The sequence below is a fragment of the Phoca vitulina genome, unplaced genomic scaffold (genome assembly GCF_004348235.1).
Source record: "Phoca vitulina isolate PV1807 unplaced genomic scaffold, GSC_HSeal_1.0 scaffold2, whole genome shotgun sequence".
Classification (NCBI taxonomy): domain Eukaryota; kingdom Metazoa; phylum Chordata; class Mammalia; order Carnivora; family Phocidae; genus Phoca; species Phoca vitulina.
The window spans coordinates 23333067-23457817 of record NW_022589705.1 but is presented as its reverse complement, the minus strand read 5'-3'; the positions used below and the strand labels follow the sequence as shown (position 1 = coordinate 23457817).

Genomic DNA, 124751 nt, shown 5'->3' with positions numbered 1-124751 from the left:
AAGAAGAAGAAGAAGAAGAAGAAGAAGAAGAAGAAGAAGAAGAAGAAAGAAGAAGAAAGAAGAAGAAAGAAGAAGAAGAAGAAGAGGAAGAAGAAAAGAAGAAGAAGAAGAAGGGGAAGGGGAAGGAGAAGGAGGAGGAGAAGGAGGAGGAGAGGAGGAGGAGGAGGAAGAAGAAGAAGAAGGAGGAGGAGGAGGAGGAGGAGGAGGAGGAATCCTAAGGAGCAGGACTGAGGGTCTGGAGAAATAAAACAAGGAAAGGAAAAAAAGAAACAAATTCCATGATGCATTATTCATTTGGCAACCAGTATGGGTAACTGGTGCTCTATCCTGCCAGCATGTATTATTACTTTGACATGTTCACTTCGCCGAAGGAAGAAACAGTTTCAAGTTTCTTACCGTAGTGGCTCTTCACAGGTTGGGGAACCAATGTGAATGTACGGTCAGCTACTGCCTATATGTGTCCCAACTATGCGCTCAGATACCAGAGAAATAACCACAGGGTAGATCCAACAGATCTATCGTACCGATAGTGAGACACATTTGAACTAGAACTCCTTTTATCATATGGCCTCCGTATGACCCCATTTTAACTGGAGAATAAGGAAAAATACTTCAGGTCCCTTGATTTGGTATCAACAGAGAGCCATGGTCCCTATATTCAACTGTTCTTGAAAAGTCTGACAACTCCCTTTTTGCCAGTTCATCTTTACCCTGATAAACAGTCTTAGATCCCTTTGGGGAAGCATCACAGGAATGTTTACTATAAATACTTGTAGTAGCATTGCATTGTCCTTCTTCAAAGGGATCTATCTCTCCTTCAGTGAGTAGGCTTTGGGTCTCTGAAATGACATGTTTAGAAACTGGGTGAAGGAATCTTTTTCTCTGAAAGAAACGCTGGTGAAGGTTTCTGTTCACCAGCTCTCGATTTTTCTGTTTTATTATATAGGTCAAGTAACATTCTGGTTGGCTTTCCATCTGTCTCACCCCTAGGAACACCATGACTTATTAGCTGATTCCCGAGGGTCGAAGCATACTGAACACTACTACAGCCTTGCTGCCCAGTATGGCATATGCCCCCTTTATTCTAGCAGTTAAGTGCTGCCATTGGTCTCTGCCATTCCAGAATCCTACCATTGCCTTGATATTAGGAATCTCAATCGCAACATCTTCTGTCAATCCCAGCCTGTACAAGACAGTTATCACAGAGCTTGTCAAATTAACTGGTGCTCCTTAGCAATGCTCCCCTCCCTGCTTTAGTGAAAGAAGTGTCCTTTGGGTCCTCCTGGGGAACACTGCCAAGTGCCAGTGTCTCTGATCACAAATAATAAATTAATTCTAATATTTTTACCTCCTTGAATCTTTGGACCCCTTCCTCAATACCATGCCAAGGCAGTTCCAGCATCTCCACCTAGTTATCCTAGGCTATCGTGGTGAGCAAGCTTCCAAGAGCCATCCCAGCAGCATGTTGGGCAGGATCCTGGTGTCCTTGCCAGAATACTGAGCTCTAAGTCATGGAGTGCTCCCAATAATAATAAGCTATAGTCCACCCAGTTTCCCATCCCCACCTCCCACCACCATCCCCAATCCAGTATCCTCAAGATCCCTACACATATGTGTCCCCCAGATTCTTGAAATATTCCTGTTAACTAGGTCCTGCCATTTTTTTTGGCACATAAGCCACTTCCTCCCAGAACAAGAATTGTATTTCTGCTCTGTGGCTATGTTGTAGTCTCACCGTAGCTGTCAGCCTGAGGAAGAAAAGTATAATCTTGAGAAAAACCTGTCTCAGGTATGACCTTTCAAATGTCTCCAGACAAGGGGAAGTTGCTCTCTTCTAGAAAGGTCAAGAGCTAGTGAATAGAGAGCTGGTACCAGTTGCCACTATGGAAACAGGCAGTCCACTTCATTTACTGTAGATCTGTGAGAAGCTGATTCTGCTCTAATGGACTGACATTGGGGGGGACACCCTACTCCTTCTAGTAAGGTTTGCGCCATGTGGGAAGTTACTAAAAGGATGTAAAATCCTGGGGTGCCTGGCTGGCTCAGTCAGTGGAGCGTGCGACTATTGATCTTGGGGTTGTGAGTTTGAGCCCCATGTTGGGTGTAAAGATTACTTAAAAAATAAAGTCTTAGGGGAAAAAAAGCATATAAAATCCTAACATAAGAACAAAGTAAATATATATAATCAAGCTTATTAAATACTCCACAAAGAAGAGGATATGAATTGATAGGACTAAGTATACCTTGGAGCAGAGTTAACACGGGTCACACTTTATTCAGATTTGGTGTAGCCTAGAGTCAGGACATGATACAGGGAGACAAGGAGGAGGCCTTGAATAAGCAGAAGAGCCTAGATGCATTTTTTAGATTTTGGTTAAAGAAAAACAAAACAAAACAAAACTTGGAAATGGATGTTCAGTGCTTTTCACTGAAATTATAGTCAAAGTTGCCTTGTCTCCACTGTAGCTCTTCTAGAGGAGATTCCCCTGAATAAGCCCTCCAACCTGTGATCATTTCCAACCACGTGCAGACATTGTGATTGAAGATGTCCATGCATGTAAACAGGTGAGCAGCTGTGAATAAAATTTAGCGAATTTAGAATTCTGTGTCTATGGTGATTTTTTGAAATTTTCTTATTTGAAATCTAGCTTAAGGAAGAAAAACACCATTCAGGACTGAGGAATTTGTGGAATTTGCCCCAAAACATTCTTTTCAATAATTTAGTTGTGCTGCAAGCAGTTTAAGCAAAGCTATTTGGACTTAACTGTTTTAGGAACAGTTATGCCCTCTACAGAGAAGAATCGGTAATTGTGATGCCATCTTAGCCATTTTCCTGATGAGAGGGAATCAATTACTTACTGCTTGACACTGGGGGAGAACTTACCCACGTCGTTAAATTCTTGGCTTGGAGTAGGAATGGGGTGAAATAACCTTTAAGTTAAGAACTTTGGAACAAAGAGGGGAGCTGATGCAGTATCTGGGACAAAGGTGGGCCTAAGATTCAAAGGCGAGACCTAAATGTTAATACATACTCAGGAAGCAGTCTTGCCCTATGGGAAAGGAGGGAGCTCCTAAGGGCACCAGCCTGATGCAACAGAAGTATCAAAAATGTTTACCCTGGTTTTTTTTTTTCATTTTTTTAATTTTATTATGTTAATCACCAAACCCTGGTTTTTAATACAAAGTAAATATTGTCTTTTCCAGAAACAAAGGCAGAGCTTGAGAACAGCATTTCCTCCACACTTTCTGCCCTATTCTTGACTGGAATAGCATTTTATTACTGCCCACAACTTATTTATTTTACATTTAAAAATAAAAAAAGGGGGGCTTGGCTGGTTCAGTTGGAGGAGCATGTGACTCTTGATCTCAGGTTTGCAAGTTCAAGCCCTGCATTGGGTGGAGAGATTACTTAAATAAATAAACTTAGAAATAAATAAATATTAAAAAGCTGTGGAGTTTTAAAATTCATTAAAATACAGCCAGTCGTACACTTTATTTCTTTTGTCCCTGACTACAGATGTATTTATCAACACTGATGCAATTTTAAGTGTTAATCTTTTTACTAAAAAATCATAAGCATCTTCTCTAAGTTATTACAGTCTTGTAAGTATACTTTACACAATTAAGTTTACTGGTGGTTTCCATTATAAAAGATGCTACTTTGTCACTCTAGGAAATTTACAATTCAGAAAAAAAATTAGAAGAAAAAAAACACCTATAGTTTCACCACATATAAAATTCACCCACTATCTGTATTTTGGGATCATTATTATAATATTTAATCATTGAGTAATTTTTAATCTTTTTTTTCAGTATTTACAATCAATTTTATTTTAATATAATCTAAACACATACCATTTAGAAAATACCAAGAAGAATTTATGTATAAGAGTCGATGCTGGGGCGTCTGGGCGGCTCAGATGGTTAAGCATCTGCCTTCGGCTCGGGTCATGGTCCCAGGGTCCTGGAATCAAGCCCCACGTCCGGCTCCTGGCTCAGCGGGGAGCCTGCTTCTCCCTCTGCCTCTCCCTCTGCTTGTGCTCTCTCTCTCTGTATCTCGAATGAATAAATAAAAATCTTAAAAAAAAAAAAAAGTTGATGCTATTGCATTTGAGTAAGACTGGCAAGTTCTTGCTACTGGCATAATCCAGGAAACACCTGCGAGGAAACCATATATATAGGAATAGATGTTGTGGCATTTGGCCCCCAGTTTGATAGCTCTTTGAGACAACTGAAGTTGTCAATGTTTGGTACTAGATGTAAAGTTTCATTTGTTATCCTGCAACCGTTAAGACTTTTTATGCATCTTGTATCTAAATTCTTAAGCAGGTTGTCGTCTCATAAACTCAAGTCTTCTGGAAGAGTCTGCGGTGCTAAACTTGCAAAGAAAATATCAATCTCTATCTCGTCCAAACGCAGTTGGATGCCTCTTCAACAGCCTTTTATATGTACCCCTAATCTATACGATCCAAACGTTAAAAAATTTCCTCCAACATTTTCAATTAGATTGTGGAAGATTTTTGCTTTCACTGATTTCTCGGATCCACTCTTTTACCAAGTTATCTAATTTTCCCCAAATTAAAATCCTGCGCTGCAGTTCCTCTTCCTCTTCCAAAGCCCCAAAGGGCTTCAGAGTCTCATTTGGCTTCTGTGTAAGGAGGCAGTCAGTTTCCTTGGGGGCTGCTAAGCTGATAGGAGAGGTAAGGTCACAGCGCTTCTGCGGCTGCTGTGTTTGCTGTCATCCCGGCGCTGTAACTGGAAAGGGCAAGGTGTCCTCAGCGGACACTGCCCAGTCGCTCCCCCGTCCCGCCCCCCCCCCCCGCATCCCCACCCCCCCCCCCCCCCCCGCATCCCGACCCTCCCAACGCCGTCCTGCGCATGATCCACTGAGGCGGCGTGGGGCGGGGCGCTACAGCCCTGAGTCCAACCCCCTTTCACCGCACCGCTCCCGCCACTTTCGGCCTTTCTCCTCCTTCCGCTTCGTCCTAACGTGGCCCCGCGAGTAATTTTTTTTTTGTCTTGACAGAAATAAATGTTTCATTATAATAGGTGATTGTGTTGAGATTCCTGGAGGGAAGTAGGGGCTGAAGGAGGTGGTAGAATTGGTTTGTGATGGTGTGTAGTGCTGTTCTACAATCTTTCTCCTTCAAAGCGTAGGGTAGAATTCTAGTTCTCCACCCTCTTGAGGTCAACCATAGCTTTAACTGATGGGATAGGAGTGGGAATGGCATGTGTCTGTTGCACGTGGGAGCCTTTAAAAGGCAGCGCACAGCTTGCTGTGCTTCTTTCCTCCTGCCTGACGTGCAAAGTACTAGAGGGTGGAAGTTGCTTAAGCCTGAGTCTTTGTGTAAGGAGGCTGCAGAACAGAAAGAGAGGGAACCTCGAAAAGGTGATTAAAGAAAGCTCAATGAAATTACTACTTACAATGGTGTGACAAGATATAGGGAAACTATAGAAGCTGGAGGAATACCACAGGTCTAGCGACAGCAGGAAACCTAAAGTCTCTATACGGGAGGGGCAAGAAGAGGGAGGGATGGCTGAAACCAGTGAGAGTGCAGTAGCAGGAGAGAGCCAGTGGGGAACTGTGGCCTTTGGCGTAGGAATGCATAACCTGTCACCTCACCTAGAGGCAAAGAGGCGATCGAGGGCATCAACCCAGCAGTCTTTCTCTGCCCTCCCATATTCCAGTCTCCTGCCAATCCTTTCCACTGGCCACACCCAGCTGGAAACCTGATTAATGCTGTGGATAAAAGTCAGGATCTTGGGGCACAGAGCAGAGTGTGAAAACATGGCGAATGGATCTGAAAGAGCAAATAAAGGCTCTGTCCCCAGTCAATGCTCCCTCCTTCCCCCCATCAGTGTCCATTATGATTCTTTTTTCTCCCAGGTGGAAAATTCTTTTCCCACCAAACAGCTTACACCCAGAGTCCCATCAGCTAGTATAGCCTCCCCAGGTGTTATCAATTTAGTCTCACCTGAAACCTAAGATATTAGCCACCACCAGTGCTCTTCATATAAAACTGTGGATCTCTTAAAAAGAAGAAAGAGAGATAATCAATCAGCATAAAACGCTGCTGCCGCTGTCTAACGTGGACAATACCCAGCACAGTATGGTCCTCTGGCCCCTTAACATCTATGTGACTCATAACTTGTGTGCTTTATGAGGGCAATTGGCGCTCCCTGGAAGAAAATGGTTCGCAGGTGAAAATGGGGCCAAGAAAGAATTGGATACGAGGGTAGTAAGGGCAGAATGACAAACCAGGAGCTTCTGAGCTGAGTTGTCTTCATCATCAGGATCCAATTATAGAGGCCACAGTCTAGATCAGCATGCTGTAACCCATCTTTAGAGGGACATAGGATCCAGGCCCAGAGAAGGGACTTAGTAAAAAGTAAGTGAGGTGGTGGTTAACAGGCTAACAGGCTGGCCTTCAGGGTTGGATACTAATTCTATTTGGTAACAGCACAGAAGTTCAGGGGGCAAGCCTCTTCCATCAGGATTAGATAGACAGGAAGCAGCCAAGGCTCACTGTCAATCCATAAATATTGAGCATTATTTTGGGTCGAGTATCATCTTGAAAACTGGAGATATGATGTTTAAAAAGGGGGGGCTGGAAATCCTTGTCTTTATGGAGCTTGGGTAGAAGTGAGGAAGGCAGAAGTCAGATACATTCATTCAAACGGTTCATTAATTAATAATACAGTAAAATGTGCCATGGAGAACTCTGTGGCAATATCCAAGCACACATCAGGGCCCTACCCAGTCCGGAGACTCTGGAAAGACCTCTCAGGGAGATGAATGTATCAGAATGTATCTCGGGATCATTAGTGGGCAGGTGTGAGAGCAGCGGACCATTTCCGGACACCACCCCATCATGGTGAAAGGGCTCCCAATCAGTAGCCCACCAGCCTTGACTCTGCCGAGCTGCAGGCCTGCACAGGACAGAGCCAGATGGAAAACTGGCCCTGGAAGAGTCCAGAAGAGACATAGCTGGATACACGTGGTGGCTCCAATTCCATTTCCTCCATGAGTCTAATATTTCTGTGTGTGTGTGTGTGTGTGTGAGAGAGAGAGAGAGAGAGAGGACACTTTTATGTCTCTGTCTCCGCTGTTACTTCCTTGTTTGCTCCAATGTTGGGTCTGGAAACCAACACCAGCAACCATTAACAGTGAATCTCAGTTACTTGAGTCGCCCGCTGTGAGACCTGGGACAAGTTCCTTACTGTCTCTTAGCTTCAGTTTCCCCGGTTATAAATGGAGGCTAATAACAACACCTCCCTCACAGGGCAAGTGTGGGAACAGAATGGGATATGCCACTGTAAATGGAAACTCTAGTTGTTATTCAGTTTTTCCTTTTTCTAGGAAAAAGACCTAACAGCAAAATCTAGATCCCAAACTTTGACACTCATCCTCCGCTAGGACACTCACTGCAGTTACTCTCAGGGCTGCTTTCCATAAACACCTTATCCAGCCTCTCGCTGTAGGATGCCATGACAGGTTTGGCCATGAAGTCAGGGCCCCTGGGGATATCAGGCAGCTCCTCCTCATCGTCCTTCTTCTCTCCATTCCTTCTCATTCCTTAAACCGTTCCTAACGTGGATATGTTTTTGTGGGGCTCTCCCCATATTTATGGAACAATTTTACGTAAACTCTTCTTTATTTGAAAGTCACACAAATATAATGTCATGCATTTCTATATCTGAAAAAAAACCCTAACAACTGAAATGGCATTAAGTTGCTTTGTACTAATGTTTATGTTTTCTATGGGTCTATGGGCCTGGATGGGAATGAAACGGTTCCCCAGCCTGGGACTAGATGATCTCCTGAGGTTCTTTTAGAGATATGAAAAGCAAACTAATGACAAAATAATGAGTTTTAGGCTACATGATGCGCGAGGTATGTGCCCAGGCTTTGTTGGTAGGGTCGAGTTGTTCTTGGCCTGTATTTCAAGAAAAAAGAGTGTAATCATCTTTAATTCTTTAATTCTTTTTAGGATTTATTTATTTATGCTAGTTTCTTGCTTGATCTCTGGATATAACAATAGAGCTCCTGATTAGGCACACATATTTTTAATTGCAACACTGAATGCAATTTATCCTAACATTTTTCTAAACTTTTGGGGGGAAGCAATTTAGATTTATGGATGTTTCAAAGATAGTACAAAGATAAATTACAAAGATAGCACAGAGATAAGTTACAAAGATAGCACAGAGAATCCTTGTACAGATATTTCTTGGAGATCCTGCTGGTTTGGTTCTAGATCCACCACAATAAAGCAAATATCACAGTAAAGCAAGTCAAATGAATGTTTTGGTTTTCCAGTGCATATAAAAGTTATGTTTACACTATACTGCAGTCTATTAAGTGTGCAATACCATTATGTCCAAAAAAAGAATGTACATACCTTAATTAAAAAATACTCTATTGCTAAAAAAATCCCAACCAGTCATCTGAGCCACCAGAGAGCTGTAATCTTTTTGCTGGTGGAGATGTTTGCCTCCATGTTGATGGCCGCTGACTGATGAGTGTGGTAGTTGCTGAATGGTAGGTTGGCTGTGGCAATTTCTTAAAATAAGACAGCAATGATGTGTACTGCACCATTTGACTCTTCCTTTCACAGATAATTTCTCTGTAGCGTGTGATGCTGTTTGATAGCATTTTACCCACCGTAGAACTTCTTTCACACTTGGAGTCGGTCTTCTCAAACCCTGCTGCTTTATCAACTAAGTGTATGTCATATTATAAATCCTCTGTTATCATTTCAACATCTTCACAGCATCTTTACCAGATTCCAGCTCAAGAAACCACTGTCTTTGCTCATCCATGAGAAGCAGCTCCTCAGCCGTGAAAGTTTGATCATGAGATCGCAGCTGTCCAGTCACATGTTCAGGCTCCCTGCTGCTTCTAGTCCTCTCGCCGTTTCCACCGCATCTGCAGTTCCTGCCTCCGCTGGAGTCCTGAGCCCTCCAAGTCACCCATGAGGGCTGCAATCAACTTCTTCCAGACTCCTGTTCATGTTGATATTGTCACCTCTTCCCATGAATACAAGTGTTCCTAACGGCATGTAGAATGGTAAATCCTTTCCAGAAGGTTTTCGATGGACTTTGCCCAGATCCATCAGAGGAATCACTATCTATGGCAGCTATTGCCTTATGAAATGTGTTTCTTACATAGTAAGACTTGAAAGTCGAAGTTACTCCTTGATCCATAGGCTATAGAATGAATGTTGTATTAGCAGACATTAATGACATTAATCTTGTTGTCCATCTCCATCAGACCTCTTGGGTGACAAGTGCATTGTAAATATTTTATTGAGCAGCGATATTTTAAAAGGAATATTTTTTTCTGAGCAGTAGTTCTCAACAGTGGGCTTAAAATATTGGGTAAACCATGTTGTAAACAGATGTGCCATCATTCAAGCTTTGTCGTTCCATTTCTAGAGCACAGGCAGAGTGAATTTAGCATAATTCTTAAGGGCCCTGGGTTTTCAGAATGGTCAGTGAGCAGTGGCTTCAACTTCAAGTCAGCAGCTGCATCAGCCCCTAACAAGAGAGTCACCTGTCCTTTGAAGCTTTGAAGCCGGGCTGTGGCATCTCCTCTCTAGTGATGAAAGTCCTACACGGCATCTTCTTCCAGTAGTTTCATGTACATTGAAAATTTGTGTTTTAGTTTAGCCACCTTCACGAATTATCTGAGCTACATCTTCTGGACGCCTTGCTGCAGCTTGCGCTTTTATTTTATGGAGATGGCTTCTTTCCTTAAACCTCACAAACCAATCTCTCTTAGCTTCAAACTTCTCTCCTGCAGCTTCCTCACCTCTCTCAGCCTTCACAGAATTGAAGAGTTAGGGCTTTCTCTGGATTAGGCTTTGGATTAAGGGAATATTGTGGCTGGTTTGATTTTCTACACAGACTACTGAAACTCTTTCCATATCAGTAATAAGGCTGTTTTGCTTTCTTAGCATTCACTGGAGTAACACTTGCAATTTCCTTCAAGAACTTTTCCTTGGCATCCACAACTTGGCTAACTGGTGCAAGAGGCCTAGCTTTCAGCCTGTCTCAGCTTCTGACATGCCTTCCTCACTAAGCTTAGTCATTTCTGGCTTTTGATTTAAAGTGAGAGACGTGGGACTTTTCCCTTCACTTGAACACTTAGAGGCCATTGTAGGGTCTAAAAACTGGCCTAATTTCAATACCATTGTGTCTCAGGGAACAGGGAGGCCCGAGGGGAGGGAGAGAAATGGGGGACTGGCCCATCAGTGGAGTGGTCAGAATACACACATTTATCAGTTAGGTTTGCTATCTTATATGGGCGCAGTTTGTGGTGCCCCCAAAATGAGCACAAGAGAAACATCAAAGGTCATTGATCACAGATCGCCATGACAAATAGAATAATAATGAAAAGTTAGAAATATTGTGAGAATCACCAAAATGTGACACAGAGACACGGAGTGAACAAAACTGTTGGGAAAACGGTGCCAGTAGATTTGCTCGACACAGAGTTGCCACACGCCTTCAATCTGTAAAGAACGCAGTCTCTGTGAAGTGTAATTAAGCGAGATACACCTTAATAGCTTTCACGCAGCTTCCCTTAACGTTATTACACTGCATGTAAGTAGGTCCCTTTATCAAACCTAAGAAATTAACATTGGTACAGCACTATTAACTACACTGCAGACTTCATGGGAATTGCAGCCATTTCCCACGCGTGCTTTTTTCTGCTCCAGGCTTCTGTAGGGTGCCACATTGCATTTAGTCACCATATCTCTTTTGTTTCCACCAAACTGTGACAATTTCTCAGTCTTTCCTTGTTTTTCATGAACTTGACACTTTCAAGGAGCACTAGCTGGATATTTTGTATAATGTCCCTCAATTTGGTTTTGTCTGATGTTTTCTAATGAACAGACTGGGGTTACGGGTGTTTCAGAATGTCATAGAGATGAGATGCCTTTCTTACTGTATCATATCAGGGATAACATGATATCAACATGTACTAATCATCTTACTACTGGAGCTGTAACTTTGATCACTTGGTTAAGGTGATATCGGTCTGCCAGATTTCTCCACTGTAATATTACTAGGTTGTTTTTTTCCCCCTTTCCATACTCTATCCATTAGAAATCATTTACTAAATCCAGTTAACACTCGAGAGCTGGGAAAATAAATGACTCCTTTTAGAGGTAGGATTATCAAAACATTTGTGAATATATATTAGAACCACGAAAACATTTAATAAATATTTTGGGGGAGATACTTCGAGGCTATGCAACTATTCTGTTCCTCCTTAAAGTTTCATCCCAAAATCTTGCATACAGTAATTATTACTGTGGTGTTCAAATGGTAATTTTTCTCTTGCCCTCATTCCTTCTACATTTATTATTTGGAATTTTGGAATTTTTCTGTAAGGCAGGGCTTCCCTTCTCCCCCCATTCATTTATCCAATCATTTATTTATATCAGTATGGACTAATAGATACTTACTTTTTTCTTGGGTTATAGTTGAATACTATTGCGATTACTTTCGTTGTTCAAATTGTTCCAAGTTTGGCCAGTGATAGCTCTTTATATTTCTCTACCATCTATCTATTTCCATGGGTTCATACCGATATCTTTGACTCATCCAACCCCACAGGGTTCATTCTAGCCTTCCCATCTTTGCTTATTTGTGATTTTCTTTCTCTGACAGCAAGAAACATGACTTCCTTTATCTATAATTTATTTACCTATTTGTTCAACTCTAGTATCCTTTGTAAAACAGTATCAGAATTGCTAACCTGTCCTCTCATGTGAATTGTAGTTACCAAGTAGACCACAGTGTTTTTGTCAGTTCTTTTTGTCTTCAGTCTTACAGTTTCCAATAAAAATTCCTTAGGTCAGTACAGTTATGTCATACTTTCCCATACACTTAGATTCATTCATCATAGTTGGTCTTCATTCCATCTTGGGATTGCCCAACAGCCTGATTTACTTTTTCAAATTGCATGCAGTAAAGTTTACTCTTTGTGTTGTATAGTTCAGTGGGTTTTACCAAATGCAGAGTCATGTGTTCATTACCACAGTACCATATAGAACAGTTTTGTCACCATAAAATTCCCTTGTGCAGCCCCTTGTACGGAACTCCTTCCCCCTGCCGTAACACTTTACAATAACGTTTTCAATAATAAACATTTTTAAGCAATCAAGGATATTAGCAATCAACTTGTCCTAAACTTTTCTAGTTATAATTTTTGGTATTTAAAATGTTTATAAAAGTAATATATAACCATTTTTGTTTGCTGGTACAGAAAGGCATACTATGGAAAACAATTCTCCCTCGGTAGTTAGCATGTGGGAAGATGTACGAGCTTGTCTACTTCTGTGGTTCTTTTTATCTCTATCGGTATGTCTTTGGTGCAGTCTTGGACCTTTAAATCTGGAAGTGTCTCCCAGTAGTTAATAGTTCCCAGCCCCATTCTCAGAAGTAACCAGTATGAAACCCTTTATTTCACATATGAGAAAGTGGAGAATCAGAGATTAAGGTCACTCAGTTATTTATGACAAAACTTAAGGGGGAACTCAAGACTCAGGATTCCCAGCCCGTTGTTCTTTCCACATCCGGGTGTTTTTTCAAAGGCATGTGCTCAGATCCACCTGCCACCCAAATATGGGTGAGTGTGAACTGGATAACTTGTAAAACACCCATGACATAGTAAGTAAGCGGCTTTGACCTCCGCTGCTGCTGCAGTAGATAAAGGGGCACTTGTGTGTTGGGGGAAGGTCTTAATCCAGATGATTTTTATTTTCTAGGTTATGCCATGGAGGACTATTAAAACAAAAACAAAAACAAAAACAAAACCCTTTCCGCTCTGGTCCACCGCAGGAATTTAAGAGGGATTCGTAGAGAAGCTCATGGACAGAAGGCATCCACAAAGATTTTCTTGTGGAAGTCCCTGTTTTGCAAAGATCTGAGCACTAGCAATTCGAAGTGCAAATTCTAGAACGATGAAAAAAAATCATTGATAAAATCTGTGCCCTTGAAATTGGACTTTGAGGAGCTGAAGTGAATGAGAAACTCTAGAGTATGTGTAGCCGTGAAAACAAGAAGCAATCTCCCCTCCACACACACACACACATACACACACACACACACACACACACACACACACCAGACCAGCGTGGCACTCCGCAGCAAAAGGGGTCCAGCAGCAGAACTGGCCTGACCAAAGACGTACAGCTGCCACAGGAGGAACATGGGACGTGCACGGGACGTCACCCTACTGCTACCTGGCTGAAGGCTCCACCAGCAGCTAGAGCAGACGAGCTGCCCCAGCAGCCGCCCTAACATTACACTCCAACTCCAGTTCACGTGCTTGGAACATGGCACAGAGATTTAAACTTAGGTTCTTTCCATTGTGTAATTTAGTTTCTCTGAACGAACCCTTTTATTGCTTGAAGAAAGTGAACTCCTTCGGGCACTGTTAAAGATAAATGCCTGAACTGGGTGGGACCCACTAACGTGGACTTGCAACCTGGTTGCTGCCCAGAGGGCGCAGACCAGGACAATGTGTCCAGTGCAGGATGGTGCCCAACCAGGCCCCAATTCTGTGGAGAGATGCCACTCCTTGCATGTATGAAACAAAAACCCCAGGCAGCAAAATCCAGAACTCCTTCGAAGTGTAGAAATATTTGCATTTTTATGGATTACAGACTGGTTAGTTATGTTTGAAATTAACTGTATATCCCACAGAGCATTCTTAAATATTCTAACGGTTATTTGAGGGAAGGTTAAGATAAATTATTTCCCTTGCACATTTTCAAATAGGTCTTCTAGGTCTTCTTAAAATAAATTATTTCCCTTTCATATTTTTAGATACTCCAGGTCTTTCTCGGGACACAATAGTCTTAACACTGGAACAAATTCTGGTGATGTTTAAGTGGATGCAACCTCTCTTTCAACCTGAATTTACCTTTAGATATCTCCCTTAAAATAATTAGCTTGTTTGTTTGTTTATTCTTCATTCATTCATTTAATTGATGTTATAATTTATGTAACATAAAAAGCACAGGTCTTAAATGTTTGGGCATTGTAAATATCCATCAAATTACCATCCCAAACAAAATATAGAACATTTTCATCATCCAGAAAGTTCCCTCATGCTCTCTTCCAGTCAATTTTACCCCATTCCCAAATGCAACCACCTTCTGAAATCAATCATAAATTTATTTTGCCTGTTCTTGCACTTCATATTCATTGAATCAAGTAGTATGTTCTGTGCGTGCGTGAATGTTCTTTCACTCAAAGTTTCTGAGGTTCATCCATGTTGCTGTACTTACCAGCAGTGCTTCCTTTTTACTGTTGAATAGTGTCCCATCATGTGGCTACGCCACAGGCTGTTTACTCATTCTCTTGTTGATGGACACCTGAATTTTCCAGTTAAAGGCTGTTATGAAAAAAGTTGCTATAGATATTCTTGAGTTAGTCTTTAATTTTTCTTTTTAAAAAATATCTTATTTTGAAGTAATTTCAAACTTACCAAAAGTTGCAAAACTTAAAATGACAGAAAAATACTCATATACCCTTTATCCAGATTTGTCTACTGTAAAAATTTAACTTTTGCTTTATCATTTGTGTATGTGCTCTCTATTTTGTGTGTGTGTGTTTTCTTGCACCATTTGAATGCCCTTTACCCCAAAGTGATGGCCCTTTACTCCTAAAAAGTTCAGCGTACGTTTCCTTAGGATATGGATATTCTCTAATATAATCACAGTACAGATCTTCCTTGGCTTATGACAGGGTTACATTCTGATAAACCCATCAGAAGTTGAAGATATTATAAATTGAAAATGCATTTAATACCCCTAACCTATTAAACACCATAGCTGAGCCTAGCCTACATTGAACATGCTCAGAACACTTACGTCAGCCCACAGTTGGGCAAAATCATCTAACACAAAGCCTATTTTATAATAAAGTGTTGAATATCTTATGTAATTTATTGAGTACTGTACTGAAAGTGAAAAACAGAATGGGTGTATAGGTACAGAATGGTTGTCAGGGTATCAGTTGGATACCCTTGTGATCGCATGACTGCCTGGGAGCTGTGGGAGTTGCTGCCCAGTGTCCTAAGACAGGATTGTTTCACATATCGCTAGCCCAGGAGAAGATCAAAATGCAAAACTCAAAGTACAGTTTCTACTGAATGTGTTTCACTTTTACACCATCATAAAGTCGAAAAATCGTAAGTCACAAAACGCCATAAGTCAGGGACCCTTTATATAGTTATCAATTTCAGTGAATTTAACATCCATATAATAGTCTAATCTACCAATCATATTCCAATTTTATCAGTTATTGGCCTAATTATTGACCCAACAATGTCCTTAAGAAAGTCCTATGCTGCTCTGCACCCTCAAAACAACAGATCCAGTTTAGGGTTAGCTATTGCTTTTAATTGTTACCTCTTTTTAGCCTCCTTTAATCTGGAATATTTCTAAAGCCCTTCTTTGTCTTTATGACACTAACATTTTTCACAATTACAGTACTCATTTCTTTTTAAAAACAATGTTCCTCATTTTGGGTTGTTCTGATATATCTTCATAAGTACATTCCCATTATGCATTCTAAACCAAATTCTGCACAGGAGATATTGTATCCTCAGGACAGCACATTTAGAGGCATGATATATTCGTCTGTCTGTCCCACAGTGGTGACATTAATTTGGATTGCCCAGTCAAGATGTTGTCCAATTTAGTCACTAAAATCACCACTTTTTTCATTGTTGTAACTAATAGGTGGTCTATGGGGAGATCATTTAGGATTATGAAAATATCTTGTCCCTTATCAAAATTTCCTCCTAGATTGAGTGTCCATTGGTGATTTTTGCCTGATTCAATCTTTACTATGGTTATTGCAGAATGATAATCTTCCAACTTGTGTACTCCTCCACATTTATCAGTTGGCCCCCAGCGTTCAACTATAATCCAGAGCCCTGTCCTCTTGTGATACTCCTTTCACATCCCTTCCACCATATTTCTTCCCACCCTTTGCATGTCACCAATTTCAGTTATTTGGTTTCTCTGTTAGTGTTTCTTTTTGTAAAGACAAGCATATGTATGTATGTATCCCATTTTCCCATCTTTTGTGCATAAAAATAGCATCCTATTTAAGCTCTTACACTTTCTTTTAACTTAATGGTAACTCCTGAAATAACTCCCTTTCAGTTTTTAGAGATCATCTCTGTTATTTTTTTTACAGTTTCATAGAATTCATTGTGTTTCTGTGTCAAAGATTTTTCAATCTATGTCCTATGCTTGAATATTTGATTAGTTTCCATTATTTTATAACTTCAAATCTTGCTTCAAGAAATAATACTGTGCATACACTTTTTTTTTAATTTCTGGAAGTGTATCTACTTCCTGTGCATCTAAATTCCTAGAAGTAAGATTGCTAGGTCAAGGTGTGTATGCATGTATCATTTTGTATTTGTTTCTGTATTACCAAATTTCCCATACTTTTTTTCATTCCCACCCTGATATAGGAGGGTGTCTGTTTTCCCCATAGTCTTGCCACAGAGTAAAATTGTCAAGCTTTTCAATTTTTGCCAATATAACAGGTAAGAAATGTACTTTAGTAGAGTTTATTTTGCATTTCTCTTATGAGTGAAGTTGAACATCTTTTGATATGTTTAAAGGCCATTTTTAATATATTTTTGCAAATTGTCTGTTTTTGTCATTTGTCCATTTTTCTATAGGATTTTTCCCTCAAGTTTTATAAGTTCTTTATGAATTAGGGAATTAGCCCATTCTCTGCAAAGTAGGTTACAAATGTGTTCTTCTAGCTTGTCTTTTGTCTTTTGACTTTGTTTATACTGTTTTTTTGCCATATCAAAACTTAAAAATTTTTATTACTTATATTTTTCTTTTTTTCATTTATTGCATCTGGATTTTTAGTCATAGTTAGAAAGCCTTTTCTGATACCCAGGTTTTAGAGGAATTCACCTATATTTTCTTGTAGATACCCAATACATGTGTAGCAGGATAATTTCTTGACATGTCAGTTTTTATTTTCTTTCTCATTTCCCCTTTCCCTTCCACTCAGGGAGCAAGTTCTATGCTTCATTGACTCAACTGGGCTTAGCAAGAGGGCTGCACAACTTTTGATTGTCAAAGCTTAAACTGAGACTGGGGTTTGAGGAGAATAAAAACATGCTGCCAGAGACTGGAGAAGACAGGGGTTCGTTAGCTGCAGAGTGTACCAGGTCCAGCTGGATGCTAGGTCAGAAGATCTTAGCCTCATCCAAGAACTCCTGGGGTGGACAGAGCTGTGTAGACTGACCCAATGACACTTCAGTCACAGCTATTGCAATCAGAGGATGGATAAATGGAGGGGCCTCTATAATGCTTTTGTGATTTATTAGACTCCAGAATTTTGACACCCCCCAAAGGAAAAAAGACTAAGTTTATCTATTTGTTTTGTATTTAAATTTCATTTTAAATATATAATAGGTTCAAAATAGTTCTGGGGGTAACTGGAGATCCACACGCAAATTAGACAAATGAAATGAGAATGAAATTAGACAAATACTTCACACTGTCTGCAAAAATTGACTCAAAATGGATCAAGGATCCAAATGTAGGAGGTAAAACTAGACAACACTTAGGAGGAAACATAGGGGATAATTTTCATAACCTTGGATTTATTTGGCATTGGTTCTTAGATATGTCACCAAAAGTACAAGCAACAAAGGAAAAAATAGATAAATTTGACTTGATTAAAATTAAAAACTTTTGTGCATTAAGGGACATTATCAAGAAAGTGAAAAGACAACCTAAAGAATGGAAAATGCTATTTGCAAATCATATATCTGATAAGGATCTAGTAACCAGAATATATAAAGAACTCTTACAACTCAACAACAAAAAGACAAGCTAATTTTTAAAGGGATGAAGGTCTTGAAAAGACATTTCTCCAAAGAAGATGCACAAATGGCCAACAAGAACATGAAAAGCTACTAGTTAGGAAAATGCAAATCATTAACACAATTCACACTCACTAGGATTGCTATAATAAAAACAAACAAATAACAGGTGTGATGAGAATGGGGACAAATCAAAACCCTCATTCACTGCTGTTGGGAATATAAAATAATTCAGCTGATGTGAAAAGGAATTTGGTAGCTCTTCAAAAAATTTAACATATATAGGGCATCTGGCCTGCTCAGTCAGTAGAGCATGCGAATTGTAATCTCAGGGTCATGAGCTCAAACCCCTTGTTTGGTGAAGAGCTTACTTATAAAAAAAAATAACATAGAATTACCATATGTCCAAGTAATTCTATTCCTAGGTGTGTATCCCAAAGAATTGAAAACGGGTATTCAGTACAGGTATTCAGAAGTAATACTTCCACTTGCTTGCAAATACTTCTACATACCTGTTCATAGCAGCGCTATTCACAATGTCCAAATGTCCATTAGCTGATGAGCAGGTAAATAAATAAAATGTGGTCTTTTCATAACATAGACTATTATTTGGCCATAAAAAGATTGAAGTACTAATGAATGCTACAATGTGGATAAACCTTGAAAACAGTATGCTAGGTAAAAGAATCCAGACACAAAATGTCACATAGTGGATGATTCTATTTATGTGAAATATCTAGAATAGATAAATCCATAGCAATAGAAAACAGATTGGTAGTTGCCAGGGGCTGGGAGGCGGGGACAGTGGGGAGCTACTGCTTAGTGGGTATGGGTGTTCTTTTGGGATGATGAAAATTTTAGATCTAGGTAGAGGTGGTAGTTGCATAATCTTGTGAATGTTCTAAATGCCATTGAATTGTTGATTTTGGTTAATTTTGTTGTGTGAATTTCACCTCATTCGAATTTTTTCTTAAATGTGGTAGATGATGTATATACATGGTTAAAAACTTAAAAGATACAAATTTATTCAGTGCAAATATTTCTTTCTGCCTCCCACCCCCACTTAATTTCCCTTCCCACAGTCAGTCAATATCAGCATCTTCATGAATATCCTTCCAAAGATACTATATTGATCTATAAGCAAATAAGTATGTAATACCTCCTCTCTATTCCTTTTATGAATGGGAACATACTTAACATAGTGTTCTGCTCTTGGCTTTTTTTCCTACTTAATGTTATATTTTGAGATCATTCCATAGTATATACAGAATTACTTCATTCTTTTCATGGATGTATAATAAATATTCCATTACATTTATCTAATCAGTCCTCCACTGATGGGAATTAAAGAATGTTCCCAATTCTTTGCTTTCACAAAGATACCTTATATCTATGACATTTCACTTATGTGAGGGTACATCTAAAGAATTAATTCCCTGAAGTAAATTACCGAGTCATAGGATATATGCAGTTCTATTTTTAAGCTATTGATCAATTGTTCTATAATTTGTACTAATTTACATGCCTCTCAGAAATATTAATAAAAAATTACATAATGTGTTATCAAACTTTGGGATCTTTGCCATTCTGGTAGATGAGAGTTGTATTTTAGTGTAGTTTTCTTTTGTATCTATAATTATGTGTGATAAAAGCATCTTTTCATATTAATTTTAATCTTTTATTCCATGAATTATACTTCATATTATTTACCCGTTTTTCTATTCAGATTATGGCTTTTTTTTTTTTTTTTTTACTGATTTGAAGGTACTTTTAGGAAAATAAACCACTAGTCTATGAAATGAAGTGCAACTTTTTCCTACAGTTTTCTTTCTGCCCTGTTTACAGTGTTTTGTTTTGTTTTTGTTTTGTCACGAATACATTATTATTTTTTTTTAAATTTTTATTGTTATGTTAATCACCATACATAACATCATTAGTTTTTGATGTAGTGTTCCATGATTCATTGTTTGTGCATAACACCCAGTGCTCCATGCAGAACGTGCCCTCTTTAATACCCATCACCAGGCTAACCCATCCCCCCACCCCCCTCCCCTCTAGAACCCTGTTTGTTTTTCAGAGTCCATAGTCTCTCATGGTTCATCTCCCCCTCCGATTTCCTCCCCTTCATTCTTCAATTTTTTTCTTCTACATCTTCTGGATTTTAATACTTGTAAAGGTTTTCCCCATGCCAAGATTATAAGATAATTATTTCATGAAGAATTCTTTCCTCTTTTTTTCTAATAGTTTTATGGTTTCCTTATTTTTTTTTCTTTTTATTCATTCTTTGAGCAATTTGGATATCATTCTGTTTGCAGTATGAGGTGTGGATCCATGTCTTTTTTTTTCAGATGATACAGAATTTAAGAAAAATAAGACTTGGTTTCTTCCCTTGTGATGGTTCCTTCCATTTAAATAAATAAACACTGTAAGAGGTATGACAGAAATCTGAACAGGGTGCACTGGGGGAACATTGAGGGAAGGAAAGGGGAGTCTAGAAAAGGCTTCATAAAGAAATAGATCTCCAATACTTACTGATAATCTCAATTACCATTCCTATACCCTTCTGGACACTCTTTTGCATCTTGACTTCTCTGATCCTCATGCCTCCAGATTCCCATATTGCCTCTTTAATTATTCTCACTGTCCTGGATCCCTTTCCTTCCTCCATCCTTCAAATGTAGGTGTTTTACAGGATTATATCTCACTTCCCAACTGCCCATTCTTCTTTTTAATTCTTTTTTGGTTCCAAAGATTCATCTATTTTGTATATGAAGACCTCTAAATCCGTATTTTTTTCTGAATGTATATCTAAAATGCTTATTATACGTGGGGTTATTTATGATCATTTGATTAGTATCTGTTCTCCTACTAGGTTGTGCTGGGTGAGGACTGTTCTGTTTTTCTCACCAGTGGCCCCAGTTCCTGGCACGTAGTAAGTCATTAATAAATATTTTCATATAAATAAATGTGATTTGCTTAGCATTATATTCTCTAGCTCTATTCATGTTGCAAATGGCAAGATCTCATTCTTTTTTTATAGCTGAGTAATATTCTATTGTATATCTATACTACATCTTCTTTATCCATTCATCTATCGATGGACACTTGGGCAGCTTTCATGATCTGGCTATTGTAAATAATGCAGCAATAAACATAGGGGTGCATGTATCCTGTCAAATTAATGTTTTTGGTGGGGTTTTCTGGGTAAATAGAAGTGCAATTACTGGATCATAGGGTAGTTCTATTTTTAACTTTTTGAGGTAACTCCATACTGTTTTCCACAGTGGCTGCACCAGTTTGCATTCCTACCAACAATGCAACCCACCAACAAGTGATTCTTTTTTAAGCAAAGATGAAAAAGATGAATTTTTCCTGGTGACTTGAGGTGTTTACCTTGTCAGAGAAATTAATGCCAGTTTCTCTTAAGAGACACCCTACTGTAGGGGCACCTGGGTGGCTCAGTAGGTTAAGTGTCTACCTTCAGCTCAGGTCATGATCCCAGGGTCCTGGGATTGAGCCCGGCATGGAGGCTGCATTGAGCCCTGCATGGGCTCCCTGCTTCTCCCACTCCCCCTGCTTGTGCTCTCTCTCTCTCTGTGTCAAATAAATAAATCTTAAAAAAACAAAAGTAACACCCTACTATACATTAATAGACTTATATATGAGACAGAAGCAGCACAAGGGAGGACGTGATTAACTTGGCAAGAGGTGGGGGGTGGGGAACATGATCAGAAAAGACAGTTTGGAGTAGGAGACCATCAAAATTTCAATTTTAAAGGATGACCTGAGTTGAGAGTGAGGATGTTAGGATAGGAAGGGATTGGTATTTCAGGCAGAAGGAATAGAATATTCTAGGGAAGACCACAGAGGGGAATAGCAGTGTGCATTTATCTCCTAGGGCAGAAGTGGAATACATCTATTCCAGGGGAGTAGTGTCAGGATTGGAATTCAGAGAGGTAGGCAAGGCTGATATCATAACTGGCTTTGTGTAAGATGCTAAGGATCTTGGAGTTTACCTTGGTGATGAGGATCTAGTGAGAAATTATTCATTTGCCTCTCATTGTCTTCCCTGAGAAGAATGCTCCATTTCTGTGCTCCTGCCCTCAGGTAAATAATATCATCCTCTCTGGCACTCAGCCAGGAAATCGCAGAGTGAATTTAAATTTTCCTTCCCATTAAAGAACAATCTCACCATCCCCATCCAACTGGAATCCACAAAGTGCTTTCTTTCCTGTTTGCTCTGTGCTGCTTGACTCAGGTGTTTACAATCTCTCACCTAGATTATTTCAAGAGCATCCCGACTGGTCTCTCTGCTTGATATTTCTTCCTTCAATCCATCCTACACGTTGCCACTGGCACAGTCTCTTTAAATAAAAGTTGAGGTCACTACTCTTCCTCCAAACCTGGACTCCTCCCTCTTCCATGCAGAATAAAATCTCACCGGGCTAACTGGGTGTTTTAGATCTTCCAAAAATTGACCTCCATTAAATATTTCAAGCTTTTGTCTCATTTCACACCCCTTCATGAACCTCCATCCAACACCATACTTAATCATCTTGCTTTGTACCTTCTTGTGTGTGTATATTTGCTCCTGTTGTATCATATTTTTCCTAAAGCCCCTTTCTTCCATCTATTTTTTGAGGCTTGACCCAAATCACATCAGTTGCATAACACATTACCCTCAAATTTAGTGGCTTAAGACAACGGTAAACATTTATTGCCTCCCACAAAGTTTTTATGAGTCAGGAATTTAGGAGAATCTTGGTGGAACGTTCTGGCTTGGGATCTTCATAAGTTTGCATTCATCCGTGGGGATGGACAATCTGCTTCCAAGGCTGGTAAGTAGGTGTTGGCTCTTTCTGGGAATCCTCAATCCTTCTCGAGGACTGTTTGAGGGTACTTTGAGACAGCTGGATTCCCCAAAAGCAAGCAATCCAAGAGACCAAGGTGGAAGCCATAGTGCCTTTTATGATCTGGTCTCAGAAGTCACATACTGTCACCTTCATCACACTCTTTTGGTCACACAGACCAATCCTGACATGAGGGAGATTGCATAGGGTATGAGTACCAGAAAGTGAGGATCATTGGGGACAATGCTGGAGGCTGGCTAGCACAACATCTCTTCAAGAGGCTTTCTAGATTCCCCAACTCCATGGGCCCCTCTTCTCTCTGTCCTCTGTCCTGTGCATACCAAATTGCCTAATTATTGAATGAGATTTAAAAAGAAGAGCTCTAGGATATCTTCCAATAAAAATAACATTTTCTTAATTATTAACTATTATTGTGAACCTGAAAATTTGTTTTGGTTAATTATCAAAGGGTATAGTGCTGAGGAACTTTGTTCTCTAAAATCTTAAGTTGTCAGAAACTCTTGTTTTGAACTCGTATTAGTGAGACAGAACATATCTTTCTTACCTGGGAAATGTAAACCATCCAAATAAATCACTTTAACTTGGAGAAGCAGCCTCAATTTACAGTGCAGAGGTTCAGATTGAGGGGTTTTTGGACACAATATTCTACATTAATGTTAAATTTATATTTCCAAGGGACTAGAACCCAGAGGATGCTTCTCAACTCAGATCTGATATTAACCCCTTACAGCTCTGATTTGCTCTGAGCCTATTAAATGCTGTTTCATTTAGATTCTACCTAAACTCCTCCCTTCTTCTAATACTATAATGACCCCCATTTCTTCCTTTTTTTTTGGAGACATGCCCATAATTCCTCTGCTGTGTGGTATCCTTTCTGTAGCAAGTTGATAAACTTAACTTTGTTGGGTTACAGTTTTGTCCTTAGTGGTCTTTACCTGATGGACTTTATGAACAGCTAAAATTATTTGAACTCACATTAACTAAGTTCATTTTTTTAGAATCACCCATGCTTTTTGAACATGGGTGCTTTTTACTTTTTTTATTTTTATTTTTTAATTTATTTAAATTCAATTAATTAACATATAGTGTATTATTAATTTCAGAGGTAAAGTTCAGTGATTTATCAGTCTTATATAACACCCAGTGCTCATTACATCACATGCCCTCCTTAATGTCCATCACTCAGTTACCCCATGCCCCCCACCCCTCCAGCAACCCTTAGTTTGTTTCCTATGAGTCTCTTATGGTTTGTCTCCCTCTCTGATTTTGTCATTTTATTTTTTCCTCTCTTCCCTTATGCCTCTGTTTTGCTTCTTAAGTTCCACACATGAGTGAAATCATATGATACTTGTCTTTCTCTGATTGACTTATTTTGCTAAGCATAATACCCTCTAGTTCTATCCACGTCGTTGCAAATGGCAAGATATCATTTTTTTGATGGCTGAGTAATATTCCATTGTGTATATATACCACACCTTTATCCATCTTTATCTGTCGATGGACATTTGGGCTCTTTCCATAGTGTGGCTATTGTGGACATAGCTGCTATAAATAGTGGGGTGCAGGTGCCTTTTAGAATATCTTGCCTAATGGGTCATTCTTACTCTCCTCTGAACTGTAATCTATTTCCTAAATATATCTTTCCTCTAAACTTGCATGCTCTTGCTTCACTGTTACAAACTCCAAGATGATACACTTTCTCCTAACACTCTTACATTACTATGCAATTTATTGGTGAATTAGTAATTTTCTCTCTTGTCCTCCTACACAGCTCTTTCTCTGGTCTTTTAGGCTTTAGCTACAAAAGCATCTTCTGTCGAGCCCTAATAGAAAGTTCTAGACAGGGGCGCCTGGGTGGCTCAGTCGGTTATGCATCTGCTTTCAGCTCAGGTCATGGTCTCAGGGTCCTGGGATCCAGCCCGGCATTGGGCCCCCTGCTCAGTGGGGAGTCTGCTTCTCCTTCTGCCTCTGCCCCTCCCCCCTACTCATACTCTCTCTCTCTCTCTCTCTCTCATGTTCTCTGTCTCTCTCTCTCAAGTAAATAAATAAAATCTTAAAAAAGTTCTAGACAAAACTAAGCATTTTTGTGCTGTCATAGTACAAAAGGTGTTCATACCTCTAACGTGACACTTAACATATAACTTTTTTTTTCATATTTTTCCTCCTCTACCCACCTTTGGAGAGCAGAGATTGTGATCTGTTTTTATCTTTGTATCCTTGGTGCATACCAAATTGCCTAACTGTTGAAGGAGGTAATGAAAATATCTATGTGGTAAACGGAGAATTTAGTAGAAGCTCCACTTTAGCAAAATTTACACAGTTGAACACCTCGACACACACACACACACACACAGCTTGTGATTCTTGTAATCTGTATTAGGCAACTCCCAGTTAATATTGAGTAAACACCTGGGAAACGACTGTTTGTGGGCTACTTTAACATGAATGTGTATTATGCAAGGTTTTATGTACTTACTTTCTGACTGATACTCTTTTCTCCAGTTTCTTCAAGTGAAGACAGGGATCACTAAGTTACTGTGCATATGCCAGTCTAAAAGCTAGGGATAACGATTTCTGCAGCATAGGGCCAGCCAGAAGAATGCTCTCATCTGTAATGCCCTTCTGATTCTGGGAGTAAGGCCAGCATTCACACAATGCACGATTGTTATTTCTGAATGTCCCTTTGCAAAGAACAGTGTTTCTCAAACTTTCTGTTTGATCAGAGCCACATTAAAGAAACACACTCCATATCACTGCTCGGGACACATGGACACAAAACTGGAATAAAAATTTCTCAGAACTTGTTTACACGTGAGGCACTCTGAGTTTTCTATTGTCTTCTATTAACCGATTTCTCTCTTTCTCTCTCCCTCTCTCTCTCTCTCTCTCTCTCTCACACACACACACACACACACACACACACACACAGTGGTGGTCTCAATCTACCAAACTCATTCCACAATCCCCTAGAGATTATAACCCATGGTTTAGAAAAACCCTGGCTTGGAAAAAGGTCTTCGATTTGTATAGTCATTCTTCACACATTTCCCTACACCTCTTCGGAGTTTCCGACAGGTATTTTCGTCTAAATAATCACTGCGCCTTCAGTTTTGTATAAATGCTCTATGATGGGGCCATTCCCCTTCTTCCTGCGCTCCTTTAAGAGGGTGGTAACGGCACTTCACGGTGCGGGGGAGGGGGTAGGCGGAGTAGCAGGTCCCACCAGGTCCCGGTGCAGGGTAGGCCTGCTCTTCCAGTTCTTGTGAGAGCTTGAGTGGGTGTGCACGCGCGAAGGTGTGAGTACGGGTGGGACAGGGGCAGCAAACGAACGAGCGCCAGAGAAAGGATCAGCGGCATCTCGGCGCGGGCAATCCGGGTGACCCTGAGGGGGTCCGCGCGTGCGCAGAGAGCATCCCAGGGCTGTTCCGGCCTTCGTGGCACCCGCGCGCGCTCCCGCCGAGCTGAAGTCCGTGGTGGGCAACCGCGCGCGGACGACGCGGCGGCGCGCGCCAGGGGGCGGTCCTGCGCTGTCTGCACCGCCCTCCCTCCGCTCCGCTCTTCTCCTCCCAGTCTCCCCCGCGCTTCCTGCACTAGGGGTTGTGGAAGCCGCCGCTGCCCCCCCTCCCGGCTCGCTCGTACTGGCGGTTCCATGGCGGCCTTCAGCAAGTACTTGACGGCGCGAAACTCCACGCTGGCTGGGGCCGCGCTTCTGCTGCTCTGCCTGCTCCACAAGAGGCGCCGCGCCCTCGGCGTGCACGGGTAAGAAGGCCCTTGGCCGCGCTGCCTTCCCGGGCCCGAGCGGGCGCGTCCCGCGCGCTCTCCCTTCTCGCCAGGCGCCCGAAGGACGGGTCCCTTGGCTCGGCTGGGTCAGGCGTAGAGAGGGTACCCGCTGCCGCCAGGCTCTACGGTCAAGGTGTCTGGTTTTCCCCGTGGCGCCGTCATCCCCATGTTCCCTGCTCCCAGCACTCTGCCCCCGGGAATGTCTCTTTCCCCCACACCCGCCAGGAAACCTGTGCCTTCTGCCCCCAGGCCTCGTCTTTAGTGCTCCCTGCGCCCTACTCTGACTCCAGGAGCGTGAATCTTTGCCCAGCGCACTAGCAATCCTGAGCCTCTGCCCCGAGGCTGTCGCCCCCAGCCCACCTCCTGTATCAACTTTCTGGGTATGTTCTAGTTTTGTCATCTCATCTCCGGAGAGACCGTGGGTTTGCTTTGTGGACGTGTATGTGTGATTTGAGGCTGAGGATTGGACTCGCCAGGATGGAGGCTGTTGCCTCAGTCGCTTGGATGGGGTTTGGCATGATTCCCTAGTAGTTGCTGTTCAAAGTCGTGAGGATTGTACATGTGAACGCTTCTGGGTCCATTTGGTAAGATTGCTTTCTAAAGTGGTGTTCCCTGGGAGGTGGTCAGTGAACTCCCTGACATTTCACCCGGAAAGGCTGAATTTGGAGATCAAGGTTCCCTCCCCTGGCTGTTCAGGTGGAAGGTTAAAGTGTGATTTAGCTGAGGATCAAGATCCTTCTTTCTCCTCGAGAGAATCTTAATGTTTAGCTTTAACTCTGGGCGATTATAAGATTAGAGGAAGGAAAAGAGAGAATTGAGTTACTGTTGTGGGATTAAGACATAATATTTTATTCTCTGGGAGACACTTGGCTTCAGCAAACGAATTAGGAAAGGTTACTACTTCCCTAGCATTCTTGCCAGTCACTGGATATTCCATATTAAATCTTGGCATACTGCTTCCATGTATTTTATTTAATTCATCTCTCTGGGCAGGTACTGTTGCCTCTTGTTTTTGTTTTGCTTGAAATATCTGATTGGTAGTAGACTTTGGAGTAAATCACTAACAAGCGGCCTTCCATCCGTGAAATGCTTACTAACCTTTTCCTGTCTTCTTTATCTTACTAAGGTCTGAAGTGGTGGTCTTTCTTTTCCTTTCTCAATTCGATTAACTAAGTTGAAAATGATTTGTATCTTTGTCCAGACAATACAGTACCAATTCACTTTTCTTCTATTCAGTTAGCTTTTAAAATGATTTCTTCTGGAAAATATAAACATTTTTTTTTCTGTTGTGTGCTTTCTGAGCTCCCAGTTGCAAATGGAAGTTATTTGTTATCTGGGAATATGTCAGAAAATGTTAAATGCTATAAAATAACTTTGAATTACTTTTTATTAGAGAAATGTTTCAGTGCATAGAACAGGTGTTTTAGTATGAGGTAGGGGATTTGAGGGCAGCTCTAACAGCTGTGGCTTACTTTGTTTTATCAGAGTATTACATGTGTAATATGGAATTTAGAAAAGTACATATTAAGTGTAGAGCTTGAAGAATTTTTACAGATAGAACTCACCCATGTAATCAGCACACAGATCTGCACCCATATAAGAACATTATCAGAAACTCTTCATGTCCCTTCCAGTCACAGTTTAGATAGCTAGTGATTTATAAGGCTGTAGATTATTGTAAGGAAAGTTTTAAATATCATCTCCTGAGAAATAGCATAACAGTGTAAAAGAAATTGTCTTACTAAATTTTAGGTGTTTTTTCATTTACATTTTATTGTAAAATGCTTTGGAAGTCTTTTTGAGAAATTTAGTACTTTTTGAGGGATTAAGTTATGCAACAACTAATTTACTGAACAAAAGATTGTTAACCTTGTGCATTGGCATGAATAAGGAAAATCTTTATTTTCCCCATTAAATATTTTGTGGGAGGAGAATGCAAATTAAGAGCAGATAAGCATGAAGTTTAAATTACTGAGATAAAATAATTGAATTATTTTAAAACCATCAAGAATGGTGTTGAGTCTGTTTTTGTAGATGTTGCATTTCCAGAAACTTTTGGATATCTTTCAAATGCTATCTTCGGCTGCACAGTTTGAAGATTAGGAGATTAGAAAATTCTAACTTTATATCTTACTGGCTTTTTGGGTATCGTTTTTACAGGGCTAATTTTCCTATCTGGTGCTTAATTAAGGAACCTATGGCTGCTTGGCCTTTTTTCATCTATGCTATGAACAATAGATTTTTCTTAGAAGGTATTCCTTAGAATCAACTAGGTAATAGAGCTAGTAAAACCACTTTAAAAGTTACAATGTCACATTATACCAAACATTAGGAGAATAAATAATTTAATTTTCTGAGTTATTTTTTAGTTTTGTTAATGCATTTTTTTCAAAGTAAGCAGAATAATATAATGAACCATCTATATGCTTTACTGAAGAAGTGCCATCAACATTTTGCTATTCATGTTTCATCTATAGCCCCTTGCTCCTACCCCTTATTTTTCCAGGTTTTTAGGTAAATTTATATATATTAAACGGTATAAATCTTGGTTATACATTTTTTAAGTAAATGCAGTACAACAGTGTAACACACCCCTATCATAAATTAGAACATTTTCATCTTCTTAGAAAGTTGCCTTGTGTTCATTTCCCACTACGTATACTTTTTTCCCCTTAATTTTAAATCATGCATTTTAAAATCATACATTTTATTTTATTTGTTATTTATGGAGAGTAGTGGAATCTGTACTCATAGATAAAGGAGACCATCTATTCAGTTCAAAGGAAGTATCTGTTTCAAAATGTTGTATTACTGCCCTAGGTGCTATGGGATAGAGGGGGTGTGTGTGTGTATATTACACATACATTAAAAAAATATGACATCTTTTCATAGGGAGCTTACATTATTGTTAAGAAGAAATTTAAATGCAAATTAATTAAAATTTTAAGGTGGTGACAGAATGCAGTGTACAGACAGACATGCCTTAGAAGTTCTGAGAAAGGAAAGATTAATGTGTTTGGGAAGCGTTAAGGAGGGCTTTATGAAGAATATGAGCTAAGCCTAGAAAAGGGGTAGGAGTGGATAACTGCAGATAAATTGAATGTTAATAGCAGCCTTTATCAGATTTTTGTTGCATTTTATGGTAGGAGGAAGCTTTGTGGAACCCTTTCAATCCATCTTCCACTGCCACCAGAGCTCTTTTTAAGAAACAATTATGATCTTGTTATTCCTTCATTAAAGTCTTTTGGTTACTCTAAAACACAAAATCCTTAGCACGAGAAAATCGTGTTCATGATCTGGTCCTTTACTACTACTTCTCCTACTCATCCAGCCATATGGAGTAACAGTCTGAGTATGACAGGCTTTGCTCAGTCTTTGCAGTCTGATTACTGTCATCCCCAGCACTTCTCCCCACCTTTTGGTATTTATTTTCTTTCAAAACTCAGTCCAGTTAACACTTTCTCTTAGGTGTTTTCTGTCTTTTCCTGATTTCCAAACTGATGTTGTCCTTTGCTCTCATGATATGCTAAGCATTACTTCACTAGTTAGCACTCTGTATTGTACTAGTTTATTTTCTTGGCTCCTGCCTACATTAGAGTGAGTTTCTTGAGGGGTGTACTGCGTCATGTATAAATTACTAGTTTGCACATGTCACGGGATAGACACTAAGTGTTGTATGGGGTGGGCAAATTATGTAGGATAGTTGAAGAACTTTTTTTTGAAGAACTTTTTTTTTTGGTTGAAGAACTTTTAAGGTTAAGGGTAATTGTCTGACAGTTGGGGATGTAGGACCAGTACAAACATGAATAGAGGCATTAGGTGATAGTTGTATATCTGAGAGTATGTAACATGGGCAAGGTATTAGGATATTACAGGCCAATTTTAGAGGGCAAAAAGACCAGTCTGCACTGCCATAGTATTTTAGTCTTAAACCAAACACGAAAAACAAAAACAGAACAAAGCAGTTTCTTCCCCTTCCCATGAAGCTTGTCAAGTTCAGATTTCTTGTCCCTCACCTGGTCTCACCTTACCTGGCTAATCTTATATGCCTTTGCCTGCCAATGAGTATGCTCTGTTCCAAATAGACCAGTTTTGCACTGTTCTCTGAACAGGCCACATTCATCCCAGGCTTTGGAACGTTATTCATATTAACCAAACCTGGAATCTCTCTCCTTATATTTTCTGTTCTTCAGCTCTTATCCTTTAAGGGGTAGGTGAGAGTCATCTATTCCATGAAGTATCATGTAACAACTCTGGATGATCTAAATAATGATCCTTTTTAACTTCCTGAAGCATGAATTTAGGTACCTTATTTTTATTTTTTATTTTTTTGGATCAAACCATTTTATTGAGGGGCCTGGGCAAAAGGTCAACAGGCTGGCAAGATAGTGAGATTTGACATCCTTAGCCCGGCTGGGATCTCTCCAGCTTCACAGTTGTCAAAAGCTTACGTACCTTTCTTGTTTTATGTCTTAATTGCTTGATTGGGTGTGACCTAGCTGTCAGCTATCAGGGTGTAGCCAAGTCCCCCAGCTTATGGAGTGATCCTTTATCCTTTTCAAAGCCCACTCTGTAGATGGTGGGAACACAGTTTCCTCCCCCAAATATTTCTGAGGAGTTTCAGGAAGCTTGTAGTTTTCTTAGTTACACCTTATTTAAAATTTTGCCTCTGCTCTGTTTTATTTTATTTATTTATTTTAAAAATTTTAATATATATTTTGGTTTTTTTATTTTTTCAATTTATTTTTTTAAAAGATTTTATTTTCTAAGTAATCTCTACATCCAACGTGGGGCTTGGACTCACAACGTGGACATCAAGAGTCGCATGCTCTTCCAGCTGAGCCAGCCAGGGTCCCTAATATAAATATATATTTTAAATTGAAGTATAGTTGACGTACAGTGTTATATTAGTTGCAGGTGTACAACACAGTGCTTCTACAAGTTTATTAGTTATGCTATACTCATCACAAGTCTAGCTACCATCTGTCACCATACAAATGTTATTACAATACCATTGACTATATTCCCTATGCTGTACCTTTTATCCCTGTGACTTATTCGTTCCGTAACTGGAAGCCTGTACTTTCCACTTCTCTTCACCCATGTTGCCCATCCCCTACTCCCACCCCTCTGGCAACCATCAGTTCTCTCTTTATGTATGAGTCTGTTTCTGCTTTTTGTTTATTTGTGTGGGGTTTTTTTTGGATTCCACATATAAGTGAAATCATATGGTTTGTCTTTCTCTGATTTATTTCACTTAGCGTACTGTTGTCTGGGTCCATCCATGTTGTTTTGAATGGCAAGATCTCTTTTTTATGGCTGAGTAATATTCCAGTGTGTGTGTGTGTGTGTGTGTGTGTGTGTGTGTGTGTGTGTGTGTGTTATATAAACACACCACATCTTTATCCATTCATCTATCAGTGGATGCTTAGGTTGTGTCTATATCTTGGCTATTATAAATAACGCTGTAATAAACATAGGTGTGCATATATCTTTTTGAATTAGCGTTTTTGTTTTCTTTGGGTAAACACCCAGTAATGGAATTACTGGATCGTATTGGTACTTCTATTTTTAATTTTTTGAGGAACCTCCATACTGTTTTCCACAGTGGCTGCACCAATTTACATTCCTATCAACAGTGCATGAGGGTTCCTTTTTCTCTACATCCTTGCCAACACTTATCATTTCTTGTCTTTTTGATAGTAGCCGTTCTGACGGTGTAAGATGATATCTCATGGTTTTTATTTGCATTTCCCTGATGATTAGTGATGTTGATCATCTATTCATGTGTCTGTTGGCCATCTGTATGTCTTCTTTGGAAAAATGTCTATTCAGGTCCTTTGCCCATTTTTAATTGGAGTATTTATGGGGTTTTTTGGTGTTGAGTTGTATAAGTTTTTTGTATATTTTGAATATTGGCCTCTTATTAGATATATCATTTGCAAATATCTTCTCCCATTCAGTAGGTTGCGTTTTTGTTTTGTTGATAGTTTTCCTTCCCTGTGCAAAAGCTTTTGCTCTATTTTAGATCCTACTTATATCTTGTCTCTTGAGCCTTTTTGGTATCTGCCTTGATTCCTATAAAGCATCAGCCACAAAGCAGGTAATTGTAGTAGAGTTTTATCGAAAATTTGGGGGTGATGGCAGCGATTATCTCTCAGCATGGTGAACAGTTTCAGATGGAGACATTCTTTTATTTGTAAGTTCCTTTGACATTTCCACTGTTGGCAGTTTGTTGACTATTTTTCCCTGAGCCTCAGCCCCGTGGCCTTTTGCTAGATCTTTTTTGTACCTCTTAAATGTTCTCATATCTCTAGCTTTTACTCCCTGCACTTTCTCCCCGCAACTTTACAGCTTTCCTGCATACTTGAAATTCAGCTTTCCTTCCTGAGATCTGCTCCTTTCAAATCAAGCTCTAGGAGGCGCTGGCTTCCCTTTGCTCAGTTTCACAGGCCCACTGAATGTTTTGCAAAGTACAAGCATGAGGCAGGTGAGGGGCTGGAGATTCAGGAGACCCTTGGGATGAACCACGAATGGATGTTATAGGCCTCATTTTGGATCCTCAGAATAGAAAGAGAATGCTTAAGCAAAAGCCTCAAAGAATTTGCCAGGAAAAGCGTCTGTGTACTGAAACCAACTGATGCAGGTCAGGTCCAGAAGCAGTGTTCTCAGAACTGTGTAGCTATCTATGGTCTGCTGTTTAATTAATTACACTTCTCTGTTTCTGGCACAATAGCGTCATTGGCCAGAGATTCTTTTTCAAGGTTTTTTGCACTTGCTCTTGCCTTGTCTTGTATGCTCTTTCCCCACATATCCACAATGCTAACTCCCTCCCCTTTTTCCATCTTTTTTCAGAATTTCTTCTCAGGGAGACCTTCCACTGCCATTCAGTTTAAAAAAGCATTCTCTACACACACACTGCTCACTTTCCCGGCTTTTCCTTACCACTATCAAATGCGGTATTTATTTTATATACTTATCTTGCTTATTGTATGTCTCTGCTGCTAGGATGTAAGTTCCATGAGGGCAGGAATTTTTGTCTGTTTTGCTCATTGTTATAGCCCCAGTGGCTAGAACTGTGGCTGGCATATAGTCGGCTCTCAAAAAAAGTTTGTTGACTGACTCTGAGATGCTACAAGTTTATTAGTTATGCTATACTCATCACAAGTCTAGCTACCATCTGTCACCATACAAATGTTATTACAATACCATTGACTATATTCCCTATGCTGTACTATTTCCCTATTTCTTAGGGCTGTGGTTACTGTTATTTTAAATAACAAATTTTTCTTGCTACAAATGTAAATGTCTCCTTAAGTATATTATGAGCTGTTTAGGGGCTGGGCCCCTTTTATATGCATGGGTAAAACAAGTCTTAGAAATTTATGAAAATGGTATCATTACTGTTCTATAACCTTTTCACAGTTAACAATACAGTGGAAACATTAAAGATGATTTAAAAAATTAAGTTATCCATAATGTCATCACTATAACATATATTTTATTTTTGTTACCTCGTATTTCTCATTTACATGCAAGCATTCTTACATAATTATAATGTACATGTTTTGCTATTTTCATTTAATATGTAGACATCTTTCCTATGTTTCTACATGAACTTTGTAACTATACTCTTTTAAAAAAAGATTTTATTTATTTGCGAGAGAGAGAGAGAGAGAGAGAGAACGTGAGCAAGCAGGGGGGAGGAACAGAGGGAAAGGGAGAAGCAGACTCCCTGCTAAGCCAGCGCACGCACACAGGCACACACACGCACACGCACACACTCAACGCACACAGTACTCTATCCGATTCCAGAACTCTTGAGCCACCCTGGTGCCTCCGTAACTATACTTTTAAAGAAATACGTAAATATTCCTTTGTGTGACTATATCATAATTTATTTTGGGCATCTAGATTGCTTCTGTAATTTTTCTAGATAATGCTAAATATTCTTGCAGGTGAACATTTCTGTCTCTGCTGAATTATTTCCTTGGAATAAGTTGCCAGAAATGGGATTATAGAATGAAAGCTTATGAACTTTCCTTAGTGTTTATGGAAAGGGTGTGAACATTCTGGAGCCACACAAATTACATCTATTACTTCTCAAGAGTTGTGCCACAGAATACTATGACGAGTGCAGATTTAATTCTCTAATCATCAATAAGGGGTGTTTGAATTTTTTTTTACTACTTCAAAGGTGTAAAATGACGTCACGACATTTTAACTTGCAAGAATGCGCATTTTTACATGTAGCAACTTGATCTTTATTATGGAGGCGGTTTGGCATACTATAAAACATGGTATAGTCTTTGGAGTTAGATATGGGTTCAAGTTTTTATGCAGCTATTTGCTAGATCTGTGACCTTGTACAAAGTTTACTCAGCCTCTGAGCCTCAGTATTCTCACCTGCAGAACAGGGATAATAGTATTTACTTAACTCAGTGGTTGTGAGGATTAAGTCAGAAATTGTCTTAATCAGTAGTCGCTGGAACAAAGCTCAATAGAAGATGTAGCTTTAGTTCCCTATGCTTGCTGAAAGGAAAACTAAAAGGACAGCCAAACATGCCACTATTAGATTCTCAAAAACCATTGAGCCTTCCTAAAAATTTCCTCAAATGTGCCCATGAAAATCTCCTTAAAGAAGCCTTTTTGTATTGATAGGATCATTTACTTTCAAAGTTGGAAGGTATTTACTTTTACATGACATGGTTTCAGGCCTCTGTGTTTTTTCATTTGCTGCTTCCTGAATATGATGTTCTTTATTTCTCCACCTCTTAAAGAAGAAGTCCAAAACTAAATTTATTATTTCTAAGTGTGGTCTGACTGACACAGAGTGGAATGGCCTGTTACTTGCTTTGTAGATCCTAAGATTTTGTTAAAATAGGTGAGGTTACATTTATTATTTTTGTGACAATCAATACTCTTCACTCGGATTTAGTTTACACAGTTGTTTTCCCTTCATTTGCCCTCCTCAACTTGTGTTTGATTTTTTTTTTTTTAATTAAACCTGGGTGCGCGTATTTATACTTATCTTTGGATGTATCACTTCCTCTAAATTTTTTTTTTTGGATCGTATACATTTAATTAGTATTCATTCTCTGTATTTTCCCAGTAAATTTAAGTTATTGGACAGGACCAAGTATAGAACGGTGTGTTTATACCTCTGTAACCTTTCTATTATTTCATACCCTTTGGGTGTTGTATTAGTTCTCATCTTCAACTTACCTAATACTTTTTCACACTTTTCCTTCTGGTAATGACCTGGCACTCTGACCCTAGGACTACGCATCAAATCCATATTGGGCCAGTTGGAGATGTTTCTGCTGGAGCTGGTGAGGAAGGGTCTTTCTTTCTTTCTTTCTTTCGATTACTTATTTATTTGATAGAGATAGAAAGTGCGTGCACAAGCAGGGGGAGCAGCAGAGGGAGAGGGAGAAGCAGGCCCCATGCTGAGCAGGGAGCCCAATTCGCTGCTCAATCCCAGGACCCTGGGACCATGACCTGAGCAGACGCTTAACCGACTGAGCCACCCAGGCACCCCGGGAAGGGTCTTTTCTGGTCATGGAGCAGTGAAGATGAGACCCTAGAGTGGCATCGGTTTCTTTTGCATGGAAAAGGTGGAGAACTGATTTGGTCCATCGTCAAATGCTTTGTAGCATAATAACTAAGTTTACATAATTTTCATGATCCCTTCAGAGAAGAGAATGAATTTGGTCCAACATGACTTTTTGGTGAACTTGTGCTTGTTCTTAGAATTTACCACTTCTTCCAAGTACTGGTGCCATATTGTCCATTTTCGTAAATAAGTTGTAATTTTTTCCTAGGATCAACATCAGTCTTATCCATGACCTGATGAGTATCATCACCTTCTAATCTGTTACAATAAAATACAAACTGGAATTATGAAGAATAAAGATACTCTCTTTGCAGTTTTCTTTACAATTATATTTGCCAGATTAAATTTTATAAAAATGGGTATTGTATTTCTCTATTGTTATTTCTTTTGGAATGATTTGTATGGAATGTCAGACTTGTTTAAGAATGGCATTTGTAGTTCTTTTTTTTTTTTTTAAAGATTTTATATATTTATTTGAGAGGGAGAGTGAGCTAAAGAGAGCACTCACAAGTGGGGGGAGGAGCAGAGGGAGAGGAAGAAGCAGACTCCCCGCTGAGCAGGGAGTCAGACCTGGGGCTGGATCCCTGGACTCTGGGATCCTGACCTGAGCCAAAGGCAGATGCTTAACTGGCTGAGTCACCAGGTGCACAAGCATTTGTAGTTATTTCTACAAAAAAACTGCATCAGGCCCTTACTTAAGGACATGGCTCTCATCATGACATTCTTTTTATGAAAAAACCACTTGTTTTAGGTCTCTCTGTCAATGATACAGCCTTCTATGAATGTAAGGATAAAATACTTTGGATAGCTGATGGTTACGCCCTTCAGTGGGAGTTATCGTACATATTAAGAGGGTTTGAAGCTTTGAGTATGCTTAAAAAGTGTTTTTTTTTTTTTTAAAGATTTTATTTATTTATTTGAGAGAGAGAGAATGAGAGACAGCATGAAAGGGAAGAGGGTCAGAGGGAGAAGCAGACCCCCAGCTGAGCAGGGAGCCCGATGTGGGACTCGATCCCGGGACTTCAGGATCATGACCTGAGCCGAAGGCAGTTGCTTAACCAACTGAGCCACCCAGGCACCCTTAAAAAGTGTTTTTTTAAAAACATGCCTTTGTAATCCTTTTGCTAAATTAGCAGACCTGAATGAATGCAATTAAATTAATGAGGTATAAAATTGAATATAAACTTATCAAAGCATATTCAGCTAATTTGGTATCTGTAGTTATCTGGGGAGGCTTCACGTTTTAGCCTGACTTTAAGAGGTTTGTAGTGTTTCGCTAAGGGATAGAAGGCATTTTAGGTGGGGAAAACAGCACGAGCAAAGGCATGGAGTTAATGGATTTGAGAAGGGACTCCAAGGACATGTAGCTGGAAGTATTACTGTGAACTATTTATTGAGCACTTACCGTATTTTAAGCATTGTTCTAAGTATTTTATGTTTATTCCTTACAGTCTTTTGGGATAGTTGTTTTATTATTTTCATTTTACTAGTGAGGAATCAGAAGGGTAAAAATGGTACCTGCTTATGAGAGTTTTAAGTTTGAATTAGCCATGTGGAAGGTAAAAGACAGAATAAAGCATTTTTATCGAATCTTTCAGATGGGCTTAGATTCAAAGAACAGTCACCAGTCATTCAGGGGTTAAAAAAAGTTTTATGTTAAACGCAAAGTTAATTGTTAAAATTTTGTGGTAGTATGTTGATATTAAAATGTTAGAGTCATGGTGAAATATTCTAAGATTTTTAATACCTTTTTACCACAAATGAAGGAAACTACATAAAAACATACATAACCTAATGACTTTTTAGTTTTTAAAATAAACACCCTTGTAACTACTACACAGGTCAAGAAATAAATTTTTGCCTGCCACCTCACAAGTCTTCCATGTGCCCCTTTCCAGTCAGAGCCCATCCCTCTCCCTTGCTATAACTGCTATCCTGACTGCTATAGTAATTGCATCTGTACATTTCTTTCTAATTTTATTGCCCAAATGTGCATTCCTAAGCACTATAATTTAGTTGTGTGTTTTCTTATTTGTTTCTCTTAATCTTCATGGCCTGCTCGCATTTGTTTTTCCCCTTTCTTTCTTACAGTTTGTTGAAACAATCAAGTATTTTAACCCATACAGATTCTGCCATCTAGGTTATGCTGATTGCATACTTTTTCTTCATTCTCTGTATTTCCTATAAATGAGTTGTTGGATCTAAAAGCTTGATCAAAGCTTTGATTTATTTTTTATTTTTTTGGACAAGAATACTTCTTAGGTGTTGATGTGGTATACTCTCCATGAAGACGTATGTAGTGTCTGGTTGTTTCTCTTTTTGTGATTTTTAGCAGCCACTGTTGCTTGATGCATAGATCAGTGAATTTTTGTTTCTTAGGGCTTACAAAATGGTGATATTTTAATTCTGTTATTCTTCATTTATAAGGTGGAATGCTTCCATAAAAAGAAACTTTCGGGGCTCCTGGGTGGCTCAGTCGTTAAGCGTCTACCTTCGGCTCAGGTCATGATCTCGGGGTCCTGGGATCGAGCCCCACATCGGGCTCCCTGCTCAGTGGGAAGCCTGCTTCTCCCTCTCCCATTTCCCCTACTTGTGTTCCCTCTCTCGCTGTGTCTCTCTGTGTCAAATAAATAAATAAGTGAAAAAAGAAAAAAAAGAAACTTTTCTTCATCTACTATTTGGTTACCCAGTGGTACAGTTCAATTAGGAAAGGTAGGATAGATATTTGTTCTTACTTTACCAATTTTTAAAATAATCCATTAGTTCCTTGTTATTCTCTGAAGGTGACCAATGAGTTCCCTTAAGTGTCATTATGAACCTATTGATTTACTATAAGTAAATACCTATTTAATGCTCTCTTTTATAGATGCTTTGGAGGAACCTTATTTTATGAATGCAGTGGATCTTATAAACAAAATATAAAATGTGCCTTGGTTATCAACTCTTTCAACTATTCTATAAATTTTAGGATCAGCATGTTGGGATTTTGATGAGGCTTGCTTTTAATCTGTAGATTAATGTATGATTGCCTTCCTTTTTTTAAATCAATCTTGCCATAAGTCTGTAAAAATGTGTGAGTTTTTTCAAAAATCCAGCTTTCAGTTTTACTTTACCTCTATTTACTGTTTGTTATTTCCTTCTTTTTTTGGTTGCCTCTGTATTCTTTTATTCTTTACACTTTCCTCGCTTAATTTTATTTTTCTAGTGTTCTGAGAGTGATATGAATTTCCAGCCTTTCTTTTCTAAAGTATGCATTTGAGGTTACAAAGTTCTCTCTAAGCACTGCTTTAGTTGCAGCACAGATTTTTTGGTATATAAACTATACCATTTTGTAAACGTATCATTTGATGTGTATATCATACATTTCAAAAAGTTTTTTTCGTTGACCTATGACTTTTCACAAGTTTATCTCTTTATATATGTCAGGTATCTATTGTTGCATAACAAACTACCCTAAAATTTAGTAGCTTAAAGTAATTATTTCTCCCCTCAGTTCTGTGGGTGGCTGGGCAGTGCCTCTGCTGGTTTTGTTCTGGGTTTGCTTGAGGCTGCTTTCAGCTGGAGGACTGGCTACGCGGGGGAAGGTTTAAGATGGCTTCACTCATATCTGGCTGATGGTGCTAGCTGGTGGCTGGGGTGCCTTGGTTCTCATCTAGGTGACTTTTTATCATCTAGTAGACTATACGTTTCCTCATTTGTAGTCTCAGGTCAGCATTCCAAGAGGCAAAAGTAAAAGCAAAAAGGTTTCTGCCACATTCTTTTGGATAGAGCAAGTCACAAGCTTGGCCCAGATTGAAGGATGAGAAAATAGATTCCTCCTTTTTAGGAGAAACACAAAGAATTTGTCTCATACTTAATTTACCACAATTTCCAAACATTTGGGAATTTTTCTTGTATTTTTTTTCTTCTTATTGTTGATTAAACAGCAAAATTGCTTTGTAGTTATTATTTCTTTTTTCATTATTTTATTTTTACTCCTTCTAGTAGTTTGGAAGTTATTCTTTATTTTACTTTACTTTTACTGGTTACCCTAGAAATTTTAACATGTATTAAAATTTTTAGGTCTAAACATTAATCAGTAATACTTCATCCCCCTCTTAAGCAGTAAAATGACTTTTAGAGCAGTGGCTCCACTTAGTTTCCTCCTGATTTATTTGCATTTGTTGTAGTGGGGTTTTTTTTGTTTGTTTGTTTTAAGTACTAAAAGACATTACTATTGTTTTATGTAATACTCATTTAGAGTTAACTATATATTTACTACTTTGGTTGCTCTTCATTCATTTTTGCAACCTCTACCTTCCAACTGGAATCACCCTCCCTGCCACCACCAATATGACCTTTAGTACAAATCTGATAATGAACTTTCTCCATTTTGTCAGATAATGTCTTTATTTGCCTTCATTCATGAAAGTGTGATTTTCTTTCTGTCCATTGAATATTTGATTCTCCCATCTTCTGGTTTCCATTACTGATATTGAGAGGTCAGCTATCAGTTTGTACCTGTTGCCCCTTTGAAGGTAATGGGTCTTTTTTCTCTAGCTGCTTTTAAGGATTTATCTTTATCTTTAATTTTTCTGGAGCTCACTCTGACTTGGTCAAGTGTGGATATTTTTATCTGTCCTGCTTAAGGATTCACTAGGCCTTTTTGACTTTGTGGATTGGTGTCTCTTCCATTTTGGAATATTCTCAGCCATTATCTATGCCTTGTTCTCTTTCTTTATACTTCCTGGACACCAACTAAGATAGTCTCATTGTAACCACTGTCTCTTACTTTTTTTTTTTTTTTTTTTTTTTAACACTTTGGACAGATTTGTGTTTCACCCTTCTGGGGGCGGCATGCTAATCTCTGTATCATTCCAATTTTAGTACATTGCTGATGAAGTGAGCATTCTCTTACTTTTATTTCTTTGTTTTCCATCTTTTTGTTTACTTTTTGCTACACTCCGGATAGCAAATTCTGATTTAGCTCCTAGATTAGTAGTTGTCTCTTTGGCTGTGTGAAATCTACTAAAACTATTAAATATTTAATTTCACTTGTTGTATGTGTTATTTTTTAAAGTTACACTTGGCCCTGGGGCGCCTGGGTAGCTCAGTCAGTTAAATGTGGACTCTTTGATTTCGGCTCAGGTCATGATCTTAGGGTTGTGAGATAGAGCCCTGTGCTTGGCATGGAGCCTGCTTAAGATTGTCTCTCTCCCTCTCTGCCCCTCCCCCTTCCACCTTCTGGCTAAAAAAAAATTCTGTTTGGTTCTCTTAGGTCTCTCTCTCTCTCTTTTAATATAATTTCCTTATTTTGGTAGATAACTTTGTTTTATTTTGTGTATTTGTTTCTTTAAATACGGTCTGCATTGTCTTATAGGATGCGTTTGGAAATTCCAACATCTGAAATCTTCTTGGGTCTCCTGTTTTCTTTAATTTCTGCTGGTTCCTGTTTATGGAGTTTAGTTTGCTGTGTGCTTGGTTATTTTTGATTATGGTCAGGATATTTTATTTAAAATTAGTTCTAGGGATAATTTTGAGGCTTATAGTAAACATACTTTTAAGAGGAAAGTTTGCCTCTTACGGTGCCTGGGAGCAGTATTCAGGGAACAACTTAAACCGAGTTCCTTATGAGCACATTCTAAAATTTTTAGTACAGCATTTTAATAAACGGATGGAAAACTCACATTTCAGATGCCATGTTTTTGTTTCCCAAACGAGCTATATCATTGTATGTCCACATCATTGTCGTGTTAATGCCTTTCAAATCAACATCTCTACTCTTGTACTTCAAATCTAAACTTTTAAAAAATTGTCTTCTGTTTGATTCCATATAGTTATCTCACTGGGACTTGAAATTGAACAAGTTTACAATGAATCCAGTTATTATTTCCCTTAAATGTGTTTACTGCTGTTCTTTTTGTAGTTAACGGAATCACTGTCCTCTAGTCACTCAGGGTGTATATTGTTTGTGAAACCTGAGGAAGATGATCTTTGCCTTTTATGGCATCAGTTTGGAGCTGATGGTTTCTAATACCTCCTCTTTCTTTACACAGTTCTTAAAGTTTTATGACTTTTTTGAAACATTATTGATATACAATAAACTGATATTTAAAGTACAAAACTTGGTAAGTTTTGACATGTAACACCTGTGAAACAATTACTACGATCAAGGTAACGAACATTTTATCACCCCAAAGTTCCCTTGTGGCCCCTTTCTAGTCAGTCCTCTCCCTGCCCTTAGCTTGCAGCAACCACTGATCGGCTTCCTATAGCTACAGATTGGTTTTGGTTGCTCTAGAATTTCATAAGTGGAATCATACACTATATATGTTTTTGTCTAGCTACTTACAGTCGGCTTAATGCTTTCGAGATTCATCCATGTTGTGTGTATCAATTGTTTTTCAATTGTTGAATACATTTTATGGATATACCACAATTTTTTAATCCATTTGCTTGTGGGGGGACATTTGGATTGTTTCCAGGTTTTGACTATTAAAGCTGCTATGAACATTTGTGTAGAGTTTATTTATGGACATATACTTTCATGTCCCATGAGCAAATACTTAGTAGTGGAATGGCTGGATTGTATGGGAGTTGTATCTTTAACTTTTTCAGAAACTTACTAAACTGTTTTCCAAAGTGTTTGTGTCATTTTATATTCCCATTAGCAGTATGGAAGATTCCAGTTGTTCCACATCCTTGATAACTCTTGGTGTGATCAGTCTTTTTAATCTGAGCCATTCTACTGGTTGTATGCAGTGGTTTCTCACTGTGGTCTTAATTTTCATTTTCCTAAGAACTAAGGGAACAGTTGAGCATTTTTCATGTGTTTATTTTCCATCCATACGTTTTCTTTGGCACAGTGTCTATTTAAATCTTTAAATGAATTGTCTTATTCTACTGTAAGAGTTTGTTATGTATTCTGAATATAAGGTTTTTCATGGATGTATGTTTTACAGATATTTTCTTAATAGTATTTTGAAGAGCAAAATTTTGATGAAGTCCAATTTGTTGATTTATTTTTTTTTCTGGTGCAGCCTGTACTGTGTGTCCTATTTAACAAATCTTTGTTTAACTCAAGGTTACAAAGTTTTTTTCCTGTTTTCTTCTCTTTCATAGTTTTACCTCTTACGTTTAGGTCTGTGTTCCACTTCAAATTAATTTTTTTTGGTATATGGTGTGCAGTAAGTGTTGTGGTTAATTTTTTTTACATATGGCTATCTAGTTGATCTGGTACCATTTGTTAAAAAGATTATTCTTTCCCCATTGAATTGCCTTAGCACCTTTGTCTTAAATCAATTGGCTATATATGTGTGGGTCTGTTTCTGGACTCTTCTGTTCCTTTGATCTATATTTGTACTCTAGTATCACACTCTCTTGTTTATTGTAGCTTTATGATAAGCCTTGAAATGAGGTACAATTCTTCTGACTTTGTTTTTTTCCAAAATTTATTGGTTATTCTAGGTCCTTTGCAATTATAAATGAATTTTTTTTTAAAGATTTTATCCATTTGTCAGAGAGGGGGGCGGGGAGCAGCAGGCAGAGGGAGCCCGATGCGGGGCTCAATACCAGGACCCTGGGATCATGACCCGAGCCGAAGGCAGACGCTTAACTGACTGAGCCACCCAGGCATCCCTATAAATGAATTTTAAAATCACCTTGTTACTCCCTGCAAAAAAGCCTGATAGGATTTTGATTGGGATCGCATTGAATTTCTAAATCAATTTGGGGAGAATTGACATGTTAACAATATTGAGTCTTCTGATCCATGAACATGATACATCTCTCTATCTAGTCATCTATGATTTCTCTGCAGTGTATTGTAGTTTTCTTTCTTTCTTGACACAGCGAGAGAGGGAACACAAGCAGGGGGAATGTGAGAGGGAGAAGCAGGCTTCCCACAGAACATGGAGCCCAATGTGGGGCTCAATTCCAGGACCCTGGGATCATGGCCTGAGCTGAAGGCAGATGCTTTACGACTGAGCCACCCAGGTGCCCCATGCAGTGTATTGTAGTTTTCAGCATGTAGGTCTTGCACATCTTTTTCTTTCCAAATTTATTGTGGAATATTTAATATTTTGGGTGCTTTTGTAAATGATACGTTTAAAATTCCAATTTCCAGTTATTCTTTTCCTATATGTAGAAATACAATTGATATTTGTGTATAGATGATTTATTTTGGAACCTGGCTGAACTCACTTAGCTTTCTTATAGATTCCTTAGGATTTTCTACATAGATGTTTATAGAGTCTGCCATAAAGATAGTTTTACTTCTTCCTTTCAATTCTGTGAGTCTTTTATTTATTTTTCTTACCTTTTTGCACTGTGTTTTCCAATAGTAGTATTGCATAGAAGTGGTGAGAGTTGTGGTCTTTGCCATATTCTGGATCACAGAGACTCAGTCTTTCATTAATAAGTATGATGATAGCTGTAGGTTTTTTGTTTTTTTTTTTAAGATTATTTACTTGAGAGAGAGAGAGAGTGAGAGTGTGAGCACGAGTGGGGGGAGAGGCAGAGGCAGAGGGAGAGGAAGAAGCAGACTCCCCGCTGAGCAGGGAGCCAGACAGGGGCTCAATCCCAGGACCCTGAGATTATGACCTGAGCAGAAGGCAGATGCTTAACCGACTGAGCCACCCAGGCGCCCCATAGCCATAGGTTTCTGTTGATGTCCTTTATCAGATTGAAGAAGTTCCTTTTTATTCCTAGTTTGATAAGAGTTTTTATGATGAATAGGTGTTAGATTTTGTCAAAGGCCTTTTCTGTATATCTATTGATATGATCATATGGTTATTTTTTTAGACTGTTAATGTGGATGAATTATGGATTGATTTTCAGATATGACCCTGATCTTCCATTTCTTGGATAAATTCCTTCCCTCCTATATTTTTTTATAAATAGTTGGTTATTGGTCTTGTCTTTTTTTTATAATGCGTTTGCCAAACAAAAAGGAGAAGTCAGCACAAAGCACTTCTTGCAGTATACCAAAATGCAGAGGTTGTCTTGAGGGAATGCACTTGTAGTTGTTTGAATTTGAGCCAAACTAGCCACTTTTTTTTTTTTTTTTTGTGGAACATCATTTTTACTTGAAAGAATGACTAAATAACTGTAGTTATTTGGCCTTGAATATTGCAGACATTCTCTTGTAGTGCCTTCAAGAAAAAACAGCAGTGTTTATTGCTAATGTTACAATTTAAGCTTTCAAGTGAAAATTAGAATTTGGAAAACTTGTCTCTGCCACCATGAGCTTGATAGCTTCCCAATGGTTAAGACTTTTGTAATGAGATAGGTGGCAGTATTAACAAATGTAATTCTAAAAAATATTTCATAGTAAAATATATTACATTTGGAAAGTCTACTACACAACTTAGTGAATCATTATTTTCCTTTCTTTTTTTTTAAGATTTTATTTATTTGTCAGAGAGAGAGCGCACAAGCAGGGGGAATGGCAGGCAGTGGGAGAAGCAGGCTCCCTGCTGAGAACTCTGTCCCTGCAGAACTCAATCCCAGGACCCTGGGATCATGACCTGAGCCCAATGCAGACACTTAACTGACTGAGCCACCCAGGCATCCTGAATCATTATTTTCCAGCAGACTAATGCATATTACAAAATTTTGCGTGGAAAAAAGATGCGTTGAAAGTGTAATATAGACCAATGGATTTTATTGTATAGGGTACAAAGTTCATCAATAGCGTTCAGACTGCACTGTAACATTATAGTTTCAAGATAGAATATCCACAATTATGAACCTACTCCTGTTTATTTCTATCACAATAGATAGAAAGAATGCAGACTCTCATATGAGAACCCAGTTTTCTTCTATTAAGTCAGACGTTAATGAGATTTTCCAAAATATAAAACAGTGCTACTTTCCTTACTAAATTTTTTGTTTGGGGAAATATAGCTATTTTTATAAAAATTTTATTTAACATGTAATATGTGTATTATCTTTAAATGAATTTTGTTATACCCTGAAGTGTAACAAGGCAACTGATGATTAATGATTGTTTAGATATTACAGATAACATCTTGCCATTAGTGTGCAAATCAGTAATACAGTTTGAACATGTTGAATACCTTTATTTTAATGTATTTAGCGATAAATTGATCTTTTTGGTAGCCAAAGGAAATACACAAGAGTAGAAGATGTGTCTGTTTGTTGTCTAGCCATTTTTAGTTTCATAGGATAAAAATCAAGAAAAGGAAAATACTGAATATTTGTTAGAATTGAATCTGCCTACTAGTAGATCATGTTTTTGAAAATAAATTAATTTCTCTCCGGTCTTTAGCATGACATTTCCAGTGAAAAAATGCAACCCAATAATTAGGATTCTAGCATACTGTTCTAATTTATCCTAAATAATCTACATATATTTATATAGCTAGTGTCTTCAATATTGAGAACATCCATGAAAACATTAAAGAATTCCTTAAAAAGAGGAATTCAGAAAGCCTTATAAAAGGGGCTCATAATTAACTGCACATGCCTGAACATATGTAAAGGCATTTTCTGAAACAGTTTTACAATCTCATAAAAACTTTAAAACAGAGAAACAATCCTGTAATACATCTAAAAATAGAAAAAAATAATAGACCCAAGCACTCTTAGAATAAGAGCATCTACTGAATTGTAATTAAGTTTGGCTTTCTAGCCTTGTTCAGTGACCTGGTTGGTATCTTATTACTGAAAGTGTTCATTCTATAGATTGTTGGAGCTCAACTAAGTGTTGAACATAGAGGGTTGAATAATATATGCCCCCAAGAGTAGACATGAAGGTGTGCTACCCTGATTCCGCTTCAAAGAAGGGCCTACTGTCCAGCCGAGAGGAGTTGGATCACCAAGTAACCCCTTCTGGCCACACCTTAGGGTCTGCCTTAGTCGCAGAGCCACCTCCCCTGAGCTCATGACCTCCCTGGAGCAGCATGGATATGTAGACTGAGCAAGATGAAGGTAAAAAGACCTAGCTATTTCAACCCCTCACAGAGCACTCTGATGGACAGTACTTGCTAAGGGCTTCCTGCCTGATTGATTGAAATTTTACTGGGCCTGCATCACCGTTTCAGCTTTCCTTACCTTCCTTTCATAGGTGTTGATCCCCAGTAAACATTTTGATACAAGCACCACCTCATGTCTACTTTGGAGAGACCAACGTGCAGTAGCTCCTGATCTCATGAAACTGATTTACTGGGAGGAAATACCGATCAAACAGGAGATTTAAAATGTGATCAATGTTGTATAGAATTATAGGGTGCTGTGGTAGTGTGTTATAAAAAGAACCTAAGCCTGGTTGTTATATTGTTTAGGGAGGTTACCTGGATTAGTGGTAAGACCTGGGTACAATTGCCAAATTAATCACTTTGAGTAGCATGAACAATACCACTTACCAAGCCAATTTTTTATTTGTAATGTGGAATGACGCATGGTCTTTCCTCCTTTAGGCAACTAACCTGGGATTGCTCACATGGCTAGGAGAAGATACCCAGCAGCAAGAGAGAGGGCCCAATGCACAAACATTTTTCAAGCCCTTGCTTGCATCAGTTTGCTAATATCCCATTGACTGAAGCAGTTCACATGGCCAAGCTTTAACTCAAAGATGGAGAAATAGACTCCACCTCTCCATGGGGAAATTTGTAAAATGAGTGTGTGTATTAAAAATTACTAATTTAATGCTTGATATAGTAGTTAATATTTTTTTGAGCACTTACTGTAAATTATACTGAGTAAGGGGCAACCAGACTATTATACTTAATATATTCTATCTCCGTATGATATGAAAAAGAAGGAACTTATTTGGAGAATTTGGTATATTCTGTTGATATCTTAAAATAATTTTTATGATGGGAATAGTTTGCAAATAAAGCTCTCTTTTCTTTTCTCTACAGTAAGAAAAATGGAAAACCACCATTACAGAACAATGAGGTAAAATTTTAACTACTCGACTCTTTGGGATTTCATGTATTTATTTTATTTATTCTGTTATATAATTTTGAAGATTTATTTATTTGAGAGAGAGAGAGAGAGAAAGAGCCCACGCGCGAGCAAGGGGAGGGGCAGAGGGAGAGAATCTTCAAACAGACTCCCCTACTGAGTGCGGAGCCCCACTAGGGGCTCGATCCCGGACCCATGGAATCATGACCTGAGCTGAAACCAAGAGTCAGAGGCTCAATCGACTGAGCCACCCAGGCACCCCTTGTTACATAATTTTTTTTTTTTTTTAAAGATTTTATTTATTTGACAGAGAGAGACACAGCGAGAGAGGGAACACAAGCAGGGGGAGTGGGAGAGGGAGAAGCAGGCTTTCCGCCAAGCAAGGAGCCCGATGCGGGGCTCGATCCCAGGACCCTAGGATCATGACCTGAGCCGAAGGCAGACGCTTAACGACTGAGCCACCCAGGCGCCCCTTGTTACATAATTTTGAATTAGGATAAAATCATATAATTTTACAATTAGAAGGGAATTTAACTATTATCTTTACTCCACTGTGTATTATAGCAATTCTTTTTGAAATAGGATTCATTGATAGGTGACTTCTAGTATTTACTTGAATCTGTTCATTTGATGAGAAGTACCACCTAGCAGGCAACCATTACTGTATTAGTTCTAGCCCATGACAGGATTAATCTTCCCCTCTGCCCTCTTAGTGATTGATTCTATTTTGTCTTTTGTAGCCACACAGGACAGGCCTGCTTTATTTTCTCTAATTGACTCTCATATTGTTTGAAGATAGTTGTATCTTCTGAGTCTTTTTTTCCATGCTAAGCAACCCCTCATTCCTTCAAGTGTTTCTTAACCTGTCATGGTTTCCAGTCCTTTTTCAATTCTGTATACATTCTTCTGGACCTATACTGGTTAGTTTCTCTAGATATTATTCTTAGACTAGAACATAGTTGTCCAGATATGCTCTGACTAGCATGGAATACAGCAGCACTATTACATATCTTGTTATGAAAGCCATATTGCTGAAATTCAGCCTAAAATCGCTTTTATTTCTTTAGCCCTAACTGCTGTTTACATTGAGTTGAGTTATGGTAAATTATAACCTTCAGGTATCTTTCTTATGAACAACTCTGTTGACAGATTGCCTACATCTGTATTCATCAGTTGATTTCTTTCTTTCTTTTTCAGTAACTGCTTTATTGAGCTATAATTCAAAGACCATAAAATTTTTCCATTTAAAGATACAATTCAGTGGTTTTAGTATATTCACAGAGTTGTGTGGCTAACTAATTTTAGAAAATTTTCATCTCCCCAAAAAGAAATTCCATACCCATTAACAATCACTCCTCATTACCCTCTTTTCCTAGCCCCTAGTAACCAGTAATCTGCTTTCTGTTTCTATGATTTGCCTATTTCAGATATATTATATAAAAAGAGTCATGTACTATGTGGTCTTTTGTGACTGTCTTCTTTCACTTAGCATGACGTTTTCAAGGTTCATTTGTGTTGTTGCATGTATCAGTACTTCATTCCTTTTTATTGCCAAATAATATTCCTTTGTGTAGATTTGCCACATTTATCCATTTATCAGTTGAGGGAAATTTAGTTTGTTTTCACTTTTAGGCTATTATGAATAAGGCTGCTATGAACATTCATGTGCAAGTTTTTGTGTGAACCTGTGTTTTCATTTCTTTTGGGTATACCTAGGAATGGAATTGCTGGGTCATATGGTAACTTAGTTGATTTCTTTTGAATAAACATTAATTTATTTCTATATGTGGCAGCTTATTGGATCTGTACTATTAGTCTATACTGTAGTATGTCTGTACTGTTAGTGTAATTTTGAATGTAATTCTAACATCTAGTATGTTAGGTAGAAGGCAGTATCCATAATTTAAATTGGCCTTCTCTTTTTTTCCTCACAATTGCTGATAGTATTGACTGTGTAAAGGAGCAAGGAAATTACTCTGGCATCTCTTAATCTTTGTTTGTTTGCTTATTTTTGGTATGGTTTATTTGGCTATGATTATATCCAACTATAGCAAAATCTGGTTCATATTTCTTTATTAAGGGCCACAGTAATTTTATAAGAAACATCAAATTCCTTAATTTATTAATTCATTTATTAAGTCAGCCTCTCAACAAGTATTGATTGAGCCCTTCATATATGCCTAGTTATTGGTCTTGGCTCTGGGTGTATAGCAGATATAAATATAAGTCCCTACCCCTGTGGAGCTTACAATATACATGTCAGTTAATATACTAGCATAATATCCCTAAAAAAGAAGAAAATGGGAAGAGTTAGACATAACTTATTCCTAGGAAACTCCTGCCAGCTTCTAGTGATTAGTGTCTCTTAACTCATTCCAAATCCTCCATATAATGTCTATTCTCTGAGTATCCTGGAGATTGTTACCAAAATTTCTGTTCTTTGGTTTCTGTGATCTTTCTCTCTGGCTTTAAAAAATGGGACAAGGTATGCTTTTCTTATTGTCTGTCATATCTCCATCTTCATAATCTCTCATATCTAAATTATATCTGAGTAATCAAGCCTTAATTATCTTAGTTATATCTACTATCTATATATTAGCAAATCTTCAAGTTCTAGGACATCATTAAAACTTGTTAGTATAGCTAAATTCATTCACTGATTTTTTTATTCTTTTTTTTGTGCAACTTTTTTTAGCATATACTTATTTGCTCATTGTATAGTGTGAGCAAGATTAACTTTAGGTTAGATTAAATTTTGGACAAAAAAGCATATAATACCATATGCACACTTACACCACATTTGCAAAATTTATAGGAAGTGAACACACGTTCACATATACACATATATGCTAAAATGAAATCTGGTAGGATATGTGCCAGATATTAACAGTTGGTATCTCTAAATGGTAGGTATAGGCTCCTTATTTTTTGCTTATCAGAATTTTCTAATTTTTCTGTAGTGAATGTATTATTTATGAGGGGAGGCATTTAAAAAGGGTTTTTTTTTTTTTTTAAAGATTTTATTTGACAGAGAGAGCATGCACAAGTGGGAGTGGGATGGGGCAGAGGGAGAGGGAGAAGCAGACTCCCCGCTGAGCAAGGAGCCCGATGCGGGGCTCTATCCCAGGACCCTGAGATCATGACCTGAGCCGAAGGCAGACGCTTAACCGGCAGAGCCACCCAGCTGCCCCAAAAGGGATTTTTTTTCATTGAAATTTTTTATAATGTTTGATGAGATGGTACACTTTTCACAAGACATGAGATTTAGGAAGGAGAGGAAGATTTAATAGAGTTAGCAGTATAAAGAAATAGTTGACTTGATTTAAAAAATACTTAATTTTGTAATGATGTATGGTGATTAACATAACATAATAAAATAAAATTAAAAAATACTTAATTTTGATGGCAGTATACATGATATAAATTTCAAAATATATAAAGGTAAACACTGCTGGGTTTCTGGGGTACTATAAACTCAGATGGGGAATTTAGCATTCCCATGCATATTTTATACTGATGGGGTTATGTGTATGTATGTATATCTTCATAAACAATATAGGTAGAATTATTTTGCATATTAAATTTTAGAAGTGGAATCATGATATGTATCATTCTACTTTTCTTTCAGCATATTTTTTAGATCCTATGTTAATGTCTATGTTGATAGCTGTAGATCTAGTTAATTTAACTGTTCTATAGGATTTTGTTGTATAAATAGGAGCTGCTTCCTTTTTTATAATTGTGTAGAATTTTCATTGCATAAATTTTATGTAGTTTATATAATCTCATTATTGATGCACATTTAGATTTTTTATTTTTATGATAATATAAACTGTGTAAATGCATATGTGTTTAAGCATATGTGCAGGAGGAATACCAGTAGGATAAGTTCCTAAAAGTAAATTTGCTGAGTTATTTTACAGTCTGTACGTTTTACATTTTGATAGGTGCTATTATAGATGCTACATAATAGTTGTGTTGATTTACACTTTCGCCAACAATACACAGGAATGCTTATCCTCTTGTCAGCGCCATATGGCCTTTTAGTTTTGTTGTTTCAAACATCTATTTCAGTCCATTCTCGTTCATCTCAACCTTTCTAAGTTGATTGACACATCAATAGGAACTTCTCTTTGCCCTTTGACCTTGTTGCTCCCTCAATGTTAGGTACATTATTTTCTGGTTGCATTATTTCTTTAACTATTTAAATGGTCTTTATCTGATGGTTTGCTTTTTCTATAGTTTACATTTTAAATTTGTATCCTCAAAGTGTCTTTTGTATTTTTTTAAGAAATACTGGAAAGTTCACAGGTGGGGGAAAGTCAGTAGTGAAATTAAAATGAATTCGTTGGAGAGACTAGTAGTGTTTATGAAATGTACTGTCTCTGTAGGTCCTCTCCTTTAGATTGGTTTCAGATATGAATTTTATTATGTGTCAAGAATGGTAGAGCATTGTGGTATTTCTTCAGCCTTTCTGAGCCAGCCCTCTAGTCCAGGTGTTTTCTTTCCAGAACATGCTGTGATGACTTTAGGAAATATATATGCAATTCCTTCATGGCTTGCAGACGGCCTATGATTTAGTAGTGATGACAATAGGAGCAGAAATAAAAGAGGAGGAAGAATTATATACCAGGTAGCAGTTAGTATTTTAAATTCCTTTGATGTGACTTTCTTATAACTTTTTTTTTTAAACCTTCCTCATTGTTTTCCCTAGATCATTTCTTGAAAGCAGCTAGAAGGTAGAAATAGGTAATCCTCTGTTTAAGTCAGAAGATGGCCATTTTATTTATAATTTGTCTATTCAGGGGTGTTCATTACATGTGCAATGGGGTGAGGTAGGGAGGCAGTGATAGGAAAAACTTGAGAGTAGAAGTTTAACTTTCTTTTTTTTTAAAGGTAGTTGGTATCTATTGCCTTGTCTTTATTTTCTTCCTGTATTTTCTCAGTTTGGGGAAGTAAAAGGGGAGATTTTGGTTGAAGTTATAGGGTTTGGCTTGAGACTAGGCTAGCTGAAGTAAATAGACTGTGAGTAACGCTATTGGTCTGTTTTAGTTTCAGGTGTGTTCCCATCATTCAGAACAGTGCCTGGGATTGAGTGAATATTTATTGAATGAATGAAGGAGCACATGCATGTGTGAATGAAGTAGACTGGGCCTCTAATTCAGTAGGATGAGGTTTGCAACCTTCATAAGGTTTCAAAGACCTGAACTTTGTTCCAAGAGTTACAGGGTAGGCTGAACCTTATCCATCTTAGTCTTCCTGATCCAACTCTACAAACCACAGTGCCTTCAGACTTCCTTTCTTGGTCCATAATTACGTAATGGACTCAGTGCCTATTAGGATTACATATATAAAAAGCACTTTGCACGGTGTCTAACATATAGATGGTAGCTTCTTATTATTCTATTATTCTAATTTAGTAGGGTGAGGTTTGCAACCTTCATAAGGTTTGAAAGACCTGAACTCTGTTCTAACAGTTACAGGATAGGCTGATTCTTATCTATGTTAGTCTTCCTGATCTAACTCTACAAACACAGTGCCTTCAGACTTCCTTTTCTTGATCTATGATTCTGTAACGCACTCAGTGCCTGTTAGGATTATATAAATATAAAGCACTTAGCACAGTGTTTGACATATAGATGGTAGCTTATTATTAATTCTAATTCAGTAGACAAACTATTCATTTCAGGTTCCTCAACTTACATAAAACATATTTACACTAAAGTTTATCTAATTATAGAATTTACTATGTCATGGGTATTTATCAAGAGCATAGTAGTTAACAAAGAAGTGAATTGTGATTGTGGGAGTTGGGGAAGGGTCTGGGTAGGGGGATCAGATCCTTCTCATGTGTGTTGCCTGTTGCAAGAAGTTTCTCCTGTATGTTCTTCTGAACAGTTCAGGTGTAATAAAGTAAATAGCCTCTACCATACCCAATTCATCTCACTTTTTCTTGTTCCTTCAGAATGAAGAAATGTCTGAGGGTGATAAGATCAATTACTGCTCTAAAGTTTCTTCAGTGGTTTCCCACTATGCTGACTAAATAAACTCTAAATCCTTACTATGGTTTCAAGGGTCTGTCTTTTACAAGCCCTGTCAACCTCTTCAGCTTCTCTCATTTTTATTCTCTTTGTTTGAGCAATTCTGTCTTGCTCTTCAGTGTGTGCACCGGTTTTATTCTCAACACTTGGTTTTTGTGCTTGACGTTCCCTGTGTTTGACTACCCTCCTTCCCTGAGGTTATCATGTGGCTTCACTTTATTTATGTCTCAGCTTAAATATCACCTCCCCAAAGAACTCTTGCTTGTCATCCTATCTGAATTAGTCTTTTTCTCATGGCCCTGCCTAGTGTATCTGTAACAAGTTATTGGTTTATTTTTATCTGTATTTCTCCTGCTAGTATGTGAGCTGTAGAAATAAAGACCTTGTCCGTCTTTGAGTTTATGAGGAAGAGAGTGAATTGGCAGGTTGCATATTGGAAATGCTAAATGCTAAATCTAGGAATCTAAATGTTTCCAGTAATTAATATCAGGAAAATTCCTGTTCAGGATTTTAAAAACATTCTGCTGTTAATCAGGAAGTGGATAATAAACAGTAAGTACTTGCCCATTTCTTAGCTATCTCTCTGATCTCATCTTCTGCTACTATCCCTTGCTTATAGTTTATCCAGCCAGATTGGCCATTTCGTTGCTCCTCAGGCAACTAAATGAGCTTTCACCTTGGCATTTTGCACTTGCTGTTTCTTCTGCTTGCAGTAGTCTCCCAGATATTCACATGGCCCCAGAACTTCTCATTCGTTATTTAGTTTTTGATAACATCTTATTTTCTTGAAAGCATGTGCGAAGAGCAGTGCGAGTTTGCACTCTCTAAACACAGTATCCATTTTGATAGTTGTTATTATTGACTTAGACGAAATGTGATTTTTTAATATTACTTGTTATAAATATCTTAATTTTTTTTGTTTTAATGTAGAAAGAGGGGAAAAAAGAGCGAGCTGTGGTGGACAAGGTGTTTTTTTTAAGACTCACACGGATTCTGAAAATCATGGTCCCTAGAACATTTTGTAAGGAGGTAAGTCTTAAGAAATTATAATGTTAAGTGTTTAACTTTTAAGGTTACATGAGATCAGAACAATAAAATTATAAAGCTTTTGTTATACTACAGATCAAATGTTTTTTTGTGTAGGTAATGAAGACTAAATTTTTTTTTTTTTTAATTATCTATTATCATTGCAAGTACCCTTGTTATTTGGTGCCAGATTTTAAATAGTTTCCTCTTGTTTATGAAATAGTATTTCATTATATTTTATGTGAAATACTAGAGTACTTCAGTGCAGCTACCCTAAATGGTGTTGTTTTATTATAGCTAAATTCTGTTAATAAAATATAGATATGGATGTATGAATCATAAGATACTTATAAAAAATAGCTTAATGCTTGTTATTTTCTTGGTGAAGTTTTCTCTTTCTACAGCCCTCCTGATTGAAGAATTATTTAAAATACAAGCTTCTCTGGAAAGATTTGTGTATTCCCCTCTTAATCAGTTAACAGTTCAGTGCTCATTTGACTTTTTAGCAGGGGTTTGCTGAGTGTAAAATGAATGTGAGACATTGGATAGATCTCTGGGAGTTGGTAAGGGAGATACCAGGGCCTCACTTGGCCAACCTCCCAGCTCTCTCTAGGCCTAGCCATGCTGCAGACTCATGTGACACATGATCTTTGAGAATTATAAAAATCCAAATTTAACCCCGGTTCACTGGGGGTTTCACTTAGAAATAAACTCTCATAGAAATCACAGAAGATTGGAAGTAGGGATAGAGAGACTAACTGATTTAGGAAATAGAGAAATGATAATACTGCATATGAATATGTGGAGTTCATACATATCATGAGGTGAGGGACTGCCTAAATCAGTGCAAATCTTTGGTTTCTGACATATTCCACAAACCTACTAATCATGGAGATAGTCGTGATTCTAAGGACATCCTTTGTAGAAAAAGGCGTTTCAGGATTGTCAGTAATCAAAGTTTGCCAGATTTTGCTAAAGTGAGACAAGTAAAGTTGGTACTTATTTCAAGGAAAAATTAAGCTGAGAACAGAAAATGAAGGAAAAAATAAACGATCTTTGTCTAGTGTTACCTTTATATGTCAGATGATTAATTTAGGATTGAGACTGTATTTAAGGTCTGAATTAAAAGTTAGCATTACAGTTAAAGTGACATCTACATATAGTGTTTATTACAATTAAAAGATTCTTTTGTTGCCAATTGCATACCTAACTTTCAGATGGTGGCTGGGGTAGGAAGATGGGATCTTTGCTTTCTGGCAGATTTTGGGGTAGCAGCTATCACTGCTCAGTTACAAAAGCTTTCTTTGATATTGTCTTTTCTTGTGGCTTCATTATTCTCTGTTTATGACTCCCTGCCTCGTCTACACCTAAAGTGCTGTATTTCCTAGTACCTTCACCTTTTTTTAAAACAGTATTTGTTTTGCAAAAATTACATAATAGTTGCAGTTGCCACTCAGCACCATAACTTTGACTTTAAATATATTATCCAACAAATGTCCCTGCTGCCACATCCCTCTTCCCTGACTTTAGCTTCTACAGTACTGTCATTCTTCCAATTTAGAAGAGTAAGTAGGGTCAGCTTTGAATGTGTGTGTGTGGTAGAGTTTGGAGGATAAGTTCTCATGTCACCGAGAGAGAATGGACTCCTGACTCAGCCTCTCATCTGTTTTCCTCACTAATCCATCTTCCACAACAGCATTGCTTAGGTAAAATTCTCAAAATGACACTTTTTAACGCTTTGTTTAATCCTGCTAAATTCTGCTGGATATGCAATACTGTTATTCATATGGTTTCAGTCTATTTCCTATTTCTCATTAAATCCTTTATCTTTTTTTTTTTTCTACTCATAATCTTCCTTCTCTCCTTTGTTTTCCTTGGTCTGTTTAATGTATTTCTAACATCATAACCCTCTTTCGTCACTGAGGCCTTCCTATCCTGCCACTTGTTACATGAAGTGATGCAAATATACTTATCTACTATGCTGTCTTCTTTTTTATGTGTAAATCTTGTCTTAATCACTAAATTGAGGGCAGGGCAGTATTAGAGATTTTTCCAACAAATTGAGCCAAATTTATTCCATTAGGCCAATTTTAGCCTTCGGTATTTGCTTAACTGTACATTAATAGTTACTGTCATTTTTCTTTATTAGACTTCTGTACTAAAAATATAAGACCATCACAGTACACTGTGACTCAGGGAATCTAAGTGATACTGCTAGCTTCTGTTAATTGTATGAAGGCAAGTCATTTGACCTGCCTGGGATTCACTTTTGAATTCTGGATGAGAAAGTTAAATTAAATGATGTATTAGGCTTTTTTCATTTATATTATATTTTTAAATTCTCTTAAAATTATATTTAAAAATTGCCTATAGGTAAAATGTCAGCCACTGTATTGAAGCTAGAATAAAGATTTGAACTTAAAAAAATCCTTACCAAGGTAATGTTTCTTTTAACTTTTAAAAATGCATTTATTTAGTTGACTATACCTGGTTTATTTTAGACAGGTTACTTGGCACTTATTGCTGTTATGCTGGTGTCTCGAACGTATTGTGATGTTTGGATGATTCAAAATGGGACACTCATTGAAAGGTACTTTTCTATTCACCTTCCTCCTATATGTACAAAATACTAATTTGTCTCATATTTAACATTATCTTAAGCAAGAAATAGATTCTCAATTAGGTGTAAGTACTTAAGTCAAATTATATATTTGTTCATTTACTTAACAGATGTTTATTGAGTATCTCCCATGTGCCAGGCACCATGCTACTCTGTGATAGGGATACACTGGTGAACAGGAGAGACTCTGTACCAAGCCCTGCAGAGCTGACAGTTTATAGAGAATTAGGGACAAGGAAACAAAATGCAGTATAATAAATGCTGTAGCAGGGGGTTAAAAAAGTCACCAAATTGGATGTCTGAAATTAATGAGATAATTTGGAGGAAAATATCAAAGCATTTCAGAGAATCATATTGAGAATGTTTATTAGAAGTAAAAAAACAGTTTGTAGACATTTCCTTCAATTTCTGAAGTTACTGCTTTATGTTTTTTTCATTATAGTCTTTGTACATATTATATTATCACTGTAACTGATAATTTTGAATTTAAAAACTTACAGTAACAGTTGGGATATTAACATTTATCTGTTAAAGATTTTATTCCTCATGATACCAATTTGAATGTCAGAGTAAAACATTTTTCTTGGAATTCTGTTTCCTGGTATGCAGTATTTTATCAGAAAATTTCTTGAAATACTTAATCTAATAACTTTTTGAATCTTGATTTGCTTCTCAGGATTTGTAGGATGAGGAAGGACGCTTTATGCACATGTTTTCGACTCTCTAGGAGAATAAAGAAAATGATTTGCATAGGATTAAAACCCTAACTACGTGCCTCAGAACATGTATAATTGTGTAGGCTCTTGTATTCAACACAGGTCTTCCTGAAACCTGTACTCAGTGCCCTGCCTTGTTCTTCTAATCAAAGTAATACATGAACACAGCTAAATGTCAAAGAGTCTTACTGGACTTAATCACAAACACATCAGTTCTGTGCCCCATTCTTCCACTTGTAACTTCCATTCCCGGAGCCAGTTGTTTTCTTTTTACTGTTCATCTCTACCTCTGCATTTCAGTGTAACTTGTGTTACTGTCCTAGATTTTTCAGTTTTAGAGAGTATGCATTTATTTCCTACTTTGCAAGATGAGAATTAGCTCTTTTATACTCCTACCCATGCCCATCCTCTTGTGTTTTACTTTTTGTCACATTTTTTGTTAAGTCAGAATTTATTGTTTACATGATTTTGCCTGTTTACCACTGAGCCACATTCTGTACTTTGGTAGTTTCTTTGATATACAACTTTTTGTTTTTCCTGGCACTTAAAAATTACAAGTTTTTGTTTGTGCCTTAGTTCTTTGCCTACTTCTTACTAATTCAGCTCAAGCTTATTGACAACACTGTAAAATCTCAGTATTGTAATATGGTCATACACACCAGGTGAGCTTTTGATTTTTGTCTATTACCACGCCACCCTATACCTCTTGATAGTTTCTTGTCTTTCTGTCCTGATCTGTATTGATTGCACTTTAAGCCCATTAAAGAGCAATCCAGTTTGATTTTGCTTTAATTATGATCTTGGGAATTTCTTTTATCTTTCTCTTTTGTGTTAAATAACCTGTTTTCTGAATCCTTTGTCTTCCTTTTCCTTAGTTTACTTTCTCATTTTGGCACGTACAGTGTTTTTCTGAGAAAGGGCACAATGGAAGTAAATTTTTGAGACCTGAACTCTTATACTTGATTGATAGTTTAGCTATATTTATACATTCCAACTTGGAAATCATTTTTTGTTAGAATTTTGAAAGCATCACCCTGTTGTCTTCTGTAGAGCTCAGCAGTTCTCAGCCTTGGTTGCAGGATGATTAGAATCATCTGGGGAATTTTGAGAACGATTAATACCTGGGCCCACCCCTAGAGATTCTGATTCAATTAGTCATTAGTTTTTGAAACATCCCAGTGATTCTAATGTGCACCCATGGTTAAACACTGCTAGTCTAGCTGCCGTATTGGGTGTGGAGGCCCATTCCTGTGCCGCTTGCCCTTCCTTCACAGTGGATCTGTTTTTAACCCCCGTGGAAGCTTTTATGATCATTTTTTTTTATTGTTGATGTATTGCTAGTGTTTAGGAATTTTACTGAATGTCGCTGTGAATTGTTTTTTTCCATTGTGCTGGGCACTAGGTGGGCTCTTTTCAATTGAGAAACTCATTCTGCATTCTGAGAAATTTTCTTGTGCTTTTAAAAAATTCTTCCTCTCCATTTTTTTCTGTATTTTTTCTGGAATTCTTATTACTTGAGTGTTGGAACCCTAGGCTGATCACCTGATTATCTTATAATTTCTCTACTGTTTCATCTCTGACATTTTCTAGGAAATTTCTTTTTACTTTATTATCCAGTGATTTGTATTTGTCATCATTTTATTTCCAAGAGTTATCTGTTTGTATGGATGTCCAGTTTTAGAGCAATCATTCTTGCAAGTATGTGAACTTTTTTTTTTTTTGTAGCTTCCTGCATTGTTTATTTTTTCTTGGGCCTTTGTTCTCATTTTTGTTGTTCATGTTAGAGGCTTTCCTCAAGTTTGTCACTCTTGCCTGTCTATTCATCTTTAAAAGTGAAGGGCTGAAAAACTTGCTAGAAGCCAAGTGGAGGGCTTACGGATTGGCCTCCCTGAATGGTGTTCAGAGAGAGTGTCTCGTCATTTTTGTATGTGCCCTAGTGAGGCATCCTCTTACAAATTTTAAGAAGTTTGCCATAAACATAATTGAAGTGTTTATTCGTTGCTGCTAGCATATCAGCTTTGGAAGATCAACTTTATTGCTAAGTTCTGCTTATATGAGCTATGTGCATAAGTAATTTGAATCCTTTGTATAATGTAGAGAAGGCATATATGCCCTTTTACATGATTATAAAATTTTGTATTTTTTCCTTTGATGACTTTATTATCTAGGTACCATATCTGTTAATAAAAATACAGGCTCCCCAAATATAGCATTGTTAATAGCAAAAATATGCAGGTTATATCCACTGTAAGCATCATATTAGCTATCTGTGTAGAAAGTCGCATATTACATATAAAGAACCTTGCACAGCCTTGGTATAGTATAGAAGAGTACTTTATTTTTTAAAGTTTTTTCCCTTCTATTCACATTTTGTGACTTCATGTTTTTGTAATCCGAAGAATAATATTTGCTCTTCTAAACTAGGGATTTCCAACTTTAATTGAATAGATGCTCATTTTAATTTTCTCGTAGTCTTAATGTCCTGGAGAAAATGCATTGCCAAGAGTAGGTGGTACATTAACTGGTGATGATGGACAAGAGGAAGGTTATTAGCTAGCATAAGCCAGCTTGTAATTCTACTAGACAGAGTAATCAATTTGTTGGGTACTCAGTTTTAACATTTAGATACGAGGTAAAGAAAAAAATGAAAAAGACTATTTAAGAGTTTCTAAAAAACATTATTTTGATACTATTTAAACTTACAGAAAAGTTGCAGAAACTGTACAAAGAACTTCCATATACTCTTAAAAAATTTTTTTTTTAAGATTTTATTTATTTATTAGAGAGAGAACAAAATCAGGGGAGTGGCAGAGGGAGAAGCAGGCTCCCCACTGAGCGGGGAGCCTGATGTGGGGCTCGATCCCAGGACCCTGGGATCATGACTTGAGCCAAAGGCAGACACTTAACCGACTGAGCCACCCAGGTGCCCCACTTCCATATACTTTTAACCCATATTCATCAATTGTGAAACAGTCATTTTAAAATAAATTGTTAACTTTCTCCTTGATAAATATTTTTGAGCTTCTTTGTATGAGATCTTTGATATTTGGTTAAATTTAACATTTTTAAACATATGAATTCACAATATGGAGCATTTTTATTTGAAAAATAACACAACTCTAACGTGCTACTAAAGCTACATTATAAATTGATTTTTCTGTTTTTCCCTTGTTGCTTCTCCCAAAGAGGTTTAGATTCATCTGTTTCTGCTACATAAAAGTCTGAAAGAAAGTCATTCTGGTCCTTAATGTACATTTTAATATCCTTTACATCTTTTAGGCTTATTTGTTAGCAGTCGCTAAAGACTGTGGAGTATGGGCAAATTTTAATAGGACAGACTCCTTCTTTAAGGTAGAACCTGGAAATTCCATGATATGGAGGAGAATCCCTCCTACCTTGTTGCTGCTATAATGTAATTATAGAGATTTATTTTATTTTCACCCATTTGACTACAGGCATTTTAAAATCACCAAATTATCTTTTATAAAGATCCTTACATGTTTTAGAAGTAATAGGATATAAACTGTAAAATTACTCTTGATTATTATTTTTCTTTTGCAGCGGAATAATAAGCAGAAATAAGGCTTTATTCAAGAAACCATTTTTTAAATTTATAGCTGCTGCCCCAGTGGTAAACCATTGCTGAGTGATAGCATGTGCTTTACCAAGTTTTCTAATCGTGTGTGTTTCACAGCGTGGGCAGCACTAAAGCACTTTGGTTTTATGTGAAGTTTGGTTCAAACAATTTTAGTCTAAACCTCTAAACTTTTTGCACTGTCTTAATTGCTCTTATTTTTTTAATATTCTTATTTCTAGAAACAACATTTTTATGTGGTTCTATTGTAGCTTTTTTCTAGTTCAACTTAGGTAAAAAAAAATTATTTAGCACTTCTATCAAAATTGGACTATTAATTTTCCTATCAGTCTAAAGTAGCATTTCCCAAAGTATGTTCTATGGAATGCCAGCGATGGCAGAGGAAATGATCCGTGCTACAGAGCCCTCTCAGAGAGTTTTAATGCACAAGTTTTATGTTACGTTAAGAGCTTTGAGAAGGTCTTTGATAAAGACATGTGTTAGCTTTGTTTAACCCAGGTTTTCTCAAATTTACTTGACCATGCATCTTCTTTGCTCTAAAAGACCAGTTAACATTACTTGGCATTATTCACCTACTCCCTCATAAAAATCAGATTATTTCTATATCCGATACCGTATCATTTTTTTGGCATGTGGAGCCAGGTGTAAATCATTTAGTGCAGTGTTTTTCAAAATATATTTTACTTACATTTGTGAATGTTAATAAACATTCTTTGAAAAAAGATATGTGATCAGATAAGTTCTATCTTTCTCGTAGATCATAGATATATGGTACTCAGAGATCCTTTACTTAGATGATATAATGGTTTTCAAAAAGTAGTGGAATTCTTACTTAAATAAGTTCTTAATGGATATTTTTAGAACAGATAAATATGTAAAATAAGAACATAAAAGAGGACTTGGTCTAGTTGAAGTGTAATAACAGATCTGAAGCCTCTGGAGAACCATTCTGAGGCTCTAAGGAACCCCACTAGTCTACCAGAGAGGACTTAGAATTTAGTCCTCGTGTCAGCAGATAAGGCTCCACGGGCCAAATCCCACTGCCATCTGTTTGGGAAAATTTTATTAGGATGCAGCCAGTCTCATTCTTGGCTGTTTTTCCTCTGCAACAGCAGAACGGAATAATTGGAACAGAGACCTTCTGGCCCACAAAAGCTTAAAATATTTACTCTTGACCTTTTACAGTGAGAGTTTGCTGATCTCTCAGGCTATCTCTGCCATTAGTTCATCCAAATGAGCATCAGGATATTAAAATATTTAAAAACAAACACTAGTTTATTTCATCCATTTTAACCCATTGCTGGCTCTCTAAAGTTGTTAAAACCCCTTTTGTGGCAGCCGCAGTTTTTTTAATTTACCATTTCTACGAAGGAAAGAACTAAGGAAATCATTGTTATTTAATTTTGCTATTTAGAGAGTTGATTTTCAAGAAGCCTCTTTCAAATGATCAAATTTCAAAAGTTGGAAACATGTTTCTGCAAGAAAATGTTTTTCAGCCTCTTTTTTCTTATTGATTCTTCTGAGTCAATAAAAACTTCCAAGAGTAATTGTAGAGCTTTACAGGTTTTCTTAGTGTTAAATATTGCTTCTTTTGCAACTAATGCATTGCATGTGGTGGTTTGCAGTGGTATCATTGGTCGTAGCAGGAAAGATTTCAGGAGATACTTATTCAACTTCATCGCTGCCATGCCTCTCGTAAGTGGAATTCTTTAAAAATCTTTACATAGGGAAAAATTTGGATCTTACTAAAAAAATCTTCAGAGATTCTTTACTTCTTAAGTTGACTTTAAAGATTTATGATACTAAGTTCCTACTTCAAGTTTAGTTTTGTAACTTTTGGCAGAATTTTTCAATGTAAAACCTTTATACTAGATAGTAAGACAGGAGTTATTAGGTTGGGTTCAGTTTCATTGTATACATATGTGGATGTGTCCCTGTGTGTTGTTTCGTTCTAACCTTTAGGCCAGGGTTTCTCTGATGTTTAGTAGCATCCTACTTGATGGCAGTAGTGCCCCTCCCCCAGTTTTAACAACCCAAGATGTCTCCAGGACATTGCCAAATGTCGTGAGGAGGCTGAGGTGCGGGTAGGTGTGGTGGCAAAATCACCCTGATTGAGAACCATTGCTTTAGGCCATAAACTATTACAATAATTTGAAGCACTAACGTAGTTGAAGTGAAATTGGAATTTATTATCTGAATTTATTAAAAATAAAAGGCAGTGTTTGGTTAAATCATAAGTGATATTCTTAGCTTGGTTCTTTGTTTTACTGCCACTATAAGAATTTTAGTACTATAAATATGGAAGTAAAAAAAAAAGCTTGATTATAAAATCCAGCTAATTAGAAAATATGTCCGAGATTTAATAAAGCTTGAGGATACATGCACATGGCTTTTAGACCTTTAGAAAAATTGAGATAAGTGTAGATGTCATTAAAAGATCGAGATTCAGCAGACAACCATTGTTTTCTTGAGAAAATGTTTATGTAAATGTGAGTTTGGAACTATGGAAGAATTAATTTCAATATAATGATGGAAAAGAGAAGTAAAGATGACTTTAGAAATAATCTGGAAATGGTATTAGTTGGTATGAAATTTATAATATTTTTTTAAACAAATGCACCTAGAATTTCATTGTCTAGGGTCGTAGTGCTTGTAGTAGGAAACAGAAGATACAAACATAAATGTCAGGACTCTTTTGCATTGGATCCAAAGGGGACAGATTTGGCTTTTTGTTTGTTTACAAAAGAAGTATCAAGATGCTTCTCCTAATTAATGATATGAACATATTGTAAAATTGAGTTTCAAGTAGAGTTTTAATATATCAGCATAATATAGCCAATTGCATTTGGTTTAGCATGTTCTCTTTTATCTTTGTACACTGAGTAAGACAGAACTGAATTATATCAATTTGGACTATCAGTTATAAAAATCATAGGATTTGGGAACAGAGCCAATGCTAGAGAAATAAATTACAATTTTACAAGTAGAAATGTAGTAAAACCAGTAATATGTGTTTGTTTGTTTCAGATCTCTGTAATTAATAACTTCTTGAAGTTTGGGTTAAATGAGCTCAAACTGTGCTTCCGAGTAAGACTAACTAAATACCTCTATGAGGAGTATCTCCAGTAAGTGATAACCTATTTTTATATTAAAAATACTTGAATTGAATAGAAATGCTTATGATATCAGATAGAAGTTTTTCTTTTGTATTGGATATATTTTTCAAGGAAGTTCTCTTAGACCCAGAAGCATGTAGGCAAAGACCTCAGCAATTTAGACTCTAATCCTGGCTCTTCCTTTAATTTGCAAGTCATCCTTCTCCGGACTTGCTTTCTTGTCTCTAAAGTAAGGACAGTCTTTAAGGCCTCTCCCAGCTCCAAACTTTTCCGTTTCTATGAATTTGCAGTATGTGCTAGAATGTGATTTTTTTGTTTTTAAAATCATTAGTTCTAATGTCATTTTCTTACACCTGTTTTAGAGCTTTCACATATTATAAAATGGGAAATCTGGACAACAGGATAGCCAATCCAGACCAGCTGCTTACACAAGATGTAGAAAAGTTTTGTAACAGTGTAGTTGATCTGTATTCAAATCTTAGTAAGGTAAGTTTCTTTATTTTCTTTTTAAAAATTATTTGTTACTTTGTTGAGTTTTGAATCTTAGCAAATTTATATAGAATTGATTTGATGGACATAACAGCATATAACTAAGTGCTTTCGTAAGAAAATTAGAGTTGTTATAATAGTTTTAACTACAGTTATTTAATTTTCTTTATTATTTTTGTGAGGTGTTTTGGCCAAGAATGAAGAATTTAGTGTCTTATAAAGATTTTGAGTGAATTTTGCAGGCTGATTTCAGTAAAAACAGAAATCTGAATTTTTGTCACTTGACATGTGGACTTGTGGCAATTGTTAGAAATTGACCGTCAGTTTATGTTTCCAGTTCCATATCTGTAACACTAGGCTGGGACTTCTTCCTGTCCATTTCTGTGCTTCAGTATCTCTAATTCTAATAGATCATTTGAGTAATGGCCAAAAAGTCTTCACAAGATGCTAGTTGGATTTCAGTTTTCTAATTTCTATTTCCCCCCACCCCCACCCCAGAATATTGTCAGAGCTCTTGGGACTGAGGATAGGCCTTACCCAGGTTTCTTCCTGCCAGTTTCCTGAGTTCTTCCTCATCTTGCTATCTTATATCTCACCACCCTTCACAGCTTTTGCTGTAGTCTTCTCATTAAGTCCTCTTCTTTGCCATTACCTCCTGCCTTGTCTGGGACATGTATGGGGCACCGGCAAGATCATCTACCCAGCATTTCCTCGCCTCTTCATCTTAGATGCCCTGTTTCCTACTCTAATCCACATGGCTGCTCTTGGTCTGGGGTGGGAGCTTGTCTTAGGGTGGACCAATTATAGTATCTTTGTCCCTGGCCACAATTGATCAGATGCCCAGTCTACCCACTGCTAGACACAAGAACTCTCTACAAGGGGCTGGGTCACATTGTAAAGAATAGGAATGCTCCTGCTTTTACCATGTGGATGGAGGGAGGACAGGCAATTCTTAGAGAAGTGCCGTATATCCATAAGAGTTTCCCCCTCATGACAGGCCCATTATTAGGGTTCTTTTTCACTTCATGGCAAACTTTTTATTCAGCTTTCCAGAAGCCTTTGCTAACTGATTCCATACTCTAGGAACTCCGACAACTCTAAATTATTGATTAATTCAGCCTTCTTTTCTGCTCCCATTGCCACATTTTGAAGTTTGTTGTCTGTGTGTGTAGGGGCGGGGGAGTATATATACAAATTTTTGTGTAATTCTTTAGACATTGTTATGTATTCTTTACATCTTGGCACTTGAGCAACTCTACAGCTCAGGTCTTGTCACATTGGCAATAGGGAAAATATAAAATAATTGTAGTGGGCTTGTATATTTACTGTTTTTAACATATTGTTTGATCTGTGACTTAAATGATGAGTCATTTTTGTCAACTTTTAAATGTACTTACATTTTAAAAGTATGTCTAGCTTCTTGATAATTTTTAAGGCAAAAAAGAACAGGTTAATCTTCATAGAAGCCAGCAGAAAGGGGTGGCTATAGACTTAAAGTGAATGAATATAATGGGGGTTTTTTGAAAAACACTTCAAAATATGTACAAACTTTTGGTATGTCATTTGAGTTGTCTCTGTGTGTAAGGAGCAGTGTATTAATGTCTTGTTTTAGTTCTAGAAGCTTGAGTTTTATATCAGAAAATTAGAGGCTCATTCGATTATTTTAACATATGGATGTTGTGATAAAGTAATAGAATTAAACAATATTACGGGCAGGAAGAACCATTCGTTTTATAGGTGTAGATATATAGAAACCAGAAAAGCTGGTACTAGGTTTGAGGTTACATCTCAGGTCCTTTTTATTCACTGTCTTTACACTGCATTGAGAAATTACTATGTTACTAATGGTTAATTGTCATAGTAGAACTACCTGAGTTGTTGGAAAATGGTAAATGTTTTTCCCCTTGTTGGTCAGTAGACATTGGTCATGCTGTCTCTATTTTAAGTTTCTTGAGAATAAGAACCATTTTCTTTATGTATTTGTTGATCTATATACTGTTTATAGTACATTATATATGATGGGAACTCTCCATGTTGACAATTACGTGTTAAATGTTGAGTAGCATTTTATATTTATTGTGTTTTATTAGTTATCCCCAATCTACACAATCTACCTCTTTTTAATTCTTTATCTTCTAATATTTACAGCCATTTTTAGACATAGTTTTGTATATCTTCAAGTTAACAAGTGCAATAGGAGCACAGGTGAGTTTAATCTATCTTTTAAATTGCTGTAGTACTGTGTTGTAAATAGCTGGATTGTTTGTAGGAATTTTTATGTATCTCAAAGAATGTGTTTTTACAACATGTACCTAATAAAGTCTAGTTATAAGATAATACTGTATTAGAGACTTCAAAAAGTACTCTAATTTGGTGTTTGAATTTTCCTTAAGTCAGATATTTGGAAAATTTTTGTGGCATTAATAACCAGAAGTGCTTAAACATTGACATCCAAGTACTTATTGTTGTAAAGTAATGTCTAAAAAGAGATTTGGATGCAGCCATTTTAATATGAAACTTGAATTTTAAAATATCAGCAATGCCTTTAGATATAATGGTTTTTTAATATAATATGTCATTTTATAATTATATAAGTGGTTGACTCTCTCATGAGCCTTATTACCCTGTCTCTCTTATTTGTGTTGGTAAGAATGACCCTTAAATTTTGTCTCAGTATTCTCATTGAAATATAACTTTAGTCATGTAATATGTGATGTTACTCTTACATATTTATTACACAACCATGTAATACTATGACTGTACTGTGTATATATGTACATGTGTATGCATACACATCTTGTAGTTGATTAATATATAATTTATATAGTAGTTTTTGCTACTTTCCAGAACACTGGGGAAAGTAGGTTTTTATTTGAATTTTCTTATCTACCGTCCTAACCTTCTGCTACCCTTGTTTTTACTATAAGCAAGTGAATAGGCCTAATCCCTCTTATCTTTGTGCTGCGATATTTTTATGGTACTTGCTACATTTTTATAATACCTAAATATCTCTCCATGTATTCCTGTTATCTGATTCTGCATTTCTCAAAGGTAGAAACTGTTTTAGTTCTCTCCTTTGCCCATTCTTGCATTGACTATTGAAATGATTGAATCAATCATATTTAATTAAAAAATATTGAATACAAATTATAGCCCACACATGTTGTGCTAGGTAGTGGGGATAAAAAGATGAGTAAGACACAGTTCCAGCTGAAGAAGGTTTACAATCTAGTGAAAGAATAGACATTCAGACAATTATAATGCAGAATGATAAGTCAAGTAACAGAAGTTTGAATAAAATATTTAGTGTCCGGAAGAATTGGAGGTGTTATTTGAGTTGCTCTGAGGAGGATGAGTAGGTGTCCATTAGATATGTCAGGCTTGCCAGGCATAATACCAACTTCATTGAATGGCATGTTCAGGAAATAGTTTTTTCAGTATGGCAGGACATAGGATATAGATGGGAGTGAGGGAAGTGCCTGTGATGAGCTTGGAGAGGTCAGCTTAAAGCTTCTCTCTTGGGTTGGTCAATAGGTGATGAGGTTACTCACCACGTTAGAAGGTATGGCAGCTGCAAGGAAGATGTAGGAGAGGGGAAAGGCGGGTAGAGCTTGTTTGGGGGACTTCAGCTTGAAGCCCTACAGAGTAGTGAGGTGAGGATAGATGGTACTTACTTGGAAATACTATCTTGGATTCTTAAGAGTGATGGGAGTAGAGATAAAAATTTGGGAGGAAAGATCTAAGGAAGAAACCTCAGGGAATATTAACATTCCAAGAGAAGGCAAAAAAAGAAGTCTGAGAGTGTCTGTGGAGTCTTAAGGGAATATCAAGTAGAGTTCCATCAGAAGAGTTTTAGATGCCATAGGAAGAGTGAGGACTGCAATTAGGAGTTTTTATTTTTATTTATTTTATTTTATTTTTAAAAAGATTTTATTTATTTATTTGACAGAGAGCACGAGAGAGAGGGAGCGAGCACAAGCAGGGGGAATGGCAGGCAGAGGGAGAGGGAGAAGCAGGTTCCCAGCCAAGCAGGAAGTCTGACTCGGAGCTTGATCCCACGAACCTGGGGATCATGACCTGAGCCAAAGGCAGATGCTCAACCGACTGGGCCACCCAGGTGCCCGCAATTAGGAGTTTTTAGGTCAGCAAATTCAGGAGAGTTGGGGATGAGATATAGTGTTGGAGGAGGAACAGAATAGATGAGTAGTTGAAAGTGTGAAGGCCCAGTGTGTATTTTCCCAAAAAAGAAATAATTAAGGGGGAAAAATTAGCCAAGTCACTGGAGTTATTTATAGAAATTGTGCATGTTGCATCCAGTGAATTTATTATGATATCCTTGAACTTTGTATATTCTCTTCCAATAATAATAGGGCCCAACAAGTATGATGGCCTACTTGATTGTTTCTGGGCTACTCCTAACTCGACTTAGAAGACCCATTGGTAAAATGACAATAACTGAGCAAAAGTATGAGGGAGAGTATAGATTCGTTAATTCCCGGCTCATCACAAACAGGTAAGAAGAAATGTATTAAATTTGGCTGTACTAAAAATTTGTTTTTATGGATATTGATGTCATATAAGTTAACTCCAAAAAGTCTGGAAGGCACTGTTACAAAATTGTGTGTGTGTGTGTGTGTGTGTGTGTATTTACCTCTTTTGAATAATACATTATGAAAAATACCAGTTTTATAAAGTAGTAATCTTCAGCATTTCTCTTTTTCTTAACTGTGTAGTATCCCTGGTTCACCTCTTCATCTCTTTGATTGACTAATTTTCTGTTAATTTCACTTTAAACACACTCAAAATACAATTCAAATTCAAGTTTACTTATAATACTTTTTCAAAGAAAATTCTGTCGGGGCGCCTGGATGGCTCAGTCGTTGAGCGTCTGCCTTCGGCTCAGGTCATGATCCCAGGATCCTGGGATCGAGCCCCGCATCAGGCTCCCTGCTAGACGGGAAGCCTGCTTCTCCCTCTCCCACTCCCCCTGTTTGTGTTGCCTCTCTCTCTGTGTCTCTGTCAGATAAAATAAAAAAAGAAAATTCTGTCTCTGTTTATCCACAAATACTTTTATTTTGAGACTGTGTATGCTCAGTAATTCAGTCTCACTGCATGTGTGTCTACCTATTTTCCAGATAGTTTCCAAAATGGGAAGAAAAAGTAGTAGGCTTTGGAGCCAGCCTGACTAGTTTCAAAATCTGCCTCCTCCACTTATCAATTATATATTATATGACTTCTGGCAAGTTATAGCTTTACTTTACTTGTTTATAATAGAGAATATAGGACTATTGTGAGGATTAAATATGGAATACATACAAAGCTTCCAGCATAGGTTTTGATATGTAGTAGGTACTCAGTAAATTTTCTCATGTATTGATCTGTAAACTTTAAGTCATTTTGAGGGTCCTAATCTTTATTTAGTACCCTAAAGCATTTACAAAATTACTTAGAAGATTACTCTTTTAACAGTTCCTTCTTCCTTTATTTCCTTTCTTTATTTTTAGCAATATAAGTTGCTAAAATGGTACCAGTTTTAAATAGGGTTTTGTGCTGTAGGGAGGTGGAGGAGTAGACGGTTGAGTGGAGAGGTGATTTGCCAAGTGAATGAAAGATGGTATCAGCTAGAATGCTTTCTTTTGCAAGAAACAGGAAACCCTGACTCGGGTAGCTTAACAATAAAGACATTTACTACTTGACATAAGAACTCTTAAGATAGCCCCATTCCAGGCACAACATGATCAGGGCTCTGGCTCTTTGATGTTCTCTTGGCTCAGCCTTCCTTTGTATGTTGCCCCTTTCCTCAGCCTAATTTTTCTTATGATCACAAGATGGCAAAAGCAATTTCAGATCTCACTAGTCTTCCTCCCCTATAAAAAGCCCAGAAATAAAAACAGGCCATCTCTTCAAGAGAGCAGGCAACTTTCCCAGAAGCCCCACCCCTGACTTTGTTTCACCTCTCATTGGCCAGAATGATCACTTGCCCATGCCTTAAGCAATCACAGGCAAGTGATTGGCTTAGACCAAATGGAACTCATTCCTCGTAGATGGGGTTGAGGCCATTCCTAAACCATTTGGGTGCATAGGAAGGGATAGATGGGTAACTAAGAAAATTGGAGTTCTCTTACATAGGAAGAAGGATGTGGAAGAGAATCAGTGATGAATAGGCAGCTAGAGTATTCTGGGTTGTTTTTGCCCTTTCAGGTTTTAGATTGGGGCTAAAATGAGTCAGAATTAGAATGCTCATCTCATCTTCCTCCATAGGCTTAAACATGCAGAGGAGGTAGAAGGAAGTGAGAAAAGTAATTATAGGTATAGAATTGTTTCTTAAACTGGAATTGTGATACTCTGGGGCTCTGTGTTGTTGTGTCAAGGAAATGGTGAAACACAGGTCGAACATGATTCATCTTTATACAAAGTTAATTTTGTTTGAAGGGGTTGAGGCAAGAGCTACCTTGTTTTTATAATGGAAAAAAATGCAGGTACATTTTGGAGTAGAATATAAAATTCACATACATTTTTAAGGGGAAAAAAGAGGCTTTAAAGAAATAATGGGTGTTTATCGAAGGCTTTTTAACTGTACCCTCTAGACTCCTATGTAAATCTTTACTTTGCTGTTAGAGTTACTTTTCTGGGAATTTTACATCGTATTGAATAGGGAGTGGAAAGACTAGACTCTAGAATCAGATGTGAGTTACAATCTCAGCTGCTTGACTAGCTAGCTGTATGACTTTGACAGACTTGTCTTAATACACTGAACCTTTCTTCATCTGTAAGAATGCCCCCTTTCTTCTAGTCAAGATTCTTGTGGCCCTTATGGACCCATTCAGGCCAGCTCAAGAAAAGGGGAGTTGTTGTGAGGATATGGTGGGATTCCCAGCATAAGAACGACTGTGCAGCCGGGGCTCCTGAAGCTGGCACTGTGAACTCGTTCAGACTTGGTTTGCTTTTGAGTCTTTCAGAGGCTGTATGGCATGGCATCACTCCGTAGCTTCTCTTAGCTGTGGTGTTCTCCTCTCCCTCCTGGGGTCTGTACTCCCATTTGTCATCTATAATGGCTGTCCCAGCCCTGCCTTCCTAATGTCATAGCAACTTCCTTCTTATTTCTTATTAAAGAAATTCAATTAATTAAATTTCTGAGAACTAGCCCAGCACATCTTTTCCAGCCAGGCTCTATATATGGCATACACAACATGTGGCTGCTGTGCAGTCTGTGATCCTGTTAGGTGTGTATTTCTGTGCCCTCTGATCAGCTGAGCTAGGAGCAGGGTCTCAAGTACAGGACTGTGGCCACACGCACCCATTAAGCTTAAGTGTCCATTTAAATAAAATATTGTCATAAAATAACTGTATTTCAATGATTTTTCAGGCACTGATAATATTAAAATTACTTACTAAATTATTTTCTTTAATAGTGAAGAAATTGCCTTTTACAATGGGAATAAGAGAGAAAAGCAGACAATCCATTCGGTCTTCCGAAAACTGGTAAGATAGCATGCTTGAGGCTCATGTATTTATGGAAAGATTTAATTTTTTGGCCTATGCTGATCTGTATCTATATCTATCTATATAGGTATATATTTTTAATCTTTAAGATACTTATTTTTAAGTAACTATGAAGTATTTTTGTACTGTATTTTCATAAAAAATAAAAGAATAAAAACTATCCTATCAATATATTAAGCTTCCCAGTTACAAATATAGGTTGATTTATTAAAATAATTGTCAGTGTATTTTTAGAGATTGCTTAGATGTTTTATTTAGTGATAAATTCTTTTGTTTCTGTAGGATTCTTGAAGATACTATGATGGTTATTATTTAAAGTAGGGGTCAGCAAACTATTTCTATAAAAGACAAGATAGTACATATGTAGTTCAGGCTTTTTCAGACCTTATGGTCTGTATTGACAAAAGTAGCCATATACTCTGTGTAAATAAGTGGGTGTAGCTATGTTCCAATAATACTTTTTTATAAAAATAAATGGCAGCCTGGGATTTGGACTGTGGGCCATTGTTTGTTGACCCTTGATTTAGAGTTAAAAACATTGTTTCTTGCCTGATGAATCACAGACCTGTACCCCTGAAACAAATAATACCTTATATGTTAATAAAAAAAAAAACAACAAAAATTGTTTCTTGTAGAAACTATACATATATCAGTTTTTATTTTCTTGCCAATTGGAAAATTTGAATTCAAGTAATTTTATTACTTCATTTAAAAGATATTGAGTGCCATCTAGATGCCTGTGCTTGTTCCAGGTGCTAGTAATAATAGTGGTGGACATGGTGTACAAAATCCTGCCTCTAAGGAGCTTACATTTTAGTGGAAGCTTGTGAAATTAATTTAAAATTAATCCTGCCTCTAAGGAGCTTACATTTTAGTGGAAGCTTGTGAAATTAAATTTAAAATTAAATATATATTGAGGTGATTTAAAAAGCTTAAAGAAATAGTCATTTTAAATGATTTCAGGGGTGCCTGGGTGGCTCAATTGAGCGTCTAACTCTTGGTTTTGGCTCAGGTCACGATCTCATGAGTTGTGGGATTGAGCAGCACATCTGGGCTCCGTGTTCAAGAGGGAGTCTGCTTGAAGATTCTCTCCCTCTGCTCCTCCCCCCCACTCACATATGCTCATGTTCTCTCTGTCTCTCCCTCTTCCTCCCTAAAATAAATAAGTAAATCTTAAAAAAAAAATAATTTTAGAAATTGGATTTTTGTCTTATTTAGATTTAACATGACTGAACTTTGATTGTGCTCACTGATAAAATGCATTTAAGGTTTTTCCAGGGAACTGCTGTTCATCAAGCTTGCTGATGAACATGGCTTGCTTATTCTTATCCATTAGATTTTAGGTCCAAAGTTAACAACTTATTGTGGCCTTGCTTTCTCTGGTTAGTCTGTCTGAAATGGCCTCCACCAGTTACTTCCCAATTTAATGATCTGTTTCCTTAAAAAATGTATTGCAATTTATATTTATCTTATTTGTTTCCTAGTTTGTCTCTTTCATTAAAATGTAAATTTCATGAGCTCAGGGACCTTGTCTGTTTTATTCATTGTTGTGTCTCCAGCATTGAGCACAGCATGTAACACATGGCATTCATTGAATAAATGTTGCAGTCATTGTGCTTTTGCAAAAGATTGTAAGAGGAAGCCACCCTGTACTCAGGAAACTCACATTTTAGTGGAGGAGACAAAAAAACAACAACTGAATATTTTATATGATTCTGGGTAGTAATGAATTCTATGACCAAAAATAAAATGGGATGAAATGGTACAGTATGATGGGGAGGTTGCATAGCTATTTTAGGTAGGATGGCAAGAAGGTCTTTCTTGAGGAGGTGACGTTTTATCGGAAACCCACATGGAATGAGGGAGTTAGTCACAAAATAGAACTGTCTAGGACAGCAGCAATATTCCTGGCAGAGGGAACAACAAGAGGAAAACCTTAAGGCAGTTTGAGAAACCAATATTTCTGGAGCTCAGTGAGAAGGAATAACATAGAAGCAGATGAAGTTTAGGATAGAGCCCAGTACCAGATCATGCAGGGCCTTGAATAATCTGATAGATGGAAAAGTTGAGAACATTGAAAAGGCAGAATATAAAACATTTTTAGACTTGTAATTTTGAGGTAGTGCGTGCTTGATTAAAGCTGCAAACTAGGGCTGAACAGCATTGATGACATTAGCACTTGGTTCAGATCGAGTGTAGTAAGATTCTTGGGGAAAGCAGAGACCAGATGTCTCCAACTAAAGCAAAGCACTGAGTGCCAATCTAGACAGCTAGTGTTTTACCTAAATTAGCTCATCCTTCTGTTTTATTGTTGTTGTTTTGATTATTGATCAGTTTTAGTATTTATGTATCTGATAGTATTGTGAATACAGTATTATATACAAATGATACCACATTAACATTTAAATGTAATTTCCATTCTGTTTGCATAAAAATGGTTTCATAAAGTATTTGGCATCTGCTCTGTGATAAGTATTGTGCATGAAATGTAATGTACAGTATAATCAGAAACCATAGGCAATATTTGTGGAATCAATAAATTATATAATTTTTTAATTTTCAGTAAGTATTTGTGGAATAAATAAATCATGCAGTTTTTTATTTTCAGGGTAGATTCATATTTTTACATACACATAAAATATAAATTTTTTTGTATTTGCTTTCTGCCAGGTGGAACATCTCCATAATTTCATTTTGTTTCGGTTTTCTATGGGCTTCATTGATAGCATAGTTGCCAAATGTAAGTATGCTTTAAAAGAGATAGTGGAATGAAATTTGCGGAGAAAGCGAAGTATTGTTAATGTTTAAATCTTAACGTTTTGTTTCAGATCTTGCCACTGTTGTTGGTTACCTAGTTGTAAGTCGTCCTTTCCTAGATTTGTCTCATCCTCGACATCTCAAGAGTACACATTCAGAACTTCTAGAGGTAAAGTATTAGTAATCAGAGTCATAATAAATTGAAATTTAAATATAAAAACAAATAAAAGCTAGTTTTTAGTCTTAGAAATGTAAGTGAAAACTAGTATTTATTTCTCTTTAAGGATTACTACCAAAGTGGAAGAATGCTTTTGCGAATGTCTCAAGCTCTGGGTCGGATAGTTTTGGCTGGCCGTGAAATGACTAGATTGGCTGGGTAAGTAAGATTAGTAATACTGAGCAATTGCAGAAAATAAGTTTTAAAAATATGTTATACTTAATGATTGTGCCCAGTTGAGGTTAAGGTAAGGGGCAACTGAAGCCCCATTTCCTATTCCTGCAAGTTGATTTTGATAGGAAAATTAAGGAAGGTTTTTCTCTGAGAGGGAGCTTTTCATGTTTCCTTAAGAGAGCTGTTTTGAGTCTTCAACCAGGTTAGTGGTTCTCAAGCTGTCTGCTCCATGGACACTAGTATTCGGTAAGTTAGAAAATGTTAAGTCAGGGCAGTCTTTTCTTAATTCATGGAAAATTAGGTTAATGAATAGAATTTTTGTATTTGAACTTTTTTGTCCTCCACTGTAAGATAAAGATGAAGTTGATTTTAATGGGGAAAGAAGTGAAAAGTCACCTTGTGGTATCTGTAGATGCAATTGCAAATATGGTCATTCTGTCTAGTAAAATTGTTCTTAGACTGTAACGTGGAATTAAGTATTTCAGTATTTTAAGCTCTAGTACAAAGGGCTTGATGTGGCATAAAAAAACACCATAATGTAAAAAGTACATCTGAAGAAATTGGATCGCTTCTGATCCTTCCCAGACCTGTGACTCTTGCGCATATTTCTTCTTTATTCCTCCTCTTCCATGGCAGTTTAGGTCTTCATGGCAAGATGGAGGAGATTGTCAACTACTATGAGGAGTCTCTTTCTCTTGAGAATGCGAACATTCTTCCTACTTGTTAATAACTTTTCTTAGGCCTTTACGGTTCGTGGTAGATGGGGTGCTTCTGTTCCTTCAGGAGGTTTCTGCTTGATTTTCACAGAAAAGTTCTCTTTTGTTTCTTTGATGTAGATTGCTTTCTCTTTGACCATCATGTTATTTTTATTTCCTCGATGTCTTGGCATTAGTTTTGATTTCTCTCTATTGCCACAGTGATTTCTTTCTAATAGTAAGAACACGTCATCTTTTCTCCCATTTCGGAGTAGGAAAGAGAAGAATCCTCCATGTTTGCAGGGAGGTAGCAGACATTTGGCATATACGTAATAAATGCCTTCCTCACACATGAAGGCTAACTTTATACTTGGCTGTCTCTCACTCCAGGAGGAACTTGGTCCACACTTCCTATGTCTGAGGAATGTACTAATACTAGTCCTTGTGTAGTATCTACTAGAAACCTTAAAATTCTAGTGGCAAACAACCTTCTTGACTCACCTGTTAATGAAGTAATTATCTGTTGAGGTGGAGATCCTATGAAACCTCTTCCTTTATCCTCATGTTCCTGCTCTCCTACTGAAACATGATAATAAAGCATGCATACACTATCACTCATACTTTATGATGATGAGACTTCTTTAGATTATTTCATTTAAATTAAATTGTAATTTTAGAAATTTCAGTTAAGTTTGAATAAAAGTTTTAAACTTACACAGGGTGCTATATGTCAGTTACATCTCAAATAAATAACAAAAATAATAGTAAAAGATATGATGGCCTTTGGAGTTTTCATTATGACTTTTTTTTTTAATTTCAGTTTTACTGCTCGGATTACAGAATTAATGCAAGTACTGAAGGATTTAAATCAAGGCAAATATGAGCGCACAATGGTCTCGCAACAGGAAAGGGGTAAATATGAATGCACTAGGTCACATAGTTTAAGTTTTGGCTGACGTAATGTGATGCTCTGATACTTATTTTCCACTTAAGGTATTGAAGAAGGAGCACAAGTTATTCCCTTGATACCTGGTGCTGGAGAAATCATCAATGCTGATAACATTATAAAGTATGTATAGGAAAAGTTCTTTAGCACCATAAACATTTGTTAAACTGTATAGTAGCGTTCTCGTTCAGCTATGTTTGCTTAGTGTTTAATATAAAATTGTAATTTTTTATCAATTTCCTCTGTAGATTTGATCATGTTCCTTTAGCAACGCCAAATGGAGATATCTTGATCCGAGACCTTAATTTTGAAGTAAGTTATTAAATGATTATATATAAGCTTAGATCAGATTTAAAATGTGAAATGAAAAACTTGTCTGAATATGTAAAATAACTGTAAGGCTTAACTTAGTCTCTGAATCCACAAAATTCTTTTAAAAAATAATAAGTCTTTGAAACACTTAGAAATCTATCTTTCTTAATTGTTAGGACTTTCAAGTTTCAGATATTTACTATCAAAAAATCTTTTGCAAATAAAGTCTGTCACAAAAAAGCCATAGAAGATATAGTTGATTGTAATCTCTGGTGGGAAATGAAAATTTAAACATGCAATGTAGTTTTAGTCTATGTTGAAAAAGATTAGGGTTAGGTATTGTTTTGACTGTGCAGGAGGATCTGTCCCTATACAAACCAAATATAGACTCTGTTCTCACTGAAAACTGTAGGAGAGCAGCACAGTAGCACTGTGGTAACATCTCATGCCAAGTGAGGAGTGATGCTGATTCAGTATAGTCTTGTAATCAAATGGGAATATGGCAGACCCAATTAAAAAAAAAAAGCAAAAGAGGAGTATTTCTGTATGATTTGTAAGACACTCCCAGGCCTAAGGGTTACTGTTAGGATATATGTCTATTATGACTTTATAAATAGTTCCGATCAGAAAATCTTGATAATTGGTAACAGATTCCTACCACATAGGCTGTCTCCCCAAGTCTAGAACCCACTAGATACCACTTTAGAACAACACTGTCCAGAACTGTTTGCAGTGATGGAAATGTTCTCTGTTTGCTTTGTCCAATATAGTAGCCACACTTGAAATTTAATTTTAATAAATTAGATCTTAAATAGCTACACGTGACTGACTAGTGGCTACCGTATGGGATGGCACAGCTCTAGAATTCCTCCTCTCTCCATGCCTATACTACGTATGTGACCTTCTATAATTTGTGTTGTATGCAAAGATTCTTTTCAATTGCTTTCACTTTAAGAATGTTGTCTTATAATTTATAAAATAAGTATAATTATTGATTTGTTTTTAAATTTTTATAATCTTAGGCAAGCCTTCAATTTTGTTATTCTTAGTAATGTATATTTTTTAAGTACATGTCCACTTTCTTTTTAAGGCACTATAAAAATAAAAAATGTTAGTTAAGCAAAGTACTTTGAACTTATTTGACAATGAGTATTATATATTGCCATATTTATCTTCAAGCCAGGAAATACAAGAATACGTAGAGAAAATGTAAATATAGTTGGTAAATATTGAGTGACTCCAAGTATTCCAGAAGTGTTGTCTCATTTAACTCTAGGTACTCTAGTTAGTTTGGTGTGCAACCTTGGCACAGTAGGTAGCCACCCCACCAGACGATTTCAAGATAAAGCAGAGCTCAGAACCCCATCTGTGTTAGATTTTCAGTAGCTCCCTTATTGCCATTACCCCAGGGGAAAAAGGGCCTGGGATTTCTCTTGGCCTCTTGGCCCTTTCTCCCACTTTCCCTCACTTTGTCTTTATGCAGAAATAGGTTCCACTAGCAATACAGATGTATACATAGATTAAGCATAGTGAGAAGGGGTTCTTCGGGATCTGTATGTACACATACATGGAAGAGATAGAGGAGGAAAAAAGATGGCGGAGGAGGAGGGGACCCTGTTTCAACTGGTCCCCTGAATTGAGCTGGATATCTACCAGACCATTCTGAACACCCACGAAATCAGGCTGAGATGTAAGAAGATATATCTGGATCTCTACAAACAGAATATCTCCGGCGGTTGGTCTCGAGGTATGAAGCAGGGAGCAGTGATTCTGCGGGCAGATATCAGAAGATAAACAGAAGGGGCAGGGAGCCCCTGTGAACTTACACCATGAAGGCGAAAGTCTCCTGCTTTGGGGACCGGGCACAGACTCACAGATGGACTGGTAGCGGCAGGGAAAGGACTTTAGGGCAGCTCCCCAGACTGAAACCTGGAGCTATGGGTTTGTGCGTGTGAACTGGGGGTGGCTGGTGGTTTTAGAAGCACGAAGGGCAGAGACGTGCCCGGCCCTGGGAGTGGCAGCTGGGAGCGCTGCTGAGGGGTGCACAACCCACGAGGCTGCGGTTTATAGCAGCACAGACAGAAATGGAGATAGTGTGGCCTGGAGAGCTCACTGAAGAACAGACTGCGATCTCTGTGTTCTGACACAGAGATTTGGATGCAGTCACTTCTGCTCTGACTCTTGGAAGAGATGCAGAAAGCTGCCAGAGAACAGAAGCCCCCCAAAACAGTTTTCACTGAGCACCCCCCCAGGGGGCAGGGGGCAGGCAAACCCTGCCCAAACAGGGTTGCCTGAGTAACAGCATGGCAGGCCCCTCCCCCAGAAGACAGGCTGGAAGAACAAGAGGCCGACAACCCTAAGGTCCCTATAAAACAGGTGCATCTTGCTTGGGTTGTGGTCAATACTTTGGACTCTACATTCCCTCAACCACCCCTCAACAGAATGACTAAGAGGAGGAACCCCCAACAAAAGAAAGACTCAAGAGACTGTGGCTCCTGCCACAGAACTAATGGATATGGATATAACCAAGATGTTAGAAATAAACTTCAGAGTAACAATTATGAAGGTGATATCTAGGCTTGAGAAAAATATTAACAACAATATAGAATATCTGAGGGCAGAAATGAGCTCTAATCAGGCCAAACTTAAAAATGCTATGAATGAAATGCAGTCTAAACTGGATACTTTGACTGCCAGGGTAAATGAGGCATAAGAACGAATTAATGAGCTAGAGGAAAAGATGATAGAAAAGAAGGAAACTGAGGCAGCATGGGAAGAACAAATGAAAACCCAAGGGATCAAACTGAGAGAGATTAGTGACTCAATGAAATGTTCCGATATCAGAATTATTGGGATTCCTGAGGGGGTGGAGGGAGAGAGAGGTCTAGAAGTTATATTTGAGTAAATCGTAGCTGAGAACTTCCCTAATCTGGGGAAGGAAACAAGCTTTCATGTCCAAGAGGCAGAGAGGACCCCTCCCAAGATCAATGAGAACAGACCGACACCATGACACATAATAGTACAATTCGCAAATCTTAGATCCAAAGAAACAATCTTGAAAGCAGCAAGGGGGAAGAGATTTCTTACGTACGGAGGGAGGAACATCAGAATAACATCAGACCTGTCCACAGAGACCTGGCAAGCCAGAAAGGGATGGCAAGACATATTTTGGGTACTAAATGAGAAGAACATGCAGCCAAGGATACTTTATCCAGCAAGGCTGTCATTCAGAATGGATGGAGAGACAAGGAACTTCCAAGACTAGCAGAAACTGAAAGAATATGTGACCACCAAGCCGGCCCTGCAAGAAATATTAAGGGGGGTTCTATAAAAGGAGAAAGACCCCAAGAGTGATATAAAACAGAAATTTACAAGGACAATCTATAAAAACAAGGTCTTCACAGGCAACATGATGACAATAAATTCATATCTTTACATAATCACTGTCAACGTGAATGGCCTAAATGCTCCCATGAACCGGCACAGGGTGCAGATTGGATAAAAAGACATGACCCATCCCTATGCTGGCTACAAGGGACTCATTTTGAACCTAAAGATACATCCAGACTGAAAGTGAAGGGATGGAGAACCATTTTTCATGCCAACGGACCTCAAAAGAAAGGGGGGTAGCAATTCTCATATCAGACAAATTAGATTTTAAGCTAAAGACTGTAGTTAGAGATACAGAAGGACACTATATTATTCGTAAAGGGTCTATCCAATAAGAGGATCTAATAATTGTAAATATCTATGCCCCCAACATGGGAGCAGCCAACTACATAAGCCAACTGTTAACCAAAATAAAGAGACATATTGATAATAATACGTTAATAGTAGGAGACCTCAACACTCCACTCTCAGCAATAGACAGATCATCTAAGCAGAAAAATAAACAAAGAAACAAGAGCTTTGAATGACACACTGGACCAGATGGACCTCTACACCCTAAAACAACAGAATACTCATTCTTCTTGAACGCACATGGAACTTTCTCCAGAATAGACCACATACTGGGTCACAAATCAAGTCTCAACTGATACCAAAAGATTGAGATTATTCCCTGTATATTCTCAGACCACATGCTTTGAAAGAAAAAATTTGGAAGAAATTCAAACACTTGGAAGCTAAAGACCATCCTGCTTAAGAATGTTTGGGTCAACCAGGAAATCAAAGAAGAACTTAAACAAATGAGAACAAAAACACATTGGTCCAAAACCTATGGGATACTGCAAAGGCGGTCCTAAGGGGGAAATACATAGCCATCCAAGCCTCACTCAAAAAAATAGAAAAATCACAAATACACAAACTAACTTTACACCTTAAAGAACTGGAGAAAGAACAATAAGTAAAGCCTAAGCCACACATTAGAAGAGAAATAATTACGATTAGAGCAGAGATCAATGAATTAGAAACCAGAAGTACAGTAGAGCAGATCAACGAAACTAGAAGCTGGTTCTTTGAAAGAATTAATAAGATCGATAAACCACTGGCCAGACTTACCCAAAAGATAAGAGAAAGGACCCAAATTAATAAAATTATGAATGAAAGGGGAGAGATCACGACTAACACCAAGGAAATAGAAACAATTATTGGAAATTATTATCAACAACTATATGCCAATAAATTAAGCAACCTGGAAGAAATGGATGCCTTCCTGGAAAGCTGTAAACTCCGAAGACTGAAACAGGAAGAAATAGACAACCTGAATAGACCAATAACCAGTAATGAGATTGAAGCAGTGATCAAAAACCTCCCCAAAAACAAGAGTCCAGGGCCTGATGGATTCCCTGGGGAATTCTACCAAACATTCAAAGAAGAAATAATACCTATTCTCCTGAAGCTGTTTCAAAAAAATAGAAGGAAAACTTCCAAACTCATTCTATGAGGCCAGCATTATCTTGATCCCAAAGCCAGGCAAAGACCCTATCAAAAAGAATTATAGACCAATATCCCTGATGAATATGGGTGCCAAAATTCTCAACAAGATTCTAGCTAATAGGATCACCAACAGTACATTAAAAGGATTATCCATCACGACCAGGTGGGATTTATCCCTGGGATGCAAGGGTGGTTCAACATTCACAAATCAATCAATGTGATAGAACACATTAATAAGAAGAGACAAGAACCATATGGCTCTCTCAATTGATGCAGAAAAAGTATTTGACAAAATACAGCATCCTTTCCTGATTAAAACTCTTCAGAGTGCAGGGATAGAGGGAACATTCCTTAATTTCATAAAAACCATCTATGAAAAGCCCACAGCAAATATCATTCTCAATGGGGAAAAGCAGAGAGCCTTTCCCTTAAGATCGGGAACACAACAAGGATGCCCACTCTTCGCTGCTACCGTTCAACATAGTGCTGTCGTCTGCAATCAGACAACAAAAAGAAATAAAAGATATTCAAATTGGCAAAGAAGAAGTCAAACTCTCTTTCTCTTTCGCAGGTGACATGGTACTTTATATGGAAAACCCAAAAGACTCCACCCCCAAATTACTAGAACTCATACAGCAATTCAGTAATGTGGCAGGATATAAAATCAATGCACAGAAATCAGTTGCTTTCCTATACGCTAACAATGTAACTGTAGAAAGAGAAATTAGGGAATTGATTCCATTTACGATAGCACCGAAAACCATAAGATACCTTGGAATAAACCTAACCAAAGAAGTAAAGGATCTCTACCCTAGAAATTACAGAACACTTATGAAAGAAATTGAAGAAGACATAAAAAGATGGAAAAACATTCCAGGCTCATGGATTGGAAGAATAAACATTGTTAAAATGTCTATGCTGCCCAGAGCAATCTATACTTTAAACACCATCCCAATCAAAATACCAATGGCATTTTTCAAAGTGCTGGAACAAACAGTCCTAAAATTTGTATGGAACCAGAAAAGACCCTGAATCGCCAAGGAAATGTTGAAAAAGAAAAACAAAGCTGGGGGCATCACATTGCCAGATTTCAAGCTATATTGCAAAGCTGTACTAAGACAGCATGGTACTGTCACAAAAACAGATCAATGGAACAGAATAGAGAGCCCAGATATGGACCCTCAACTCTATGGTCAACTAATCTTCGACAAAGCAGGGAAAAATATGCAATGGAAAAAAGACAGTCTCTTCAATAAACGGTGCTAGGAAAATTGGACAGCTATATACAGAAGAATGCAACGCGACCATTTTCTTACACCATACACAAAGATAAACTCAAAATGGATGAAAGACCTCAATGTGAGACAGGAATCCATCAAAATCCTAAAGGAGAGCATAGGCAGTAACCTCTTCGACATCGGCCACAGCAACTTCTTTCAAGACACGTCTCCAAAGGCAAGGGAAACAAAAAAAGGGAAAATGAACTTTTGGGACTTCATCAAGATCAAAAGCTTCTGCACAGCAAAGGAAACAGTCAACAAAACAAAGAGGCAACCCATGGAATGGGAGAAGATATTTGCAAATGACACTACAGACAAAGGGCTGGTATCCAAGATCTATAAAGACTTCTCAAAATCAACACCCAAAAAACAAATGGTCAAGTCAAATGGGCAGAAGATATGAACAGACACTTCTCCAAAGAAGACATACGAATGGGTAACAGACACATGAAAAAATGTTCATCATCATTAGCCATCGGGGAAATTCAAATCAAAACCACATTGAGATACCACCTTACACCAGTTAGAATGGCAAAAATTAACAAGGCAAGAAACAACAAATGTTGGAGAGGTTGTGGAGAAAGGGGAACCCTCTTACACTGTTGGTGGGAATGCAAGTTGGTACAGCCACTTTGGAAAACAGTGTGGAGGTTCCTCACAAAGTTAAAAATAGAGCTACCCTAACCCAGCAATTGCACTACTGGGTATTTACCCCAAAGATACAGATGTAGTGAAAGAAGGGCCACATGCACCCCAATGTTCACAGCAGCAATGTCCGCAATAGCCAAACTGTGGAAAGAGCTGAGATGCCCTTCAACAGATTAATGGATAAAGAAGATGTGGTCCATATACACAATGGAATATTACTCAGCCATCAGAAAGGATGAATACCTGCCATTTGCATCAACATGGATGGAACTGGAGGAGATTATGCTAAGTGAAATAAGGCAAGCAGAGAAAGAAAGTCAATTATCATATGGTTTCACTTATTCGTGGAACATAAGGAATAGCATGGAGGACATTAATAGAAGGAAGGGAAATATGAAGGGGGGAAATCAGAGGGGAAGACAAACCATGAGAGACTATGGACTCCAGGGAAACAAACTGAGGGTTTCAGAGGGGGGTGTGGGGGGATGGGTTAGCCCGGTGATGGGTATTAAGGAAGACTGCATGGAGCACTGGTTGTTATACACAAACAATGAATCATGGAACGCTACATCAAAAACTAATGATGTACTGTATGGTGACTAACATTACATAATAATTTTTAAAAAACCATAGAAGAGGTAAGATGATTATCATCTGTGATATTACTTTGTCACATGGTTACCACACTGAAGTGTCCAGAAGCTCTTCCTTTTAAAGCCCTTATGTTTGGATTTAATATACTTCTAGCCATCAGTCCCTATAACTTTACTTTTATAGTCTCAAACCCTTCACTTTCTTGCTCTTAGTTTGGTTTCAATAGGAAAGTCCTATTTGAGTCCCTAGTTATGCCCCTGCTTGTTCAAGTTTTTTTACTTTGTGACCATGTTCTATACCACCTGTTGCTATCCTGTTGATTCTTATTTTGTCTTCTCTTCCAACGGAAGCTGTTTCTTTGGGTCTTCTGTAATGAATTCCTCTTCTCTCTCACTCTGACTTAAGGTATTTTAAGTTAGACTTGGCCTTTTCCCATTTATTCTGTCTTTCCATCATTTTTCTTAGTATAGCCTTTATTTAACACACATCCTTCAGTTCTTTGTAACCTTCTACCCATTTAGCTTATTTGAAAATAAGGATTTCTTTCACCTAGACGGAGGCATAATAAAACAGACTTGGCCACCAAAAAATAAATGTTTAATGCTTTATGATTATTTTTTTGTCTTTTGTTTTACATAATAACAAAATAATATAAGCTTCTTCAGAATAGGACATTTTATACCTCATTCTTTTATAAACTCCCCCAGAACGGACATTTATTTATCTAGATGTAGACTGAGGAGACCCTAAAAGATTAATGACTTGTAGGTTATAACGTGGGTGTTAAAATAGTACTTTGTAAGTTATTTAAAATTTTTACCCTTTTAGTAAGGCATGTTTCTGATATTTGAAGATGCCTATGAATCTTCATAAGCAGCATACTTTTGTATAATCTCTCTTTTACTTAAATCATATTTATGTGTAGAACTGTTTTTGATGACATTATTAAGGTAAATTCTAAAGTTGGATTTATCAGAAAGTCTTATATGGGGGGGCGTATTTTAATTGGTAAAAATATAGTGGTACATCCTATGTGGAATTTAAGAAAACAGATGAGCATTAGGGGAAAAGGGAAAAAAAAAAAAGAGGGAAGCAAACTGTAAAACAGACTCTTAACTATAGAGAACAAACTGAGGGTTGCTGGAGGGGAGGTGAGTCGGGGATGGGCTAAATGGGTGATGTGTGTTAAGGAGGGCACTTGTGATGAGCGCTGGGTGCCATATGTAAGTGATGATGGATTCTACTCCTGAAACTAATATTAAACTATATGTTAACTAAATTTTAAATAAAACTTGAAACATTAAAAGAAAAAATAGCCATATAAAGCAACTGTTGTCACATTAAACCAGTCCAGGAACCTCAGTGATACAGTGTTATTAAGAACTTAATTTTCAGCAAAAGTTACCCTTATCTTTTAGTCTTAATTTAACCTGGGGGGGGAAATAAAAACATTTTGAAAAATCTTTACTATGGAAAAACTATTGCTGGCTTGTCATGGCTGATGTCATATTGGAAATTTGTCCAACATTGCTAAAAGCCATGGGGGTAAAGTTAATGCTGAATCTAAGATGTTTGAGCATAAAAGAGAATGCCTTTAGATATCTTTTAAGTCTAGTTATTATGTTTACAGATCATTATATATTTGGTTTTTGGGTTTCCTGGCATATTGCAACAAGTATAGAGAAATACTGGCTACTGATGAAAATCACAATGAACAGTTAGGAATAGAAGACAGTATATATGGCTGACATTCCTCAAAGCATAGTAGTAGGGGACCGTTTAATTAACAGCCCTGAACTTTAGGAGCTCCTAAGGATATCACTATTATAGTAAAGTAAAATTATTATATATAATCAGAAGTATTCACTATACTCCATTTCACAGGAAAAGATAGTAAGTAGGTAATTGCTTAGGAAGAAGTCTGTCAGGAATATTCACTATCTTCAATTTCACAGGAAATTGAATTATTAGGAATATTCACGATGTTCAATTTCATAGGAAAAGGTAATAGGTAATTGCTTAGGAAGTTCATCAAAAAGATTCTTTAAAATAATTTCTCAGAAAAAGGGACAGTTCATTTTTCTGGAAAAATCATTCCATATAGTTTATTCTCTTTTTTTTTTTTTTTAAAGATTTTTTATTTATTTGAGAGAGAGTGAGAGAGAGAGAGAGCACAAGACGGGGGAGCGGGAGAGGGAGAAGCAGACTCCCCGCTGAGCAGGGAGCCCGATGCGGAACTCGATCCCGGGACTCCAGGATCATGACCTGAGCCGAAGGCAGTCGCTTAACCAACTGAGCCACCCAGGCGCCCCATATAGTTTATTCTCTAACAGACATGCATACGATGTGGTATTTTATTACAGATCAGTTATGTGGTAGGCTAGTAATTCTCAACCTTTTTTAGAAGCTCATTCTTTTTTTAAAAAAATAAGATTTATTTGAGAATGAGAGAGACAGGGAGACAGAAAGAGAGTTGGGGTAGGGGCAGTGGGAGAGGGAGAAAGAGAATCCTAAGGCAGATTCCCCAGTGAGTGTGAAGCCCAACAGCGGGCTGGATGTCTTGACCCTGAGATCATGACCTGAGCTGAAGAGTCAGCCACCCAACTGACCTAGCCACCCAGGTGCCCAGAAACTCATTCTTTTTTTATTGTGGTAAAATATATATAACATAAAATTTACCCCTTTCAGCCATTAAAATTTTTTTTATTGACAAAATGTACATAACATAAAATGTACTCTTAACCATTCTTATGTAAATAGTTCAGTGGCACTAACTTCATTTACAGTGTTGTGCAGCCGTCACCACTAACCATCCCCAGGACTCTTTCATCATAAGAGATAGAAACTCTATACCCGTTAAATAATAACTCCTCATTCCCCCTCCCCCCACCCCTCCTCCCAGCCCCTGGTAACTACTATTCTCCTTTATGGATATGACTGTTCTAGGAACTTCATAGAAGTGGTGTCCTACAAGAGTTATCCTTTTGTGTCTAGCTTATGTCCTTAGCTTGATGATGTCTTCAGGGTTCATCCGTGTTGTAGCAGGTGTCAGAATTTCATTCATTTTCAAGGCTGCATACTCTTCCACTGTATGGATAGACCACATTTTGTTCATCCGTTCATCCTCTTCAGTTGCTTCCACCTTTGGCTATTAGGAATAATGCTGATGGCGGCTCCGTGTTTCATCAAAGTCAAAGGTAGTCCTTGCAGTGGCTCCCAGTGCCCTGTTGAATTTGCCTGCACTGCCCTCCCCCAGTCTCTTACCTCTCTGTGTTTTTTTCCTACTACTCTTTCCTCCCTGTCTGTTTTTCTCAGCCTCTTTTCTGTTTTTTTTGACCAGGATAGGTACATTCCTGTCTCAGTGCCTTTGAACCAGCTTTTTGTGGGTGGGGTTGGGCTGGAGCAGTCTTCCTCCAGATAAACTCCTAATTCACTCCATTCAGAGTTGCCGAGTTACCATTTTCAGTGAGACCTGGCCTGACCACCTTAAAAATGTAACCTCCCCTACCCACTCCCAAATTTCCTTCCCTTGATAGATTTTTTTCTCCATAGCACTTATTTTCTAATATGCTATTTAATTTACTCATTTATTGTGTGTATTCTTTATGATATGTCTCTCCTACTAGAATGTGAAGTGGTAGGGGCAGGTTTTGTTTTGTTTTTTTTCTTTTATTTGTTAGTGTAGCCCCATACCTAGAGTAGAGCCTGACACTGAGCATTCAATAAATATTCACTGAATTAAATAATAGGAATGTAGGGCCTCAACAGTTAAAATTTGTCAATGGCAGGTTCCACAACCAGAGTAACTCACATCTCTGTTGTCTTCTTTCCTGCTGTGATACACTGCTGTGTGATGTTGTGAGCTGGAATTGTAACCCAGGTTTCTGATTCTTCACAGGGTTGATTAAATACTTACATGAGACTGAAGCTCAGAACTTAACCACTCTCGATCACATTTTCTCATTTAACTTTACATCCCTGCAGAGCGATTTGGTGGCACTTGTAAATATTTATAATACATATATACTTCTAAGAACCTGATCATAGAAACATGTCTCACCAATACATAAATTTGCTCACTGGTTCTGGTTCATTGCAGTATTATCTAAAAGAGCAAAGCAAAATACAAATGACATAAATATTTAACAAAAAGGAAGTTTTTAAATAAATTATGGTGCATTCTTAGAATGTTATACACTGTAGGTATTAAAAAAATAGGATGGGAGGAATCTGAATATACTGACTTGGAATAATATTTGTGATATATTGTTAAATAGTAACATGTAGAACATATATCGTATGATTCCATTTTTTTTTTTAAAAAAAGACCATATACACACATACTTGTTTTCAAGAATCCTCAAAATTTGTAAGCTGTAGTTCTGTATTCTGATTAAGTTGATTTCACTCAGTGATTATTAAATGAAAAAAAGTGTGTAAAATTTGAAAGTAAACAAAAGTGAAAGGCCTCTTCAACCATACCCTCTACTTCTTCTACCTGTTACCACATTCACAGACAAAATAGAAAGCTTATCATTAGCAAAGAATGATTTGACTCTAAGGAAATGTTCACTGAGTATATATTCACTATTAATTCATAGACTGGTTTTCTTTCAGGTTCGATCTGGGGCCAATGTTTTAATTTGTGGTCCAAATGGCTGTGGGAAGAGTTCACTTTTCCGTGTTCTTGGTGAAGTAAGTACAAATTGGCCTCAAGATTTTGCAGTCCTGTTTTGCCATACAATCTACCACATTGTGAAATTTACAACTGCTCCTCTCCCCACTCCTTTTCCTTTTACAGTTATGGCCTCTTTTTGGAGGATGTCTAACTAAACCCGAGAGAGGGAAGTTATTTTATGTTCCTCAGGTAAGACCTTGTTTGAGTTATTTTGTAATCTTTGATGTAAAGATCTTTTAATTTATTTTTTAAAAAAGTCACTTATAATGATTTTTGCTCTGTCACTATCAGAGACCTTATATGACTCTTGGAACACTTCGAGACCAAGTGATATATCCAGATGGAAGAGAAGATCAGAAAAGGAAGGGGATATCTGATCTAGTAAGGAAACGTTTATGTCCTAGACCTACTGGAAATACTCCATTTCAGATTCTTTATCTTAATCAGATTAGTTAAGTATTTTAACTGCCAGGTAGTTTATCCTACCCTGTAAAACCTTCTAAAACCTTGTCATTAATTATAATTTTCCAAATTGAGGTAAGATGTTAACTAGTCTGCTTAAATATGGCTTAGTGAGTATTTAACCTTGTCTCTTTACCCTGTTTTTTTTTTCCTCATTGCCCTCATCCTATAATTATGTACAGTAGCGTTATTCTCTTTAAGCTACTAGATATGTTCTGTCAGAGTTAGTATAAATAGGAAGTGAGGGTTCAGGGCTATCTTTGTGTCACACTCTTTTGTGAAGTGATATTGGCAATAGAATTATAGTGATTCTAGTTTAAAAAATAAAGCAAGATAGAGAATGTTGGCTTACGTTAAGTTTGATTTCATCTTTAATCATTGTGCTGAAAGGTACTAAAGGAATATTTAGATAATGTCCAGTTGGGTCATATCCTTGAACGTGAAGGAGGCTGGGACAGTGTTCAGGATTGGATGGATGTCCTCAGTGGTGGAGAGAAGCAAAGAATGGCGGTATGTATACTCTGAACACATTGCACGACAGTGTAACTGGTTGCATAAGGTCACTCTTAGAGTCCAGTATTTTGATTAATCAAGGTACATAATTTTAATCTTTTTATTTAGCAGTTGTTATAGTACAGGGTAGTTTAAATGATAATAAAAGTGCTTCAAAATATATAACTTGCATGTGCATTTAGAATTCTGAAAAATTCCTAAGTTTTCCAGTTATATACTACTAATCCATTGGGGATTAATTAAAGAAACTTTCTAGCATATTGATCCTGGGTTATATGGTAGTCCAAGATGTCTTAATATCTTTTCCCTACTGACCCCTCACTGAAGCTGTTCTCTCTGAAGTATCTGAAGGTGTTAGAGATGATCTACTCTGTTCCCACTTTTTTTTTCTGCTCCTGCCCTCCCCTCTGTCGTTATATCTATCCTGGTTTCAGGGCTCAGTGTCTACTACCCAGAATTATTTAGAATTTTTACACTTTCCTAATAGAGGCATTTGCAAGGAGCTGTTTTAATTTTATGATTGTCTAAACTTATTCCTGATCAAACATGACTACAAAACACTGCATATTAAGAGTGATACCTTGAATACTCTGTTAAGAGAGTTAACTTTTAAAGAGTCATTTTCTAACTATGCATACCATAGTTTGAGCATCTGCAATTTTTTTTTTTTCCAGAGTGTTAACCTTGTAGAAATTGGAGAAAACTGTAGCCAAAGAAAAACAGCAAAAGAAATGGCTTATTGCTGAATTGTTTACTCATTATCTTTAAATTATATTCTCCCTTTTTTGTTGCCTCTTATTCCCTGACAGTGCATGTTATTTTTCCCAAAACATACCCATTCTGCATGAACTTAATATCAACCTGATACTGTGATTTTTCTGGCTAGTGCTGTAACATGAGATTAATCTGTAGAGGAATGAATCATAAACAAAAGAAAAGAGATGTCAGCCATACTCAAAATGGAAATTGGGTGGTAGGAGTGAGAATATGAAGTGATTGAGGTTTCTGGAATTAATTGGAAGATGACTATAGAAATAACTGCAAGTCAAGAGAACAAATTTACGTTCCTGTTACTATGACTTCAAAGAAAATGGAAGGATAGGTCAAGATTCACAAATGCACACAGTGTAAATCCAGAGAAAGAAAAATAAATGTGTTTAACTAAGGAATCCTGTGGGGGGGGTTATAAAGGTACAGAGGGGATAGTTTTTATTTGAAGATAAGAAATTCAAGGCCTAGAGGAATGAAATGGTATCTTGGGGAGAGGGAAGGAGTGGAGGGAAGAGCCCTGTGAAACCAGATGAACCATGATAGAGTTGGTTGGGAAATGGGGAAACTCGCCCATGGCACTATTGCACGACCAAGCTGTTGGCAGTTGTGTTCTGGATAGACCAATATTTGGAGAATTGGTTGTGAAATTTAAAAGAGAGCATATTCTTTTGCTACCTTCAAAAGGTTTGTGGGGAGGCGGGGAAAGCTAATAAAACAGATGTCGAGGTTGGTGAAATTGGGCAAAGTTTTTGTATGGTCATTTTACCGCTCTTACAGTTTTTGGGTAGGCTTGAAAGTTTGCAAAGTAAAAAATTGAGGTAAGTGAGGACATAATTTTTATAAATTATAAAAGTTAATAATTTATAAATTATAAAAATTAGCATTTTTTAGGAAGAACAGACTTGAAAGGTCTAACCACCCAAAACAGTGAATATAAGAGTGGAGGTTGGTTGGTGTAAACAGAACTTTTGGGTAGGGAAAGTCAGATTTGAATGGGAGGGAATGGAATAATACTACTGAATAAAAGGGAGGTCTGGTGAACACATTTCTAAAATTCCTTGAGAAAAGTCAGTAAATGTAGGGAAATAAGATTATTATTCCATAATTTTGGTGAAAAAACTTAATCATGGTATAATTTCCACAGAGTTCACTACTAGCTGGGAATCTACTCTTGTAAGGCACTGAGATAGGTGCCTGCCCTTAATAATCTAGTTAGGAGATCTAAATATTCTCAACTAACTGTAACACAAGGCAGTCTTCAGTTAGAGCTATCAAAGTACACTGGGATAATGATGAGGGAAGGATTGGTTTTGAATGGCAGACTCTGTGTAATTGTCCCAACAGCCCTGAGAATTAAGGTACAAAGGAAAGACTTGTAGGGCTTAAGTAGCCTCCTAATGCCACGTGGCTACTGAGTAGCAGAATGGAGATTCAAGTGCAGGCGGGTCTGACATGAGACTTGTTGCTCCTGACCAGTACATTATATAGCCTCTGATGCGCAGGTGGACTGTATCCAGTTCTCTTCCCTCAGTGCCCCTCAGAGTCTCAAGTAATATTTTCCTTACCTCCTTTGCACTCCTTTGGGCCCAGCCATTACCAGCCAGGGTTGCTCTACCCAGTATCGTAAGTTGCAGTATCTTATTTCTCTGACTGATAGTTCTCTTTCCCACTCCACTATGCTTGTTCTTCCTATAGCAGTGGGGCTTTTTTTAAAATTATGAATTATGAAAAAGTATGTATGATAGAAAAGTTGGAATATTTATAAAAGTATAAAGGGCCAAAACCCCCTTACTAGAGGTACCTCTGTCGTAAAATTGTGTTTTTTAAAACCAATTTTTTAATTAATTATTTTTCTTTTACCTAATTGGCAACTGTCTCCCTTCTTCAGACTCACTGATATCTTGAATATTGACCCTTCCCTTTTCTTATGATTGATCAGTCCCCTTCTGACTCTGCTTCCTTTCCTGTCCAGTACAGACTTAATAATCCAGGACCTGGCACATAGGAGGTACTCAGGAGGTATTTCTTAAAGGAATGAACAAATGATCCTTTCCCCTTAACTTCCTTTCCCACTTTTTGTTTCCTCATATTACCTCAGCTTCAGCCCAAGAACAGTTCTTTGCGTTGGCATTTCTGTACATAGGCTTCTGAGCGCAGCTGAAAGATCAGAATGATGTGGTTTGGTGCCACACACTTGCATGGTTTTCAATCTTACAGGGGCTCACAGTGTTCTTTGGTGATCATTTTACTTTTGCCCCTCTCTCTCATTTTTCATGATAATCATTTAAAAACTACCAGTCTCAGGCTTTCTACCCCATTTCCTACTCCCAGCAGAACAACTCACCTCCTGCTTGAAGAAAAAAGAGAAGCTGTTACCATGTCAGTCACTGACAGCTCATTTTTATTGAGCACTTGATAGGTGGTAGGCTAAGCCCTTTACGTTGAATTCTTCTAAGTCCTTTGAGGCAGGAACTGTTGCGTGCCCCCTTGTACAGAGGAAATTGAACTATAGCACAGTGAAGTAGGCTGCCAAGCAAAGATAGCTAGTAAAGCTTACCTCGGCGGGGGTGGGGGTGGGGGGGTGGGTGGGTGCTTGTCAGGCTCAGGTGGTAGTACCACTGCAGTGTTAAGTACTATTCACTTTACAGTCCCTCTCATATTGTGGTATCAAGTACTAACAGCATAGTGGGAGGGAGACACATGAGACGATTGCCATGTAATATGCCAAGTGTGATGATGAAGGTATGCAGAGTTCCATGGGAACACGGGGGGGGGGGGGGCATTTGTGGAATGCCTTCAGATAATCGTCCTCTTAGTTAAGTTCACGCTGAACTGTTCTGACCTCTCTCCTTCTGTCTGTGGAGGATATGTCATCCATCCTCTTGAGAAAGGCTAAATGTCTCCATGTTTTTGGACCCTCTCTCCTCTGACTTTATCATATTCTTTCCTTCATTTATGCATGTGTGCAGATACACATACTCTATATTTAATCTCTTCTGGTCCTTTCAGAAAGACATAAAAAATATGAGGGTGGGAGTTTGAAAGGGAGGAGAAGAAGGGAGGACTTGTGGCCTTCTAGCTTGAGCAACTGTTTGATAGTGTTATTTTCTGAAATGTTTAAGGTGCAGTGGGGTGGATGGATGGATTTTAAGGGGAAAATTCGATAACTGAGTAGAAATATCAAATAGGAATTTTTATTTAGCAGTCTAGAAATTTGAAGAGAAGGATGTGCAAGAGATATGTATTGAGAGTTCACAAATGTAAATAATATTTGGAATCATGAGATTCAATCAGATCACTCAGGGAGAGACAGTATAGGATAAAGAGGAATTGGCCCTGAGGAACCCCAACATTAATAGTCAAGAGAAGAAGAAAATGTTGGAAAAAAAAAACTGAGGAAGCAGTCTAAGAAGTGAGAAGAAATGTTAAGACTGTGGTTTCACTGTCACTTTCTCAAGAAGGAGGAAGTGGTCATCTGAATTGCATGTAGCAGAAAAGATAAATTGGGTAAGGATAGAAAAGTGTCCATTGGTCTTGGCACATGGCGATCATTGCTAGGTGTAGATGACCAATTGGAATATCAGTTAGACAAAGGATCAGAGTAAATAATTCCCAGAAAATAAAATACATATGGAAAATAAATGAGAAAATGTTCAGCATTCTTGCTAGTTGAAGAAATGGAAGCTATAATAATCTTGGTGTTAATTTTTACTTATAAAACTAGCAGAGCCTTTAAAAAATGAGCACATCCAGTATTAACCTCAGGGATATAAAACAGGTGCACTCAAAAATTATTGGTGGAAATATTAATTGGCAGCTTAATATTAATTGACATTACTTAAGCAACAGAATGTTTAGAAATAAACACATTTTTGCACTTAAGCCATCTGGAGTTTGAATTCTAAGATTTGGTTAAAATATGTACCCTCTAATCTTGTTTAGAGAACTTTCTCTAATAGTTTAAAACTCAACTTCATTTCATATCAGTCTTAAATGTTTTGGATTAACTCTTAACAGTCAATTTCCCGTGTGTTACATTTTCCCCTTTGTTCAGGAAGATAGTAAGAACAGGTCGGTTTTTTTTTGTTTTTTTTTTAATTGTTTCTGTTTTGGGGAAGTAGGTTTTTTGAGTTAAAATAATTTTCATACTTGGTTTTACAAGACTCAGTGCATATTTAATTTAAGGTAAATCTATTTTAGCTTATCAATTTCTGCATGTGGTTATACAAAATATTTCTTTTTATGCTTTAGATGGCAAGATTATTTTATCATAAACCCCAGTTTGCCATTTTGGATGAATGCACAAGTGCAGTTAGTGTGGATGTGGAAGGCTACATTTATAGTCATTGTCGAAAGGTAAGCATTTCAGGTTCTCAGTTTGAGGGTCCCTGTCATTCTTCTTGGTTTACTCTGTGTCCAACCAAATATCTATCCAAAGAGAAGATTTCAAGTTATTAAGTAACAAAATTACTATCAAAGGATGTTCTATCTGCTTTAATAAAGATTTCAAATGATAATAGATATGAGTTAAAAAAAAGAATTGTAAATGAATTCTGCGTATAATTCTCTTTAGCTGTATCTTAGATTTGAAACAAATACTATTTTTAAATTTACTTCCCTTTTACCTCATTCCCTATACTCAGAGTTAATAAACTGATATTTTCTTAATGTGTTCGGATTAAGAATGAAACCTAAATATCATTTGTTTTTTTTAATTAGGAAAACTTGATAGTAGTCATTTGGTAGTTTCAGTTTTTTTTTTTTTCCCTCTGGCCTGGGCAACATTTTACCCGTTTCCTTTGGTAGCCTTTTCTGAAGCTATGCTTATTGATACCATTCTTTAACTAGTTAGTAGTTCTGTGGTGATTGTCACACCATCTATACTCTTGTTGGATTTTGAGAATAAGAGCAGTATATCCTAACTGTTTTACAGTGTTATGTAAGTAGAGGAAGTGCAAGAGTCTTTCAACAAGTTGTAAGTGTTATTTGGGGGTTTACAGTAAATATAAAAAGGTCATGTTGCATATTTACAGTATGAATTCATACTATTCAAAGTGTGGTCATTGATCAGCATCTTCTGGGAGCTTGTTAGAATGTAGACTCTCTGGCCCTACCAAATTAGAGTCCACATTTTAACCAAATTCCCAGAAGATTCAAATGCACATTAAAGTTTGAGAAGCATAGGTATAATGACGGAAGAATAAATTTGCTACATTAATCTTTGTAGGAAGATTTTTCTGTACTGATTTTCTTTCTTTAATGGTTTGTTTTCTATTTTTGAATCAGTTTTGGTCATTTATAATCTTTTTATGTATCTGTTCATATGAACTTTCAGATTTATAGGTATTGGAGGTGTGGTCTCTATTTGATAAGTGATTTAGAGGCTCTTTGCTGGTAATTTTGACCGTGTGATGTCCCCTTATATTTAGTTATAGGCTATATGTCCCCAAATAAGATGCAATTTTCCTATAAAGTATAGATTCCATTTAAAAGAAGAAAATTCTTATGGGTCCCCAGTTGATAGTTAAAATTATATTACTGTAATAGGAGTTGAATATGTATAAGCATGAAATGAGATATGAACTCCTTGAACTTAGAGCTCAATTACAGCCATAAAACAAATATAAATTTACAAATTAAGTATAGACAAAACAGTTTCAAGTTGGTAACATTAAAGAGACCTCTGATACTGTTTTGCTGAAACTAAGCCACCAGTTTGGGATTTAATTATGGAAAGATATAGTCTGAGGTCCAGATCTTATATTTTGAATTTTGCTTATGTATCTTACTTACGTAATTCTATCAGAAAGAATGCTTTCATTAAGTTGAGATCTGATCCAGTTACTGTAGAATCATAAAAAATAATATCTGAAGTGACCTTTCAAAAATAAAATAAGTGTTGTACCATTGAAATGTTTTACTCTGATAACTTATTTTGTCATGCAGTTTGTAACCAATTTGGGAATCTTTCCCCATGGCATCCAGAGTTATGGCACATTAAAAGTTTTAAGTGCTATCACTTTATTTATTTATTTGTTTGTTTGAGAGAGAGAGAGAGAGTGGGGGACGGAGGAGCAGAGGGAGAGAAAGAATCTTAAGCAGGCTCCACACCAGCACAGAGCCTGACGTGGGGCTCCAACTCATAACCCTGAGGTCATAACTTGAGCGGAAATCAAGGGTCGGACACTTTACTGACTGAGCTACCCAGGCACCCCAAGTGCTATCACTTTAAATAATCACTTGGTACCAGCAGAAGTACAAACACAGACTTGGGCACTTAAATCTCATGGTAGAAATGATCCAGATTATACTTAGGCTAATTTTTAAAAAATTACCAAAATGAAAATAAAATTAGAACTCATGATGGAATTATCTGGATACTCTGGCATTTATCTCTGTCAGCCTTGAGAGATCCATTTTAAGAAACCTCGATGTAGAGCAGGGTTTCTCAGTCTCATCTCTGTTGACATTTTGGGTTGGATAATCCTTAGTTGTGAGGAGCTGTCCTTTGCTTTTCTGGGATTTTTTTTTTTTTTTATTACGTTATGTTAGTCAACATACATTACATCATTAGTTTTTGATGTAGCGTTCCATGATTCATTGTTTGCGTATAACACCCAGTGCTCCATGCAGTACGTGCCCTCCTTAACACCCATCACTGGGCTAATCCAGCCCCCCAGCCCCCTCCCCTCTAGAACCCTCAGTTTGTTTCTCAGAGTCCATAGTCTCTCATGGTTCGTCTCCCCCTCCGATTTCCCTGCCTTCATTTTTTCCCTTCCTGCTATTTTCTTTTTTTTTTTTTTTTGAACATATAATGTATTATTGTTTCAGAGGTACAGGTCTGTGATTCATCAGTCTTACACAATTCACAGCGCTCACCATAGCACATACCCTCCCCAATGCCTGTCACCCAGCCACCCCATGCCTCCCACCGCCCACTGCTCCAGCAATGTCCACAATAGCCAAACTATGGGAAGATGTGGCTTTATAGGATATTTGACAGCATCTCTGACCTCTATTCATTAGATGCTAGTAGCACTCTCACTTGTGACAATCAAAAATGTCTCCAGACATTGCCAAGTGTCCCCTAAGGGATAAAACTCCTCCCCTCCCCCCCAGGTGAGAACCACTGATCCAGAGCATCTGCAGTTATATTGATTAGTGGGGTTTTAAAAAAATATGTATGAGAAATCTCTAAATCTTTATTTACAGTTTAAAAACCAGTAAGGTTTTGGGGCACCTGGGTGGCTGAGTTGGTTAGGTGTCTGCCTTCAGCTCAGGTCATGATCCTGGAGTCTCAGGATTGAGCCCCACGTTGGGCTCCCCGCTCAGTGGGGAGTCTGCTTCTCCCTCTGCCCCTCCTCCTTCTCATGCTATCTCTCGCTCAAATATAATAAATAAAATCTTAAAAAAAAAAAAAACCAATAAGGTTTCAAAACCCAAAAGATTTTTCATTATTTTGTAGCATGCTTAATGGGGTAGCCAAACCTTGCCTAAACTAAGATATTTAAACTCTTAACTTGTCTCAGTGTCAGTGTTCTTATATGTTGCCACAGAAACATTAATATATTTTCTGCCCCAGAATGCTGATGATAATACTGCTTTTCCAAAATCTGAATTCCCAGACACATTCCAAAACAGGGGTTCCAGTAAAGGATTATGACCCTTTATTTGAAAAACAGATTGACCGTAGACAGTATTATATTGATTTAATTTTCCTGATTTTGACCTCTTGCTATTTTTACTATTCTTGTACTCTTTTCATATAGTTTTCACAATAAAATAGAAACTGTGTCAGGATGTATACTTTCTGCCCCAAACAAAATAGTACATTTAATGCTAGTACCTGTTAGTTTTTTTTTTCTTAAAGAATTTATTGATACTGGGGCCCCTGGGTGGCTCAGTCGTTAAGCGTCTATCTTCGGCTCAGGTCATGATCTCAGGGTCCTGGGATCGAGCCCCGCATCAGGCTCCCTGCTCAGCGGGAAGCCTGCTTCTCCCACTCCCCCTGCTTGTGTTCCCTCTCGCTGTGTCTCTCTCTGTCAAATAAATAAAATCTTAAAAAAAAAAAAGAATTTATTGATACTTGTGTGTTTTTATTATGTGGTTGATGGTCTGTACTTCGCATTACCTTGAACATTGGCATCAGTTGTAATTTTTTCCCTTTTACATTGATTTTTAATTATAGCTTCTGAAGACAGTCATTTTAATAGCTTGAAATATATAGATGAGTTTGATTTGTGATTCTGTGTTATTGATATAAACCTAAATCATTTTCTTTGTATTAGGTCGGCATCACCCTCTTCACTGTGTCACATAGAAAGTCTCTTTGGAAACACCATGAGGTTTGTATTATATTGAATGGTATAGTGGAATTTTATCTTATTTAAATATGTGAATTCAGGTGATTATGGTTTTAGATCTTGGTGTATGTTCTCTTATAAACATATACCTTGAAGGACAAAAGGTGATTCTAGATTTTCCTTAAATATTATTGTAGTTGTCAGTTTTGAAAGCTGTAATACGTATTAAGCCCTAGTTGATTTGAGAGATATTAGAGAGCCAGTTAGTGGTTCTCCATTTTTATAAATGACTATTGTATAATAACTAAAATTTACACAACCTTATCACAGCTATGGCTAAGTAAAGTTTTTCTCACCACCCAGTATTGACAGAAGGGGAAGAGTCTTAGGAAGGATTAGATGGCAGAAAGTTTAAGGACATTTTTAGTGAGATCATGGCTGTAAGGGGAAACTGAATTATGTCAGCTGTGTTTATCATTGCACTGTAATAGAATAGAATCATTAAGTAGTCACTGTAATTGATGTAGAGATTACAGTGGGGTTTGCACTGGTACAGATCCCTTGTGTATCCTGGTGTTTTAGCAGTGCCGTTCATTCTCAGTGTGGCAGTTCTTTTCAGCTCTTCATGTAAAATGATCAGCCCCCCCAAACTAAACCTTGTTAACTCAACTCTTCCCTCCCCTCCCCTTCCCTTCCTCTCTCTCTTTCTCTCTTTCCTTCCTTCTCTTCCTTCCTTACTTTTTTCCTTCCTAAATGATAAAGACATTTTAGGTAAAAGGAAGGGTTTGAGAAAAATTAAATGGTATGGGGTATCTTGTTCCATAAAATACATACCTGATGGAGCAACTTTTTCGCCAAGTACTGGGCTAAATGTCCTTGGGGGACACAGAGTACTGTCATTACCCTCAAGAACCTTATGGTTAAGATGAGAGTGTACAAATGATAAAATGAAGAGCATGGGATTTGAAGTCAGAAAACCTGGGTTCAAGCACCACTGTTTCTGGCATCAGTTGCTTCCTTCATATAATAAAGTTACTGATCCTTGCCTTCCTGTCTCCTAGATTACCGTGAGCATTGAAGAGGTAGCCTGTATGAAAGTATTTAGTAAAAATAATGTAATTCTATATAGCTGTGTGACTTTTAAAGATACTTTTTATTATCTTATGATATATTACAATTTGTCCATTTTTCAGAATGAAATGAGAAGTTGAATAACTAATAATCAAAGCAGTTTAAAAAGTATCCAAGCCTTTGTGTTTTCTCAGGAGCTCATAAACGTCACAGCCACAGGGCTGTGGGAGTGCTTGGATTTGACCTCCCCTCTTCTTCTGGTCAGGGAGACAAGCACAGAATGTCAAGCAGTGATTATGTGAAGGAGGGATGACACAGACCGCAATGTCAGAGGCCAGAATAGCTAAGAAATAATAAGATAGAAGATGGAAAAACACGTCTTTTCCGTAAATAAAAAGCTGCTAAATAAAACAAGCCTTTGTAACTGCTGTCCTAAGTGTCTTCATAGGATGGGATATACAGGCATTTATACATAGAGCTCTTTTCCTCCTCTACTAAGACCAGGAACAAATCAAAAGCCTTAAGTTAGAGGTTCCGAACTGATCCAGGAGCCCAGATAAAGGAAGTATTCAAGACTGCGCTATTGAATATGCTTACGCTTAGCACGGTTCAGCCTGCGGTACGTCAGGTCCTTGGTTGCGGAGTTACAGAAGCATTCTGATTTGTAGGGTGCTTAAACATTTGATTCCTTCAAAATAATGCGGAATTTTGGTATTTTAGTTCTCATAAAGGAAAGTACTTTGTCCACTCCAAGCAGAATTATGTTGTTGCTATATTAAAAAGAGTGGATTTCTTCATTTAGTCTTACCTTTCTGGGTATAAAACTTCCTGAAGGTATTAGTGGCTTAAAATAATTTCCAATCATTTTCTTGTATAATAAGCTTACATAAAATCCTGACAAAAAGGAAATTCTCCTAGTCACTGATTCCCCCCCCCCCCACTTCTTTCCTGTAGTACTACCTGCATATGGATGGCAGAGGCAATTATGAATTCAAACAGATAACAGAAGATACGGTTGAGTTTGGCTCTTAGAATCCGGAGAGCTGTACTGCTTCAATGAAATCATTACAGAACACACTTAGAAGTATACAGTACATTGTAAAATAAAGTTGAGCTTGTTTTTTTTTTAAACAGAACAACAAATTAATTAGATATGAAATAATTGAGAACAGGTTGTTAAACCGTTTATTATATAGGATCTTGCTAATTGTGTATATGTTGGTTTAATTATTAATATGTACTAAGAATGTCCTTATTCTTGTGGTTAAAAACCTGCCTAAATTAAATTGGGCTTAAATCAGTGTAACCTGATTCATCCTGGGATGTAAACCATTTGAAGTCAGCTAATTTGACTTTTATGGCTCTATCTTTTCCTTCAATGAAGAACCCTATTTAAAACTGGGGTCATCATTTATCCTGTTCTAACAAGATAGTCTTGAGTTTCATTTTCTTGTGCTCCATGATAGTGGAAAACAAATCATAGTATATTATCAAAATGTACACCACCAATGCGTCATAGCATTTATTACACAGTGGCAGAGTTCAGTAGCTGCCACTGTTAGACTCATTCCTTGTATAGATCTTGGGGTACGTTTGACTCTGGAAAGCCATTTGAATTTTCTTTGGCTAAATAATAAATGTGCCCCTCTCAGTCTGCAGTATTGAGTTGTTTTGAGGGTTCTTTATGGGTATATAACAGAAGTTTATGTGCAGTCTTGCTTACAAGGGGGCGGTTACTATGCTTCACACCTAATCTTCCCAATGTTTGGGATATTTAAACATAAAGTCCTTATATGTCAAGCTCAAGGTCTTTAATAAGAGTTTTGGATTTTTTAAAAGAATTGAATGGATCTGTGTACGTTAGAAGCCCATTCATTAGAAGTATGGTGGTTACATGGTGTTAAACTCCAAATGAGCCATAGGAATGCACTACATGAAGTCATGCACTGAGTATGCAATGTCATCACTGTCTTTGACTGTGATTTTATGTTTAAAAAAAATATGTTATAATTACGCACATGGGTGAATTATGTTTCCTAGGCACTGGTTTATCTCTGTGAATCTTGAATAACTTTTTTATATTTGGGTTATTATGTTGAACTATCCTAAGATAAATTGATTTCACCTCACCAAACCACCATTAATGACTTACATGTATTATTTGCACAGGGAAAACTGAAACTGAATTTTATCAATAAGCTAGATATGAAATCAGTTTTATCAGACTAGGGTTCAGAAATGGGCATTTTATACTCTTGTTTCTGTATACCTGATTTTTGGGTTTTTTTGCAGAATTAACTATAAGAATCACCGGCTACCAAAGTAAAACTTGATGTACTGATTCCATAATACGTAACGTTCAGTTTTTACCACTCTCTTTGGCAAACTTGTCTACTTACTTATTTTTTGTTCAGATTAAAAAGAATCAGATATCCTGTACAACCTTTGCTTGTTCTTTTTATTCTGGTATGTAAAAACTGGGTAGTTCATACATAGTTCATACAGTCTTGACTTGAAAAACACAAAAATAAATTGATATTCAGACATTCCTTTTAGCACAGTGTCTCTTTTATAAAAAGTTATGTCAAATGTGATTTTTAACAGAATAATTTTCTCTTTTAGAAAAGTCACATAGATTTGGAGGGGGAGATGAACCATGAGAGACTATGGCCTCTGAGAAACAAACTGAGGGTTCTAGGGAGGGGGGTGGGAGGATGGGTTAGCCTGGTGATGGGTATTAAAGAGGGCACGTTCTGCATGGAGCACTGGGTGTTATACGCAAACAATGAATCGTGGAACACTACATCAAAAACTAATGATGTAATGTATGGTGATCAACATAACATAATTAAAAAAAAAAAGAAAAGTCACATAAAACCTTCAGTATACCAGGGCACCTGGCTGACTCAGTTGGTGGAGCACGTGACCCTTGATCTTAGGGTCACGAGTTCGAGCCCCACATTGGGTATAGAGATTACTAAAAAAAAAGTTAAACCCCACAAACTTCAATGTACCTCACAAATGCTACCAAATAGCCAGGAGACCTTAAAAGATAACTATCAGTCCTGGGAAAGAGTTTCAGTTATGGGGGCAGTTGGAGATTTTCGGATTTCTAGATTATCCTGAACCTACTAATTCCTTCCATAATGGATTCTTATCATCAAAAAACCATTTGGGGTTCTTTTTTTCTTTCTTTTTTTCTTCCTTTTAAAATTTAACAAACATTAAAGTGCTTCACTGTTTGAGGCATAGAGGAATATCCTTTTCCTGGAGAATCACCATATATACTAACATAATGATGGTTCTACAAAGACCTACAATGAAGAAATCCATCATTTCTAAAACACGATTGGCCATGAAACATCTTTTTCCTCACAGTTTCTCTTAGCATCTTCTAGGTTGCACTGGGAAATGGCAGCTTAATCTGAAAAATAAGCTAGAGAATAAACTTCATCCATGGGCAACATACTGCATCCCAAGCGTACCACTCTGTGTTCTAATACCAAGCTTCTATTTTTCCTACAACAGAAAATAGGGGTGTAAACAGCTATGGATGTTTGCTGTGCATCAATAGAATAAAATGTATCGGGGCACCTGGGTGGCTCAGTCGTTAAGTGTCTGCCTTCGACTCAGGTCATGATCCCAGGGTCCTGGGATCGAGCCCCACATCGGGCTCTCTGCTTGGCAAGGAGCCTGCTTCTCCCTCTCCCTCTGCTGCTCCCCCTGCTTGTGTTCTCTCTCTCGCTGTCAAATAAATAAATAAAATCTTAAAAAAAAAAAAAGAATAAAATGTATCTAGGGCTTGCCTCTGCAGGGGAGGCAGAATTTTACCTCTACCCTATTTGGGTTTTTGGCTGGGCCTGAGAATTAAATTGACATAAGATGGGTAAACAGGAAAAAAACATACAAGTTTATTTAATCAAGTTTTAGGTGATACGGAAGCCCTCATAAGGAGATGGCCCAAAGAAGTGGCAAAACCTGAAGGGTTTTTATACCAGGTTGAACAAAGAGAGGCAATCGTGGAGAAGTAAATAAACTATGTCAAACGAAGCCAAACGAAGATAAGAAATAAGTAAGGTTTGTGTAGAATTCTCTCAGTCTCGACATCCCGTCCTTGATGATGAGAATGGTACTTTCCTTCTGGTTTAGGGAGGACATCTTCCGTATGTATTAGCTTGTTTTCAGGAAGAAAAGGGGGAGAGTCAGAGTGCCCTTCCTGCACCTGTGTTTTTAAGTGTTTATAGCTCAAAAACAGTCAACGCCAAAGTGGCATATTCTGGGGTTGCGTATTTTGCCACCTGTCACCTTGTTCCCCTCGTATTAGCATTTGACTTAAAACTAATGATACTGTAGTGTCTATCATTTCCTTATGTACTTTTTAAACTTTTAAACTTGGTGTTTGAAAGTATAATTTGCCTAAAGGCAGAGTGAATATCAGATGGACTTTAGCGTTGTTAGTTGTAGGAAACTGTTTACATTTTTACCTGTATCAGTCATTTTTCCTTTGTGAATAATTGAAATGTTCTGACCTATAAACATATCATATGCATGTCACTTAAAAAACCTATTATCAGAAATTACTGAAAACCAGTTCCCTCCTCATCCCTAGGGGTAAACATTTTAAACTGTCTTGTGGTGATTGCTTTTTTTTTTTTTTCTTATTTTTAAAATAATATGCTATACAGCTATTTCTTGATATATTAATTTTAGACACTTCCTATTGCCCATTTTGTCACTGGCCTGACCCCCTGAACTCAGGACTGACCTCCCGAACTCAAGAAACTGATAGAAGCTTCTACCTCGAGTTTTACCTTTTAAAGCTAAACTGCTGGAACAGGAAAAGAAACATTTGAGGAAGACACTGAGCAGATGAATCAGAAACTGCCTCAGCCTCATTATATTGTTAAAATCCTCTCAATATTCATCCCAAGCCCTATTCAAAGGAGCCTGCCTTCTCCTGTTCGGGGAGTCACTGCTTTGGAAATTATTCCCTGTGAGCTCCTTTGTACAAATAGGGTGACCTTGTGAGGCAGCTCCATCTGGTGCATTCTCTGTCTATAGCTCCCCAAGGAGCCGTCCAACTTTGGTCCAGTAACAAATTTGGTGACCCAGAGGGGACTCTTGTCCTTCAGAGCTTCCACCCTCTAGTCCCCTCCTTTCCAGTGGGCAGAGCAGTGGGCAACAGCAGCCAGCCCAGGCTGTTGGGGTCAGGTGGGGGTTCCTTGGGGGGGACTCTCCCTTCCTGGTGCCTGTGTTACCCTACAACCTTAGAAACAAGGCTGGACCCAAAAGTCACAGGCGCAGGCGGTTTTCCAGGGGTTACAGCTCTAGCTGGATGGAGGAGGTACAGCACAAAGAGGAGGGCGGTGCTTATACAAAGTTCCCACAATGGTTCCCGCTGCAGTCCGATACGCTAATAAGAGAAAGAAGAAAGTGCCTCATCCTGACTGGGGGAAAAGGCCTTGTCCCGAACTCTCCCTACTGGCAGGCAACTCAGGTAGCTCATTGGTGCTTTTTACAAAAGGAGTCTTCTGTTGGAAGCGGACTTACATACGGCGCCCCATCCGGGCCACAGTCTCGTGCTCAGAGAAGCAGTTTAACAGGAGCAGCCCCAGGTGCATAACGTTTTTCAGGTGGGGCCTGTTCCCATAGTCCCTCACTGTCGCACCTCGTTGCTTTGTTGGCATCGCTGCCCCATTGGGACACCCAGCAGCTGCGCTGAGCCTTTTGTTCAGAGGATCCTTCCATGGAGGTGGGTGGTGCTGAGCTCACAGCATGACCAGAAGAGCTACTCTTTGAGTTGTCTCACAAAGTCTGGGCAATTTGGAAAAAAAAAAAAAAAAAGCTTGTTTAATGAAGCCAAACTTGTTCAAGTCAAGCTGGGGGATTGAATGCTCCTTTAAGTCCAGCCTAAACATCCCAGGGTGAAGGATTACAGCACCAGGCCATTTAGGGACTCGGAAGCTTCAGCCTAGCAAAGCAGGAACAATCCATCGAGGGCTTAAGAGTGGAGCCTGGGTACCTGTTTGTTTGGTCTATCTGTCAGGGACACCTGACGTTGTGTTGTTTAAAAACCCATCAGCCTTCCCAGAAAGGCTGTGGGATTGTCTAAAAAGGCATACAAATTCGGACCCCGAGGCCCAAGGTAGTCAAGTGGTCCTTAATACCTATTTCATATCTCAAAGTGCTCCAGATATCTGCAGAAAACTTCAAAAATTGGCAATAGGTCCCAACACTAACTCCGCTTGGTTGACAGAGACAGCTTTTAGGGTGTTCAATAACAGATGTGACAGGGGATGAAAAAGAAGACAAGAAAATGACAGTAGCTCCAGTCGGCATGAGGTAACCCAGGGGAAGAAAGGAAGTCCCCATGGGTAAATGTCCCCAGACCCAATCCTGGGACCAAGAGACCAGAGACAAAGTTGGGTTACAATCGGTGTGCATACTGTAAGCAAGAGGGGCATTGGAATCAGTTTGCCCAAACTGCCCGGGAAAGGGAAGAGGGATGAGCAAAACCAGATCCAGTTGCCCCTCATAGAAAACCAGATCCTCATCTCCTATGAGGAGCCCCTGTGGCCTTAGCAGTAGGAGAAGAGCCAGTTGAATCTTCCCTTGAGACTGGAGCCCCCTTTTCTCTGTGGAACACCCAGAACGGTGGCCTTTCCAATAAAAATGTAACATAAGGGAGTCTCAGGAAAAGAAGAAACCAAAAGATTTCTGGAGCCTTTGACCTGTGAAATGGGCGAAGATAACTAAAGCACTCCTGTTCAAAACCTGGCCCTCAGCTTCCATCAGGTTACTTGTTGTCAAGGATAAGTACAAATCATAACAATAAGGTTTTGTTTGTGCCTGTCTAGGTGCTATTTTTGACCTCTGGATGGTATTGCTAGAAGTAATTTATAAAAGAACTCTATTTGGTTTAAAGGCAAGTCCTTGTAAAAATTGGGCATTCTGAACCTCAAAGATAAAAACTAACCCAAATGCTTTTCAAGTTCACATGACCTGCAGTAATCTCTTGTAAATTAAAGTCCGAATTTGTTGAATATCTGCATGTCTTTTGGAGTTATCAACATCAAATACAATACAGATAATCAGCTTTTATTTTACCTGAATTCACCGTGCATCTGTTGCAATTTGTCAATAAAAATGAATTTAAGTGACGGTTGATTTTATCTGGGAAATTGTTAAGAACAAGTTGGTTGAATAAATTAAAAAGTCCTGTAGGTAAATTTATAAATAGCTTCCAAAATCTGTGGTAACCTAAAACTTTAAGATTTTGCTGGATTAGATGATAAACTGGGTTGAATTCATTAGATATCTAAGTAGGATAAAATATGGAAAAATTGATTACTAAACATAGACTTTGGTCCTGTTACAGAGAAACTAATGATAAATTGGGTCTGTTAGTAAACATGTTTTATGCTTTATCAAAAATAGTACTATGAAAAGGACACATTTCTAGGAATAATGATGTATTCAGAAATTTGCTGATCTAAAGAATTCTGGTGTAACAGTTCACAATTGCTTTACTGCTTAGTTTTTCTAGAAATTAAGGTCTCTAGGGGCTCCTAGGTGGCTCAGTTAAGCGTCTGCCTTCAGTTTAGCTCCTGATCTCAGGGTCCTGGGATCAAGCCCAGTGTCTGGCTCCCTGCTCAGTGGGGAGTCTGCTTCCCCCCCTCCCTCTGCCCCTCCACCCTCTCATGCCTGCTCTCTCTCTCTCAAATAAATCAATAAAATCTTAAAAAAAAAAAAGAAAGAGTAATTAAGGTCTCTAAGCATTAAGAATTCTAACAAATGTAATTAGGACTCCTGGGAATAATATGTGAAGCAACTCTGCAAGGAAAGTAAGATATGTGTTTTTGGTAAGAAAGGTATGAGGAATAGAAATGCATTTTTGTTGAGGGAAAAGAAAGTAACTTTGTCCTAAAATGAGACCGGTTGTATAGGAGATGGAAAACTTAGGACAAAATCTGAATGTAAAAAGAGAGTTGTAGAAAGTCTGTGAAAAAGAAATCTCTGGAAAGGGATTTTATGTGTGATCAAGACTGAGATAGGAGTGAATGAGTTTTAAGAGTACACTGGTATGGGGCGTCTGGCTGGCTCAGTCATAGGAGCATGTGACTCTCGATCTTGGGGTCATGAGTTCGAGCCCCACCTTGGGTGTAGAGATTACTAAAAAAATAAAATAAAATAAAGTACACTGGTATAGGTTGGAATTTGGTTTACTCTTGATAAGAAATTGTAAACAAAGTTTTTTCTTTTTCTTTTTTCTTTTTTTTTAAAGATTTTATTTATTTTTTTGACAGAGAGAGAGAGCCAGCTAGAGAAGGAACACAAGCAGGGGGAGTGGGAGAGGCAGAAGCAGACTTCCTGCAGAGCAGGGAGCCCGATGCGGGGCTCGATCCCAGGACCCTGGGATCATGACCTGAGCCAAAGGCAGACGCTTAACGACTGAGCCACCCAGGCGCCCCAACAAAGTTTTTTCTTTATCTACCTAGGAAAAATAGTTTCTATGCTTTGTCTTTATTGGGTCTTTGATTACTTAAGAAAATCAAATCTTCTTAATATTAAAAGAGCTAAGTTTGGTTAACAACTATATAACCCCTGTAGAATCTCTTATTGCCAACTTGGTTAAAAGTTTTGTAATGATCTGCGATCCCAATTAAGTGTGTACTTTAAAACCTTCTGATATTTTTGACAAACTTCCCCCAAAATGAAGACTTTTTGACTAATTAGGCTTGTTTATTTGGTATGGGAAGTATTATCAACTAAGTGATGATAAATCTTCTTAGGTTATATTGTGTGGGTAAATGCTCTATGGCTGTTCTGGAAATTATATAAAATCCCTAAAGTTCTAGTATGTCCCAGTATGAGGTCATCACTTGTAATTCTGATTATTGAGGTGTTGTATGTCACAAAAATACTATAGCCAGCAAGGGATACATAAGGTATCAAAAGAAAAGGCCCCGATATCTAAGGAAGCTGTAAAATACTTGGCGTTTATTATGTCTGAGAGGCAATGAGGTCTTCCTCAAGAAAGGAAAATAGCAATGTGTCAGCTCACCCCACCAAGGACCCACAAACAGTCGTGTGGAGTTTTGGGAATGGCCGATTTTTGTCGCATCTGGATTCCTAACTTTGCCAATTGCAAAACCCCTTTACGATAAGCTTCAAGGACCTGAGACAGACCCTTTTGAATGGGATTAAAGCATGTGACCCAGCTTATTGTAGATCTTGAAAGTGAACCCCTGTTCGATGCAGAAGTATGGATAAACAGGTTTCCATTTTAGGTGGCGGGGGCAGGCTGGCCTCACTGAAAAGATATACCTGAGTAAAAGTTGTAAAGGAAGTGAGGGAGGCTGGCCATATGGACATTTGGGGGAAGAACATTTTAAGCCGAAGGAAGTGGTAAATGTGAAAACCATGAGGTGGGCCGTGCCTGGCCTGTTAGAGTGTGACAGGCAGCCTCCCAGATAGCCCGCAAGGATGCTCACCCCAGGTAGCCACACCCGTGTGTCATGTGCCCACACGCTGAGTGAGTGCTGGCCCGGGTGACGAAGGAACGCAACAGAAGTGACCGTGTGCAACGTCGGAGGCCAAGGCGTCAAAGGCACTGTGGCTTCCCCTCGCTGCTTGCATGGCTCACTCTGAGGGAAACCAGCTGCTGTGCTGGGAAGGACCCCCAGGCGGTTGGAAGAAAGGTCCCAGGCCCTAGCCAGTGCGGACTCGCCAGCCTGTAAGTTGGCCATCTTGGACGTGGGTCCCCCAGCTCCAGGGTAGCCTTCAGAGACACCTCAGCTCCAGAGGATATCTTGCCTGCAGGCCTCTTGAATAACCCTGAGTGAGAAGTGCTTATTATCCCTTTCCGAAGTCTTGGCCAACGGAAAGCATGGCTTTTGTTGTTTCAAGCTGCCAGATTTGGGGATGCTTAGTGATGCGGCACTGGAGTACGAACGCCTTAGGAAATGTGAAAGAGGCACAAATAGTAAGGGAGTGAGTGTGGGGCGAGGAGCAGGGGATACGTTCAGAGACGTAGTGAGGGCCAAGATTATGTGGGACTTTGTAGGTTCATGTCTGATGGGAAGTCAGTAGAGACATGAACGAAGGGATGACTTGGTGTGGCTTAGGTTTTACGGGCTCTCAGGCCGCCGTGCTGAGGCGCAGACCGCAGAGGGGCGAAGCAGAGGAAGCAGGTGAGGCGGTCCTCGCAATCAATAATCAGGCAGCAGGTGGGGAGCGCGTGGCCCGGGGCAGGGTAGTGGCAGTGAGCAGGGTGAGAAGTGGTAGAATTCTGGATGTATTCTGAAGGTAGAACGGATGAGATTTGCTGAAAACAATTTCAAAGATTGGACGGAACATAAAAAGCAACCTTTTACAAGCATCCTAGAGCCAACAGACAGTGAGGAATTACCTAGCCAAGGGCAGGGAAAGACAGCGCTCAGAAGGAAAAGCTGGAGACGCTCGGCCTAGAGGTCAGTGCAGGCCCCGGAGCAGGCAGCTGAGAGGTAGAGGGGACCTTTGAACGGGGCTAATAAGGGTCAGTCGGGTGCTGCCAAGAGTGGGGCCCACTGCATCCTCGGAACAGCTACCCTAAAGACAGAACGGGCTCAGAACCCTGAAAAAGACCCAAGAAACACAGGAAAATGGGTTAAGACTACTACCGGTAGCTCTCACTAGGATACGAGCTGCCCCGAAGGGTTAAACTAAAACTTAGCTCCTTCCAGATGACAAATGGGAGGCCGTCTCCTCCAGGCTCTATTCCCCACTGCCAGACGCAGAGGTTTCTTGGGTATGAAGCTTACAGTGAACCTTCAACAGGTGGTGGAGTGCATTTGCCTCCCCTCCCTACTGAAATCAGCCTTCACCCACACGAACCCGGGGACGGGGGTTCCTCAAAACTGGGAAAAATGGGTCACCACAGGGCCCCACCTCGTACGATGAGCCACACAATCTCCAAAATTAGAGGGAGCCGTGCCCTGGATCCGCCGCCGCAGGGTGGAAAAGGCACCCCCTCCAGAAGCTCGGCGCCAGGCGCTCCCACACAGAGGACGACAGATACGCCTGTGAGGCCCCGACAGACCCGACACTTCTGCTCGTCTCGTCCCCGAGGTAGGTGAAGCCCCCAGGGATCGAGGTACTCAGGTTTGTACTCTGATCGTCTCAATCTGGACAGTCCTAGCTCTGCGGCTCTGGTTTCTTCAGTCTTCCTGTCTGCTGTCGGGCCCCTGAGTGGGTTAAATCCTTTCCTCTGTGACCGTTCAATCATGACTGACACAGATCATTGTTAGCACCTGGTAGAATGGAGCTTCTGGCTGTCTTTGCTTTGTTCCTCAGGTTCTAGAGACGGGATAGGATGGTTTAAGCCTCAGGATCTTCAAAGGAACACTTCCCTGATATTAGTCTTTGTCACAGTTGTTCTGGGAATATCTAAAACTATCAAACTATCGACACACTGGAGCATGCTTGGGAATTAAATTCCCTGGTGAATATAAGTAAGCAATAATAGACTGGCTCTGGACTACCTGTTAGTGGGAGGCGGGTCCGTGCAGTAATCAGTACTTGGTGTTGTGCCTGGATTAATACTTCAGCTGTAGTAGAAGTAAATATTAAGAAAATCTTTGATCGGACAGCTTGGCTGCCTACCCTCAAAGAGGAGGAGGATCCCCCGATGAGCACTGGGAGGCTGTCGCTGCCCAGCATCACGTGGCCCCTTCCCTCTCTGGGGCCACTCATAATCCTGCGAGTCTGCATACTCACCTGTTCGGTCCAGTTTGTGGCCGAGCGTAGAGAGGCTGTAAAACCTCAGAGGGTAGGAACATGAGGGTACGAACAGCGAGGGGTAAAATCTGGTGACACTCAGATCTCAGACGAGCTGGGGAAACAGTCTGCTCCTCTCTGAGTCCCTGTGACGACACACCATGTCCCACAGGAAGTAGCTACAGAAGGTGGCCCTTCGCCCTGGGCCCCTCCAGAACGAGGAGCAGAATAAAACTAGACGAGGGACTTTTGTCACCAGCCTAACCTCCTGAACTCAGGGAACTCCTAGGAGCGTCTGCCTGGCAACCTTACCTTTTAGAAACTAACCAACTGCTGGAACAGAAAAAGAAATATTTGAGGAAAACACCTGAGCAGATGAATCAAAGTGCCAGAAAGTCTCAGCCTCATGATAATGTTAAGATGGCCCTCTGAAAAATTCATCCCAAGTCCTAATAAAAAGGAGCCTGCAGTCCCTTGTTCAGGGAGTCATGGCTTTGGGAATTACTCCCTGGGGTCTCCTGTTTTGTACAAACAAGGTGACCTTGTGCGGCAACTCTATGTCGTAGAGTCTGTCTGTTGCTCACTAAGGAGTGGACCCGCTTTGGTCCTGTGACGATATTCCTGCCACATCCTCCACATATAGTTAAATTATTTAAAATGAATTTGAAACACTTTATTGAAGTATAATACATATGCAGAAAAGTCCGTAAATCTTAAGCTCGATGAGGTTTTAGAAAGTGTGCATGCTCATTTCCACCCTCCAAATCAAGAAATAGACCACCCTCACGTCATCTTCTAATTGTTAGCCCCTAAAAGCCACTGTTCTTACTTCTATCACATAAATTACTTCGTTTGTTTCTGAACTTCATATACATTAGATACCCTTTTGTGTATGGCTTCTTTCCCTCAACCTTGTGAGACTCATCCATTGTAGGTGTGGCAAGAGTTCCCTCATTTTTATTGCTGTATAATATTTCATTATACGAATAGACCATACTTAATTCTTCTTACCATTGATGGGCATTGGGTTTTCTGTTTGGAGCTACTACAAATAGTCCTTATAAACATTCTTGTGCACATCTTTGGGTGCACATATGTATGCATTTTTGGAATGGAATGGACTGTGTTCAGCTTTGTTATGTATTGCAGACTGTTCTCCAAAGTATTTGTACCTTTTTTATACTCCCAGCATTAAGTGTATCAGAATTCCAGTTTTCCCAGTCCTTGCCAATATTTGATATTGCTAGTGGTTTTTTCTTTTCTTTTTTCTTTTTATTTATATGTTTTTAGCCATCAACAGCAAATCATTGTGGCTTCATTCTGCATTTCCCTGAGGCTGAGGTTTTGCATGTTTATCACCCATTTGGACATCCTCTTTTCTGAAGTGGTCATTTAAATCTCTGGGCCCCCTTTTATAAACTGTCCTAGTGATATTACAGATTTTTATGTATTCTGGGTATGAGTCCTTTATTAGATAAATGTTCTAATATCAGACAACATAGACTTTAGGACAATGAGCATTTCTAAAAATTAAGAGGCACATTTCATATTGAGAAAAGGGTTGAACCAACAATAACAAAAAACCAAACAAAACCCCACATCAATACTTAAACACAATTAACCAACTTGACCTAACCTATGTACCTGGCCTGAAGAAATCTTCCAATCCCTGAATATGACAGATCTGTCCATTTATTTAAGACTTCTTTAATGTCTGTCAGTAATACTTGATAGCTTTCTGTGTAGAGGTCTTACACTCTTTCATGAGCTTTATGGCTAGGCATTTGACGTTCGTTCTGTCCTGGTATAAATTGTATCCACTTAACATTTCATTTTCTAATTGTTGCTACTGAATAGACATGCAGTTAATTTTTGTATATTGATCTTAGTGACAGATTGTATTTTCCGGGGATGGTCCTATGAATATATATCCCATCCCACGTGCTCTTGACAGTGTGGTATCAGCATCCTCCACGGAGAGGTGAGGTCTATATTCTCTCCCCTTGGACCTGGAAACCTTTGTAATTTGTTGTGATAAGTTGGGGGATTTGAGGGTTGCTCAAGGGGGAGACGGGATCAGGAGAGGCAGTAACACACAGACTTCATTTGGGTGATACTAGGACAGGATTGCCTGTGAGGGAAAGTTCCTCCCAGTAACAGGGTCAAAACATAAAAACTGACAGAACGAAGGAAAAATCAGTTCCAGAGATGGTGGTGTGGGACCATCACCCATGAGGGGAATAGGACGAGGGGACTCCCGGGGGAGAGGGACCCCTGTGTGTAGGTCATGGTGTTCAGCAGTCACTGCTCTGAGGGACAGCAGAACTTTGGGTCCCTTATGGCGATAGGCTTGTCTTATGTATGCTTGGGATGTTTGAGGCAGTTTCATGGGGTATGTACAGTAAGCAGGCTCTAATTGGCTAAAAATATGGGGGCGGGGTTGGACTATATTTAAAACAAATGGATGTGTGAGGATTTGAGTTTGGCACTGGTGGGCTTTGGGCTAATGGTCCTAGTCTGCTGTGAAGAAGTAAACAACACGGGCCATTATGGGCTAAGTTAGAGGGGTCATCTTGGGCCCGTTTATAGGATACGTCTGCAACCAACAGAATGCAGCGGAAGTTCAAGTTAAATCCTTTTCAATCAACAATTTGTGGTTGCTTTCTGATGAATGTATAATATAGTTCATTGCAGAGTCTAGTAGAGAATGGGGTTCCTTTTTTACTGTCTTTTCTCTCTAGTCCCTGATAGTCTTGTTTTTAAACCTTGCTTTATCTGTCATAATTATCGTAACAGATAATCCTTAATTATTTCGAGTTGTGCCACCATATCAATGTTTTATTACTTTCCAGAGATGTTCTTCCCGGGGTCTCTGTATTCCTCCTTCCCTCTAGTTCTGGAGGCCGGCTGCGCTCTCAGCCTGACACTGAGCTCTCTTGCACTGAATCCCAGGTCCTCCTCTGTTTTGGATTTATTCCTTTCTTTAGTGGAACATGTCCTACAGAGGCATCCTGGACAGGGTGCACAGGAGAAAAATGCTTTGAAGTCTTGTATGTCTGAAAATATCCTTATTCTGTTATACTGGTGGGAAGTCCAGCTGGAATGCCGAATTCAAGCTTGAGATTATTTTCCCTTAAAAATTTTGTATAGTCATTGGCCTCTTGTATTTGTTTTCTTAATGTCCAGTTTGCTGTTGAGACTTTTTCTCCTATTCTTCTCACCCCTGTCTCTCTCAAGATTCTCCTCTGACATATCTGGCAAGTCCTAGAGATCTCTAGAAAGGCAAATTAATCTTCTCCCTCCCCGTTCCTCTGTACCTGTAGATAGAATATGGCTCCCTTGTCCATGTAGACATCTTCTATGCCTTTGTCCATTATTTACTGAAATCATTACACCATAATTTCCTCTTGCCTTTTCTCATTGTCCCTATGGATTTAAATCTTTTAAGTTCATTTAGTATCGTGTTAGTGGGGTCTCGAGAAGGTGAGGAGAGACACATGTTTCATCTCTAACTGGAAAACAATGAGGACTTTTTTATGTCCCTACATATATACTTTTTTCCCCAAAAGCTTGCTTATTTTAGCAATAAAGAGAATAATATATTTAAGAAAACTCAAAGTGAATAATTGGGCCATGATTCTAGGATGTTCTTTACAACACCATATTCCACGGGGATCATGTGGAGCAGATTCATGATGTTCAGTTTCATAGAACTTTCTGTTGCTGCAGGTAAAGGTCCATTTGCTTTCCATTCTTGGAATGGAAGAGCAAGCAAACTCCATGATCTGGTCATTCTGGTTCTCTGAAAATGGTTTTTAAAAAAATAACAGTCATCCTAAATAAAAAATACCTATAGCCAATACTTTAAAAGGTGTCTTTTCTTAAAAAGATACATTTTTAAAGATAAATTAACTCTATTTAGCCATTTCACCAAAAGCCACTAAAGCCACTTTGACTTTGGTATCTTTGAGGCAATACAAACACCAAACATTGTCAAACACACTTTATTTTTGGCAGCGTCTGATACCGAAGATATGGTTTTAAGCATTCCCTCTTCCTGGAGGACTCCTCCTATTTACCCCTCTTCCTTTCCCCTTTGCCTGATTAGCTCTGTGTCCTTTAGCTGCAACTTTATTTATTTTATTTTTTAAGATTTTATTTATTTATTTGTCAGAGAGAGAGGGGAAGTGGCAGAGGGAGAGGGAGAAGCAGGCTCCCCGCTGAGCAAGGAGCCCGACACGGGGCTCGATCCCAGGACCCTGGGATCATGACCTGAGCTGAAGGCAGATGCTTAATTGACCGAGCCACCCAGGCGGCCCTAGCTTCAATTTTAAATAGCCCTTCCATGTCTAAGTTAGATGGCCCTACATGAGTCCCCCAAACACTCTATACTTTCCGTATCATATTATTATCTATTGTTCTGTTGTCATTACTTGTTTGACGCTTTACCCTACAAACACAAGAGCTCTATAAATGCTGGGATGGTGCCTGGTGTATTTCAATCAAATCCACAATGCCTGGCACTTGGTAGGTGTTTAGTATTAGAATAAATTAATGAATAAGTGAGTGAATTCAAATGCCCAATCATGGTTTTTCTTTGAAGGCAATTATGATCCAGAAAAGGAGCCAAGACAGGTAAAGAACTATTTTGTACAACATTAAGGGTCCTACAAAGGAGTGTAAAAGTGTAGTGAGGTGGTGGGGAGAGTGCTGGGAATCCAGGAGAGGAAAGCACCTGGCTGAGACCCAGGGAATATTATGAGCTGCCCTGAAGGATAGGTAGGTAGGAGCAAGGCACATGAATCAGTGCGATGGAGGCAGGAAAGCTTTGGGCCTTTAGATAGCTGCAGATGAAGCAGAGGTCCTCAAAGTCTTGTCTTTGGAAAATGACAAAGTACATCTTTGGAAAATGTAATATTTGGAATATGATCGTGGCTCTGCTTTTACTTTTGGCTTGGATTGATAACTTGTTGATATGTAAGTTCAATAAATGACATCTTCTCATCAAGGCTGTGCAATTTTATCCATCGGTGAGGTGTCTGTCTTCCTTTTCGCCCCGCACCCCGTACCTGGTTTTGTGAAATCGGGAATAGTGGGCTGAACGGTTGGGAAATCACATAGGACAGAGCTTCTCAGACTTCGGTGAGCGCACACATCACCTGGAAAATGCAGATTCTGATTCTGTAGGTCTGGAGTGGGGCTTGAGAATTTCCATCTCTCACTAGCTCTAAAATGATGCCGAAACTGCTGAACCCCGAGTACACTTGAAGTAGCAGAAGCTGGGGTGGAGCTCTAGCTCTGGACTAAAGAGACCACCACAGGTAGAGTTGCAGAAGGTTGGAGAAAGTAGTCTGGTTTAGTGATTCTGGCCGCCCCTCCCGCCAGGTGCCTTCATTCTTAATCATTTACAGGTGTTTGGTTTTAGGACTCCTTTCTTTTGTAACTCCTTCTAGAAGCACTCGGGTCAAGTTGTCAGTCCACCTCAGGAACTGAAGATGGCGCCACAATCTTAGTTATAAACCACACTTCCATCTCCTGCTGTTGTGTGAGGGAAAAGCACGTTCCTGCCCCTCTGAATGTTACATTTCTAATTCTCTGGCTTGATATATGCTCAGGGAACAAAAGTTACCTTGCAGATGGAGCATAATTTTTTGGTGGTTTTTGAAAATCACGTTGGAGAGAGAATGTTATCTCAAGAACCTTTTCCTTAAAGCTTTTTTCTTGGAACCCTATTTAAAAGTTTATTAAATTTTACATGTTCAAGATCACTTGCAATTTCTCACTTTCAAAATTCCTGGATTTTTTTTTTTTTTAGTATTTTTATTTCCCCACAGGAAGAGTGTTATTTTTAATTGCTCATTATTGATGCTCTAATAATGTGTAATCACATAATTGAGGCTAAAAGGAGCTGACGAGCTTTAGGCCAATTAGTGCACTTGATGAAAGAGAAAGCAGGCTTCCCAATTTCATTTAAGTTCTCTTGAGAGAGTTTCTGTTCCTTGCAATGGGAAAAATACTGACAGACTCATGTGCCCAAGGCAGGGCACAGTCTGCAGATGAAGGACCTTATCTGTGCTTTATGTATTACTTTATGTATTACTTTGATTTTTGGTCTCACAGCAGGCTGCATTCTGACCTCTTCAAGGGCTAGGAATGCCCCCTGTGGGTCTATAGCTACTCTTATTGTAGTAAAAAATAGATTAAGCCAGTGGTTCTAAAAATTTATTGGGCATTAACATTACTCGGAGGGCTTCTCAGCACAGACGGCTGACCCCTATCTCACACCACTCACAGAAATTAATTCAGAATGGATTAAAAACTTAAATGTAAGACCTGAAAATATGAACCTCCCAGAAGAAAACATAGGAACAAAGCTCCTTAGGAATGAATTTTTGGAACTCATACCTAAAGCACAAGCAACAAAATAAAAAAATAAACAAGTGGGACTACATCAAAATATGAAGTTTCTCCACAACAAAGAAAACCATCAACAAGATGAAAAGATCACCTACAGAATGGGAAAAAAGTATTTGCAAACCATGTATCTGATGAGGGGTTAATATCCAGAATATATAGAGAACCCATACAATGCAAGAGCAAAAACAAACAAAAAAAAAAACCCCTAAAACTAAAAAATGGACAAAGAACCTGAATAGACATTTTTTCCAAAGAAGACATACAGATGGCCACCAAGTACATGAAAAGATGCTCAACATAGCTAGTCATCAGGGAAATGCAAATTCAAACCACGATGAGATACCACCTCACACCTGTTAGAATGGCCATCATCAAAAAGACAAGAGATAACAAATGCTGGGGTGCATGTGGAGAATGGGGAGCCCTCATGCACTGTTGGTGGAGATGTAAATTGGTGCAGCCACTGTGGAAATAAGTATGGAGGATTCTCAAAAGATTAAAAAAACAGAAATACCATATGATCCAGCAATTCCTCTTCTGGGAATGTATCTAAAGGAAATAAAAACACTAACTTGAAAAAATTGTCTGCACCCCCCCCCACGTTCATAGCAGCATTATTTACAATAGCCAAGACATGGAAACAAAAGTGTCCATTGACGGATGGATAAAGAAGTTGTGGCACAATGAAATATTATTCAGCCATAAAAAAAAAAAAGAAAATTCTACCATTTGCGACAACATGGATGCACCTTGAAGGCATTATGTTCATTGGAATAAGTCAGAGAAACACTAATACTGTATGATCTCACGTATATGTGAAATCTAACACCACCACCACCTCCAGTATCATAGAAAAAGAGGTCCGACTTGCGTTCCTTGAGGGTTGTTGGCGGGGGAGGGGGAATTGGCAGAAGGTGGTCAAAAGGCACAAACTCCCAGGGAGAAGAGAGAGCAGCACTAGGTCCGGGTGGGATGCACGACAGGCTGACTAGCTAGCATTGTTGCATGATGCACAGGAACCTGCTAGGAGGGTCGGTCCTAAGAGCTCTCAGCACAAGGAGAAATTCTTTTTCTTTTTTTAAAAGATTTTATTTATTTATTTGAGAGAGAGAGAGCAGAAGCAGGGAGCGGCAGGAAGGGGAGAGGGAGAAGCAGGCTCTCCACTGAGCGGGGAGCCTGATGTAGGGCTCGATCCCAGAACCCTGGGATCATGACCTGAGCCGAAGGCAGATGCTTAATGACTGAGCCACCCAGGCGCCCCACTTCCATATACTCTTAACCCATATCATCAATTGTGAAACAGTCATTTTAAGTAAATTGTTAACTTTCTCCTTGATAAATATTTTTGAGCTTCTGTGTATGAGATCTTTGATATTTGGTTAAATTTAGCATTTTTAAACATTGTGAATTCATAATATGGAACAGTTTTTTTTTTTTTTTAAGATTTTATTTATTTGACAGAGGGACACAGCAAGAGAGGGAACACAAGCAGGGGGAGTGGGAGAGGGAGAAGCAGGCTTCCTGCGGAGCAGAGAGCCCGACGCGGGGCTCAATCCCAGGATGCTGGGATCATGACCTGAGCCGAAGGCAGACGCTTAATGACTGAGCCACCCAGGCGCCCCTGGAACAGTTTTATTTGAAAAATAACACATAGCTCTAATGTGCTACTAAAGCTACATTATAAATTGGTTTTTCTGTTTTTCCCTTGTTGCTTCTTCCAAAGAGGTTTAGATTCATCTGTTTCTGCTACAAAAAAGTCTGAAAGAGACTCATTCTGGTCCTTAATGTACATTTTAATATCCTTTACATCTTTTAGGCTTGTTAGCAGTCACTAAAGACTGTGGAGTATGGGCAAATTTTAATAGGACAGACTCCTTCTTTAAGGTAGAACCTGGAAATTCCATGATATGGAGGAGAATCCCTCCTACCTTGTTGCTGCTATAATGTAATTATAGAGATTTATTTTATTTTATTTTATTTTATTTTTTTTTTAAAGATTTTATTTATTTATTTGACAGAGAGAGACACAGCGAGAGAAGGAACACAAGCAGGGGGAGTGGGAAAGGGAGAAGCAGGCTTCCCGCAGAGCAGGGAGCCCGATGTGGGGCTCGATCCCAGGACCCTGGGATCATGACCTGAGCCGAAGGCAGACGCTTAACGACTGAGCCACCCAGGCGCCCCTATAGAGATTTATTTTATTTTCACCCATTTGACTACAGGCATTTTAAAATCACCAAATTATCTTTTATAAAGATCCTTACATGTTTTAGAAGTAATAGGATATAAACTGTAAAATTACTCTTGATTATTATTTTTCTTTTGCAGCGGAATAATAAGCAGAAATAAGGCTTTATTCAAGAAACCATTTTTTAAATTTATAGCTGCTGCCCCAGTGGTAAACCATTGCTGAGTGATAGCATGTGCTTTACCAAGTTTTCTAATCGTGTGTGTTTCACAGCGTGGGCAGCACTAAAGCACTTTGGTTTTATGTGAAGTTTGGTTCAAACAATTTTAGTCTAAACCTCTAAACTTTTTGCACTGTCTTAATTGCTCTTATTTTTTTAATATTCTTATTTCTAGAAACAACATTTTTATGTGGTTCTATTGTAGCTTTTTTCTAGTTCAACTTAGGTAAAAAAAAATTATTTAGCACTTCTATCAAAATTGGAATATTAATTTTCCTATCAGTCTAAAGTAGCATTTCCCAAAGTATGTTCTATGGAATGCCAGCGATGGCAGAGGAAATGATCCGTGCTACAGAGCCCTCTCAGAGAGTTTTAATGCACAAGTTTTATGTTACGTTAAGAGCTTTGAGAAGGTCTTTGATAAAGACATGTGTTAGCTTTGTTTAACCCAGGTTTTCTCAAATTTACTTGACCATGCATCTTCTTTGCTCTAAAAGACCAGTTAACATTACTTGGCATTATTCACCTACTCCCTCATAAAAATCGGATTATTTCTATATCCGATACCGTATCATTTTTTTGGCATGTGGAGCTAGGTTTAAATCATTTAGTGCAGTGTTTTTCAAAATATATTTTACTTACATTTGTGAATGTTAATAAACATTCTTTGAAAAAGAGTATGTGATCAGATAAGTTCTTTCTTGTAGATCATAGATATATGGTACTCAGAGATCCTTTACTTAGATGATATAATGGTTTTCAAAAAGTAGTAGAATTCTTACTTTGAATAAGTTCTTAATGGATATTTTTAGAACAGATAAATATGTAAAATAAATTAAGAACATAAAAGAGGAGTTGGTGTATTTGAAGTGTATTAACAGATCTGAAGCCTCTGGAGAACCATTCTGAGGCTCTTAGGAACCCCACTAGTCTACCAGAGAGGACTTAGAATTTAGTCCTCGCGTCAGCAGGTAAGGCTCCACGGGCCAAATCCCACTGCCATCTGTTTGGGAAAATTTTATTAGGATGCAGCCAGTCTCATTCTTGGCTGTTTTTCCTCTGCAACAGCAGAACGGAATAATTGGAACAGAGACCTTCTGGCCCACAAAAGCTTAAAATATTTACTCTTGACCTTTTACAGTGAGAGTTTGCTGATCTCTCAGGCTATCTCTGCCATTAGTTCATCCAAATGAGCATCAGGATATTAAAATATTTAGAAACAAACACTATTTCATCCATTCTAACCCATTGCTGGCTCTCTAAAGTTGTTAAAACCCCTTTTGTGGCAGCCGCAGTTTTTTTAATTTACCATTTCTACGAAGGAAAGAACTAAGGAAATCATTGTTATTTAATTTTGCTATTTATAGAGTTGATTTTCAAGAAGCCTCTTTCAAATGATCAAATTTCAAAAGTTGGAAACATGTTTCTGCAAGAAAATGTTTTTCAGCCTCTTTTTTCTTATTGATTCTTCTGAGTCAATAAAAACTTCCAAGAGTAATTGTAGAGCTTTACAGGTTTTCTTAGTGTTAAATATTGCTTCTTTTGCAACTAATGCATTGCATGTGGTGGTTTGCAGTGGTATCATTGGTCGTAGCAGGAAAGATTTCAGGAGATACTTATTCAACTTCATCGCTGCCATGCCTCTCGTAAGTGGAATTCTTTAAAAATCTTTACATAGGGAAAAATTTGGATCTTACTAAAAAAATCTTCAGAGATTCTTTACTTCTTAAGTTGACTTTAAAGATTTATGATACTAAGTTCCTACTTCAAGTTTAGTTTTGTAACTTTTGGCAGAATTTTTCAATGTAAAACCTTTATACTAGATAGTAAGACAGGAGTTACTAGGTTGGGTTCAGTTTCATTGTATACATATGTGGATGTGTCCCTGTGTGTTGTTTCGTTCTAACCTTTAGGCCAGGGTTTCTCTGATGTTTAGTAGCATCCTACTTGATGGCAGTAGTGCCCCTCCCCCAGTTTTAACAACCCAAGATGTCTCCAGGACATTGCCAAATGTCGTGAGGAGGCTGAGGTGCGGGTAGGTGTGGTGGCAAAATCACCCTGATTGAGAACCATTGCTTTAGGCCATAAACTATTACAGTAACTTGAAGCACTAACGTAGTTGAAGTGAAATTGGAATTTATTATCTGAATTTATTAAAAATAAAGGGCAGTGTTTGGTTAAATCATAAGTGATATTCTTAGCTTGGTTCTTTGTTTTACTGCCACTATAAGAATTTTAGTACTATAAATATGGAAGTAAAAAAAAAAAGCTTGATTATAAAATCCAGCTAATTAGAAAATATGTCCGAGATTTAATAAAGCTTGAGGATACATGCACATGGCTTTTAGACCTTTAGAAAAATTGAAATAAGTGTAGATGTCATTAAAAGATCGAGATTCAGCGGACAACCATTGTTTTCTTGAGAAAATGTTTATGTAAATGTGAGTTTGGAACTATGGAAGAATTAATTTCAATATAATGATGGAAAAGAGAGGTAAAGATGACTCCAGAAATAATCTGGAAATGGTATTAGTTGGTATGAAATTTATAATTTTTTTTTTAACAAATGCAACTAGAATTTCATTGTCTAGGGTCATAGTGCTTGTAGTAGGAAAAAGAAGATACAAACATAAATGTCAGGACTCTTTTACATTGGATCCAAAGGGGACAGATATGGCTTTTTGTTTGTTTACAAAA

The 124751-nt window shown here is 38.1% G+C and overlaps 1 protein-coding gene and 1 pseudogene across 1 annotated transcript; one reads left to right on the top strand and one right to left on the bottom strand.

Annotated features, from left to right (window-relative positions):
• Nucleotides 1–3833: 3833 nt before the first annotated feature.
• On the bottom strand, nt 3834–4825 carry LOC116642747 (annotated as a pseudogene).
• A 21052-nt stretch (nt 4826–25877) lies between these two features.
• ABCD3 (ATP binding cassette subfamily D member 3) lies at nt 25878–102695 on the top strand. Its single transcript, XM_032423252.1, has 23 exons — nt 25878–26523; nt 48025–48061; nt 55042–55140; nt 57639–57727; nt 63694–63763; nt 65096–65193; nt 65547–65670; nt 67822–67878; nt 70044–70186; nt 73086–73155; nt 75847–75916; nt 76005–76102; nt 76218–76309; nt 77840–77931; nt 78013–78088; nt 78214–78277; nt 90295–90372; nt 90479–90544; nt 90647–90736; nt 91208–91327; nt 96353–96457; nt 100390–100446; nt 102430–102695. The coding sequence occupies exons 1-23, from the start codon at nt 26414–26416 to the stop codon at nt 102505–102507; spliced, it is 1983 nt and encodes a 660-aa protein (XP_032279143.1). The 5' UTR covers nt 25878–26413; the 3' UTR covers nt 102508–102695.
• Nucleotides 102696–124751: the final 22056 nt, after the last annotated feature.

Coding starts and splice junctions, on each gene's coding strand:
- ABCD3 (XM_032423252.1), top strand. CDS start 26,414: ATGGCGGCCTTCAGCAAGTACTTGACGGCGCGAAACTCCACGCTGGCT. Junction 65,194..65,546: donor CTCTATGAGGAGTATCTCCA/GTAAGTGATAAC, acceptor CACCTGTTTTAG/AGCTTTCACATATTATAAAA. Junction 73,156..75,846: donor ATTCGGTCTTCCGAAAACTG/GTAAGATAGCAT, acceptor GCTTTCTGCCAG/GTGGAACATCTCCATAATTT.